The sequence below is a fragment of the Arvicola amphibius genome, chromosome 2 (genome assembly GCF_903992535.2).
Source record: "Arvicola amphibius chromosome 2, mArvAmp1.2, whole genome shotgun sequence".
NCBI classification, from domain to species: Eukaryota; Metazoa; Chordata; class Mammalia; order Rodentia; family Cricetidae; genus Arvicola; species Arvicola amphibius.
In genome coordinates, this window is record NC_052048.2 from 79472549 (window position 1) to 79608123 (window position 135575).

Here is a 135575-nt window from a genome sequence, read left to right on the forward strand (position 1 = left end):
CCTATGGGTCTTCTTTTACAAGTTCAATTCTCCTTGCTGGCCAGGCAGCTCGCAGGCAAAAGGCCTACCTTGCTGCAGGCAGGCTATTGAAACAAAGGACCTCCCACCGGCCTGGTTGCACTCAATACCTGGTCCCAGCACCCAAACAGGCTGAGCTGTGGGATTGTATGGCCCCGAAGATGGGAGGATGAAGTGGGGAGGTCTGGGTGCAAGCTGGGATGGGACAGGAATAGAGAGGCAGTATCCGGGGAGAATAACCCCTGCAGTAAGACCAGGAAGTGTAGGGGGTTGGGGAATGTCTGTGGTCCATCTCTGGGCGGCTGCCATGGTTCAGGCACTCACTCACCTCAATGAATGATGGATCTTCTGGTAGACAATCAGGTCTCATTGCTGGCCAGGCAGTTTGCTGACAAAGGGCCTACCTTGCTGCAGGCAGGCTATTGAAACAAAGGAACTCCCACCCGCCTGGGTGCACTCAATACCCGGTCCCAGTGCCCAAACAGGCTTAGCTGTGGGATTTTATGGCCCCGAAGATGGGAGGAATGGGGGGGGGTGGTTCTGGGTGCAAGCTTGGCAGGGACAGGAAGAGAGAGGCAGTCTGAACTAAGATGTTTTTAATGATGAAAAATAAGCTGCTCTATTTAATTGAGCTTCTATTTTTAAAAAGACTCTTTATATACTTAATCTCTAGTTTTGTCAACTGTTAAATTTTTAACTTTTTGAGAAAAAAATTGATTTAAAAGATTATTTTAGGTTACCAGAAATGACACATATTTTCTGTAAAGCAGCAATTTTTTTCTATATGCACATACAGCAGTTTTTATTGCTTTTATCATATAACATAAGACACTTTCATTCTTGGTGCCTTATTAATGAACTCTCACAATATTGTAATGATTTGCATTTGGGGTGTATAACTTTTGTCTGAAAACACGATGCTCCATGTTTGGTGCAGGTACAAGACAAAAGCCTTGGATCTATTGGTGAGGAGGCCACATGCATAGGGGTGGGTGGTTGTTTTGAGAGCTTCTTTATTTCAAATGTATTTTATGTCTATGCCTTGATTAACATCTGCTACTAAAATTCACCATCTTGAATGTTTGTGTTTATGCTGATAGTAACTAGGCCCCTAAATAAATGCATCTAAAGTACTTGGTAACAGCAGTCCACACTCAAAAATCAAAGGAAAAGGGGAAAAGGCGTAATAATTAAACGTTTTTCTGTACTAATTGTAGGAAAAACTTAAAATTTGAAATGAGTGTTACTGGTTTCTTGTAGGACTCACCCCTCCATGATCCACTGTAACTTGCCATAGCTTTCAGTGGATTTAAATCCACTTCCCTCAGTCTTGCATGCCTCAGGAATGCAGTTTGTTGAATTCTCCAGCAGATGGTGCCATAGTTCATTTTGTTGGTTCTAGACTCCTTCGAAGCTTTCTATGTAGAGTAACCATTCTTACAAGAACTGTACCATGTTTGAATTCACATGACATTTATTTATTTTAACTCCAGAAGACGCTATATGCTTAACAGATGAAGAAGAATTTGAATTGCTTGCTGGACCACTTGTTTTAAACGGCTATCTGTCTGATAGTGCCAATACCAGTTCAGTTAGTTCCCTGAGCTAGGAGCATCAGTAGCAAGGGCCACAGCTACCAAAAAAAGTATGTTAGAGGTGCTGATGCTGATTGATGAACTGAAAGGCTTGTTTTATTGTCTGTTTTAGTATGTTTCTTAGGTAAATAGTAAGAATAGGTTTTGCATCACCTCACACCAAGTCTCTTTAGCCATTTGCTGGCGGGAAGGGCAGGGAATGTAGACCAGAGGTTAAAAGGAAGGTTTTTTTCCGCTATTGTTTTCCTCCTTATTTTTTAAGACAGGGTCTCTCACTGAACCTGGAGCTCACTATTTGGCTAACCTGGCCACATTCATATGTGCATGAGTGCACAGACTCAAGTAGGTATAGAAACACTACACACACGTGTGCATACATGCGCGTGCATGCACACACACACACACACCCCAAAATAAAAATTTGTACAATTGATGGTTTAGCTCTTTATGTGTACTCAAAGAATATTTTATTTATACCTTATATGAAGCTGGAGAGCTAGTTCAGTGGTTAAGAGCACTTGCTGCTCTTGTAAAGGATCCAAGTTCTGTTCTAGCATTGATATGGCAGCTCACAAATGTCTGAAACTCCAGTGTCAGGGGATTTGATGCCCCCTTCTGACCTCCTTGGGCACTGCACACACCTGGTGCACATATATAAATGAAGGCAAAATACTCATACACAAAAAATGAAAACAAAAATGTTATAAAGAATTAACATATATCTGTTCATATCAGAAGTGACATAAACAGAATAAAAGAAACAGGCATGTGTTTCCTGGAAATTTTCTCTTATTAACTCAGAAATCTCTAAGTTCAGTATTTTAAGGAATTTTCTACTAGTTCTAGTGTCTTGTTGTCTTGCTATATTTCTGTACTAACTATAACAATAAAATAAAGTAGGGTTGGAGGGGACTGCTAGTCCATATATTTTTTATCTTTTTTTGTTGAGACCTGAACAAAATCCTACTTTTAGGTTGCCCTGGCTGTGGAAAAGAGTTTCTCTGGGGCAGTAAAGATCAGGGGAACAGGCAGCAGTCCTCATGAACCCTCTTAACCTTTAGGGAGAGTGACGGCTCCAGGTCTAGTCCTTCTGACAAGAACCATGGTCATGCAAGCCCTGTCTCTTCTCTCAGACATGTCTGTGTTTTGTGTCAGTGATACAGTTAGTTCCTGGCACAGGAGCCCGGTGGTGATGGGCGGAGGAGAGGGAATTTCCAGAGCTCGAAGGTATGTTGTTGAATGAACCTATAATAGATTTGATCATCATTGCTATTTATTCAGGTGATATTTGGCTCTTTGGGGGTTGAAAAATGATACCAGCTTAGCCACTGAGTCAACCGCACACCTTTGCTGCTGTCCTTCCAGAAACTGGAAGCTGAAGCTGTTCCAGCTGGTACACAGCAAAAGTTAAAGAATGAATGAGTGCTTCTGCTGAACTGACGTATAAAGTTAAAAATAGACCAAATTAACTTATAGCTTTAGTCATTAGAGAGAGGCAACTTCTGAAGGCACAGTTGCTTCAAGGAACCCCCCCCCCCCCAGCAGCCTTCTGAAGTACTGATCATGTTCTGTTTCTTGACCTGGAAGATGGCTGCATGGGGATTTCCAGACTGACATGACACATCCCAGTGAATCAGTGATACTCGTGGTGCATACAGTATTCATTACAAAGAAAATGCCTAGCTAGCAGTTCCCATTTTGTGTCATGTTTTGATATCAGAACATATGTGACGGACAATGGCACAGTTTTAGTTTTTGTTTGACTTGGGTTTTGGTGATGAGAACAATATGTGGGATCAAAACTGTCCCTGAAGAGATTTGTTTTTGGTTTGTTTATTTGCTTGTTTGGGGGTTTTGGTGGTGGTGGTGGTGGTGGTGGTTTCCTTGTTTTGTTTTGGGTTTTTTTTTGTTGTTGTTGTTGTTGGTTGTTGTTTTTGCTTTTCAAGACAGGCTTCTCTGTCACTTTGGAGCCTGTCCTGGTGCTCACTCTGGAGACCAGACTGGCTTCAAACTCTCAGAGACCCACCTGCCTCTGCCTCGTGAGTACTGATATTAAAGACCTGTGCCACCACACAGCCTGGTTTTGTTTTCTATGCAAAGTAACTTTTTTTTCTGGCTGTGGTTTGTGTTGTAGCCTGGCTGCTGGTCTTGAGTCAGTTAATGTGCTTAGATGCAGGAAAAAGAGTTCCTCTTTCCGCCAGCCCTCCTGTTACTCAGACACCTTGGAACATTCACATGGTATGCACATAAGGCCGGCAAGCCCAGGTCTTCTGAACACAGCAGCGGGATGGCCGACCTCATAAGCTCCAAGTGCTACGAAACTACCGGTGCAGCTGATTACACAGGGAAGCCAGCAGGGGGCGTTTCTGCCGTTTTGCTCAGGGATTTTTAAAGAACATTCTAAAATTAAATCTTTTTGTTCCAAAAGTATAGGTAAAAATTAAACTGTTTGTCCCAATTGCCTCTTCAAAACTTGGTTTCTGCTCCAACAGGTACCAATCTCACCACAGTCAAGGATCCAACTCAGCAGAAGTTTCTACCCGGTTTTCTCCAAGGAACTGATGAAGAAAATTAACTTGCAATCACCCACAAACTTCGCTGTTACTCAAGCCCTTATGGCATTATTGGTAGAAAAAGGGGCCAGGCTGCGACCTAACTATAAGTCAGAAGTAGAAAAGAAAGGCCAGTTTCCAAGGGTTTGAGCACAGTCTTCGGGTTGACTTAATTCATGTTTTAAAAGGTGTGGTTTTGCATTGTGTATGTGATAAATGACATTTCTTACATTTAGAACACATAAGAATTATGTAGACATTTTTGATATTTGGGATAGGTCTCACTGTGTGGTCCCAGAAAGGCATCACACCTTCAATCCTCCTACCTGTGCCTTTTCAAAACTGGGATTACACAGACATGCAAAAGAATATTAGAAAAAATTAACCAATTAGTGTGCTTATAGATAATGACTTGAATCAACGTAAATAGTATAGTTATTTAATAAAATTTAAATAGAGATGGTTTTTAAGAAAACATTTTGAAAGAACTACTTAAATTACTATTTAACCTTTGCTTCAGTCAAGAACATTTAGCCAAGATTGGGGGGCTTTGGGATCCATTAATCTAGTTCCTTGATTAGCTGTTAAGATTGATTTTTAGTTATTTATTTATGTATTTGGTGCTGAGTATTGGAACCCAGGGCCTTGTGCGTTCTGAGAATGCTGTCTCTCACTGAGCCATAACCCCAGTTATGTCCCTGATAAGATGCTCTCTAAGCAACAGACACTAGATTGTTATTCCTAAGGACCCATTTCTGCCACTGCATAGGCCAGAAAATTGCCTGCTGCATTGCCAGTCCATTAAGTCCTTAGGGCAAGGACTGCCTATTGTTGTATAATAAAATAGGGTAATGCTTTAACAATAGGTGCATGTGCACTGCTCTACGAGCACATTCATGTGCAGTGATGCACAAGTATATCCTTGTGTGCAACTGTCTAGCTCCATGAAAGATGATGCTGTACATCTATGAGTCCTTCTGTAGGACTCATTACATTTGTGTTTCTGTCATAGTACATCTGCGTACAACTATACCCTTACATCCATGTGTACTGCTTTGTGAGAACATGTGTAATACTGAATCTATGGATATTCCTTTATTTGAATTTCTACATGTGCTTCTTTCTACATGTACTAATACACCTGTGTGGACTGCTGTTCATGGACATCCATGTGTTCCAATTTTCCAAGAAATACTGAGACTCATCAATAATAGAATGTCACTGTGCACTGCTCTACTTCTGCACAAGTACGTCCCTGTCCATGTGCTTGCATCCTGCAGCTCAGAAAGAAGCCTAGCCCAAAACAGGCCTTGATATGCTAATAAGCCTCCCCAAGGTAGTGTTGTTATGCTAGTGATCCAGTCGTGGCTAACTGAGCATGGGAAGTGGGAGTAGAGAGGAAGGAAGAGAAGAATGGGAACATGGGGGGGGGGGGACCAGGATGGTCAAGTTGGGGGTGGGATGGAGGGAGAGCGTAATGAGAGAGATGTCTTGATAGAGGAGGCCAATGTGGGGTTACAGAGGAACCTGGTGCCAGGGAAACTCCCAGGAACCCATGAGGATAATGCCAGCTAAGACTCTTAGTAATAGTAGAGAAGGTGTCTGAACTGACCTTCCCCTGTAATCAGATTGACAACTACCCTAATTGTCTTCGTAGAGCCTTCATTCATGGAAGGAGATTCAGAAAACTGCAGTCAAGCACTGGGCCAAGTTCCAAGAGTCCAGTTGAAGAGAGGGTGGAGGGATTATGTGAGCAGGAGCAAGGGGGAAGGGGAAGATGGGGATCATAGGGATTATGAGGGGTGGGGGAGTGTCAAGATTATGATGGGGAAACCCACAGAGACAGCTGACCTGACCTTACATCAACTTTATACCAAACTCTAAACTAACCTTATCCATAATCCTAACCCTCGCTCTAATATGAAGACTAAACTTAAACCTAGCCATAATGCTAACCCAAGGACTAACATTAACTGTAACAGTAAACTAAGGCATTCTCTAAATCTAACTACAACCTTAGAAATAACACTAATACTGTGCCCAGCCCTACCCTAAAATTAACCATACCTCTAAATCCCACACAAAGTTTAGAAATATAACTGAAACTTCCATTCCCTAACACAAACCCTGACCTAACCATAACCCTATTCCTAATTCTAACCCTAACATTAATCTTAGAATAGATATAAATGTATCTCTAGAAATAACACTAACTCTGGCTGTTACCCTAACTAAACTTAACCTTTTCTTACAATAGCCTAACCTTAATACAACTCTTTCTAATCCCAATGCTAACCCTAACCCTAGTCTTAATATGAAATAATTCTAATCAAATCCTAAACCAAATCCTAACCTTAACCCTCCATCTTGTCCAAATACTAAAACTAGCCAAAATTCAATTTTTAACACTAAATGTACCCCTGGATGAAATGCAAAACTAAGTCCTATCAAACCTGAGTCATTCCTAGATCCGACCCTGGCAATAACCCCAACACTAAATGAAATAGGAACAAAGCTCAGTAGTAAAGTTAGACTATACCCTAATCCTAAAGCTTGCTCTAGCACTACTCTAACATACAACCAAACATAAATGCAGTCCTATATTTGACGCCAACCCTATCTCTAATCTTATCTCAAATGCTAACATTAACGACCACCATTACCTAAAATTAGTTCTAATGCTACCCATAAACCTTAAACCTAACACTAAAAAAAATTTACACCTAACAAAAACACTGTCTCTAACCTTAAGATTATCCTAAACATAGCCTTAATTCTAGGCCTATTTCTTTTTTTTATTAAAAATTTCTGCCTCCTCCCCACCTCCCATTTACCCCCTCCTTCCTCCACTCCTCCTCCTTCTCCTGTCCAGAGAGCAAGAAGGGTTCCCTGCCCTGTGGGAAGTCGAAGTTCCTCCCCCCTCGATCCAGGTCTAGGAAGGTGAGCATCCAAACAGGCCAGGACCCCCAAAGCCAGTATGTGTACTAGGGTCCAAATCCAGTGTCATTGTCCTTGGCTTCTCAGCAGCCCTCATTGTCTGCCATGTTCAGGGAGACCAGTTTTATCTGATGCTTTTTCAGTCCCAGTCCAGCTGGGCTTGGTAAGCTCTGAATGGATCAGCCCCACGATCTCAGTGGGTGGGAGCATTCCTCGCAGTCCAGAATTCCTTGATCATGTTTTCCTTCCTTCTGCTCCTCTTTGGACCTTGGGCTCTCAGTTCGGTGCAACAATGTGTGGCTCTGTCTTTATCTCCATCCATCGCCAGATGAAGATTCTATGGTGATAATCATCAGTATGGCTATAGGATCTGGCCTTTTCCGACTCCCTCTCCTCAGCAGCCCATGGAACTAGCTGGGGGCTTCTCACTGGATACCTGGGAACCCCTCTAGAGTCAAGTCTCTTAATAATCCTAAGAGGGCTCCCTTAATTAGGATATATGCTTCCCTGCTCCCATATCCACCCTTCCTATATCCCAAGCATCCCATTCCCCCAAGCTCTCCCTATCCTCCCCTTCACGCTTTGCTCTCCCCATCCCCCATTCCCCCATCCCACCCCACCCCCAAGATCCCAATTTTTGCACGGCAAACTTGTCTGCTTCCAATATCCAGGAAGATAACTATATGTCTTTCTTTGGTTTCACCTTCTTATTGTTTTCTCAAGGATCACAAATTATAGGCTCGATGTCCTTTATTTATGGCTAAAAACCGATTCTGAGTGAGTACATCCCATGTTCATCTTTTTGGGTCTGGGTTACCTCACTCAGAATAGTGTTTTCTATTTCCATCCATTTGCATGCAAAATTCAAGACGTCATTGTTTTTTATCGCTGAGTAGTACTCTAATATGTATATATTCCACAGTTTCTTCATCCATTCTTCCACTGAAGGGCATCTAGGTTGTTTCCAGATTCTGGCTATTACAAATAATGCTGCTATGAACATAGTTGAACAAATGTTTTTGTAGTATGATTGGGCATCTCTTGGGTATATTCCCAAGATTGGAATTGTTGGGTCCTGGGGTAGGTTGATCCAGAATTTCCTGAGAAACCGCCACACTGCTTTTCAAAGTGGTTGCACAAGTGTGCATTCCCACCAGCAATGGATGAGTGTACCGCTTACCTCACAACCTCTCCAGCAAAGGTAATCATTGGTGTTTTTGATTTTAGCCAATCTAATAGGTGTAAGATGGTATCTCAAAGTTGTTTTGATTTGCATTTCCCTGATAGCTAAGGAGGTTGAACATGACCCTAAGTGTCTTTTGGCCATCTGGATTTCTTCTGTTGAGAATTCTCTGTTCAGTTCAGAGCCCCATTTTTTAAATGGGTTAATTAGCAATTTGAAGTCTAGTCTCTTGAGTTCCTTATTTTATAGTTCTTATATTTTAGAGATCAGACCTTTGTCAGTTGCAAGGTTGGTGAAAATCTTTTCCCAGTCAGTGGGCTGCCTTTTTATCTTAGTGACAGTGTCCTTTGCTTTACAGAAGCTGCTCAGCTTCAGGAGGTCCCATTTATTCAATGTTGCCCTTAATGTCTGTGTTGCTGGGGTTATACGTAGGAAACGGTCTCCTGTGCCCATTTGTTGTAGAGTACTTCCCACTTTCTCCTTTACCAGGCTCAGTGTGTTCCGCTTAATATTGAGGTCTTTAATCCATTTGGACTTGAGTTTTGTGCATGATGATAGATATGGATCTACTTTCATTCTTCTACAGGTTGACATCCAGTTATGCCAGCACCATTTGTTGAAGATGCCCTCTTTCTTCCATTGTGTACTTTTAGCACCTTATTCGAAAATCAGGTGTTCATAGGTTTGTGGGTTAAGATCCGGGTCTTCTATTCGATTCCATTGGTCGACTTCTCTGTTTTTATGCAAATACCAAGCTGTTTTCATTACTGTAGCTCTGTAATAGAGTTTGAAGTCAGGGATGGTAATGCCTCCAGAAGTTCCTTTATTGTATAAGATTGTTTTGGCTATCCTGGGTTTCTTGTTTTTCCATATAAACTTGATTATTGTCCTCTGAAGATCTGTGAAGAATTTTGTTGGGACCTTGATGTGGAGTGCATTGAATCTATAGATTGCCTTTGGTAGAATTGCCATTTTTACTATGTTAATCCTCCCAATCCAAGAGCAAGGGAGACCCTTCCATTTTCAGGTATCCTCTACAATTTCTTTCTTCAGACAATTAAGTTCTTGTCAAATAGATCTTTCACTTCCTTGGTTAGAGTTTCCCCGAGATATTTTATGCTATTGTGGCTATAGGGAAAGGTGATACTTCCCTAATTTCCCTCTCTGCTTCCTTATGCTTTGTGTATAGGAGGGCAACTGATTTTTTGGAGTTGATCTTCTATCCTGCCACATTACTGAAGGAGTTTATCAGCTATAGGAGTTCTTTGGTGGAGTTTTTGGGGTCGCTTATGTACACTATCATATCATGTGCAAATAACAAAAGTTTAACTTCCTTTCCAATTAGTATCCCCTTGATTCCCTTATGTTGTCTTAATGCTATTGCTAGAACCTCAAGCACCATATTGAAGAGTATTAGGTATTAGGTATTAGGTCTTCTTGGAAGTTCTGGTAGAATTCTGCATTGAAACCATCTGGTCCTGGGCTTTTTTTGGTAGGGAGGTTTCTGATAACACTTTCTAATTCTTCGCGACTAACAGGACTATTTAGATTTTTCACCTGGTCTTGGTTTAACTTTGCTATGTGGTACTTATCTAAAAAACTGTCCATTTCTTTTACATTTTCCAATTTTGTGGCATACAGGCTTTTGTAGTAAGAGCTAATGATTCTCTGAATTTCCTCTGTGTCTATGGTTATGTACACCTTTTCATTTCTGATCCTATAAATTTGCTTGTTCTCTCTCTGCCGTTTGATTAGTTTGGCTAGGGGTTTGTCAATCTTGTTGATTTTCTCCAAGAATCAGCTTTTTGTTACATTGATTCTTTGGATTGTTTTCTGTGTTTATATTTTGTTGATTTCTGCCCTCAGTTTGATTATTTCCAGTCTTCTACTCCTCCTAGGTGTCTGCTTCTTTTTTTCTAGAGCTTTTAGGTGTGTTGTTAAGTCTTCAATGAGTATTTTCTCCATTTTCTTAAGTGGGCACTTAGTGCTATGAACTTTCCTCTTAGCACTGCTTTCATTGTGTCCCATAGGTTTGAGTATGTTGTGTCTTTGTTTTCATTAAATTCAAGAAAGACTTTAATTTCTTTCTTTATTTCCTCCTTGACCCAGGTGTGGTTCAGTAGTTGACTGTTCAGTTTCCATGAGTTGGTAGGCTTTCTGGGGGTAGCGTTGTTGTTGAATTCTAATTTTAATCCATGGTGATGCGATAAGACACAGGTGGTTACTAATTTTTTTTATAACTGTGGATGTTTGCTTTGTTACTGAGTATGTGGTCAATTTTCGAAAAGGTTCCATGAGCCGCAGAGAAGAAGGTATGTTCTTTTCTATTTGGGTGGAATGTTCTATAGATGTCTGTTAAGTCCATTTAGTTCATTACCTCCATTAAGTCTCTTAATGCTCTGTTAGGTTTCTGTCTGATTGACCTGTCCATTGGTGAGAGAGGAGTGTTGAAGTCTCCTACTATTAATGTGCGTGGTTTGAAGGCTGCCTTGAGTTCTAGTAATTTTTCCTTTACATAAGTGGGTGCTTTTATATTAGGAGCATAGATATTCAGGATTGAGACTTCATTCTGATGGATTTTTCCTGTTATGAGTATAAAATGTCCCTTTCCATCTCTTCTGATTGATTTTAGTTTGAAGTCAACTTTGTTGGAAATTAGTATGGCCACACCCACTTGTTTCTTAGGGCCATTTGCTTGATAAACCTTTTCCCAACCCTTTACTCTGAGTAGGTGTCTGTCTTTGTGGTTGAGGTGTGTTTCTTGTAAACAGCAGAATGTTGGATCCTGTTTTCGTATCCAATCTCTTAGCCTGTGCCTTTTTTATAGGTGAATTGAGTCCATTGATATTAAGTGATATTAATGACCAGTGGTTGTTAACTCCAGTCATTTTTTTTCTGGTAGTAGAGTTTGTGTGTTACCCTTCTTTGAGTTGTGCTGGTGAAAGGTCACTAGATGTCTGAGTTATTGTGGGCATTGTTGGACTCCTTGGTTTGTGATTTTCCTTCTATTACTTTCTGCAAGGCTGGATTTGTGGCTGCATATTGTTTAAATCTGTTTTTGTCCTGGAATATCTTGTTTTATCCATCGATGGTGAATGCAAGCTTTGCTGGGTATAGTAGTCTTGGCTTGCATCCATGTTCCCTTAGTGTCTGTAGCACATCTGTCCAAGCTCTTCTGGCTTTCATGGTTTCCATTGAGAAATCAGGTGTAATTCTAATAGATTTCCCTTTATATGTTACTTGACCTTTTTCCTTTGCAGCTCTTAATATCTGTTCTTTATTCTGTATGTTTTGTGTTTTGATTATTATATGGCATGGCGATGCTTTATTTTGATCCAGTCTATTTGGTGTTCTGTAGGATTCTTGTACCTTCATAGGAACATCCTCTTTAGGTTGGGGAAGTTTTCTTCTATAATTTTGTTGAATATGTTTTCTGGGCCTTTGAGTTGTAATTCTTCTCCTTCTTCTACCCTAATTATTCTTAGGTTTGGTCTTTTCATGGTGTCCCAGGTTTCCTGGATGTTTTGTGTTAAGAATTTGTTAGACTTGTTTTGTTCTTTAATCTGTGAATTTATTTCCTCTATAGTATCTTCAGAGTCTGAGATTCTTTCTTCCATCTCTTTTATTCAGTTGGAAATACTTGTCTCTGAAGTTTCTGTTCGTTTACTCAGAGTTTCCATTTCCAGTCGTCCCTCAGATTGTGTTTTCTTCATTACCTCCATCTCATTCATCAGGTCTTGTACTGTTTCCCTTACCTGTTTGATTTCTTTTTCTTCTTTTTCTTGTTTTTCTTGGGTATCTTTGAGAGATTTTTTTTTATTTCATCTACCTTTTGTTTGTCATCTCCATTTCTTTATGGCAGTTTTTTACCTCCTGTTTAAGGTCCTCTATTATTTTCATAAAGTACTGTTTAAGGTCGGTTTCTTCTATATCTTCTGGAGTAGGGTGTTCAATTCTTGTTGTTTCGGGATGTCTGTATTCTGGTGATGTCATGTTGCCTTTCATGTTGTTGGAAGAGTTCTTGCATTGGCGCCTGCCCATCTCTTCCTTCAAATGGAGCCGGGAGGTGCTTGGTGTCTTAGACCAATCTTTGCTGTGACTGAATCTGGTTGGATTTCCTCAGTGCCAGAGCAGGAGCTAGTTCTTGCGGCACAATCTGAAGGAGCCTGCACTCCCTTGCAGGAATCCTCAGACCTGCCTGGAGGCCAGAGTCTGACCACTTTGGGTGGATGGCCTTAGTACAGGAGCAGGACACCTGAATACACTAGGGAAGGCAGTCCAGATGGAACTCCACTGCACCCTCTAGGCCTATTTCTGACCCTATCTATAATCCTAATGTTAGCATTAGTCATGACCCTAACCCTAAACCTAACAGTAGACTTAACTTAAAATAGCATCCCAACTCTAGTTCTTGCCCTATGCTGAACCCTAGCTCAAAGAGTAGCCCTCAGTGGAATTGTAACCCTTCCTTAAACTGCCTAAAACTAACTTTAAGCCAAGTTCTAAGACTATTTATAGCCCTTTGTATAAGAATATATAAAGCTCTGCCTAACACTACCTACAAACCCAACCCTAATCACAAATCTAAACCTAAACCTAGGTCTCAAACTAACCTCAGGACTAACAGTAACCCTAATAATAAATGTAGCCAAGCTTTAGTCTTACGCCTATACCTAACTGTAACATAAACCTTAGAAATGGCAGCAATACTGTCCTTAGCCCTAACCTTAACCCTCCTCTAAGTCTTCCATTAATCTTAGACATATACCTAAACTGTTCCTTGCTCTACACAAATCCTGGCCTAAACATGATCATAACTCTAACACTCACATTAATCTCAGAAATCAACCTAAGACTGTCTCTAGACCCAAGGCTAACCTGAGTCATAACACTAACCTGAACTACTCTAGTCCTAATACAACAGGAGCTCTAATCAGACACTAACCGAACAATACATCTAACACAAACAATAAAAAATAAATTGGTCTAACTCTAACACTAACTATATGCCTCACCCTAATGATACACCAAGTAGCTCTATCCCTACTCTGTGTCCTGTGCCTGATACTGGAACCAACCCTAACCATAATCCTACTCTAAATTTAGCCCTCACAGCTTTATTTATGAATTTACATCTAACCCTTATCCTAGCCTAACACGCTATTCCTACATTTGGCTACACTTAAAATCCTAACCATACCACTATCCTAAACCCCAGCACTAATCAAAACCCTAAACCTGGCACTAATTATAACAATAACTTAAACATTGTCCTAACCCATTCCTAACCTTAACCTTAGCACTAAAAATAAAAACTTCTACATTTAATCCAGGCACTGCCTTCAATTCTAGTCATACGCCCAAACTAACCCTAAATCTAGCCCTAAACTCTAACCAAAATCACAACACTGTCTAGACTAACTCAAAACATAATACTAGCTCCAGCCTTAGACTAATTTGAATATTAACCCAAACCCTAGCACTCACCATTAACTTAGAAATAACAACAATACTGTCCCTAAACTTAACCTAAACCTTATCTATCTCTAAATCTCACATTAATCTTAGATATATGCCTAATACTGCAAATGGCCCTACAAGTACTAACCCAGACCTAAGTACAACCCTGAAACTGCCTTACCTCAAACATTAATCTAAAAAGTATAACTAATAATGTCTCTAGCCCCAACCCTAACTCTGATATAATCCTAAACAGATCCTAGTCATAAACAAAAACTAACCGTAAACCTATTTCTAACCCTAACAGTACTCCTTACTCTAGTGCTACATTAAGCTCTATCCCTACTGGATCCCTAAGCCTAACACCAGCTCCGACCCTAGACATAAATCAAACCCTAAATTTAACCTTAACGTAGCTCTATTTAAAAGTTTATGTCTAAATTCACCCTAGCTCTAACCATACCCTGAGCCTATATCTAAAAGTAATTACATTACTAGTCATAAAAAACCTAACCCTAGCACTGAACCATAATCATAACTTAAATCTAACCCTATCGGTCTTAGTTAAGGTTTCTATTGCTGTGAAGAGACATCATGACCATGGAAACTCTTCTAAAGAAAACATTTAATTGGGGAGGCTTGCTTAAAGAGAGTGAGAAGTTCATTCCATTATCATCATGATGGGGAACATGATGGTATGCAGGCAGATGTGGTGTTCAAACAAGGCTATAATCACTTGAACAAAGCCACATGTCCTAATAGTGCCATGCTTTAAAAGATTATGGAGACCAATTACATTCAACTACCACACTATTCTAACCAAAATCTTCACCATGACATTAAAAAAAAATCTACACCAATTTTAAACATTGGCTCTGACACTAGTTTTAAATATAAATCTAACCCTACTGGACCCCTAATACTAACCTTAACCCTCTATATACTTGCAAGTCTAGTAATAGACTTAAATTTAGTAGCACTAAACTCAGATCTAACACTAATTTCAAGCCTATACATAAATATTTTCCCAAATCATACCTTTTACACTAAACTTAACTCTAGTTTAAACACTAGCTCTATATGTATTCCTGACCCTAAACAAAACTGTAACCTTCCCTTAAGTCTGTACCTAAAACTAAGTCTTCAATAACTTCTACGCTAGCTCCAACTATTCCTCCTACACTAACTATATACCTGCCCTAAGCCTAACGTTAAATACATTCTAATACTCATCTTAACCCTAAAACTAACAAAAAATGTAGCCCTAATTCTATCCCTAGCCCGAACTCATATCCAACACTAGCCATAAAACTAAACTTAAAACTAGCTCTAACCCTAGACCTAATCTGAATACTAGCCTTAAACCTAACTCTAACCCTACACTTAAAAAACATTAGCCCTAAATAAATTCCAAGAATTAAGTGAAATTGTAACCCTACTTTGATCCTGGACCCTAAAATTAGGTCTATAATTATCATTGATCCAATTACCAATTCTACGTCTACCTTCAAAAAGGAACGTAGCATCAAACTTTGACTGGACCCTATTCATAATTCTAACCTTGGCTCTGCCATCAAATCTTACCCTAAACATAACTTTACACGTAAAATTAACCCCAGGATCAACACTAACACAACAAATATAGCCCTATCTTAACACTAAGCCTCCTCTAACTCTTAGAAATAACCTTAGAAATAACAGCACTACCGCTATTTCCAAGCCCTAAATCAAACCTTTAACCTGCCTCTAAGGTAATCAAACCACTAAATCAAGCATTAGCCATAACATTGAATAAATGTTATGCCCTAAACTTATGACTAACTTTATCCCTCAAACTTAATAAAGCTTTATACCTAACCCAAATACTGCCTCTAACCATAGTCTTAACTCTAAGACTAACCCTAAACCTAGTCCTAACACTACCCTTGACCTGACATCTAACCGAGCCAGATTTTAAACCTAACATTATTTTTAACACAAGCCCCAACATTATCTCCAACCCAAGTTGTAGCTCTATCCCTAACCACAAACCTAAAACTAGTTCTATCCTAGACATAAGTAGAATAGTAACCCAATCCTAGTACTTACCTGAGCCTTCAAAAAACTAAACTTTTGCCCTAAGCCTATTGCTAGCCCTAAATAGAATTGTAACACTACCTCAAGCAAAATACCTAAAAAGTAGGCTTAAAACTAACCTTTATTCTTGTCCTAACAATATTTGTAGCTTTTGAAGAAATTCATAGCAAGCCCTAAACTATCCCCAATGATAATCCTAACAATGGCTCTCCTAGGAGTCTGAACCATAAACCTAAACTTAGCTCTAACCTAATCACAGGACAAACACTAAACTTAATAATAATGTAACACTGATCTTAATTTTAACCCTATTTCCAACTCTATCATTAATTTTAGAAATATAACTGAAACAGTCCCTAGTCATATAATACTAACCCAGGCTTGACTATAACTCAAACAATATTTCAAACTCTAATAATCTTAGACATAAACTTGCTTCTGCTCTGACTCTACCCTTACCCTAGCAGTAGCCTAACTCTGTCTAACCCTAACACTAACGATATCCCTAAGCATAACCATACACTAATCTTAATCAGACCAAAACCAAAACATTAAACCTACTCTACATCTGCCTGAACCACAAAATTAAGACTAAAACTAACCACAAAGCAATTTTTAACATTAGCACTAGACTAAACTCTTTCCTGAGTCCTAAGCCTAAACTTAGCTCTGACTCTAACCATAATTCCAAACCAAAATTAAATATTCATATGGCTCTATTTGTAAGTTTACATCTAACCCCAATCCTAACCATACCATTGACCTTATTCTAAGCCTACAACTAATGTCCCACTTAAATTGACATCAAAACCAAATCTTAGCTTTCACCATGAATTTAACCCCAACTCAAACACTAACCCTAAATGAATTGGCAACCAGAAATCCTACCCATAACCACTTGCCCTCACAATAACACCTGAAATAACCATATATCTAATTAGTGGAAACATTAACCCTAACCATAATCCTGAACCTAACACTTATATACTTAATATTAACTGTAGAGGTTGTCCTCCCTTAGCACTTCAAGATTAAAACCAAAGCAAGCACTAACTCTAACCTGATACCAAAACTAAAACTAAACATAAACATAATCTGAGTGTCAACCACCACAATAGCCATACAATAACTCAGAATACTATCCCTAACCCTAACTTCCTAACCTTAAAAATAACCCTAACCTAACCTTGACCCTAACCATTACTGAACTCTAATGCTAACCCTAATTATGGCCTAACCCAAAACTAAGCAAACCCTAACAGTAACTGTGATAGTAAACATTAAAACAAACCCCTAACCCAAACCTCAAAACACAAATGTTAACCACAAACCTAACCTATTCTCTATTCCTAACCATAATCTACAATAAACCTAAAAACTGAAAGCCTAACCCTAACCTTCTTACCGTAATTCTAAAGTGAACTTCATCCCAACTGTAAGTCAACACTAACAATAAACTTTACCCTAACACTAAGCCTAATCCTAACTCCTAACTTCATTCCTAACCACCTAATACCAACCCTAAACATTACCTCTAACCCTAACTGTAACAGTAACATGAACTCTACCACCAAATTTAATCCTAACCCATATCTTAACCACCAAACAGAAACTATAACCTAACACTAAACCTAACTCAATCCTAAACCTCACAAATCATAACCAAACCCTAATTCTAACCTTAACACAAACGCAAACCTAAACCCTAACACTTTATCAGAACATATCCCTCATCCCTACAGGCACAAGGCCAATTAAGTTTGTGTTCATGTGTAAATGTAAACGCAATTCTCAAGGTGCCAGTATCTAACCTTCCTTAAAACGAGGCATCTGGAAGGTGGGCTAAGGTAGGGATGGTAATCCAGGATGTCATAGGTGATAATATTTACCTTTCCCAGTTCATAAACACTGAAATGGTCCATATATACACCCCAGAGAAAGCATACCAACATTCTGAGCACAATTCGCTGTGAGTTAACCCAACACACATTACTTAGTACCTCCTATATACTCACATGCCAGGGACACAGTACATTAATGTGACTTTTGTCCCTTTTAAGCACTCGACAATCCCCAGATAATGGAAAGCTTTTGTTAGGTATTTCTAAATTACAGTTAAAAGGCAAAAAATTAAGTTAGTACATAATTTTGTTTTTAATTAGAGGAAGACAGAACTAGATGGGTGGGTTTGTGCCTGTTAAGGAAAACCTGGCAGAACCAGATATTAAAGAAGGAAGTTAGGGGATCTGGAGGTCACCCTTGTTCACTCCATCATCCCTAAGAGGATACCAGACTTGGGCACCTACTCCTCCAGTTCTCCCAGAACATAACAAAATCCTATTCTTGGCTTAGTTAACTAAGTAGTCAACACATCACCTATGTTCTTCAGCACTGAGAGCCCCTCCCCATTACCTTTCTTCCATTTGGCCTGGGACTCAGAAGAATCAGGTGGCACATGCCTTTAATTCCAGCACTTGGGAGACAAAAGCAGGCAGATCTCTGAGTCTAAGGCCAGCCTGATCTACAGAAAGAGTTCTAAGGTAGCCAAGTCTATACAAAGAAACCCTGTCTCAAATATATAAAAAAACAAACAAACAAATATTTTTAAAAGAAGAAAATAAAAGAAGGTTTGCCAGTTATAGTAAATTATGGCCACTCAGCCAATCACTGAAAAAAGTGAGAAGACAGGCTAATTTTTTAATGGAATATAACATTGTCTTAAAGCTGCAAAGCTTTACCATCTACTGTCTTGTTTGTTTAGTTTGATTCTCAGAATAAATAACCTAAGAAACAGAGCCTCTGATGTATTCATTTTACAGATGGACAAAAGAAACCCAGGAAGAGTGGCTTTTACTAATTCTAGGATGCAAAAGAGATAAGGGAGTACAGAGAAGAGGTGCTTTTCTGAGTGGATCAGGGAAGGGTGTATCACGAAAGGCTTCCAGAAATTAAACAGTGATTGAGAGTAGAAAATCACAGTTATATACCAGCACCAGTTGAAGAAGAGGAAACTCCAGGTACATGGCTCTGCAAAGACTTGAGAACATGTGGGAGTCTAGGAAGTTGACAGAATCCATGACGATGGAACTATGGCAACCGCTGACGCTATGCACCAATTAATAAAGTATGAACTTTATCCTTAAAGCCAAGATGTTTCTCTCTTCCCCTGTCTACATACACACACACACACACACACACACACACACACACCACAGTATTCTCAACAGAGAGAAAATGTGCACAGATCTGTGCTTTAGATCTTTCTCTGCAGCAGGGTGGGTGGAGGTTGGACAGGCTAGGCTAGTTGTTCAAGAACCCTAAAGAGATGGTGGGGGTAGAAATCAGGGGTGTGTCCCCAAATCTCTTGGTGCTACTAGGTAAGAAGTTGTCCCTCGTGTCTCTACTTCCTCTGTCTATAAAGACAAAATAATAGGTTTGCATCTGTCTGCCTTGGGAATTGCTTGAAAATTAATGGTGCAGAGACCTGGCTAGCGTCCATGAGTCAAACAACACCCTTGTACAGTATACTACTGACACACATTAAATGCTGATATATAAAACGTGTTTTGAAGGTGGATCTGAGAATAATTATAGTTTGTTAATTATTGTTAATTTTACCACAGCTTGGAATGGTGGACTTTCTCTAGATTCTACAAGAGATTGCCGCCCCTCCGTCCCATTAAAGAGGCACAGTTTCTCACGGGCTCCATTCTCTCATTATACTTAGTGGTCCAGCCACCTCCATTGATTACCGAGAAAGAAAATCAAATTGTACAGAATCTCTGCTAGTGGCCTTACTGAATCTACAAAAAAATTGTTTCTTTTCACTTATGTTTAACAAGGATAGGCACACATGTGCGTTCACAAGAACTTTTAATACTTGGCACACCAACCAGGACAGCTAGATTCTGCAGGTGATGTGGTAATAGAATTGTTTCACTAGCCTGTCTTCATATTCTGTACCACTTTGTTTTCATAAATATTCATTTACAGGTAGCAATCCTGGGAAATCAGTGGCTGGGTGACTTCAGGTCTCCTTGCCTCATCTGCATCATCCCTCCTAGAATAGGATTTACTGACAGTACTGCTTGTATCCCGTGAGGTTGCACTAAAGTTGGTGACCAGAGAAAGAATGAAGGAACTGCCTAAATGTGTAATGAGGTGTCCTGGAGCAAGAAGAGAGGGAAGCAAAGCAAAGAGACTGAAGATAGGAGTTGAGAGAGAAAAAAAGGAGGTATGCGATTATGGGACCTGGAATGAGATGGGCGATGGGCGTGGAGTTCAGTAGCTCGGGCGTTTAGAGGAACTCAGGAGGCTGCACTAAGAGAGATGCGACCCCCTGGTTTGGAGACGTAAAGAGGGCAGCGTCTCCAGGGTGGGGCCAGGTAAGTACTGGTTTCCTCTGTGGACTTTTGGTCAGCAGATGGCAGGAGCAGCCTCCCCTGCCTGATCCTATCTTTGGAGGCTTCCTTCGTGGGACCTGGGAATGGGGAGCTCCACCCAGATTCCACTGGGTGAGTCACTGGCTAACCAGTCCTGCAGGTCCCTGAGGATAAAAGAGCGTGAGGGAGCGGCCCGGCAGCAATCGCCGGCAGCGTCCTACCCTGTCTGATCCTTCAGAATCCCGGCTCCTGGTCAGTAGTTGTAAGTAAGCTCTCCTCCACCCCACCATGGCTAGGGGCTCGGAGTTAGCGCCTCTGCTACTACTGCTGCTGCTGGCGGTGGTGACCCGCTTTTGCGTGGCACAGACCGACTGTAAGTGTCCCACCAACAAGATGACCGTCTGCCGCTCTGAGAGCCCAGGTGGCGTCTGCCAATGCCGGGCAATTGGCTCACAGGTGTTGGTCAACTGTTCCACGCTGACTTCCAAGTGCCTGCTGCTCAAGGCGCGCATGAGCGCCCAGAAGAGCGGCCGCACCCTGGTGAAGCCTAGCGAGCATGCGATCGTAGACAACGATGGCCTCTACGACCCAGAGTGCGACGACAAAGGTCACTTTAAGGCACGCCAGTGCAACCAGACCTCGGTGTGCTGGTGTGTAAACTCAGTGGGTGTGCGCCGCACGGACAAGGGCGACCTGAGCCTGCGCTGCGACGAACTGGTGCGCACCCACCACATCCTCATTGAATTAAGCCACCGACGGACCAACAGAGCCTTCAACCACTCTGACTTGGACTCTGAGCTGCGGCGGCTCTTCAAGGAGCGCTACCAGCTGCGCCCCAACTTTCTGTCAGCAGTGCACTACGAGGAACCCACCATCCAGATAGAGCTGCGGCAGAACGCATCGCAGAAGAGCCTGGGAGACGTGGACATCGCTGACGCCGCCTACTACTTCGAGAGGGACATCAAAGGCGAGTCGCTTTTCACTGGTCTCCGCGGCCTGGATGTGCAGGTGCGTGGGGAGCCCCTGCACGTGGAGCGGACTCTCATCTACTACTTGGACGAGAAGCCCCCCCAGTTCTCCATGAAGCGCCTCACCGCTGGTCTCATCGCTGTCATTGTTGTGGTTGTGTTGGCGCTAGTGGCTGGCGTGGTCGTCTTGGTGATCACCAATCGGAGAAAGTCAGGAAAGTACAGAAAGGTGGAGCTAAAGGAGCTGGGGGAGATGAGAAGCGAACCTAGCTTGTAGATGCTTAGCAGGTACTGGACTTCCGCATCACCCCAGACAGAATGGGCTGGCCTGTTGGTTGATTCTTGGCCAGAAGGTAATTTTCCTCCCAGTTCTGACCTCTTCCTTCTCTATTCACAAACAAATTCGCTAGATGCTGAGTTCAGGTCACCTCCTCGCCTTTGGTCTTGAAGGAAGCATTTCTGAAATTCCTTGTTCGGTCAATAGAAACCTGACCAGGAACTTAAGCGAAGGTGGGCTAGGTGGCTTAGTTAAGAAGCAAGTGCCAGGCAGCCCGGAGTTGTTTCCCAGAGACTTGAATCCACCTAAAGACTTAGATCAGTTGAAATGGGAAAGCAGTGCTTTTGTTGTCGTGGGTTTGTATCCGTCTGCTCCTTGCCTTCCCAGAAAGAAGAGAAGTTCACTAATTGAGCCTGTGCAGTGCTCTTCATCTGCCGTCGTTTGTACGGGAGGAAAAGGCGTTTCCAATATCTAAATACATTTTAGATGTCTCTGTTGGACTGTATCTATTCTTCTGCCTGCTCTTGACGGAGCTGATACTAGTAATCTTCTGTTTTGTAAAATGTTTGTACAGATGCATGCGTCTTTGATAATGCTGCTGTTTTTTAAGCAACAACTCAAGTTTAATAAAATATGGGAAAGGCATAAACCTGAAGATGGACTGTGTGAAAATTCCCTCCAGAATTATACTATTTTGTTGTTTTCCTTTGTTTAATGCTTGGGTTTTATATTTTAAATTCTAACACTCCCTTCTGAAATTCTAACATTGACTATTGAAACTGGTGTTTCCTGCGGGCTGGGGTGATATACTTGCCTACCATCTGACAGGCCCTGGATTCTGTCCTCAGCAGGCGGCGGGGGAAGGGGAGCGGGAAAGACTGAAACTTTGGAATTGCAGTTGCCTTGAAGGTGGTTGCCTAAACTAGCCGCCTTCAAACTGGCAGAGGTGTGAGAGATAGGAGCAGCCTCTAGCTGCTTATTAACAGGCAAACCTTCCTTATATAGTTCTTAAGCCACGTGGAGGAGCTAAGACCACTCCCAAGAATCCTAGGAAATAAATAACTAGGTGGGTGTCTTCAGGTCTCTGCGACTCATCTTCTGAAGAACAGGGCTAAGAGTCTGTTTCTTTCTTGTAAGAACATTTACCTGCTGGCGATGGTCAGCTGTATAAATGCTTGCTACTGAGTGTTGGGGGGGGGCAGAATCGGGGAGGGGGTAAGGGGGAAAGATTTGAAGGTAGAAGTTGGGAGAATGGGGTGGGGCAGCACCTCCAGGTGCTTTCCTAAAATTCCAACATTTACTATTGGTTCCCTGCTAGTTTCCGAAGGTGGGAGGTGTGGTTGCCTAGCAAAGGGAAGCCGCGCCCCGCGGGGGTAGAGCCAGGGCCGGCAGGCAAGTATCGGTTTCCTCTCCCGGCTTTCGTTTGCCCAGAGGCATGTGCAGTGTGATGCTATCGCGCGGGGCTGGCTGGGTACTCGGTGGAGAGGGAGGGTCACCCAAATTCCTTTAGGTGAGCCGCTGGAACCAGCCGATCCGGTCTGGCGGAGAATAAGGGCAAGAGAGAGAGGGAGCGGTCCAACCCGCAGAGTTCTGCAGTGTCCCAACACCCACTCCTAGCCCGTCAAACCCTACGTCTGGTCCACCCCTTCGCAGCCGGGCTTACTCCAGTACTGCGAGTACTAAAAGTGATGCTTCGCTTCGCATTGGCGCAGGACAACGACACTTGATCTGCCAACTAGATGGTGACCCAGGCGTTGCTGCCACTGTCGAGTTCGTCTTGGGTTTGGTGACCGACTGCTCCACGCTGACCTCCCCGTGCCACCCGCAGCTCAAGTGTGTAAGCTGGTGAGGCTCCTTCGTTTCACAAGCGTATTTTCTCGTAAGAGTCCTACTCTGAAATAGGAGTTACTAATCTCATTTAGCTTTGGGGCAAATACACTAATCTTGGTGTTCAGACTGTTAAGGAACTTCCCCAAACTCATATTTATGAGCACTTGCACCATTTTTCCATTACTGTACAAGTCAGTCACCGATTCCATCAGCTTACCGCTTCCTTTTCGCTCACTGCTACTCTCGAGAAGCCAAGAGTGTCGCTCTGGGACAGCAAGTCAATGCAATAGCTGGGAAGCTGATATTCCACAAATATTTAGATGCAAGACTTTCTCCCCACAGAAACCTATCTCCTCCCACCCCTCCTCTGCTGACCAAAACTGAGCCTCAGTCTGAAGTACCTTGCTGGTGGCTAAAGGGTAGCAGCTGGGGCTGTGGGTGTTTGGCGTTGGTGGTTTAGGTTGCTGCTGGGGAGGAATGACTGTCAAGCATAAAACTTCCTCTACTGTTCCAGTGAAACCACTTAAAGGAAGGGAGGGGGTTCAGGCAGGTTCCCAGCAGTGGCTTGGAGGTGGAAGTGCCTAGTTACTCCCTAGTGAGAGAGACTCTGCAGTCCTCATTCCCAAGTGGCTGCCTTCCTCTTACAGAGTCACCCTAGGGCCCTAGCTGAAAAACCTTGCGGGAAGACTAAGCATCCTTTGACCTAACCTTTCACTACAAGGGTGAAATGAACAAGGGGTTTCCCAAAACTAAATTCCTGTGGCCCAATTGGAGCTTACAGGTTTCATTAAATTAACTTACCTTCAAAAATCAAATAAGCAGATGCGAATGTGGATGTGGGCAATAGAAAAAGGAGCTCTCTGGGAAAGCCTTCCTCTATCAGAATGAGGTACTGGCTGAAACATCAGTTTCTTCTCTTAGCCCTGAGTAGATATTTTGCACTTTGCAGCGCTTGGAGTTGGCTACCTTCTCACAGGCGTGATCTTTGAGATACTGACTTACTGGAGCATCCAAATTCAAATCCTGTTTGAGTGAGAAAGTCACTAGCTCCTGCCTCTATGTGAAGATGACATGAGGTATTTGATGAATTCAGCTTATTTACACTGCTCGCTTTTCTAGATCAAATGACACAAGAAAGCTAATCTAAAGAGGTTGACATGTGTGCACATCTTCCATGAGCCAAAGTCTGTTTTGACTTCCTGGCCCATGCAACCGCCCAGAGCACCTGATGTGTAGGGTACCTTTCCTCTTCATTTCTTCCAAGCTGGTTATATTTCTGTTTTCTGCTCAACCTATCTGCTGAGGACAGAGCTCCTGAAACAATGACCTTCAGGACTTTGGCCTCTTCCTCCAGGATTCTCCCTCACTCCAAAATTTCCCTTTCACTGGCTGGTTTGAGTTCAGGCTGGTGCTGGGCCTGAGAGGAATGTGAAAAGCAGGTGGGGCTCTCATCAGGTCTCAACTCGTCCTCTGAGCCGCCAGCAGTCAAGGTTGATTTCCTTGTGAGTCACCAGGGTTTTCTCCACTAAGCCCATTCCCTTAAGAAGAACAATAGTGAGCATTATTTACCCCTCTTGCATATTTTTGTTTACTGTTTCCAGGTAGAATGTTAGAGACAGGAGAAGTGTCAATTTAGTTGAATATTTTATTATATAGATGAAGGGATAAAACACAGAGAAAAGACTTCCCTAAGCCAGGAAGCAGGTGGCAGTTATACTTGAGTTCCTAAACTCCTCACAGTCCCATCTAGTGTTCATTCTGTCTGTCTGCCTGCCTGCCTGCCTGGTTACTCTCTTGTGTACTTCTTGATTATTTACACACATTTTTTTTAAGACAGGGTCTCACTCTGTACTCTTGGCTGGCTTAGAACTAACTCTATAAATCAGGATGGCCTCAAACTCTTCCTCTGCTTCCTGAATGCTGAGATTAAAGATGTATGTCACCCTGCCTGGTGATTATTTATTTCTGCTTTTAAGATATGATTATTCTATAGCTTTTGGATATCATTTAAATGGGAGAGATAGTTAGGCTAAATGGTTGTAAGATGGTAAGCTTTGAAGTCACGCTGTTATTTTCCTTTTTGTAAAATGGGTATAGTTTTATTTCACAATGTGCTTGGTCTTAATAGTGAAGACCAGGCGTAGGGGTTGAAGAGATTATATCACTCCTGTTTGATCTACAGGAAGTTAGCCCAAGAGCCTAGAGGAAAAATTGCTGGTTGTGAATGAGTTCATAGATCATCCACCCACTTGCACATGGAAACATCTCCTTTTCTAGATTTCTGTGATAAGGAAACTAGGGGGCCATCTGTTCACAGAGACAGTCATGGCCCCTCTGGCTTGTACAAAACATCCATGTTCAGCTAGATGAGCAGAGACATATCTTCAACCATGATATGAGAAACAAATATCTTTCTTTCTCTCTTTCTCTCTTTCTCTCTTCCTTCCTTCCCTCTGTCCCTCTCTCCCTCCCTCCCTCCCTCCCTTCTTCCTTCCTTCTTTCCTTCCTTCCTTTCTTCCTTCTTTCTTTCCTTCCCTTTCAAGACAGACTTTCTTTGTGTAACAGTTCTGACTGTCCCGGAACTCTCTTTGTAGACCAGGTTGGTCTCAAACTCACAGAGACCTGCCTGCCTCTGCTTTCTGAATGCTGGGATTACAGGCATGGGCTACCACCACCCAGTTCAAATGTGTTTCTTTTTAAACTTCAGGTTTACCCACTCGTCGAAGTTCCATCTTGTAGAAATGAAAATTCATTTGAGAAAACCCAAATTGAGGATGCCACTGAAGGGGCCCCCTACACAGGGAGTAGAGGTCTAGTATCTGATTTCTGAGGACACAGGATGAAAGAGTTTGGCACTGGGTAGCTAGGTGATGAAGTTTTCAGAACACAGAGGAGCTCCCATGACAAGACAGGCCTCTCAAATCCACCAAGACAGATAGATTTTTGTCCTATGTCCCCACGAACTCCCTCTCCCCATAACAACCATTTCTTTTCAATACCCAATGTCAGTTTTAAAGGATGTATTGGCCCTGCCTTATCTCTTTTTTCCTCTTCCTATCTTTCCTTTTTCTTTTTCATCTCTCAGAAAACAAAAACAATCCTGGTTTGAGGGGTCTCCATGAACTCCTGAGAAATGGAACTGTTCTGCATTGTCTATAACATATTTTTACCTCTTTCTTTCAAATTATCTTCTGTCCAAACTCCCTTATCTCACCCCCCTTTTCTTGCTCTTAAAGCAACCCCTACTATTTACAATTTTCCCCCATGCTTTCTATCAAACTAATACTATTCACTAGTCTTTCTTACTGTGGGATTTCTTCCTTCACTTTGCTTTCCATGAATAACCATAATGTCTGGTGAAATAATACACACAGTACTGTCAGTGTCTCTTTAAACCTCAAAACAAAGCAATTGGTACCTTTAGGATGATGGTTTTGTAGCTGACTATAACTCTGTTTTCATGAAAGGTCTACCCCAGATAGTAATTAATGCAGCAAAATGCAAATAGGATTCTGCTCTCATGAATGGAATGGGATTAGAGCATAGTGCCCTGGATACTAGTTTTATAGAGGAAATGACTCTTCAACACTTCCTCTAACTAATTTCTCCAGAACATGGAAGACACTCATACTGAAAGAGGAAAAGTGACTTAAATAAAAACTTCCCAGACGCACAAGTACCAATGCAAACACAAAAGTAACATGAACAGAAAGACAGATTGTCTCCTCCAAAAAAATACTATTCCCACTGTTTTGACCCCAATGAGAATGATTTCAATGAAATATAACTTCAGTGACAAATAAAATATAATTTCAATGACAACTCAAAATAATCATTATAGACATATTTAAAGAAATCAGAAAGGATGTGAATAAACTCCTGAATGAATTCTAAGAAAACACAAAGAGCTGAATGAAATAAGGTTATAAAAATAGAATTTAGTCAAAAGACAGAAATGCTGGGGGCTAGAGAGATGGTCCGACAATGAAGAGGTGTACTGCTCTTGCAGGGACCCTAAGTTCTGCTCCCAACACCCATGTTAGGCACCTCCATGGGCACCTGCATGTCTGTGCACATACCTACACAGAGACACATAGATATACACATAATTCAAAATAAAATAATTTTTAAAACATAGAATAAGTATGAATAAAAACTGAAATGGTAAAATGAAATGTTCAATAAGTTAAATAACAGTCTCAGATGAGTACCTCACCCATAGACTTGCCATAGGGAGAACAGAATATAGGGACTGAAGACAAGGTAGAAGAATTGGAGTATTCTGTCAAGAACAAAGATACATAATTTAAAACATACAGATGGACTATAGAAGATCTATGGGACGCTAAGAAAATAGTTACAGGCTAAAAGCATAAAAAATGTTTTAAATATAACAGAAGAATCTGCAAATCTAGGGAAGGAAATGTTCACCAAGGTACAATAGGCATGTAGACTCAAACAGATGAGATCAGAGAAGAAACTCTATACACCATATTAGAATCAAAACAGAACAACTAATGTATCAAAAGGTGCTAGAGATAAAAGTGAAGTTACATGTACAGGCAGGCCCATTAGAGCAACAGTTGATTTCTCAGCAGGAACTTTTAAACAGAGAAGGATTTAGAACATTATATTTCAGCCTTGGGTACATCATTGGCTCCAAGACAGACTACTGAACCCAGAAAAATTCTTTATCATCATGGAAAGGAATATGAAGCTTTTTTTATAAGATGACTTAAGGAACTTATGGCCATTGACCTCTACAGAGAATACTGCAATGAATTCTTCAGACTGAAAAAAACAACAAACCCATCAAGAAGCTACACAGAAAATTAGTTACACAAATAAGGATTAGGAAAAAAACAAATATTACATCAATAAATTGAGAGTAATTAATATATAACTTTCAATGACAACTCTGAATATTAATAGCCTCAATTCTCCAACCAAAAGTCACTAAGTAGGAGATTGGATGAAAAAGAGAGTCCTTGTCTAGAGGACTCTGAAAACCGAAGCAACCTCTGGAAATCAATGCAGGGGTTCCTCATAAAGCTAGAAATAGATCTACCACATGATCCAGTTATACCACTCTTGAGAACATCCCCAATGAACTCTGTATCTTACTACAGAGATAATCTGGACCAGTGAGAGGTTTCTGGGAGGGAAGACCAGGAGATGAAAAGTAATAAGGAAGACAGGAAAGCTTTGGATCATAAGTTCTTGTACAAGTTTATAGCTCATGCAAAGAAATTTATTAAGAAGTACAGCATCAGCCAGGCAGTGGTGGCATAGGCCTTTAATACCAGCACTCAGGAGGCAGAGGCAAGTAGATCTCTGTGAGGTCAAGGCCAGCCTGGTAAGTACTATGTCCTAAATACAGATTGCAAGGGGGTGAGGATGGGGGGAGAAATATGTCAGAGTCAGCAGAAAGCTATTACTCAGTGGGACAAAGTCAGCAGGAAGCTAATCAAGCAATGTTGTATATAAGGAACACAAGATATATCAAGTATGACACAGAGTAAACATAGGTGGCCTTGCCAGTCTCTACCAGGGGAAAAGAGAAGTTCTGGGGAAAGAAACCCTTAGCTCTTTTGATGCCCTCAGCTTCAGACCTTGCCCAGTCTCCTCCTGACCAACATGCAGAAGCAGCTTTCTCTCTGTCATTTCATCAAGGCCTCTGAAAAAGCCTTCGATCAGCCTGAATCCCAGCACAGAGATCCTTGTCCTTACTTCACTGTCTCTCCATTCACAACTTCCAGAAACCAGAAAGAGCCTAGATGTTCATGAGCAAATGAATGGACAATAAAAATGTGACATATTTATTTACACAGTAGAGAACTATTTAGGTGTTAAGAAAGCACAATTAAGCCCAGTGGTGGTGGTGCATACCTTTAATCCCCCAATTAAAGGTTAAAGGAGGAGGCAGAGGCAGGCAGATCTCTAAGAGTTCAAGGCCAGCCTGGTCTACAAAGTGAGTTCTAGGACAACCACTACTGTTACACAGAAAATCCCTCTCTAAACAATAACAACAAAATAAAAAAAGTGGGCCAAGTGGGGGAGAAAATTATAAAATGTGCAAATTTTATGAATAAATGAAACTGGAAATAGTCATCCTGAGTGAGGTAACACAGACTCAAAGAAACAAAGATAGCATTTTCTCACATATGTGAACATTAACTTTGAAGCTTTGGATATAGGTGTTTGGTTTAAAATACCCATAAAAGTTAAGAAACTAATAAAGGAACCTGACAAGCAAGGAGAGATAGAACATAATGTTATAAATGGAAGAAATAGAAATAGGAAGGATTAAATGGGTGGAGGTGGAAAAGCAAGGTAGAGGAGGGAATGAGGGAGACTAACACTAAAAGCCTTTTTGAGGAAACCTACCAGAATAGATACATATGTAAAAATATATACATATATAAGAAGAGTTTAAATGGAACTACCCTATAATGGGAGACAAACAAAATTCCAACTTGATACCATACACTACCAAAAGTTCCCAGTACCAGCAATAGAAATCTTAGAATTTCTGGCCAATGGGATCCCATAACCCCCACAAACATTACAGACTAGTCCCATTGCTCTTGGTTACCCTCCAGCACATGACAGCAATTGAAGACACCATATACTTGAGTCACAAACATGAAGAAATCAAATAGCCACTGATCTGGAAGTTCCACCCCTACTGGATAACATTAATAGTACTAGAGGATGGTTTGCACAATATGGGAGGAGAAAAGTAATCACCAGTCTCTCCCAGCTATGAACCCTGCATATTGTAATAATGACCTGTCTGTCAAGACATGCCCATTAGTGCAATAGTAGCGTGAATGATATGGCAGTGATCATCCACTTTCTGACTGGATCTAAGGCTCACTCCACGAGGTGGGACAAATATTTTGCACTGTTAATGAGGCCAACATCCCAAGGCCCTAAGAGAGTTTCTACTACTATTATTCTGCTAAATGGACATAGCATTTAAACTTCTAATGACTTACTGATTTACTCAAAGATCAGTGTATCACTCAATCCTGTGTGGGATATTCAAACACACTGTGAACCCCGAGTTTGCATTTGCATTAGTTAAATAAAGTCACCCTTGGGTCAGGAGGCACAGTTAACTGTTAGTTGACTGAAAGCAATCAGAGAGAATCAGAGTGTCTATGAGATGATAGAGATACACAGGAAGTAGTAGGGAGGGACTTGGTGTAGAGAGGGTGTTATGGTAAAAATAAAATGCTGTTCCCTGAGTAGCCTGTGGGTTATGAGCTCCTAGGCAGGGAGCTGCATGGTCAGTGAGAGACCCAGACGGAGCAGCCAGTCGCACAAGGAGCAGCAGCCACAGTGAGTGAGAGACAGACCGATAGGCACGCCATGCAGAATGAGGTGGGATATTTATTTAATGGGTTATGGAAGGGAAGGGGAGAGGGTGGGAGAAGGGGGATAAGGAAAGAAATGGTGGGGGTGAGCCATGGCAACAGCAGATAACTCTTTGGGAGAGAGAGAAAGGAAGAAGAGACTGGCAGGCTTGCTTCAGCAGATGGGGGCTTGTCTCTTAAAGGGACAGGACAGACCATTACAGTAGGTTCTTTTGTTTTGGTGGAACAGAAGGATACCTCTCTCAGAGATGTTAGCAAAGAGAGAAGGTCAGCTAGTTGCTACTCAACTTCCCTGAGCTAGCAAGTGTTTCATACCAGGCTTTGGCTCCCTAATCTCACTGATAAATAAAACAATAGAGATTTAATTAAAGGCTATAGTTGGTGGCAGCAAGACAGCCAGTGCCTATGGGAACAGAATTTCTGCCAGGTCATGAGCAGCCAACCATGGCCAGAGAATCAGGCCGATAACTGTAGAGCTGCTTTTGTTGGCTAAAACAGCAGCAGATTAAAGTGTAGTCTCTGTGCTGATGAAAAAACAACCCTCGTTAGAGAAGCTTCTTTCAGCAGATAGTGATTTTCACAGAGGTCTACCACTGGAATAAGAGAATAACAAACTGTGGGATATTCACCCGTGAATGGGATATCTATGCCACAGCTTAAGGCTCAGGGCTAATCACAGGAGAGGGAATGGAAAGGCTGTAAGAGCCAAAGGTGGTGGATGACTTCAAGGAAATGGGGTTTTCTGGACACAAGGAGGCATACACACAGGAACTCACAGTGGTTATGGCAGCATACACAGGATATGAGAAAATTTAAGTCAGACAAAGTCCCAGCAAGAAATGTAATGAGGTGACCACGTAATACCACTCTTAGCTGAGGAGATGATTGACATTTGACAGCTGCTAGCAAAGTCAGAGTTTGTTTCCTTTAATGATGTAGGATCTGATGTATTGACCATACTCCAGGGTAGGGCCCACACCCAAGAGAAGGTAATCAATGTAAACTGGACTTAATGGGTTTAAAAAGAGAGAGTTGAAGAGTGAATGAGTTAGAAAGAGAGAGAAAACAAGAAGCTGGATGAGAAAGAACGTTAAGATGGATCTGGGAGAAATTGGGGTGAATATGATCAAAATAAACTGTATGAAATTTTCAAAAACTTTAATAAAATGTTATTTTAAAAATAAAACAAAACTAAACCACAAACCATCTCTTTGCTGACTTTAAGGAATACACCCCATCATCAATGTTAATTACTACCCTAAGGGTATAGAACAAAGAAAAGCACTGTATGTAATGTATATTTATTGTAATAATATATATAATATGTATTATATGTATATATATAATATGTAATGGAATCAGAGAACAATCAGGAATTGCTGTTGAAGTGGACTTCAAACAAAAAATACTCCAAAGGGAGACAGAAGGTCACTTTATGCTGATTAAAGGCAAAAATCCATCAAGAGGACATTACAATTATAAACATAAATTTATCAAATCCAGGTGCACTTGATCTCATTAAGACAAATACTACTCGCTGTAAGGTTACAGATTATGATGATTTGTATTACTTGTCAAGTCAACTGAATCTAAGATTATCTGGGAGATGTGTGCATGCCTGGGAGGCATTACTTTGATCGTTTTAATTGGAGTGGGAAGATTCACCTACTGTGGGTGGTATTCCCTTGTTGGGATCCTGGGTCATATAAGTGGGGGGGGGGGTGGAATTGAAGAACATGCATGCATTCATTGCTCTCTTCTGATTGTGGCTGTCGTGTGAGCAGCTGCTTCCACGTGCTGCTCTGAATTCCTTGTATGATGAACTGTATCTTGAATAGTGAACTAAAACAAACTTTATCTCTATTAAGTTGTTTCTGTTTAGAGTATTTTTTCACAGTAACAGGAAAATAACTAAAACACAGATTAAAACTGTGCTTACACTGGTAGTGGGTGACTTCAATACCTACTCCATCCACCCTTGCCCTTAGATAGGTCATCTGAACAAAACAAACAGAAACATCTGAATTAAATGACATCATAGAACAAATGGGCATAATAGATATCTATAGAGCATTCCATCAAAATGCTACAAAACACATATTCTTCTCAAAAGCCCATGGAATTTTCTCAAAATAGATCACATATTAGGACTCAAAGTAAGTCTCAAAAAATATAAGAAAATTGAAGTAACTTCTTGCATTGTATATGGCCACAGTGGAATAAACTTAGACATCAACAGCAAGAAAAGGTGTAGAAAACACACAAACTCATGGAGATTAAACAACACAGTATGTAATGATGAAATTGTAACAGAAGAAATCAAAAGGAAAATTTAAAATTCTTAGAAGTGAATGACAATGAAACTCGTGGAAAATAATGAAAGTAACCCTAAAAGGGAAGGTCATAGATATAAATTCTTACATCAAAAAATGGCACTTCAATAAGTAACTTAACCATGCACGACCTTACAGACTTGGAGAAACAAAACAAGCCAAACCTAAGTCTATGGAGATAATTATTAAGATCAGGACATGTCACACACCTTATTAAAGAATTACCCAACAGACAGGAGGCAGAGGCAGGTGGATCTCTGAGTTTAAGGACAAACTGGTCTACAGGGTGAGTTCCAGGACAGCCAGGGCTACCCAGAGAAATCCTGTCTTGGGAGAAATAAAAAGATCAGGACTCAAGTTAATGAAATCGAAAAGAAAAAAATCAATGAAATAGTTGGTTCTTTTAAAACATAAAAGAGATTGACAAACCCTTATCCAAACAACAATAACAAGAATTTTAGAAAAACCAAATTTTAAAATTCAGCATTAAAATTGAGACATTTAATGTATTTAGCTTATTAATGTGTGTGAGTGTCTGCCTTCATATATGTATACACATACTGTGAATGCCTGCTGTCCTTGGAGGCCAGAAGATGGTGTCAGATCCCCTGGAAATGAAGTGACAAATAACTGTGAGTGGCCACATAGGTACTGGGAACCCAACCCAGGTCCTATGAAAGAGCAATGAGTGCTCTCTTACCTACTAAGCCATCTCTCCAAATCTCCAAACACTCCTAGTTTTTACAACCTTCTAGAAACAGAGTAAAAGAGAACTGTGTCATTCTCCTTAGTGAATGAGACAGGTCTTGTTATGTAGCCCAGTTGACCCTGAACCTGGGGATCTTCTTTTAAAAACATATAAAATGTATTTTTATTTTACATGTATGGGTGCGTGGCCTGTATGCATGCTGTGCAGCATGTATGTGCTTGGTATCCATGGAAGCCAGAGAGAATATCAGGTTCCCTGGAGCTGGAGTTACAGTTGGTTGTGAGCTGCCACATGGATGCTAAGAATTTAACACAGGTTCTTTGCAAAAGAAGCCAGTGCTCTTAATCCCATCCCCAACCTGAGATCTCGCTTCAACTTCCCAAGTGCTGGAATTATGCCTGCCACCAGTGGCAATCCCTTCTTAGCTCTTTCTGATAAGGATTTCATTGGCTGTTCGGGGGACTATTGTGTTTTCCTAGGAGCTTTGGGGCTTTTTTTTTATTTAAATTCTGTAAAGAATGTCATTTCCACTTTGATGAGGATATGTTAAATCTGTACTGACTTTAGGTAACACAGCTATTTTAATAGTATTAATTCTGCCAATCAGTCAGTGTGGGAAGGCTTGCTGTCTACTGTGTCCTTTCCAATTTCTTTCTTCAGTATCTTCAAGTTTTCACTTAGAAGATTTCAACCCCCTTTTTTAGGGTCAATCCTAAGTTTTTCTTTCTAAATTAATTGAACAGGATTCCATCCACCAAATTCTTTTTGTGGATTTTTTTATTGTCATATAGAAAAGCTATGGATCTTTGTAGGAAAATTTTGTATTTTACCACTCTGCTGGAAATGATAATCATTTTGTGTTTTTATGGATTTTCTGTCTGTGTTTCTTGTGTTTATTCTTCATTTAAAATTTTCTGGTTTTTGTTTGTTTACCTGCCTTCAAGAGAGAGAGAGAGAGAGAAAGAGAGGGGGGAGAAGGAGGGAGGGAGGGAGGGAGCAAGGAAGGAAGGAAGGAAGGAAGGAAGAAAAGGTATGGAGTTGGATGCTTGGGGAGATGGGGTGAATTTTTGAGGAGTTGAGGGAGGAGAAACTGATCAGAATATATTGTATTAAAGTTTTTTCAATAAAAAGTGACAAAAATTTAAGACATTTAAAACAGCAATAAAGTTCTGAAAATCATCAGAACATGCCCTTACCAAGCTATTTTCTGCTGAATTGGAAAGAATAAGTAGATATTTGTTCACATCTCCCCAGGGAAAGACATGCAAACAAAATTGTAACACTCTCAGTCAGAAACATCCGTAGCTGTACCCAAGTACATTTTACCAGCTTTTTTACCATCCTTTAGTTCAGTCAACCTGATGAAAATTAGCTATCTCAATAGATTTTGTGTTTTTAGAGAGGTTTTAGTCTCACAGAAAAAATAAGTAGACTGCACACACAGGGATATATATTTGTTATATATCCCTGGTACCCACATATGTATAGCCTCCATTGTTATCAATACTCCATACCAAAATGGCATATTTGTTAAAATTGATGAACTACAGTGGTACATCATATCATCCAGAGTCTAGAGTTTGTATTAGAGTTCATTCCTGGTATTTCACAAATGTCTAATGATAATGTATCAATCACCCTAAAAATCCTTTGTGCTAGATTTATTCATTTTTCTTTTCTCACAACCCCTGGCTACCTCTGATCATTTTACTATGTCCATAGTTTTGCCTTTTTTAGAATGTCATATTGTTGGAACAACAGTGTCATTCAACTCCTTTTATGTGTTTTCATGGCTTAACAGTATGTTTATTTTTAGTGGTGAATATTATTCTGTGGCTTTAATGTATCACAATTTGTCCATCATTTCCTAAGAACATTTTGGTGGTTTAAATAAGAATGGCCCCCATAGACACATATACTTGAATGTTCTGTTCCCAGATAGATTGTTTAGGAAGAATTAGTTGTGGGGGCTTTGTTGACGGAGATGTGTCATTGGGAGAGGATTTTCAAGTTTCAAAAGCCCATACCAAAGCCAGTCTCCCTCCTTCTCTCTGCCTTCTCTCCAGCAACATATTTACCTGCCACCATGTTTAGGCTGTGATGATCACAGACTAGCTCTCTGAAACTGTAAGCAAGCCCTGAATTAAATGCTATCTTCTATAAGCTGCCTCAGTCATGATATCTCTTCACAAGACTGTCCTTGTGAAAACATTTATTAGAAGAGTTATTAGTACCTTATAGCAACAGCAGCACAACATCAGCTCTGAGGAGAGTTCAGGTCCATGTGACAGAAAGGGAGACCCTTCCCACGGGTGTCAGAGAAAGGGCTAGATTCTATGCCACCACATGGCTAGTGCGTTGATAAGTAGATGGTGCTATGGTTCTATGATCAGGCTCTCTGACTCTCAGCAACAGGGGAAAGGAGAGGAGGAAAGAGCATATGACCTTGAGGCTGCAGGGAAAATGGAACAAGAGGAACAAACTTAGTTAATGTGTACCCATCACATGTGATGTGAGTTCTTTACCCAAGGACTTGTACACAGAATCAGCTATGAGGGAGGAGGGGGGCATAGCTATAGATGGGCATGATCTAAGCAGTGCCTGATTTGGGTTCTAACACAATCAAAAATTTTCTAAGTCAATAAAAGGAATATTTTCTTTGTAAAAAAAAAGATTGAAGCTGTGCAATGGTAGCGCACACCTTTAATCCCAGCACTCAGGAGGCAGAGGCAGGTGGATCTCTGTGAGTTTGAGGCCAGCCTGGTCTACAGAGTGAGTTTCAAAACAGCCAAAGCTACACAATGAAACCCTGTCTCGAAAAATTAAGAAAAAAAATTGAATGAGAGAATTAGGAAGCATTTGCTTGTTTGAAGAAGAAATTCAAGCAGCATGTAAGCATAAGAAGGTGCTTGCCTTGCAAGGAACAAAGGAATGTGTATTTGAGTGGCAAGAAGGTACAACTTTCTGTATAGTGCTTCAAGTACTGTAAATTCTTAAGATATTCAAATTTTGCATTTGAAGACGGTTACATATCAATATGTGAGCAATGGTATTGTCAGATAGGGACAAGGGAAATTCTCTTTCTTATATTTATTTTTACTTATGCAATTAGGAAGTAATTATTTGCAACCACTTAAAGGAGTTCTCAGCTGGAACTTCTGTATGAATATCTAAACTGTGGTTACGTCCTCTGGCTCCCCCTGGAGGAAATTTAGCCATTTTGAGTTATCCTGGCTCTGACTTCAGAAACCAGATCTTAGTGGCTGCTAGTTAGACAAGAATGGAACTGTGGTGAAGATGTTAGTACACTAGCATTTCAAGAGTCAATTATAAAAACAACACTCGGTGTGTTAGTATGACCATGCTCTTCAAGCAAAAACAGTAAGTTTAAAGTGGAAGACCTGTCCATTGTGAAGAAGTTTTAGAATGACAAGAAACTAGAAGAATGGATAAAGGTAATGCGAGCTAATTTTTATTGGAATGTAACTTATGAATAAGGATGCAGCCAGTATTACCAACACTTAAATAGTCACACCCGTTGTATGTTCCATAAGGATGAGGAAACATTTCAATCAAGATACTTCCCATGAACTATGGTCCATCACATCTGTGATTCTCATCAAACCCATGGCCATTTCACCTGCTTCGCAGGCTGTATACCAAGAGCAACTAAGATCTCATTATTACATTGAAAGCACCTGTATGAACCTGTTATAAAATGAGTCACAGTTCATAGTTCTGCAGAGTTTCTATCACCTTTAACTCAGTATTCAGCTTCCTATATCTCATAAAAGATATGAATGAAAGTCTCTGTGTACCAACATGGCTTTCTGTAGGTGAAAATTTAGTTTTATTGCACTGGGCCCCCCGGAAACAGGGAGGTGTGTCAGAGTGCATTATTATTGTAGAAAGTCTCCAGAAACAAGGAACACTGAGGGAGAGAGCAGAAAGAAAGAAAGAAAGAAAGAAAGAAAGAAAGAAAGAAAGAAAGAAAGAAAGAAAGAAAGAGAGAGGGGGGGGAGGGAGGGAGGGAGGGAGGGAGGGAGGGAGGGAGGGAGGGAAGGAGGGAGGGAAGAAAGAAAGAAAGAAAAAAAGAGAGAGGGAGGGAGGGAGGGAGGGAGGGAGGGAGGGAGGGAGGGAGGGAGGAAGGAAGGAAGGAAAGAAAGAAAGCATTTCTCAGCCAACTTCAAGAAGAGGTACAATGCCTGTAGGGTTGTGCTCACTTGTAGCACAGTGGCCACGGCTTTATATTCACAGTGGATCTGTTGTTGGCTATGTGTTGTCCCAGAGAAGAGACATATGTCTTTATCCTTGGGAAACTTAGCAGGCAGGCAGTTGCTGGGATGAGAACCACTGTGAACAGGGATGTAGTATGCAGCAAGGTCACTCCTCTGAGTATGAACAAAGTCCTAATGACAGTGAAGATGTCAAAGGACAAATGCTTCAGTGGGGATTCTTCAAGCAGCTGTCCTTTCATGACTCTTCAGGAAAGTATACTCACAAAGGTTGTACATACATCATTTCAGCCATATTCCACACTGGAACACTTTTTCCAAGGACTTAGCCAAAGGAAGTTATTTTTGTTGGTCCTCTGAATCCAGATGGAGTAGGTTTGGAGCCTTGACACTCACACAGTCTTCAAGTGTAGCATGATGTATTAGTTTTCATTGCTGTGAGACATAGCTGGGAAAACATGAAAGGAAAAAAAGGCTTGTTTGGTCCATGATTTTAGTACATAGCTGGTCAACTCCATCAATGTTGGGGATCAAGGCTGATCGCATTTTGGGTTCTGGGAAACAGAAAGAAACTCAAAGTGGAAAAGTCTAGAGATGTGGAAGTTTTTCAAAGCTGTGTCCCCAGCAATTTATTTCTTTTGATCATTCCTGTCTTCCAGAGCACTTCCCCTCCAAATAGCCTGTAAAATTATGAATTCATCAGTGGATTAATCCATTGATTAAGCCAGAACCTTTATGATCCAAATGCTTCCCCAAAATTCTACCTCTGAACATTTTGCAGTGGGGACCAAGCTTTCAGCATACCTGTTTTGGGGGCAAACACTGTATATTCAAACCATACAAGTCAATACAAGGATGTTGGTTCCTGAATGCAATTTGATTGTGTGTCTAAGTCTGGGCTGATATAGCAAACTACTATAGAATGAGGTGCTTAAATGGGGAGTGTTTATTTCTCACAGCCCTGTAAGCTGGAAGCTGAAGATCAGGATGTCATTATGGTCAGATTTTAGTTGAGGGTTCCTTTCCTGCTTTATAGATATATACTGTATATTCACATTGTAGGAGCATTCTCTGGTCTTCGCCTATAAAAGGCATTGTCATTCAAGAGTTCTCTCCTTCCATTATATAGTTACCTCTTATATTAGTCATCTTTGAATCACTGGAATAAAAATATCCATAAATGGTGACTAATTTTTTGTTTCTTTGTTGCCCAGTCCTGAATAATCACACATATACTATATTAATTATAATACTCTTTGGCTAATGGCTCAGGAATATTTCTAGCTAGCTCTTAAATTAACCCATTTCTATTAATCTGTGTATTATTATAAGGGTATGGCCTACCGGCAAGGTGCTGGCGTCCTTCTCCTTCAGCAGCTACATGGCTTCTCCTTGACTCCACCTACTCTCTCTATATATCTCTATTCATATTTCCTGCTTGGTTGTACTCTGCTAAGCCATTGGCCAAAACACCTTTATTCAACAACCAATAAAAGCAACATATATACAGAAGGACATCTGTCATCAAATATCTGACACAGTTAAATTCCAAAAAGAAAAGTATATTTTGGCCCATGGATTGAAGGTTCTAGTCCCAGATGAAGTAGGACCTTTTCTTTCTGTCTCTGTTGAGGTTCCAGATAGTTACAACCAAAAAAGTATGGTTAAGCAAAATGTTCATATCATAAACTAGGATATGGGAAAAAAGAAAGAGAGTGTGGAAGGTCACTTAAAAGAAATCCCACACTAGCTCAGAATTGAGAAATAGATGATTATTTATTTAAGGGTAAACTCACAAATCAGAATCTTCTGCTTGAATGGAAAACAAAAACTGAATCCAGCAACCAGAACAGAGAGGCCAGAAAAGAGAGGATGGACACATGCTCTGCATCATCATATAAAGTATAAGAGGCCACACCCCAGTGGGCAGGTAACCACTAGCTGTAAGACTTCCTACAGCACCTTCCCCTTCTGTTTAAATAAGAGAGTTCTAAGCCTAATACAAAATTATATACAATAAGAACAAATATATTCAATAATTATCTTATCCTAACTAGTTTAAGTCTTTTTTTTTCTTTTTTTACAATTACTTCTTATACTAAGACTGCACTTTTTTAGATTTATTTATTTATTATGTATACAACATTCCCTCCATGTATGCTTGCATTCCAGAAGAGGACACCAGATATCATTATAGATGGTTGTGAGCCACCATGTGGTTGCTGGGAATTGAACTCAGGTCCTCTGGAAGAGCCGTCAGTGCTTTTAACCTCTAAGCCATCTCTCCAGCCCCAAGTCTTATGTAATAGATACTTGTCCAAATCATGAGAGGAAAGTAACTACAACTATATAGTCTCCAACCTCATCAAAGATCCAAGAAGGGAAATAATATTACTTGAGTAAGCAGGAAGTGCAATCAAGCAACTTCCAAAATGCACAACAAATGACAGAGACAACTGGCTACCTGGGCAATCACCCAAAGTCTTATTTGCCACGTTGAAGCATCCAACTTTGGCTAGAATAACTGACAGACCATTTTCAAAGGCAGGAAAATTTTCAAAATTATCTTACCCTGTCTTGTCAAGATATGACAGTCCTGCTTATCCATTTCCGGATACTATGTATCTTGTCAGTGATTGAGGCATGGGCATTTCTTTGCCCAAAGGCCAGTCTTTCCAAGAAGAAAACAAGCTCCAAGTGGAGTGTCTTCAGTGCTCAACATTCTCTAGGGAATATTGTTGTTGCCAGGATCAATCATGTCTCACTTCAACAGAACCCTAAATTATTTAAATGCCATATTCTACAGCTCTTTGAAGAAACTGAAGATTACCTATGTATGCAGATTAAAATCTCTATGTATCTAAAGAACCTGATTAGTCTAACTATAAGTATGACAAACATAGGTGACTATTGATCTATAATCCTTAATACCTATATAACTTAAAGACTAAGATTTCATATTAGAATATTATACAATAAACAACTGTGCAACAAATGAGGACAATGATCTCAAAATGTAAACAATGTATAAGTATCTTCATCAGAGGTAGAAATGTATATTGCAATAGGATAAATATATATCAATATATAAAAAATGTTTTAAGAAGAGGTAGAAACATACATGCATATAATATTCAATGCAATTTAACTTTGTATCAATATACAAGAATCTATACCAATGTAACTGCCTATAAATAATAACTCACAAGTATTCACTCTATTACTCACTATTGTTATTAGTGTGAGTAAGCTCACACTAATCTATTATCCCATTCAATCCCCCCTTTATTCAAAGAGATCATAGAGCCTATAAAATTCCCCCAACCCTCAACCCTATACCAGTTATAATCAACCCCTAGTTGATGTCCCTAACCCTGAGGACAAACTTTGATGGGAGAGAGGACATCATCTTATAGAATTACTTCCAGTTGTCATGGGGGCGATGTTCTTTCTATGGGATCCTGTAAAAGTAAAATGATGGTTAAGTTCCAAGATTAATGTCTTGTATAATTGCAAATAGTCTCTGAGTATTTGGTAGGGTTGGTGCCAATTGTTGCAGGAGGGCCACTTGTTCATCCCGGCTACCCAGCTAGCTTAGCCCCAAAATAACCACACACAAACTGTATTAACTAAACCACTGCTTGGCCCATTAGTTCTAGTTTTTTATTGGCTAATTCTTATGTCTTAATTTAACCAATTTCTATTAATCTGTGTATCACCACGTGGCAGTGGCTTACCAGGTAAAATTCCCAGCATCTGTCTCCGGCAGATTCATGGTGGCTCTCACTCTGCTTTCTTCCTCCCAGAATGCCATTTTGTTTTCCTTGCCTACCTAAGTTCTGCTCTATCAATAGACCCATAGCAGTTTCTTTATTAACCAATAAAAGCAACACAAAGACAGAAAGGCCTTCTACACACACACACAGAGAGAGAGAGAGAGAGAGAGAGAGAGAGAGAGAGAGAGAGAGAGAGAGCGCCTGGCTGGGGTCCCTTTAATTCCTTTGTGAATGTAACTTCATTACAAAGGACCTTACATAATATCCTATTGCCTGAAAGCCCAGAGAATCTCCAAATTCTGATAATAGGGACTGAGCCTTTGGGGATTTTAGTCCAGTCAAAAGCATCTGGACACCATCACATTCAGCATTAAAAATATGAATTTAGAAGGCACATAAACATGTTGAATAACTGTTCATTTGACAACACATTAATGTGTTGTAAAAGGTTCTTCTGTTTATGTGTTGCTTTCATTGGTTGAATAAAGAGACTGCCTTGGCCTTTTGATAGGGCAGCCGTTAAGTAGGTGGAGTTAGACAGAACAGAATGCTGAGAAGAAGGGAAGTGTGTCAGATGCCATGATTCTCCTCCCCAAGACAGACCCTGGTTAGACTCATGCCAGTAATCCACAGTCAAGTGGCAATACACATTAATAGAAATGGGTTAATCAAGATGTTAGAGTTAGCCAGTAAGAGACTAGAGCTAATGGCCAGGCAGTAATTTAATTAATACAATTTTCGGGTCGTTACTTTGGGGTTAAGCTAGCTGGGTGGAGGAATGCAGCCAGCTCCTCATTACTACAGATTGGCGCTCCAACATGATGGACTAAATCCACTCAAAAACCTGAGAGAGCTTAATTTTAAACACAGAAAAAACAGTTTAGCGCAGCTTTTTGCTGTTTGCTGGCAGAATATCACAGCTCCTTTAACAGAAATTTTCCTGATTCAGCTGTAGCAGGAAAAAAAGTCACATGGTTTTAAACCACAGCTTCCTGGGCCCTGCTGCTGGTGCAAACTCCAGCTATGAAGCATTTGTGGGCCTGGGTGTTTGTGTGTCTGCTTGGGATCAGGAGGAAAGTAGCTGAGACCATGCCCGTGGCTCAGCTCTTTCTGCCTGGGCAGACAGCAGAATCAGGCTTGGGCAGGCAGGAGAGCATGGCAGATTCCTGCTGCCATACACAGAGATGTTTCCAGGCTGCACAGTGCTATGCATGGCAGATTTGGCTGTAACTCAGATAAAGGGCATTTATGTATTGCACACTCATTCTCCAGGATGGACTGCTGAGCGCAGCTCTTGCCTGGCAGCCCCAGAGATAGCAAAAATGGTACATCCACAATTTTGAAATTGGAGAGAGGTGGATCCAATATCCAGAGCAGTTGTAACCTAGCTGCTTAGCATTTTAAAAGCCCTTCAAGACAGTAGAGAATTAAAGACAATGCAATAGGACAGATTCAGACATAAAAGACCTCTAAATGGGTCATAGTGTTAGATAGACATACATAGGCTTGGAAGAGAGAAAAAAATGAGTATCAAAAAGTCATAAAGTAAAGTTAATGCTTTAAAAAAGGATAAAGTCTTTAAAGAGACAGAGTACAGATAGTCATAGATTTTTAAAAAATAAAGAAAAATAAGCCACGTAAAAATGGAAAATTCACAGATAGTCTGGATTTTATGTATTATTGTGTTTTCTTTGAATTTTTTACTGTAAAGGAGCTAAATACAGAAAGACATTTCATTGTGTGGTCTGCTAAGATAAACCATGATGTATATTATAAAGGTACCTTGACTTCAGAATTTAAGTCTAAGGATATGATGCTTTGGAAAAGAGGTTCTTCTTTTCCAAAAGAAGGTTTGCTTATCCAGAATAGTAAACTTACTCAAACTCTAAAATTATCCAGATTTTTGTGGCTGTGAAGATATGCTTCTCAGAGCTTCTACTGTTGGAAAACTATTGTGGGACACTATTCCTGGGAGGATGCACACAAATGTATTCACCATGTGCAGGAAACAGATGACAGACCAAATCAATGATACCAATGAAGAACAACTTGAGAAACCAATGAGTTTTATTGGGATTACATAGAGGAATATAGGTTAGGGGTTTACTTACAGTAGCATCACCCAAAATCCCATTCTAGTAAGAGTGACAACTTATGAAAGCTGCACAACTTAAAGGCAGCTCAGCTACTCTGAGCAGCCCCTTAGCAGTCCTTGATGCTAATAGAACATCGAGGAAAGAAGTCTTTGTGCAACTGGTCAGTTTTAGGGATTTTCTGAGTCTTTTTAGATTTTATTTCTAAAGTTTGTTTTAGGTATATTTATTTATTTACTTTTGTGTACGAGTGCTTTGCCTGCATGTACTTAGTCACCACATTCATGCCTGCTTTCACAGAGATGAAAAAGTGTGTCAGGTGTCCTGGAACTAGAATTATAGATGATTGTGAGTCACTATGTGGTTAGTGTGAACGTAGGCCCTCTGTAAGAGCAACAAATGCTCTTAACCACTAAACCATCTATACAGACCCAAGAAGTTCCTGAATCTTGAGGGGCCTTCTTTGGAACTTCCTGGGTCTTGAAAAAAGCTTCAGAGGAAATTGCTACATGATAGGAGCATGACCAGCTCATACTGCCTGTTCCTGTCCTTGACTTTCTCCAATAGAGAAAAACAAGCTAATGCTTCCCCAGGCTACTCCTCAATGACAGAGAATGATGTAAAGGGCAGCGGATGCCCATCTCTGCAAGAAACAGAGTTCCTTTAATGAGCAATTTGGGGTTCAGGGATTCCCTGTCTTCAGCACCTCTCCAAAACTATCTCCAAAGAAAACAAAAAAACTGAAATCCTGTAACTTGTGGTATATAGAGCTTCACACTTATCAATTATGAATCAACTTCCCAGTAATCTTTTTACACACAGTTAATAAAAAAGGTGGTTTAGTTTGCATATATTGTTTATAACAAGTTGATAAACTTTTCCATTAAAGCTACCAGTAGCAATAAAAGTAATTATACTAAGCATCATTAATAACTATTTGTATTACATTGAAAACTTGTTCTTCTTTGAGTCATTAAAGCTGAGCATCAATTTTGCAATCATTTTAGAGTTATTTTTTAATTATATGTATTAGTCAGGATTCTCTAAGGAACAGAACTGATAGAATGAACTATGTGCATTTATATATTAGCAAGGAATTTCTCAGATCACCTTACAGGTTGTGGCTCAAATGGTCCAGCAATGGTTATCTCCTGATGGAAAGGCCAAGAATCCAGTAGCTGTTCAGTCCACAAGACTGGATGTGTGAGCAGTCCCAGTCTAGTGCTGGAGTCCCAGGGAGGTCCCAGAGAGGAGCCAGTTTTCAGTCCACATTGGAATCCTGAAGAATTAAGTTCTGACATCAGCAATGGAATGGGTCAGGATAGATAAGTTTGCCAGTGAGAATGAGGACAAACAGACAGAAATCACAAGCTTCCTTTGTGTGCACACGAATGCAGATGCACCTGGAGGGCAGAAGAGGGAGTGAATCCTCTGGAGTCAGGGTAACAGGAGGTTGTGAGTTTCCAGGTGTGGATGCTGTGACTGACCTTGGGTCCTCTGTAGGAGCACTATGAACTCTTTATCACTGATCCATCCCTCCAGCCCCTAGGTTTGGTTTCTTTGTCATAGCCCAGAATCCTTGGATGTCATGAGCATGCTCTTTTTTCCCCATTGGTGTTTGAGTGTAGTATTTTCTTAATCTTGTCCTGAATCCCTAATAATATCTCTTCTGTATGATCAAGTACATTGGTGATATTTCTACATCCAAGTTTGAAGTCAGTCAAAAATAAGCCTTTAAGAATAACAACTGATCAGACCTTAAATCTCAAAAAGAGAAAGAGAAGACAAGACAAGACAAGAAAGGATAAACATCAGAAGAAGAACTGTTTTTCTAGTTATGGTTCTAATTCTGTCATGATTTTTCCCCTGGTGAATATACATTTAAATATATTCAATAGTGAAAATATTAGATCCAATGTGAAGCTCCACAGTTTGAGAATAATTACTCTAGCTGTATAAAAGACTACTGAAATGTACAGGCTTTAGATCTGGTTAATTCTAGTATTTTTAAAAAATTGTATTTCCCTTAATTGTAGTGTGAAGCGGCGGGGCTGCGTCCTGCCACCCGGCCGCTGGCTGGCTTTACACCCGAAATAATTACACGGAAACTGTATTCTTTTGAAACACTACCTGGCCCATTATCTGTAGCCTCTTATTGGTTAATTCTCACATCTTCCTTTAACCCATATTTAGTAATCTGTGTAGCACCACGAGGTGTGGCTTACCAGGAGAGATCTTAACCTGTGTCCATCTTGGAGAGGAGAAGCATGGAGACTCACTATGGCGACTGCCTGAAGCGTCTCCCCAACTCTCCCAGAATTCTGTTCTGTCTATTCCGCCTACCTAATTTTCTGTTCTCTTAAAGGGCCAAAGCAGTATCTTTATTAATAATGAAAGTAACACATAGACACTCCTCCATCACTTAATGAATTTGTTTAGTTTTGTTTATGTACTTGATGAAAGAGAGAAAGAAGAGAATGAGAAGGAAAGGGAGAAGAAGGAAGAAAGGAAGGAGGGAGGGAGGGAGGGAGGGAGGGAGGGAGGGGGGAGGGAGGAAGGGGGGGGAGGGAGGAAGAAAAAGTGTTGGAGCAGCTTTCTTCTGGACCTTTGGAAACTGAAGACTGAGTGAACATGGAAACCCAAGCTTTTGATCACTGGTGAAGGCCAGAGAATCAACAGTTCAAAGGGGATCCTGGGCCTACACAGTTAGGCTCACAAGATACCTTGAAACAAAATACCAGGTCAGAAGAAAAAGTGCAGTAGAGAAGTGAAGGGAACCTTGGGGACTGGCAGGCATATATAGAGATAAGGGATGAGGTGTTAAACAATTGAACTTGTGAACTAATTTCTTGTTATTTTGATTCAGGGTCTACTTTGTAGATCAAACTGGCCTTGAATTTACAGAAATCCTTCTTCCTCAGCTTCCTGTGTATGGGAAATATGGCCCGCTTCTTTCCTATAATAGATGCTGTACTTAGCAAGTGTTTGATGTCTCCAAGAACTGCCTTCATTTCAGTAGCTTCTCTTCTTTGCATACAACTGGCCCCACTTAGCTTTGCAGTGCATAGACTGAACCTATTATCCCACTCTGGAGATGACCTAGATCATCCTGGATAATATGGCTGACGTTCTGAGGAGGTGTCTTCTAAGTACAATAGCTGCAAAGGGAAGAAGCCGCAGCACTGAAATCTCTATAGACTGACCTGTTGTTATGCTTTCAAATTTCACTAAGCATTAATCACTCAGAAGGATGGGACAGCAAGATGTCTGTTTGCTGGCACTTCAGAATTCATGGGCTCTACTGTAGTGAATCCACAGGCAGAGAAATGCTCTGGAGGTTGATCCACCTGCTGGCCTCAGGCTCAGGGATGTCACAGTCCAAAATTATTCCCAACTAATGCCATGTGCTCCCAAACACCTATGTGTGTCAGCGTCTGGGTTGAGCCTCCTCTCATCTGCAGTTCCTGGCTTGTCGTTTCTATTTTACTTTAATCTTTATATATTTTTCTTTAAAGCATGTTTGGTTTATAGAAAAACTGGGCAAACATTCCATAAATTTCTTGTGCACTACATTTTCCACACCTTTAACAGTGGGATACTTTTATTAGAACTGATAAGCCCATAGTGACATGTCGCTATCACACAGGGTCCTGGTTCATGATAAGGTGATGTGCATTCAATGGGTTTAACAAATATAGAAGGACAGGAACCCATCACTGCAGCATCACTCAATGTAGTTTCACTACCTTAAAGGTTCTCCATGCACAGTTTTTTCTCCCTTCTACTAATCTGTGATTATTATGTTGTTGTTTGTTTCATTGGTTGGTTGGTTGTTTTTCAGTTTTAACTTCTGTGATGTCGTACAGAGGGAATCAGACAGAATGTAGTCTTTCATACTGGCTTCTTTATCTAATAACTTTCATTAAGCTTTTCCCATGCCTTTCTATGACATCATAGCTCATTTTTTTCAACACTGAATAATATTCTATCGTCTGTCTGTGCTACAGTTTATCCATTCACCTACTAAAAGACATACTGGTTGCATGCAATTTTGAGTAAATATGAATCAATTTGTAAATTCCTATATGCCATATTCTGTGTGTTTCTAGATCTTTATCCTCTGTGTAAATACCAAGGAACACTGTTTCTTAATTTTATGTATGAATTTATAAGAGCCTGTTTAAATTTCAAAGTAGTTGTTCTATTTTATATATCACACTAGTGGTTTTAACTTACCTCTGTTTCTTAGAGTCTTGGGAAATCAAGCAAAGCTAGCCTTTGGTGTGCACCTCACAGGAAATGGGGTGAATCTGCATTCTGTTCCTTTCCCTCTAACAGAGCTGAGTGAGTCTAAGGAGTGTGAAGCTGAAGCCCTGAGCTGCTGATCGGGGAGCATTATCTTTCGGGTAAGCCAATTTATGGCTCTTTCTCCTCAGAAAATCTTCAAGTATCAGTTCAGTATTGTGATAACTAATGAGACAAAATACTCCTCATTTATTTGGCATATTTGAAGAATTAGTAAAAGTATCCTCAATTTATTTAAAACCTACAAATAAGCCATAAACTTAGAATTAATTCAAAGAAATTTTTGGATATATGCTGGATACGCATGCCTAACGCTATGTTACTATTTTTTATAAATTCATTGAAAATAGTTTGTTTCCTTCTTAAATAATAGCTATGTCACTTAGTCTGTATGTTCCTTAATTACTCAGAATTTCCATTGTTTAAAAGTAGGTCAGGCTTAGTGAACTGTGCACTGCTGATAAAGGAAAGGCATGATTCGAATGTTCACCCACTAGTGGATGGTAAGGTAGCAAAAATACTAATCAAAAGAGGGGTGCCCGCACCATGAAGCCGAGTTCAGAGTGAGCATGAATAACAAAGTGTAATAATGTATGATTAGGACTCTATTAACCCAAACAAACTAAGACAAACAACTTTTAGCAGCCTGGTAATAACAATGTGTTGGTTGTGCTCAGGGAAACTGGATATTTTCACCAATTCCAAGCAAAAGAATTTGCAGAACACCTCCATTTCTCCACATAGCTCTCCAAATTCCTACTGCTTGGCTTTTCTTCTGGCCCCACTTGAGTCTTGGTAGGCTTCCTCCATGGAAGGTGGCTTCGTCTTTAATCAGTTCTCTGCATAGTCATCCGATTATCTTCTAAAGCTCAATTGGATAATGTTATTTCTTTACTTAGCAATATTTGACATCACATTTTTGCCTTCAGAATGAAGCTTAACTATTTAGGCAGGAATGCCATACCAATTTCAGGCTGTTGCTGACCTAAAGTTGTTTGTTTTGTTTTGTTTTGGCATGGCAGGGGTGGACTGGGCAGGGAGGATCTTGCTGTATAACTCAAGCTCATGATCCTCCTGCCTCAGACTCCCAAGGACTAGGATGACAGGCATATACTGCCATGCTCACTCTCTCCTAATATTATTTCTGGATTGAAGTTCTCTATTCTCACTCTGGAGAAGCAAACTGAAGACCCTGAGGCGCTGTCACTTGCACTCTCTGTTCTCAGTGAGGGAAATGGTTTTCACACCTCATTCACAGCTCGTTAGGCCATAACAAATACTAACTCCTGATTAGCAGTCACTTCTTCAGCGTGGTCCTCAAAGTTATAATACCTTTATGTTTTTCAGGGGTTCTCAGCTTAGCCATTTATTATAGTCATAGTCATTCAGGGGTTTTGGGGTTTTTGTTGTTGTTGTTGTTGTTGTAAATTTCTCAGTGTCCAGATTTTCCCCACAGAAACTGCAGTCTCACTATCTGCAAAGAGTCTGAGCACAACTGTGTTTTAAATGTTCTCCCACAGTGTGGTTGCAGTATCTTTAAACATTTTATAACCCAACTGTCCTTGAACTAGAGATCCTCAGCTCCCCAAAGGTTGAAGATTTAAAGTAACTTTTTTAAATAAATATACATATCCCCGTGAGCTGTAAGTCACGGCAAGCATTTCACCTACTTAAGCCATCTCACCAGCTCTGGTGATTCTTATTCAAGATTACCTTTCCTTGTAGGGAAGGAATTTCTTATTTTCTTTAGGAGCATGGAAGGGTTTGTCCTTCTCTCACTCGGGTGATTATTTTTGGAGTCAAGCAGCCTGGCAACATTATCGCATTGCACCTGGTAAGAGCCCCATAGTACGTGAAAGCGTCAGTAGAGACTTGCTGACAGTTTCAGAGAGTTAGTTAATGATCATTATGGCAGGGAGCATAGCGGCAGACAGGCAGGCATGGTGCTGCTGCAGGGGTTGAGAACTCACATCTGAACAGCAAGTTGGAGTCACGGAGAACAAGATTGTGTCTGGTGTGGGCTTCAGAAACCCCAAAGACCCTCCCGCCCCAACCTCCCATAACACAGCTTCTCCAAGGCCACACCTTCCTGAACAGCGCACCATCTAGATAAGGAGCATCCACGCATGCGGGAGCCATTCCCATTCAAATCACCACGGGAACCATAAGGAAAACACTTGAAGTTTTGTGCATAAGTTACTCTTTAACTTGCTGGAGGCGCCAAAGCTGACTTTTCTTTCACCCACTTTCCGTTTTCTTTCCTTCACAAGCCTGTCTTCTCCTGTCTGCTCCCTGCATTTGTTGGCAAACAAAAAAGGACTTACAGGGCTATCATTCCTGTCCCCTTTACTCTTGTAAGGTTCGGCTCCTTTGTTGTGTCGTGCTGGGAAGTGCGTATCGTCCCTGCCTTCCATATACCCTCCTCTGCTCTGAAATCTCATTTCTCAGAATTTTGCAAACTAAAATGTGTTGTTCCCTCACCTACCATTGTCCCTCAGCAACCAAAGGAAAGAGGAGGAGCGTCAGCATAGAGAAACCTCAGCTTCTTGCTGGGGAAACACAGCCTCTGGGTTAAGACTCAGGAAGCTTCTGCACAACAAACAGTGTGCGGTTGGGATTGATAAAAATGAATCTGGAAATGAGGCCAACAGGAGAGAGTGGTGTGACTTCCTCCCTAGTTGCCTCCTTAGTTGCCATTATCTCTGAAGGAGCTCTGGGGAGTGGAGGGTTTCTCCAAATTGCTCTCATCCCTCTCACTTCAGTGTATGGTGTAGGCAGAAAAATAAGCTGCTATACGGAGTGACATTTTCTTTTCATTTCTAATGTTTGTTTTGGGGCTACATCTCACTATGAATTATAATCATGGCTTACAATTCTCTATATAGACTAGGCTGACCTTGAACTCAAAGAGATCTGCCTTCCTCTCCCTCCTAAGTGCTAGTATTAAATACACCCGTACACACACACACCCCAAAAAGGCACGTACAATCATGCCCATCTGTTTGACTTCTTGAATAAGACATTATTTTCAGTTAAGGTGAGGAGAAAAAGTATTGACACAGCAGTTTACTTTCAGTAATCTGGGTTTTCCCAAAAAGTGACACAGAGCTAGTCATTATGAAATGGACACCAAGTTCCTCTTCAGGAAACGGAAATGTAGGTCAAGGCTCTGCTGACATTTCCATTTGCCTCATAGGTAAAAATCCGAAGCACTCACTGACAGGCAGGCACAAGGGCAGTTGCTTGGCTCTGAAGAGAGAAAGCACTTTCGAATGAGCAGAGAGGCAAAGGGACCCTGATCCCTGAAATACCGAAAGACAGCTACACTTCCCTCCGGGAAGGCACAGGCCAAACTGCTCTCTCTCACACGTTCTGTGATTCTTCCATTCAATGCTCCTGATGAAAGGTGAGTCTCTCATACTGTCTGCCACCACACCAATTCTGACAGCTAGGTGGTGAGCAGTTAGCTTCTGATGAGGCAGTTCTACAACTTGTACTGCCTCTTCTAGAGACACATTGTCATAACTAAGAAAGAGCTCTCCAAATTCATAAGCCACAAAAAAATGCAATTGCCTGTTTTATGCTGTTTGGTGAGCCATGAATTGGGTTTTGAAGTTATTTTAATAGGAAAAGTCAGGTTTAACTGAATGACAAAAAGCACAATAACTATTCCTGAGAAACTAACTTATTCCACAACCAGACTGATGTGTGAAGGCCAAAGCCCCAGGTGTAAGCTGTGAACAGTGCCTTCCATCATAGATCTCTTCTGAGCCCTAGAGATGAAGAGCCCCCTGTAGCTTTGATTTGTCATAGTTATGTCTTGGCCTTGATTCACTTTTCCTCACTTTGTATCCTTTTTCCTGGGAATTCTGAAACTTTTAGTTTCTGCCAGCTTTTGTTCATCAAAGACTGGTCTTCCAGTCTTGATGGCTGTGAACCGTCGGACATCAGCAGAGAGGGGAGCTGCTTGATCCGGGAGCTGTGTGATGACCTCGTAGGGTAACCTGCAACGTTGCTCTAAGGTGGACGTTCCACCCAGATGCTCTGCTTATCTGCCTCTTGATAAACCTCCTCAGAACACTGGCATCCATCTGCCCTATTTCTGTCATTCTGAAGGAAAGGATCTTATTCAAGATAATAATCACGAGAAATGCAGTGCTCAGTGTCATGTTAAAATGTTACAATATAAAGATTTCCTTTTTTCCAGAGAGAAATGAAAGGTTTCTTCCTCATTTGGGACGTGAGTCACCTCACACTTCAGTGGCGTGTAGGAATCGCCCTCTATGTTATCTTCAGACGGTGTCATGGAGGTATAGTATTTTGTGTTTCTGTCTCTCTTCTCATTTAACAAATAGAACGTTGAACAGTTATCATTTTTCAAGCCATTATGTCATAATATCTAGAAAATACAAAAGCTATTCCACTGAGAAAAAATAGTATGGAATGAAACAAACTAAAAATAATTCAACTTCCCTCCAAAGGCAGGTTGTCTTCATTTCGTTTAGTTTGTTTTTTCCCCCAGACACCTAAATGGACACTGTCATACATGACTGTTTCCACGAAGGAGACCATCGTGAGATGTTCTGTTTGGGGATTATCATAACTGTTATGTAATTTATCCAAATTCTGCCTTTACTTTAATTCTGTGACCTAATTGTTGATGGTCACTGTATAGCAAGCTCTCATTTAGTCCTTGTGATACACCATTATTTTGCTGCTGTTTTTCTTTCTGTCTCATAATTCACACTAACATTCAATAGAACAAGTTCCTTTGAGACTGCAGAAGTTAAGGAAGGCTATGGTTGGCATCTGGGAGTTGCTGTTGGGAACAACTGTCTCCTGGGCAAGGGTACAGTTCCAGGAAGACAAACAATACCAGCACAGGGTTCTGAACAGTGAGTGACATTTTTCAGACTAGGTGATTCAGAATAGTAACAAACTTGTTAGTTTTCTTCCTTTTTTCATTTTGTTCTGGTTTTGGAGGGGTTGTTTGTTTTAGTTTTTTGTTTTGTTTTTGTTCTGTTTTTTGTTAATGTGAAATGCTTCACAAATTTGTAAGTCATCCTTGCTTGGGACCATGCTGACTTCCATTTCGTTTATCTGTAGTCGTGAACACAGTTATGTTCGAGCTACAAATATAGATGTAAAAATTTGTAGCAAGATAACTGGACATTTCAGAGTTAGATCAACAGATGCCTTAGAAGGCATAGAAGAAAAGATGCCAGACAGTAAGTAGAACTTCTGTTTCTACATCCAAATGATGGGTACACAGCAAGTGAAGTAAGACATGGTGTTGGACAGTGCCTAGCACTGTGGCTCATTCTTCTGTGACTACTAGTAGGATCCAGGTGACATCTGTCAAGGTTTTCACTGGGATGGCGTTACTCAATTTCAGTAGCTTTACTGGCCAAGTGCAGAGGCACACACCTTCATTCTGACACTTAGGAGGCCAAGACAAGGGGACTATTGGAAGTTTTCAGCTAGAGTGGGCTACATAGTGAGTTCAAGGATAGCCTGGCACACATAGCAAAGCTACTCTGTCAAAAAAAATCCTAAAGTAAACTTATAGTTTTATAAAGATATAAAATTATAATTATACATTTCTACAAAAAGTCAAACATTTCTAACTAATAACATTATTTAAGAAACTCAATTAGCTGGGCAGAGTAGCTCATGTCTATAGTACCATCATACAGGAGGGTGACAGGTTGAAAATGAATTCAAAGTCAGCATGGGCTGCATGCAAAGTAAGAACATTTTTAAAAGAAAAGAAACTAACAAGTTAACATGACCTTCTCTTTTATACTCTGTGATGCCTCCAATATGTTCTGAAAAGCCATTTCTAAAACTCAGGACATGTGACCAAATCTTTTGAGACTTTTCTATGTATTCTAAAAATGCTTTCACAATGAGTCATAGAGATATGCTTTTCCTAAACTTGAATTATCACACTTATTTAAAATAGCAAGATATGTTCTTTAAGAAAATAGAGTACATCACAAATCTGTCTGTCATCTTTACTTGGGTCCTATACTGCTCTACTCAATAGTATCCCATTTTGTCTCCTCCTCCTTCCTTTTCCTCTTCCTCTTCCCAGATTCTTCTTTCATTTATTTTTTTAAGACCAAGTTACATTTTGTACATCAGCCTTGAACTTGCTATGATACAGGCTGGCCTCATCCTCCTTCTTCAACCTGCCAAGGATTGCTAGGATTGTAAGCATATGCTGCCATGTCCTCACAGGTTTTTCTTTCTTTCTTTTTAAATATTTTTCACAATGATTTATCTGATTGGGGAACACAAGGGAAAGTCCAGAGGACAATGTGCTTCTCTCTTTCCACCATGTGGGGTCCAAGGATCAAACTCATGTCTTCAGACTCAGTGGCCATCTTACTTGCTCTCATTCTTTGCTGCGTAGCCTAGGCTATCTTAGAGATTAAAATATATGTAGCATAAGCTGGCCCAAAACTCGTGGTCCTCCTTCCTCAGTCTCATGAGTCCTAGGATTACAATATTGTCACAAACTCCCTTTTTATGTCTCTGGTTCTACTCCCTATTGACGATGCTTTAATTATTTTATTACTACTTCAACATTTAAAAATTGATAATTTATGTGTAACTGTTACTTAAACAAAAGGGAATTTTAAACTTCATATTCAACAAATCAGTTCTTTAAGCCTTGTGTTTCAAAGACAAGGGCCTTTTAAAAATCAAATACTGATCTTTATTCTTATCTTAATAAGATTTAAATATATTTTAATATAAGTATTTCCAGTAAAAGATACAACACATTTCATGAAACTTCTGGTGTGTTTTCTAGATAAGAGTTTTATTTCATTAACATTCCATTCCATTTGATTTTATACAAATGACTTTATGTTAGAGGAGACTGATGGGAATGTAACTCAAAGCAAGCACTGCACTAAACTTTAAGTTACTGATTTGGTGTTATGAAAGTAATATTTCCATTGTATCATATTTAATTCACAGACATACACAATTTAAAATAAAAGTATTAACACTGAGATTGATGTTACTAACAACTTTTAATATTTCTCCTTGATTTCGTTATTATTTGCTTTTTTTCAATGTTGAGCTTTTATAAATCATGTTGTTTTGCACCTTGCCCCTATATTAGTAAATTAGTGATGTGTTTTATGTGGTTATTAAGTGCTCTCTTTTTGGAAGGATTTGATCATTTTATTCACATTATGTTGATAAAAGTAGTTGTATCTCAAACAAACAAACAAAAACACCCTCCCAAACAGTAAAGGATAGGTTGAGTATCAAAAGAAGAGTTGGATTCTGCGGTGCCCAGTCTACTTTGAGTCTCATATTTGGAAAAAACGCTGTGGCTTCATAACATTCCCTATCTTATGGTAGAAGAGGAAATTGTATTTGCTTTCTGACAATGAGAAAGCTCAAAGGCTGGGTCAAGCGGCTGGCCATCAGGGAAACCATAGTGAAAACACACAGCTATTCTTCAGTAATCATTCAGTTATTGAAAGAATATATTTTACGTGAAGTAGCATATTCTTCTTCTAAATCCCTTACAATAATTTGCAAACAATTGATTACTTTATGTGTTTATTTCCAGGTATTACAACTATAAACTGCTCTGGTAACATGTGGGTAGAGCCTGGAGAAATTTTTCAGATGGGGATGAATGTTTCTATATATTGCCAAGAAGCCCTTAAGAACTGCCAACCAAGGAAGCTTAATTTTTATAAAAATGGCTTCAAAGAAATATTCCATATCACCCGGATTAATAGAACAACAGCTCAACTTTGGTATAATGGCTTTTGGGAACCTCATGCCTCTATGCATTGCACTGCTGAATGTCCTGGACATTTTCAAGAGACTCTTATTTGTGGAAAAGACATTTTCTCTGGATGTAAGTACTGTGGTGTATCCTAATGGTTAGCTGATAAATGCTAGGCTTCTGAACTAAAGGAAATCAACATAGTTTACCTTTCAGTTAGGTTTAAGACAGGGGCTCGGCCGGGCGGTGGTGGCGCACGCCTTTAATCCCAGCACTCGGGAGGCAGAGGCAGGCGGATCTCTGAGTTCGAGGCCAGCCTGGTCTACAAGAGCTAGCTCCAGGACAGGCTCTAGAAACTAGAAACTACAGGGAAACCTGTCTCGAAAAACCAAAAAAAAAAAAAAAAAAAAAAAAGACAGGGGCTCAACTCAGATGTCTACAGAGTCGGGTTGATGAACTCTGAGTTATAGAGGCTGGTGAGGCCCAAACAGAGAAGAAAGATCATGGCTCACTGGGACAGTCACTGCTGGGTTTTCAAAGCAAGACAGAAGTGGGAAGGCTTAATGGGAACACCATAAATTTTAAAATATGGTAAATATCCCCCAGAGGACAATTTGTCCATGCTAGCCTGAATGAATAGTCTTTGTGAAGCCAGCACCTCAGGTCTGAGAGGCTGCTCTTAGGTAAGGATGACCATGCACACCTGTAATACAGCACTCTGAAAGTGGAGGAAGCAGGATGGTGAATTCCTGATCTGTGGTGGACTGCAGAATTATGTACTGAGAGCTAAACAAGTACTTCAGGGTCAAGCCATCAGAGATGGACCTCATGGAGATGGACCTTATTTCGCGAGGTGATAAGGGATACTGTCACCAGAGAGGCACCTCTGATGGAAATACCTTATTTAGCAGGATGATAAGGTATACTGCCTTCTGAATGGGCTACCTGTCCTCATTGCAGATTTCTTGTGTGAAGAGCTCTTTCCTTCACATTACAGTTTGGGATTCTTCCCACAGCCCTACAGTGTGTTAATTGTTTACTAGGAATAATTTCCCCCTTTGCATTGGTATATTGAATGGTTCTTCTCAGCATGTGTAATTCTGGCAAGAAAGTAATCGCAGTCAATACCCTTACTCTCCCAACCAGATCCTTGTATAAACTTAGAAGTCTGCCTCCCTGTAATTATCTTCCTTCACAGACAGTTGGTCAAAGTTAGTGTCCAGGCAAAGGGAACTCAATTGAGACTTCCGCAGATGCTGAAAAACAAGAATTACAGCATGTCTGAAGTTGTTAAGCCATTGCTCTTGGAGAGATACAGAGCAAGTGTGTCCTAGGTTCACTCTGCCAGCAGATAGCAAAGTGTTGTCCCAAGCTAACCTCACATAAACCTTAAAGCAGACCTATTCTTCACTTGCCAGTCTGTTAACTAAATACCTATGTATCAAAGCTTACCTAACTGTATCCCCTGCCCTCTGGCTCACAGTCTCAGTTCTGTAACCCTGGACCCTTATGTTGCCATGGCAATGGCAATGACTCTGCCCTTATTGCTAAGCATAGGGATGTGCTTCTGACCAATGAGAGCTATTCTGGTAACTCTTTCTTTTGCTTCAAGTCTTCAAAGATTTTTGAAAAACCAGACTAAAGAAGTAGTAAGTGGAGGGAGAAGCTGGCAGAAGTCAGCAAAAATGTAAAAGGATAAGAATATAGAAAAAATAAAAATGTAGGAAGAAGAAGAAGAAAAGGAATAAAAAGAGGAGGAGGAGAGGGGAGGAGGAGGAGGGAGGAGGAGGAGGGAGGAGGAGGAGGAGGAAAAGGAGGAGGGAAGTAGGAAGAAAGGAAAGAAGAAAGAGAGAATTAGAATTGAGACAGAATTAGAGCTAGGAGGTTGTAGATAATTAGGACAAAAGAATTAGATTAGAGGCAGAAGAGAAAGGAGTGAACAAGAAATAGATAAATTGCACATGAATAGAAAGAAGGAGTTGCGAGAAGAGTTTCTTTATAGCCCTCAGAAACTAGTTCTTTCACTTACTGTAGCATCTCTTTTGGGCCCTGAGTGAAGACTTTTAAGGCTAGACCTTAAATTGCTAATCAACCAGAGTCTTGGCAACAACAAAAAGTTTAAATGATGCTCTTTTCACATTTTTATTTGGATTTTGTTGGTGACTTTGTTTTCCAAACTAATATAATTAATTTTGAAACTGCTTGATCTCAATGAGAGATTTTGAAACCGAGATTCAGGATGCATTTCCAAATTAACTTAGTCTCACTGTCGTCCCAGTGAACTGTGTGATCTTGTACAATTTCATTAGCTGACCTCAACCTTCATGGCTTTTTTTGAATATTCAAATATTTGAATATTTGAATATATGTTACAAACTTTAAAGTATGTCAGTATCTAATTCTTATAAATGCATGGTTTTGATAAAACATAAGAAAATTCTCCAGACAGGCATGGTGGCTTCTGCATTTAATCCCAGCACTTGGGAGACAGGCAAAGTTCAAGTATAGCCCATTCTATATCAGGAGTTCCAGGCCAGTCAGGGCTACATAGTAAGATCATATTTCAATAAACAAACAAGTAACCATACATAGGGAGATTCTCATATAATCTCTTGTTCCTAATCCCATAGGCCCTGTTCTGAATTACTGTTTCTGTCATTATTAAGAAAAAATTAGTCAAGTCAGTCTCAAAACATACTAAATCAGTTTGTGTTCACAATATTCTGAAGTTGTGAAAGTTCCTTTAATTATTTGTATAAATATCTATAGACCTTTTGTTTTCAATGTGTTTGTGTGTCTGTGATTGTGTGTTTGCAGGTGTGCATGTATGTGTGTACATGTGGGTGTAGAGGCTGGAGGTTAAACCTGTGTACTATTCAAAAGGAGTCTTTCACCTATTTTTGTGAGACAAGGCCTTACACTGTAACCTGAAGCACACTAATTAGTCTTGCTGGTCAGGGAGCCTTAGGAATCCTCCCGTCTCTACCCACTCGTGCAGGGATTACAGATTTATGGCATCATGCCAGGCATGTGATGTGGGCACTTGTTGAGGGAGAGAGGCCTGCTTTTCATCACGCCCGGCTAGCTTACACCCAAAATAATCACACAGATACCATATTAATTTAAACACTGCTTGGCCATTAGCTCTAGCCTCCTATTGGCTAACTCTCACATCTTGATTTAACCCATTCTAAAAATTCAGCGTGTCTGACCTGGCAGCTCCATGGCAGCTCTCTGTCTCTGCTTTCTTCCTCCCAAAATTCAGTTCTGTCTACTCTGCCTACCTAAGTGCTGCCATATCAAAAGGCTAAGGCAGTTTCTTTATTCAGCCAATGAAAACAGCACATATACAGAAGGACCTCCTACACCAGGCACTAGGGACTAAACTCATGTCTTCGTGTTTTCACAGCAAACAGTTTGCCACCTAACTGAGCTACTTCTATATCCTCTCACCAGGCTTCTAAAGCCAGAGTCATTCTTCAGTACATCTTTGCCATTTGGGGTGAAAGATCAGAAGGGCTCCCTTCCCGACACTTTTGAAAATACTATAGAAGTCCTTGCTTTCTTCCTTGGCTCCTGATCATAGATAAGAGGAGCCAGAGCAGACCCCACTATCATTTGTCCTCATGATTGGTTGCCTGAAAACTAAGAGACTTCCCTGTTCTGTAACAAGGTCACTGTCCTAGCTAACTCCAGGCAGCTGATCAAGCATGCATGTCTTTCAAATGAGATAGCTAGCTGCAGGATGAGGTGGAGGAGAGTTGAAGAACTACGTTTTAGACTTGAATAACAAACTTGCACCATGTACCTTGAATCAATGCATTGAACAGTAAAATATCCCTACACTGTGAAAAATCAAACCATAGACAAACAACTTGTCTGCTGTATGAAATCTTGTTAGCTTGTCCATATCTTCAGGAACAAAATCACCCTCTCAATATGCCAGTGCTTTGCTGTTTCTCTTCTGAGGATTGATATAAGAGTAGAGAAAATATGCAACTTATTTAGAGGGAAAATGAGAAATCTCCACAGTTTCAGAGAAAGGTGAATTGGTTTAAGAGAAAGGAAAAAAATCTAAAATAAGTATCACTTCTATTAAAAGAAATAATCCAGCAACTTTGGTTTTCAGTTCTGTGTTACTTACAGTTCCTGTTCAAGGGCATCTTATCCTATAAACAGAAAAAAAGTGGTGATGGAGATCAGAGCAGGTGATTTTATAAGATGGAGCAGGAAATCAAAACAGTTACCACCATGTTACTTTTAGTTAAAGCAGAATGGGTCTGCCTTACACCAGGTCCAGTTGAATGAACCTTTAATACAGGATGTTGTTGAGCCCCCTATTTTCAGGCAACCTTGATCTTAACCTTCAGTTTGGCGCTGAGCATAGGTCCCTTCATTTTGGTTTGAAATGCTAGTTCATGTTCCTAGTGAAGGACCTTCATCCAAAAATCAAGCATTAAAAATTAAAATTTTTACTTAATGCCCATTTTCTGTACTGGAGTGCAGGTGACTGATTATTTGCCATCACCAGCCCAGTGTTGGTTGAGGGGTTTCTGCAGAAAGCCCAGAACCAAGCTGTGTTTCAGTTCAGAGATTGTTCCCCTGCCAGAACAGCCTAAGAGAAATTTTTATCCTCTGCCATCACTCTTTCCATTTATTAATTTTCGAGGTGCAGTTCCTCACAGAAATCTTGGGTTATGCATGTGGAAAACCAACTGCCAGGCTAGAATTTACTCAACCCCTGGGTTCAAGCTGAATATGCTTCAGGGCTGAGTTCTCAGCAAACTTACTTCCTATTAACTAGGTCAAAAGGGGGATGGGGGCCTGAGGCTTTTGTGGTGCTCCAGAAAGCACGCTGCTTTCACTGGGCTACTTTGAAACAGGATATTTGTTCTGTAAGCTTTATGATGCCAAGTAGTCGTCACTGCTTTGAACCGAGCAGTCGCAGGTATTTTGACACATCGTGGACAGGAGAAGGAAAGTGAGTCAGTGCTTTCCCTAAAAAGATCCAGGCATTTCAAAGGCTCTCTGGTGAGTGATTTCTGAAACACCACTATCACAGTTTCCACTATAATCCACATTCTCAAATGCTTCTTAGATTCTTATCTCTGATTCAGTGAGAACCTATTATGGGAAATTTGTTCAAATGGAGGTTATTGAAAAGTGTCAAATTAAATAAACCATGCAAGTGATGTTTCCATTTAACCATTTACTTAAAATTTTCACACTTTTGCCTTACATGTTTTTAGTCTTCAGCCTGTACTTATAGTGATGTAAGACTTGTTAGCCATTCAAAACCCTGAATATTTTCATTGTAGCTCCTTGTGTGGATAGCCCTCCTGCAGCAACTTAGTGATCTCCGTGGGAAACATCACGCCTTTCTCCATCTTAATTCTTGTCATTGTCATCCTTTTAATTGAGCCATTCCATTCGTGGGATAAACTTCAGTGATGGGTTTATACATGTATCCAAAGATGTGCTAAGTACTAGATACACAAAGTAAAGAGAACCACAGACCCTGCCCCTTCAGAAGGTCTCCGTGGCAAATGATCTTTGGCTAGACTAAATTAATAAGTCTCCTGGTAAATGAGCAGGGAGCCTTCTATAAGGGTAGGGATAGGTGAGAGAGAACAAAATCTTAATCCTCCCTGTGTATTCAGGGTATTCTCAGGAAGTGGACAGCCAGCTTTATTCTTGGATATTTACAACCTAGCAGTGACTCTAACAATGGAATGTCCCTCCATGGCTTTACTCTCTAGCTCTTTATCCTGCTTCCACTAAGATACACTGCTCAATTAGCCATGTGCAAGAGCTGTCACTTTTGTCTTTTTCAAAGTTAATGCCAACTGTGCATTTCCTTCATGGAGAGTAGTGTGAAACAAAGTCCAGAAGGTTGGCATTTGTCTTCTGTAACTGTCAAATTACAGTGCTCTCGCCTAAAACCAAAGAAAAATGTAGCAAAACTGGAAACCCCTATCAAGGCCACAAGCTCATCATTCTCCCCGGGACATAATCCCACTGCTATAATCCACAAGCTCTCACAATACAGAATGATGTAAAGGACTGTTGCCACACTTTTCTACTTCAAGTTCAAATGAGACTTAAAGATTTCTTCCTCCTTGCGGAAGCCGGAGGTTCTCGTTGGAACCAAAACCACTACTCACCACGCTCTCACAAAGCACTTTCATGTCATGAGTGCTGCTCAAAATTAGCTTTGAAAAAAGATGGAGTTGTTTGTGTGTGTTTCAGTGTGGGAATGCATGCACATATGTGTGTGACGGTATGAAGACTAGAAGAGGGCACTGAATGTTTTCCCTTACCACCCTCCTCCTTTTGTCTTTGAGGCAGCATCTCTCTCTCTCTCTCTCTCTCTCTCTCTCTCTCTCTCTCTCTCTCTCTCTCTCTCTCTCTCTCTCTCTCTCTCTCTCTCTCTCTCTCAACCCAGGGCTCACATTTTCTTCACTATGCTGGAGGCCAGCAAGGCACATTTATTCTTCTGTTTCTGTTTCCCTTGGAGCTGGACTTGGAACTGGGGTTACAGATGTGCATACCATGTCTAGTTCATTACACAGGTGCCATGATCTAAACTCCAGGCTTCATAATTGTTCAGCAAACACTTTTAACTACGGAGGCATCTCTGTAGCCAAAAACACAGATTTTAATAGTAAAATTGATTACATTCAACATACTTTTGATGAGCAAAAATAGAAATGCCTATCAAGTGCACGAGCCCATCGTTCTACCCATGTCATAATCCCATCTTTACAAGTGTGAATGAGTCTTTGAAGTTTCTGCCTTTCCCTTTCTCTCTAAGGAGGCTGCTATGCTACACCACTTTGTAACATACTTCTAAAGACACTTTATCATATAGCCATTGTTCAGCAGTATATTTCTAATAACTCCTAAGTCCTTAAAGTATTGTCAACAGCATTGTTCTAATGTATGTTTTAGGAGCATATTATAGTTTGCTCAGCCTTGTGTCGGAGCATTGAAGGAAAGTCCATGTTTTCCATTATTATAAACACTATTTTAAAGGATACTTACATCCTTTTTTAGCAAGTTATTTTATACATGTGTGGATATTTCATGAAGAATGCACTCCTAGCTGTAAAACTGCTGGGTTGTATGGTATTGTTCTCACTTGTAATTTTTAATTATATTTGTATTTATTCTGTGTGCGTGTGAGCACATGTATATGTATGCACATGCCATCAAATGCATGTGGGGGGGGGGGTCAGAGGACAGCTCCAAGAAATCCATTATCTCCACCATATGGGTCTTGGAGATCAAATTTGGATTGTCAGTTTGGGCAGCAAGCACCTTTTCCTACTGAGGGATCTTGCCAGCCCTATTCTCACCTTTCACTATTATAATACACAAGAGGTAAACCTTAGAAGTTATCCAAATTTGTACTCATACCAGGAATGTGTTAAAATATTTCCATAAATCTATTTTAACATTTTATAATTTATGATACCATTTTTAACTCTTTGTCAACGTTTTTAAGCTCTAAATAACTTTTTTGAGATTTTTGGCTTTACTTTGGTTTTAAAGAAAATGGTCTCACTGTGTAGCTCCCTGTGTCTCACTATGGCTGACCTAGGACTCACTATGTAGATTAGGCTGTCCTTGAACTCACAGGGATACATCTGCCTCTAGAAATAACATGTAATATTCTTGGTAGACAATTTGCAGACATCAAAATGTCTGTGTCCTTTTATATTAATTAAATTTGCTCTTTGACAATTTTATACACATATACATTTCGTGATGGTTCTTAGCCTCACTGTCTTTTATCTACTCTCCATCCCCATCAATCCCTCCTCTTCCTCACAGGTCTTTTCCCCATATTCATGTCTTTTTTGTTTTGTGTTCTAGCGATTTTAAGCAGGGTCATCTGTGTGGCCATGGTTTGAAACTGTCTATTGTGGCTGGTAGGCTCACTGGCTGGTGCACAACTGATGGTAATGTTCATCCCCTAACCATCAGTAACCAAAAGTTCATCAGCAGAGGGAGAGCTCCATAAATCCATGTGGACTGGCCCAAGCTTTATTCCTCACAAATCCCTCTCCCAGTGTCCACTATGATTTCTTTCATCCGTCTTATAATTCTCAGCATAGTCATCTCAGGCAGGAGTTTACCTGAATGGAAAAACTAAAAGAAGTGCCCTGGAAATTAATAGTCCCATGCTTGTTTGAAACCATCAGTCCTGGTAGCTTATTGTTGAATGACATAATAGGACATCTGGATGCCATTCTGGGGTTACATAGGCCTCAAGAGGCCCTAAGGGTCCAAAGACTGTTATCAAAACTCTTTGTTCAGGCTAGATTCACTCTCAAATCCAGCACCACTGAAAGGCTGTAGACTGTGTCAGGAAGGTCACAAGCAGCTCAGCTCACATACTGCTTAGAGAGAGAAATGGAGGGAGAGAGCAACAGGGAGAGGGAGAATAGGGAAGGGAAGGGGAGATGAAGGGAGAGAGTGAGAGAGAGACCCTTACAGAATTCTTACTGATTCATTCTGATTCATGAGCTCATTCCCAAGGGAAATTCTCTGATTAGTCAGCTTAGGTCAAGTGCACCCTTGTGCGTATAGCCTAGCTACTGACATCCTTGGGCTGGACTGGTATAGAGAGGGGAGCTGAGGAGAGTGGAGGGGAGTGTTCCTTCTCATAGGAAAAAATGATAGCAGACAAAACTTTTTTAAAAAATGAGGCTATGGGGACTACAAGCTGAACAGGGGTGGGTGGGGTGGGGGTGTGTTCAAGGATGTGGGAGAGAGAGCACATCTTGAAATAGTTCTATGAATACCGAAGCTTAAAAAAAAACTTTTTGATGTGGTGATGGTAAAATCTGCATAGTATAACCCACTTATTTTTGCCAGCTTTAAGGGCTGGCTTCTCTGATAGTTACTGCATTTGCTTATATCCTTCCAGTACTCTCTTTCTAGGACTCTTCTTGCCAACTGTACCTATTGAATAACAGGCCTCATCCCAGACTTCCACACACTGCCTACCTGCACAATGAGCCGTCACTGTCATTCTACATTTTATTTGTGAATTTATCACAAATTCTAGACACCATTTATAAGAGAAATCATGAAGTCTTTTATGTCTGGCTTATTCTGTACAGAGTATCAGGTTTTATCCCTATTGTAACTTGGTTGGAAGTTTTCTTCCTCTTACTGCTGAAGTGCATGTGAACAACAAACTTTCAAAGGAGAAAGTAAAATACACTCCCCACAGGAGCAAATAGTCTTTTAGTGCAAAAGGGAAAACTGAAGGATCTCTCACAGAGCCTAAGAACAGAGGCTTGAAGGGAAAAGTAAGAAAAGGCCCAGCTCCTGCAGAGGTCAAGCTCTGTAACACTGATGTAATTCTGATGGTGCAGAAAGGAGTTTTCCAGATGGAAGGTCACTGTGACCTTAACAGCTGTGGCTTCAGCAGAACCTGTGCAAACTCAACCTGAATAAATTAGAGGGCTGGGGAGATGGCTTCGTTAGTAAAGTGCTTTTCATGAGGACCTGAGGTTAGATCTCCACCATCCACATGAAAGCCAGGCATAGTGATGCCTGCCTGTAATCCCAGTACTGCAGAAGCAAAGGCAGGAGAATCTCTAGGTTTTGCTGGCCTACCAGTTTAGTAAATCAGTGAGCTTCAGGTACAGTGAGAGACCTTGCCTCAAAACAAACAAACAAACAAACAAACAAAAAATAGTGGCAACAAGAACAGAAAAAAAACATGAAAGACTGTAGAGATGATTCAGTGGTTAAGAGCACACACTTTTCTTGTAGAAGTACCAAGTTCGGTTCCCACAACCCACATTGGGCAATTTACAACTGCCTATAACTCCATCTCTAGGGAATTCAGTGCCCTCTTCTGGCTACCAGAGGCACATGTACTCGCAGGCACATATTCCCAAATAGATATATGTTACTAAAAATAAAATAAATATTTAAAAATTAATATGAAAAGTAATGAAAGAAGACATCTAATGTGGTCTCTGGCTTCCACTTGCACCAGAATTCCCACACACATAAGTGTACACAGACCATACAGATACACACACACACACACACACACACACACACATCATGCCCACATGCATTCACACAAAAATTTATAGAAGAATAATTTTTAATGATTTTATTCAAAAGAAGAAAATTAGAATGGTATTTGAGGGGAGGGAGAATTAGAAGGAGGCTTGCTTTATTTGAATGGGAGGAACCTGGCCTTGTTAGTATCCCACAGGAGTAGAGACTACAGGATAGTGTGGGGAGAAGCAATACTTGGTGACAAACTGGGTTCCAGGGTGGTAGTAGTGGAATGAGGAGCCCATGGGTACTCAGTGCCAAGTGGCCTAGTTTCCCTATGAAACTGACAATTTGTCAATTGCCTCCTTTATAAAGAGCAGCTCTTAGTGATTCATTTTGTTGCAGATCCACCGGATGCCCCCAGTGAAGTGACATGTGCCATTTATGAATATTCAGGCAACATGACTTGTACCTGGGACTCTGGGAAGCCCACCTACATAGATACCAAGTATGTGGTGCACGTGAAGAGGTAGGTTCTACCGCACTATCAGACACACATTCTACTGCAGAGTGGATCCAGCAGAGACCAACACCAGCCTCAAACCTGAAATACCTACCTCGGTCAGGGAACTTATAACCACTTCTGGGACCCCGCTGTTTTCTGCTTCATGAACAGCAAACTCTAGGACCAATTCATTCTGTTCTCTTGATAGTAAACAGCTCAGTTTAAACAGTGACCTAAATCTCAGCCCTAGTCTCCTTTGAGGATTAGTATAATATACTAAGTCGCTCAAAATTTCCATTCTTTATCTTAAAAATGGGCCTTTAATGCCTGCTTGTTCTAATTGATTGATTTTTATTTATCTTGTGTACATGTGAGCATATAGACTACAGGCTTGGAAGTTCAAGTCCAAAGTGACAGTACATCTGGTGTCTGCCACCAGTTCATTCCTCATGAGTAGTGTCTTCTGTGTGTACTCAGACGAGAGGGGGAAAAACAACTCCATTTCTTCATAAGACATTAACATCATTCTTGAGGGTGAAGCCCTCATTACATCATCACCATCTAGCAGCTCAGTCCCTTAAGACTCTTGCAATAGAGTCTGAATCGTACATAGGAAACTGACTCATTGCCAGGTCTCAGCGTGTGAGTTTGCAGGGGCTATCGCAAATGGAGGTAGACTATTATGGTGCACTCAGCACTGACTGCCTAGGCTGATATGATTTGTCTCACACCAAGCCTGATTCTTATAGGAAAACAAAGGTTAGTAAACTCATAACAATCATTTACAGAGTACTGTATACAATTTTTTTATTTTCAGATAATTTTGGACAAATCTAGGAAATGATGCTAAACGTGTTCTGATATGAAAGATTAACTTAGATATATTAGTTATTGAACTTAGATATATCCTTATGTATAGGCAGTATTCCAAAATCTGGGGAAAAAAATCTAAAATCCAGTGCTTCTTGTCCTAAATACTTTGGATAAGGGAGGTAAACTATAATTAAACTCTAGCAAACCCAACCTGTATTTCAAATTGATGGAGTACAGATCAATGTAATTTTATTGTATTTTAAAGAAGACACAGTGACACTGGAAAGATGGTTTAGCAATTAAGAGCATTTACTGCTGTTCTGGAAGACCCAAGTTTGGTTCCCAGCACCCATGTCAGATGACTAATAACTGTAACTCCAGCTCTAGGTTATCTAGCCCTCTGGCCTCTATGAACACTTGCATTCACACACCTCCATGCACACACACACACACACACACACACACACACATGTGCACATCATTAAAAATTTAAAAAATAAAACTACCTTCTTTAGTGACTAAATAAAACACTGGAAAAATTATCATACAAAAATCGTTTTCTTCTAGCAAATTCAAAGCATACTTTCCAGTAAACACAGAGAAACAAAAGGATACAAGCATCTAATCATCTTCTAACTCACGGGAAACACAACCTTGAGCAGGAAGAAGTTAGAGAAGAAAAGCCTACCTCTGTAGTAAACTGCCCAAAGACCTTTTTCCTGCAAGAAAAAGCTGAGTTATACTGAATGCTGTGGGCAAGGTAGAAAGCAGGCAGCGGGAAGAAGAAACCTGTGTGGATCCTGGCCCCTTAGGGTATTTCCATTTAGCCAAACATCAAGAAATCAGTACAGGCAAAGTTTCACTTTTAACTCACGTGCTTCTGTGTTCCAGTAAGAGCACACACACTGTGAAGCCTGCCACCCTGGCTTGTTCCACAGAAAAGCGGCAGCCCTTCAATGGCAGGACAGGGAAATGGGAGGTCTTCCAGTGTTGCATGGTCCTTGTCAAGCAGAGCTGAGTCTGTTGCTGCAAGAGTTCTTTTCCTCCCTAGTGGTGCCCCCACTAGACAGAGCTGTGTATTGTTTTCCTGTGTGTCCGTGGATGCTGCCGGGAAAAGACTGGCCTCTGTTATTAAGTGTCTGCTTGCCTTGTCCCCCTGTCTTCAGCTGGCCCTTATAAATAGGTTTTCTAGGAAACTCAGCAGAGTCTGACAGTGCTTTCTGCTTGTTAAAAATTGTTGCATAGAAATGAATGAATGGGGCCTTCATGTGGCTCAACAGATAAAAGTGCTTGTCTCAAGCCTGACAACCTCACTTTGATTCCTGAGACCCACAAGGTAGGAGAGAACTGAATCCAAAAATTGAACTCTGGCCACCATATCATGATATGTGTGCCTGTGAGTATACACATAGAAAATAAATAAATAAATAACAGGTGAACAGATATTCAACAATTTCAATAAGTATTAGAAAGAGAAAAGAATAAGTGATATCCCCATTCTGTCCCAGCCAAGCCAATATTTAGCAAATATTTTTCCCATTTTATGACTTCCAAGAATGTGTTAAACCCTAGAAATTAAAGGTGGAAAATCATATTAACGAGCCCAACAAGATCATAAACATTTGGCGGCCAGCAGCTCTTCTTAGATGTCCAAATGGGGAATGGTTTTCTAAGTCAAACACCAGGAAGATCTTCTGCCAGCTTGTTTTTGTCAGGTTGTCAGGCTTGGAGGGAAGCATTTTAAACTGCTGAGGCCCATCTGGTAAACTAGAAGTCTCCTCTCACTGTTTGGGTCACATCCTTAGTACCCCATGCTTTTCTCCTTATAAGACTTGAGGTCTCAATATGTGCGGTAAGAGAACTAGCCACAAACCAGTTGAGAATGTGTGTGTGTGGTGTTCTCTAACTGGAAAAGAGTTCAAAGATGCCCCACTTACCCTTACCACTAAGCACAGTGCATCTTTCTTGTTTTCACTTTTGAATTCTTAGTTAACACTCGCTAGCCTATTTTCCAATAATTTCTCTGTTGATAAACTTATGGCCCCTCTTATTTTAGGAAGAATGTAAGGCACCTACATAAATATCTAAACACAATGACATAATTTAACTTTAGGTACAAATTTTATATATATCAAACAGATGTGGAATTGCTCACACACTGGCAATCCCCAGTACCTGGGAAGCCAAAACAAGGAGATTAAGAGTTGAAGGCCAGCCTAAGATATGAAACATCACTGTCTTAAATCTTTTAATTTCATTTTTAAATTTCATTTATATTCATAAAAGTAACATTACAAATACTTTTAACTTGTCATAATTTAGAGTCCTCTGTTAGGTGTGAAACCATCTCATGCTTCCTCTGCCCATGCATCTACCTTCACTTATTATCACAGTGATGCCATCATTTCTGTTTCACAGATGAGCAAACTGAATTATATCTGAGTTAAGTAAATTTATGTCTCACAACTTATGAAGGGAAGAAAAGTAATATGGGAAAACACTAGAGCTTAAAACCTGAGATGCTAGGGTCATGTTATTTGGTCCTATCCCTAAGGTCAAGTGTCAGCTTGAGAGAGCTGTTTATTACCTGCTAAGGAGGCCTTCCTATGGCAGAACAACCTTTCTGTGCTATTTTAATTCATAAAATCATTTTTGATTAAAGCATAAATCTCATATCTATGTCTCTGCAAGTGTGTCACTTGCATCAAGTTCTGACTCTCCTATTTGTGTCTTTGTGAGTAAGTCACATGAGTCCAGTTCTAATTTTCCCATCTGTGTCCCTGTGAGTAAGTCACATGAATCAAGTTCTGATTCTTGTTGCGGTATTAGGAAGCTACAGAAATTCAGAAGTTGCTAAATGGACATGTAGTAATAAATGGAGCTAGAATGGAACTCTAAGCATGAAATGGCAGTAACTTTAATGTTCCTTCTTCCTCACCAACCCTATGAAAGCAGTCTCCTGGAAGAAAAGCAGTGGATGGTGTTAACTAAAGAAATCAGGCCAATCCTTGCCTGGACTCAGCAACTCAAATGCCAAAATTGGGACAGTACAAAAAAGGCTCAGATGACTCCCCCAGGACCCCAGTCCCGTGAATGGCGATGTGCAGATTGGTACAGTGTTTCCATTTCTTAGAAATAAGAATTTGGGGGCTGAAATGAGGCTCAGTTAATGAAATGATTGTCTAGCATGCACAAAGCTCCAGGTTCAACCCCCAACTCTAAATAAACTGAGTCATCTTCAGCAGTACAGAATTTAAAGATCAGCTAGAGCTACATAAAACCCTATCTCAAAAAAGAAAAAAGTCAGGCATAGTGGTGCAGTCCTTTAATTCCAGTACCTATTAGGCAGAAGCAAGCAGATCTCTGTGAGTTTGAGGCCAGCCTGATCTACATAACGAATTCCAAGCCAGTCAGTGCTACATATGAGACCCTAAAGAGAGAGAGAGGAAGAGAGAGAAGACCAAAACACTGTATGAATATTTCATAGTAGAGATTTAAAAATAAAGGGCCACAAAATGGTTCAGCAGGTAAAGGTGCTCTCTACCAAACCTGATGACCTGTTTAACCCATGGGGTAAAAAAAGAACTGACTCTCACGGGTTGTTCTCTGACTTACACACACACACACACACACACACACACACACAAACACATGCATACATGCTCACAGGCTCAAACATGTCTTCATCTCTTGAGAGCTAGAAGGATCCTGTTCTGCTTCTTCTGTGTGCTGTCCAAAGCCAATATTGGCTAATAAAATTTGACAGTTTAGCACAAACCAAGTGGAGTTCATCAGGATTAACTGGATGACGAGAATTCATCAACCATGCAATGTAAAAACATTGATGTAATTGAAGTGGCATTTAATGGCTCTCCATACTGTCTAGCCCCAACCCCCTACCATTATCTTCTTTGTTGTCTCAGGCAACAAATGACTCCTTCTCCTCATTTAATCAGCTACCTGGTACAATCAGTTCTGCTTTCTTATGTTATTTTTGGAGACTGGGTCTCATTGTAGCCCAGGATAGCCTAAAGTATCCTCTGTATACCCAGGAATAATCTTGAACATGGGATTCTCAAGCCTCTGTCTCTGTTGCTGGGATGACAGGCACTCACCACCATACTCAGCTAGTTCTATTTTCAAACTATGTCACTGACCCTCACTTCAGACTAATAGTTCAATTCTGGATGATACTGCACTTGAGTTCCTTCTCCTGTACCACTTTTACTTCCCAGCAGTCTACCCTTTATGAAGATGCCTCTGAAACTGCACAGCAATCCTATGTGCTCTCTTCCCCTCACGCGGTAAATCCTAACCTATCAGCTCCTCATTAGAGGGTCTTTTGGGTGTGACCTGTTCCACTCCCAGCTACTTTCTGCCCATTCATGCCCTAGAGGACAGCACTGATTGAGCTCTCATATCATTTCACTTACTTGTTTTACAATATGCTGGGGGTTTTTCCTACCTGTGAAGTTGTCTTCCCTACCCTGCTTCAGTCTCTCACTTCTTCTTGACCCTCCTCTCACTCTCACCCTTTACCCAATATTGTGGCAGAAATAGAAATAAATGTCCAGATGAAAAGGCCAAGGCGGTAAATCTCCACATTGCTCCTTGACAGCGGGGCTCATTTATATCCAGCTGTGGGCAACACCAAGTTAGCCATTAACAGGTTCTGTAAGTACAGTGCCTAGTGTCCACAATCAGAGGAATTCATGAAAATATTTAATTTTTAAATGAGAAAAGAAATAGAACTGAAAATTTTTAATATATAATATTAATATTTAAGTATACACACATACATATAAACTAACATATATGAATATGTGAATATATGTATTTTATATATGTATTTTTTGCACAGTCTTATACAGGACTATATAACCACTTTTTTTTTTAGTGGAGGAGGTCTACACTGAAAAAAGTATTTGGAGCCCACCAAAGTTAAAGCATGACCTATGCCATATTCAGAATTTTTTAATTCAGAAGATTAAAATTGAGTTTGATCCATTTTTTAGTAACAGACTAAGTTCTGAAATCAGGTAAAAAATATAACACTCAACATTTCAGGAAGAGGTAAACTACATAAATATAACTTGTGGGTTTTCTTATAGTTTAGAGACAGAAGAAGAGCAACAGTATCTTGCCTCAAGCTATGCTACCATCTCCACTGACTCATTACAAGGTGGAAAGAAGTATTTGGTATGGGTCCAAGCTGTCAATGCCCTAGGAATGGAGGACTCACTGCGACTACAAGTCCATCTGGACGATATAGGTAAGGAGTAAGAGATACTACATAGCTTTTATTACAGACAACTAACTGGCATTGATGGCATCAAATGGTCTAAATCTGAACAAAGTACACCTAAAGTTCCCGCAGATCATAAGCAATCATTTTCTTCTGGTATTCTTTTCCCTGGGGCAATTCTGCAATTGGACACACTTCCAGTCTCATTTCTAAGTGGCGGTGATTTTGCAAATATATTTTGAGAACATGAGTTTCAAAAGCTAGGAAAACTAAGAGAGACTTGAAATTTACCTTACAAGAAGCCACCCATCAAGGGCAGATGGGAAGAAACAAGGATTGTACTCAGATGTGATGAACCTTATGTTGTAAAAGGCATAGCATACTAATGGATTGTGCTCTGTGTGCTGTGTGACAGGGAGGGTCCTTTTCAGGTACACACAGATTGCCGAAAATTGTGTTGACGTGTCTAACTTCACCACCAAAACTAGTGTTTGCATGTTTTACTTGAGATATTTTAGACCCTGCCTTTTAAAGGTTACAATATTTAATAAGCATTTCTATTAACTCCTGTATTATTTTCATTATTATTTGATCATAAAACTGCTTATTTCAGCTGGGCGGTGGTGGCGCACGCCTTTAATCCCAGCACTCGGGAGGCAGAGGCAGGCAGATCTCTGAGTTTGAGGCCAGCCTGGTCTACAAGAGCTAGTTCCAGGACAGGCTCTAGAAACTACAGGGAAACCCTGTCTCGAAAAACCAAAAAAAAAAAAAAAAAAAAAAAGACTGCTTATTTCCTTGTTGGAGATTTATACTGTTCTCAATTTTCCACCATCTAAAGTATAATATCATGAACTACGTTGTAGCAAAATCATCGTGAAGTTCTTGATTCTTAAAAATTAATTTTGGTTAATATACAAAAAATGAGTTTCATTCAATGTTTATATATATATATATATTTACAATATACAACTATATATATATATGTGTGTGTGTATATAATTGTTCTTTGTCCTTATTAGTTCTTTGTCAACTTGACACAAACTAGAGACACCTAGGAAAGGTGAACTTCAGTAGAGGAATCTTCTACATCACATTAACCTATAGCCAGTCTGTGGGACATTTTCTAGATTAAGATTAATATGGAAAGGCCCAGATCACTGTTAGTGGTACCACCCCTTGGCTAGTGGCCCTGGAATGTACAAGAAAGTCAGCTGAGTGAGTCATGGAGACCAAGCCATTAAGTAACATTACTGTGTGTTTGATAATTTTTCTAGTGATTAATAATAAGAAAAGTGTTGTGAAGAAATCTCTAGGGATTCAACATTAGTACCTTTTGGAAATCACTAAAGCTTTCTGTTATGGCTTTCTGTCATGACTTCTCAATTAGTGTCAATTATCTCAAATAATAAAATTACTTACTTTCTAACAGTCATCCTATCCTGTCCTCTCACTATTGGATTTTAAAAATTCATGCTGCTGACTATGATGACAAAAAATAACTTCATTTTATTCTATATTATTTGGAACTACAGATCTCTTCACAGTGTATATACATTTTGTAAATATATGTTTTGAAGTAAGGTATAATAAATATAGCCTTTTCTTAAGGTAGGTTCCTTTTTGGGCTGAAGTGATGGCTCAGTGATTGAGAGTACATAGGGTACTTACAGAGGACCCATTCAGTTCCCAGCACCCACACTGGGAAGCTCACATCACCTGTAACAATCCATTATGTTCTGTGTCATTTCAGTTGTCTCCTTTTTAGGAATAAAAGTATAAATAGTAACAGCCTTATTGTTGTGGTAATTATGATCTCAATATAATCACCTCCATTTATTGCTTACATACTATATTCCAGGAACTTAGAAGACATCGTATTTAATATTGACAGCCATACACGGTAGTACAGGTGAAGAAAATGATAATTTGCTCGAGTTAATACAGTTGGTAAATAGCAACAGAAAGTCACCCAGGTTTGCTAGCTTGCTGCAGTTAACCATAACTGGCCATGTATGCTAGGAAATTCTCAGTTGGCCTCCACCTCCAAATCTGGTTTCTTAAATTCTGCACTGGAGTTTGGAACTGATCCTCTTTCTCCTTCTCTTCCCATCCACTTTACTTTCTCGTCAGTGTCTCCATCCATTCCTCACTTTCTCATAGGCCAAGATAGACTCATAAACACAATTTGAAAAGTAGAGATCAACAGCGGAAGAGATTCAAATGAACAAAATTGCCAGATTATTACTGAATGAGTTTTCATTGTATGACACTTTAAGAACAAGGTATTGTAAGTTCAATACATGATCCATTTTATGAACCTGAGCAGAGACTATCCTAGGAGCAATCTCCACACAATAGCTCCAAATTTGAGCTTTAAGAACATTATTAAGGTTATGCTGAAATATGGGGCAGCAAAATAAATTTAGGCCTAGAAAGAGGATTGTCTCTGACAGTTGTGACTATTAATTCTCTCTAAATATGGGAAGTCATGCTGGAAAGACACAAACAACTATAATCTCATTGTCTATTGTAATACAATTGGAACATAAATACATAATACCCGTGATAAATTTAACTTTTTTAAATATTTATTTATTATGTATACAATAGTCTGTCTGTGTATATGCCTGCAGGCCAGAAGAGGGCACCAGACCCCATTACAGATGGTTGTGAACCACCATGTAGTTGCTGGGAATTGAACTCAGGACCTTCGGAAGAGCAGCTGGTGCTCTTAACCTCTGAGCCATATCTCCAGCCCCTAATGTTTTTTTTTAATGCAACATATGGTGGAAATGTTTGAAACAGTGACAAGAACCACAGATTCAGCAGTTATCTTATCATAGTCAAACAACGTGTTTATAATTTGTTTCTTTTCAAAAGTTTGAGCTTGCTCAAAACTAAAGGCTAGTTAGTTCTTCATTACATTGCTTTTTCATACTAAACCTCTTCTGCTGCTGTATTACTTTCTATTGCTGTGGTAAGACACCATGACCAAAGCAACTTCGAAAAGAAAGAGTATAATTGGCATTATGGTCCCAGACGGTTAGAGCCTATGATGTGGAGCAAAGGCTGAGAAATCACATCTTAACCCACAAGCAGGGGCAGAGAGTTAACTTGAAATGGCTAGAGTCCTTAGAAACTCAAAGCCCACCACCAATGACATACTTCTCCCAGCAAACCACATCTTCTATTCTCCCCCAGTCACCAACCAGGGAACAAAGGAGTAAATGCCCAAAGCTTATGGGGGCCAGTCTCATTCAAACAACCCATTCCATTCCCTGCCTCACACCCTGTTGTCTTATAGCCACGTCGTAATGAAAAATTCATTTAGTCCTACTTCAAAACTCCCTATAGTCTTCCAGTCTCACCCACTGTTTAAATGTCCAAAGTCTTTTCTGAGACTCAAGGCCATCATAACTGTGACCCTTTGTAAAATCAAAAAGCAAATTACATGCCTCCAACATATATTGGCACAGAATATGCATTACCATTCTAAAAAGAAAGAATGGGTCAAAGTGAAGAAATACTAGACCAAGTAAGACTGAAAATCAACAAGACAAATACCAAATCCTATAGCTCCGTATCTGATGTCAAAGATTGTAGATGACTCTGTCCTTGCAGTATTGCTGCCTGGGACATCCTTCTCTCTTTCAGTCTGTTTCCACTCCCTGTGTTCAGGGACTATCCCCTTGGCAAATATCCCACAGTTCTGTCATCTTGGGATCTTCAATGCCATCCCAGTTCACTTTCACAGATTCATACAAAGGCTTCTCTTGGCCTCTTGCTCATGTAGGGACTCATGTAGGGACTGCCCTGACACACATTGCCTAGACTCAATGACTCTCCTAGCCTTGGAAGGACATTCTGTAACTTCTTTTCTCGTGTCATGACTCTAAGGTCAGAAGCCCATGGATGACACTGCCAAGTCCAGCTGTCCCATTGGGAAGGAGCCTGGCTCCCTTGAATCATGTTTGCAGCATCTTTCATTTGCTGTTGCTTTCTAGGAATTTATAAATCCCTTAGGATTTTCCTTTTGAAGCCAGAAGTTTTGCTGGGTGAAGTCTTGCCCTGAGGGCACCCTTCCCTTTATTCCATTGCAGAACAAGCCTTACCTTGATTGTCCTATCTCTTGTAGCACAAACTTAGCTGTGGTGCTTTTTCTCTTCAAACCATAGATTTTATATTTCTTGCTCTTTTTTCATTGTAGATCTACATAAGAATGATTAGTAATCTCTATCTGAAAGAGTTGGTATTAGGTTATCTTGAAATCTTTTTGATAAACTAGTCACACTACTTTTCAATTTAGCCTCAAGTAAATTCTTAGGACAAGGGCAGAAGGCAGCCATTTTCTTTGCCAAAATATCACAGGAATAATCTCCAGTTCATTAAAGTTCTCACTTCCTTCTTAAGTCTCTTGAACTGTGGCTGTAATGGTCTGTCCTGTCCCTTTAAGAGACAAGCCACACCCTCTCCCTCCCCAGTCCACTGAGGCAAGTTGATCTTCAGCTTCCAGTCTTAGTCCCTTGTCCCTTCCTTGTTTCTCCCTTCTCCCCGCTTCTCTCCTCTCTCTCTCTCTCTCTCTCTGTCTCTCTCTCTGCCTGCTCTTTCCCCTTCTCTCCTTCCCTTCCATAACCCACTAAATAAATATCCAACTTTACTCTGCGTGCTGTGCTTATCCATCTTGCCATATGGCTTTCTGCCTGGGACCCAGGTGCCTTCGTGGCCTGCCATGGTCTTGGGACTTGCTGCCCACTGTCTGCCACCACTCGGGGACCTTTGGTGTAGTCTCATGCCCTGCTGCCCACTGCCTCCACTCAGGGATCTGCAGCATTTTACCTAAGCCATTACAGCAGCTTCAAAATCTGTATAGCTCTCATCACTACTCTGTTGCAAGCCCCTACTAGGACAACTCACTAATCCCTATTCAGAACATTTAAAGTACCAAAATGGTCCACATTCCTCCAAAAACCACTCCTTGTACCAACTTCTGTATTAGTTACTCTTCTCTTGCTGTGCTAATACACCATGACCAAGGCGACCTATAAAAGGAAGAAGAGTTTGGTTGAGCTTATGGTCTCAGAGGATGAGAGTGAAGGCCTGGTGGCAAGCACCAGGAGCAGCAGCTAAGAATTTACATTTTGATCCACAAAGAGAAAAGAGCAATAGATGACTTGAAATGACAAGAATCTTTTGAAACATCAAAGCTGCCCCCAGTAACATACTTCCTCCAATAAGCCCATACTCCCTAATCTTCCCTAAATCACCACCAACTGGGAGCCAAGACTTATGGAGCACATCATTTAAACCACCACAGGCACCACCTGCTTTTCTCAAAGAAAAAAAAAAGCTTATGTTTGCTTCCTCCTAAGAATAGCTGTTTCTGCAAAAAGCTCCTGATATCCTAAATAATTAGCAAGGGGACTTTTCAAAGTGAATTGATTTATTCAGACTTAGCAGTGCAATATGGCTATGTATACCATTGTAAGCTATATATGAATTCAAAGAGGGTGAGGCAAGAGATTTCAAAGGCAAAATGAGGATGACTATAAAAATTGTTTTGGATTAATTACCTTTGCCTGTAGGGATTAGTAACAAAGATAGTGTTAACCCAAACATGGCTAAACAGCTGATGGACAGACATTACACAAGCATTTTTTGTGAGAATATTAGGGTTCTGGTAGAGTATTTTGTGACCAGTCCTGTAATCATGCACATGGTCATGAGTTCCTTTCCCTTTCTATCCTCACCCCCAACTTTATTTACTTAATTTTTTGTTAAGAGGACTTAACACAGTTATTATGTTTCAATTCTGATCATTTTTACAGGGTTCAGAATACTTAATGGTGCTATTCTGAATGCCTGCACCAAACTCAAGTGGCAAACAGGAGGAGGACTATAATTTATAGCCTTACTAGTACTTAAAATATTTTAAGTGGTCCCAGAGCCCTGAAAGTCTACTTTCTTTACTCCAGAAAAAATTTAGAAATTGATTCCTATTGGAACAAAGCTTGTACTAGTAAAGGTAAAATGACTGTGTAAAGCAGGGGTTATAAATCGACCACAGTGAGCTCTGGAATGGAATTAGTTTCGTTTTGATGTTTATGCTGCTTAGTTCTGTATAAGACTGTACCGGAAAAGCATATTTTAGCTTTATAATATCTATAAATTGCCTATCTGCATATATAAGTTTAAATAGTTGTTAATAAAACAAGAGCTTCCCAAAGTACAATCTATGAAGTTATAAATGAATAAAAATGAATTAATTGATAGAGGATATTAAGTTGTAACAATATTTCCTAAAGCCTAGATGCAGGCTTTTGAGTTGATAATTTATCTAACAAAGACAAAAGCTTTCATCTTTACATTATACATATATAATAAATGAAAAGTATCAATAATGTATTCTGTTCAGATAAGGAAACTTATAGGGCCTAGAAAGATGACTCAGAGATTAAGAATATTGGCTGATCTTCCAGAGGTTCTAAGTTCAATTCCCAACAACCACATGGTGACTCACAACTGTCCATAATGAGATCTGGTGCCCTCTTCTAGCCTGAAGGCATACATGCAGGCAGAACACTGTATACATAAAAAATAAGTAAACAAACAAACAAATAAATATTTTTAAATTATAAGTGTATATGTAGTTTAGAAATATGAATATTCTAGTTACTACACAATTTCTTCTATAATAACTATAAGGTGATCCATCAGAATGTCAGTCCCCCTTTAAGGACACACAACAATTTCTTACTCTTAGAGGACTTGTTCATTGTAATTGGAGAACAAAACAAGCTATCAGTCAATGTAAATATTCATATATTTCCCTATTCCCCAGTAGAAGAAGAGTATTACTATGAAAGGTTATCAAGCAAGATTATCTGAAATAAACATTGATGGTGTGTTAGCTTACTGTTACTCTGACAATATACCTGAAATAATCAACTCATGAGAAGGAGGGATGTCATTTAGTTTGCCAACTTGGTAGTAACAGTCCACAATTGGTTTATCCCATTGCTTTGGGCCATGGCAGAGAAGTACAACATGGTACAGTGCCTGGTGGAAGAGGCCACTTACTTTATAGTTGCTAGGAAACAAAAAGTGAGAAAGGAAGGGCCAGAGTCCCAAATATACCCTTTGTAGTCACATATCTCATAGATCTAAGACCTCCTACTAGATTACGCAGCTTAAAGTTCCTGTCATCTCCCAGTGGTGTCAAGCTGGGTTCTAAGCCCTTAACACATGGGACACTGGACACATTTAAAATCAAGGTCCTAGAATAAAAGATACTCCTTTATCTCTTTTTTTATACTCCAGATAATGCAGCCAGCAGTTGGTGTTTCCTTAGGCTTTTAAGAAGTACTTCTTTCTTACATAATAAATAAGAAAATAAGACAAGTTCTATCAGTTGAGATTATGAATTTATGGGACTTTGTACTTTGAATTTTGACATGTCTCTATATTGATGAAAAGCTATCAATGTCTTCCTGGGGAAGTCTCTTAACCACTAGTATTTTGCTTCTTTTTCTAGTAATACCTTCTGCATCCATCATTTCCAGAGCTGAGACTACAAATGCTACTGTGCCCAAGACCATAATTTACTGGGATAGCAAAACCATGATTGGAAATGTATTCTGTGAAATGAGACACAAAGCAACAACAAACCAAACGTGGAACGTAAGCTAAGTTTTCATTTTTCCTTAGCATCTGAGGAAATGATTTGCAGAACAGCCCATTAACAGTGTTCAGACTGGACTTAGGAAAGATCCGTTTCTCACACTTTGGACTGACAGGATATTTGAACTACTCTAGTTTCAGTGATTACTGTGTGTTTCTGAAGAGGATTATTTCCTGAAATGATCTTCTGACTTCTCTAAATTGTTAAATAGACTGAATTTACAACTAAATGGGATCATTTTTAGTTCCTTAGCATTGTCTCTTAGGATGAAATTTGCATCCATATCCATGAATATGAAACTAAAGCGCTCTATGCTGAAATTGGACAGCATGATTCAAAAATCAGATACTAGAGTAAGATGTCTGTAACAAATTCCCAAGCATATATATTCTGGAAGAACTCCTTCAAACACTGCCTTTGAGATGCTGGCCTACTTTGGGTGTGGCCTTTGGTGCTATAAAAACAGATGCATAAACGTGTGCAGTCTCTCTTGGCTGCTGGATTCAGTGCCTGTTCCCTGCTTGTGCAGAGGACTGTTGATCTGTTAGTCTACCCCTAATAAAGAACCCTTTATTATACTCAATTCTGAGCTAGTGTGATACTAATATATATATATATATATATATATATATATATATATATATATATATATATATATGCAACTTGTTAGTAATAAAAATTAAAACAAAAAATTCTCAGAGATGCAAGCATTCTTTGGAGATATGTAACAAAACTTATGAGAAAGTCTGTAGCTAACCACAGCTGCAGTTGAGAGGAGATACTGGCAGTCTTTTAAAGGGGCCACTACAGGTTACAAAGGGAGAAAATGAAACCATTGAGCTATCTAAGGAAAAGGCAAAGAATACTTGTATTCTTTGCCATTTCTTAAGTGTGATTAATAATATCTGGACATGGTTAGTCAGTTAGGTGCTATTGGTATCTTAAAGGACTGAGATATATCAATGACAGGAACCTGCAATACCGTCCCCATTCATCATAAATCCTCTGAAGGTCTAGATCCTACAAGGACAGACACTTGCAATTTCATAAATAAAATCTGTGAAAGTTCCATTTGTGATCTGTCCAGAAGGACGCATGTCTGGCCAACTTGCTCTGTCAGTAAGACTAATGATAGAGAACAGGCTTCTAAGTTTCCCACCCTGATATGGAGAACATAGTGTAGTAAGAAGTCATGCTTTTGCCCATCAACAAATATGTGTGCCTATAAGACAGAGACATAATCATGAGATTACATGTACACATTACATGAAAGTGCATGATAATAGGGAGATATCATAGCTGTTATTGCACAAGTGAAATTGCAGATGAAAGTAGCAGTTTTCAGAGTCAGTGGCCCTGCTGACTTTGCCAGGCAAGGTTCCTCCATTTGAGAATAATTTCTCAGGTGGGTTGACATCTAGATTATCTGAATTATGACTTCATTATTATTATCATTATTATCATTATTTTAAGTAAAATTCAAAGATGAATAATCTTTTAAAATGTATCATTGTGATTAAAACATTAAAATGAACTGCAAATTCTAAGATGTTTGTCTAAGTCTCAATGTAGTTTTAAAAAATGTCAGTATATAAAATACATAGAGTTTTTCTCTTACATAGTTCTGACTAAAATAAAGATCTTGAAAGCTTGTTTGTTTTAAAAGACACAGTAGTGATAAAAAATTACTTAATTTTTAAAAATATTTGTATTTATATATGCATTCACACAAATATACAGCATAGCTTAGGTACAGAGTTGGTGAAAAGAAATTGTGTTTCCAGAGACTGAATGACTGATTGGAACTTCAACACTGTGGGAAGACTGGAATGTTCCACGTCCAGAGTTCTAGCCCTCGGGCACAGCCATTCCTCCTTGCCCACCTCTGTGACAGGAGTTTTAGTGCACACATCCTCAGGATGCTGAAGTTAGCATATTTTTATAGCACGTCAGAAAAGGCAGTACATCATTCAAAGCTTTAAAGTTGTTCCTCTTGTCAGGTGATCAGCTTTGTGTCTGCTTACCTCCTACACTTTCCCTCATTATGACCTCTGTGTGGGGGGAAGGGCGTTCACACACACTCAAGGTCATTGAATCTTACATTCCTCCCAAATCACTCTGGGGTACAACTAAGCTGAAGGTTAACTCAAGCAAACTGCTAAAAGTGGTGCTGGACTTTTTATAATGTGTTCCTGCAGTCATCTTTCAAATTATAAAGTGGAAACAAACCCTAATAATACAGAATGTTGTGTGATGACATTTTCCTAGGGAGATGTAATATATACATACATAAATGGGGAAGGTGGTAGATGGAGTATAGATAGATGATAGATAAATGAATCATAGATGTAGATAGATCAGACATAGGAGATAGATGACAGACAGACAGACAGACAGACAGACAGATTGAAGGGAGGAGCCTATTCACCACAGAAAAGAAACCCATGACAGAACAAACGAAAGATTACACCAATGTCCAACTTAGTGAAGCAATTAATTTTTATTGGGTTCCTAACAGGACTATAGGTGGCAGGTTTCCCACAGGAACAGGGATGACTCAAAAACCACTGCATCACTCAAAAGTCCCAAAAGTGGTTATGACTCACTGAATGCTTCCACCATGGAACTGTCTGCACAGATTTGAGATAACTCAGTCTCTTCTCTGTGTAGCACCCAGCTGCCAGCGACCCCTCCCCCAGCAGCTGTTGGTACATTTTTATGCTAGGGAGGAGCGTCTTCCAAGTTTCTATTATCTTGGTCAGTGGCATTAGTTTTTGTTTACCTCCTGAACTTCATGAGCCTCCCCTCCACCACAGAGGAATTTTTCTAAGGAAACTGCTCTACAACAAGTGTCATGGTGCCTCTACTCCTCCCTCCTATCTCCATCATATTCACTATCTTCTGTAATCCTCACAACAAACCTCCCAGCGTTCCTTGTGACAGGTAGCTTTAACTTCATTGTATAAATGAAGTAAAGCCTGAATGAGTCAAGTCAAGGATTTCCACATTTGCATAGTACCTAAGTGCCTCTTATTAACTCTGTATTGCTCTAGAGACCCAGTGAATAGTCAGAAAATGAAGGCAACAGGTTCCAATCCAAAGTCACATTCCATCCCCTCTTCCATGCTTCTAAAACACAGCCACTAACACAGAAAACGGTTGATCACCATTTCTTTCCATAATTTTCCAGTCAAGTCAAAGATAGCCAGGATGAAGCTTTGTTTAATGTTTTCATCTAGGTCATTCCAGTAAAAGAGACTGGAAAGTTGAAAGGGGCTGTACTTTCACCTCAGTTCTAGGATGACAGTCTTTATCAAATTAGCTGGAGGGCAGTGACAGAAAGCTATTTAAGGAAAATCTTGTGGTTCAGATCACAGGATCCAAGCTCTGTTCTGTGCAGCCGGCAGCACCCTTCTTCTACTGTTGCTAATTGTAAAGGTAGTGGATGCCTCAATCTGCTGAGTTTAGTGTTACATTCTGAGACATTTACCCAAGAGTATCTTAGGCCAGATTAAAATCTTAAGACAAATGGCTGTTAAAGGGGGTAAGAAAGCCTGAGAAAACACCAGGTATAAATGCCAGCATTGCATCTCTCCATAATCAGGATGCTGTGATCAGCCAAGATCAGAATCTGCAAGACCTTTAATATAGACTTTGCTTCCTCAAAGAAATTCAGTTCAAAATCCCTTCTTGAATTCAAGACTGGGTTGGGACATATAAAGAAGACTTAAGAAAGTTTCAAGCAATAACAGTAGGAAAATAAGCCAGACACAGTGTAGTCCAAATTACAAAATAAGACGAGATCTCCAATGATGATTGTGTCTAAGTTAGATATGTCAATAACATAGACACATTTGTATCATTTCACATCAAATTTTTGAGTAACAATAAACCACACAAGTTAAAAATTCATGTACATTCATTTCATTGACTTCAGTTTGCCAAGTATAAATGTAAACTACATTCCCTGACATGAAATGGCCCCACTCTTTGACTATCAGAATATTGATATAATGGTTCCTAAGATGTTGGAATCCCCCCCCCCAGGAATCGCTTACTAGAATCCTAGTCCCAGATAGAGGGGTTAATTCATCTCCCAAAAGAGAGTTCACACAGCTTTACCAACTTGTCAGACCAATTTGAAGGACAGCTGGAACCATGACAGTGGTGATGGGTGGACCACACCTTAACTAGAATTACTTAGCAATGCTACGTTTTACCTTTTATTTGAACCTAAACTTCATTTCAGACCTTATAAAATGTATTGGACCTCCTAGTTCTCCTCCCAATATGGCCACATTGATTAAATCACCTCGTCCTGCATTTCATCATGTCTTGGTCTTTTTAACTGACCCATTGTGGATGAGTGACTGTGCCTAACATATTAGGGCTGCCAGCTTTATTTAGGCTCTAAACCTAAAAACTTTGTTAACAGTTTTGTCAAGCCATGGACTCCAGGAACAAAGTACACATTTGGAGTGTGTGGTAGTTTGAATGAGAAATGTTCTCCTATTGCATCTGATCACATGGTGCCCTGTTGGTGGTAACATTTGGGTAGATTTAGGAAGTGTCGCCTTGCTAGAGGAAGTCTGTAACTGGGAGTGAGCCTTGAGGTTTCAGATCTAGAGACTGCTCCCAGTTCACTCTGTGTTTCCTGCTTGTGGTTCAAGACTGAGCCCTCAGCATCCTGCTGCAGCTGCCGTGCCTCCCCTCTGACATCACAGACTCTTATCCTTCTGGAACTGTAGGCCAGATAAACTCTTCAATAAGTTGCTTTGGTCATGGAGTTTTATCACAGCAAGTAAAAATATAACTAGTACAGAAGTTGGTACCAGGAATGAACTGTTGTTGTGAAGAACCTGATCATACAGGATTTTTGGAACCAATAGCAAGAAGGAATTGATCATTCCTTTGGTATCTTAACAATACATTCTATTTATTCTATTTTCCCTTCCTTGGGAGATCCTCTTTTCCTTCCCAGTTCCTTACTAAGTCCCTAACTTCTGTGGTTAATTATGCACATTGTAGCATACATATCAAAGACTTAAAAACTAACATCCATGCCCTGCGATGGTAGCACGTACTTTTAATCCCAGGACTCGGGAGGCAGTGGCAGGTAGATTTCTGTGAGTTCAAGGCCAGCCTGGCCTACAAGAGCTAGTCCCAGGACAGCCAGGGCTACATAGAGAAACCCTGTCTTGAAAGAAAAGAACTAACATTCAAATATAAGAGAAAACATACATTTTTTGGGTTTGGGTTACTTCACTCAAGATGACTCCTTTTAGCTCTATCCATTTGCCTACAAATTTTATGATTTTTCAAGCAGTTGGACAATATCCCATTTGTATAAATGTACCATGTTTTCATTTTTAATTCATAAATTAATAGACATTAGGCTTTTTCCAATTTTAGTTATTATAAATAGAGCAGCAATGAGTATGGATAAGCAAGTTTCTCTGTAGTAAGATGTAGAGTCCTCTGGATGTATGCCCAAGAGTGGTATAGCTGGATTTTATGGTAGATACATTTTCACCTTCCTGATGAATCAACACACTGATTTACATCATGGTTGTACAAGCTTGTGCTCCCAGCAGCAATGAGTAAGTGCTATGATTTTCTTATATGAGCTGTCATTTGTTTTCTTGATCTTGGAAATTTTGACTGTTGTGAGATGATATCTCAAAGTAGTTTTGATTTGCATTTTCCTGATGACTAAGGATGTTGAACATTTCTTTAAGTGTTTCTCAGTTACCTGCGTTTCATTTTTTGCAAACTCTCTAGGTAGTTATGAATCTCATTTTTAATTATATGCTTTCTTGATGCTTAAATTTTTTAGTTCCTTATATATTTTAGATATTCTTTCCAATGGGCAACTGACAAAAATCTTTTCCATGCTTTAGGCTACTCCTTTTCCTAAATGATAGTTTCCTTTGCCACACAGAATCTTCTTAGTTTTACAAGGTCTTATTTATTAATTGTTGATCTTAGTGTCCATACTATTGGTGTCCTCTTCAGAACATCTTTTCCTATACCAATTAGTTCAAGCCTATTCCCACTTTCTCTTCTATCAGATTCTTATGGTGATCATATGTTGAGGCCTTTGGCTCATTTAGGGTTGTCTTGTATAGGATGATAAATATAAAACTATTTGGATGCAGACCAGTTGACCAGCATCATTTGTTGAAGATGTTGTCTTTTCTCCAGTATGTATTTCTGACTTCTTTATCAAAAAATGAAGTGCCCATAGGTGTGTGGATTTACATCTGAATCTTCAATTCAATTCCATTTCTCAATGTCTCTCTCTCTCTCTCTCTCTCTCTCTCTCTCTCTCTCTCTCTCTCTGTCTGTGTGTGTGTGTGTGTGTGTGTATACCATGTTGTTTGAGGTTAGGGGTGGTGATACTTCCAGAAGTTCAGTGATTAATCAGGATTGTTTTAGTTATCCTGAGTTTATTGTGTTTTCATATGAAGCTAGAAGTTGTCCTTTTCTAAAATTTGTAAAAAATTGTGTTGGAATTTTGATGAGGATTGCATTGAAGCTGTAGATTGCTTTTGGTAGTTTTTCCATTTTCATAATATTAAACCTTATGATCCATGAGTATGGGAGATCTTTCCATCTTCTGATATCTTCTTCAATTTCTTCAATGTCTTAAAGTTTGGTTTTGTTTTTTTTTTTTTTGGTTTTTCGAGACAGGGTTTCTCTGCAGCTTTTTTAGAGCCTGTCCTGGAACTAGCTCTTGTAGACCAGGCTGGCCTCGAACTCACAGAGATCCGCCTGCCTCTGCCTCCCCAGTGCTGGGATTAAATGCGTGCGCCACCACTGCCCGGCTTGTCTTAAAGTTTTTACAGTCTTTCACTTCCTTCATTTAAGTTACCCCAAGATATATTTTTGAGTCTACTGTGGAAAATACTGTTTCCCTGACTTTTTCTCAGTATGTTTACCATTTTTATATAGGAAAGCTACTGATTTTTGTGAGTTAATTTTGTATTCAGATACATTGCTGAGTATGTTTATCAATTATAGAAATTTCCCACTGGAGTTTTTACAAACTTTTATGTAAAGTCATATCATCTGAGAATGAAAAGACTTCTATTTTGTCCTTTCTTATTTGTATCCTATAGGCAGAGTTTTTTTTCTGGACAGCCAGTCAATTCTGTCTCACCAGCTTCTCCCAAATAACCACACAGAGACTTATTATTAATTATAAATGCTCAGGAAATAGCTTAGGCTTGTTATTAACTAGCTCTTATATCTTAAATTAACCATATTTTTTACCTGTGTTCTGCCACATGGCTTGGTACCTTATCTCAATACAACATGTTCATCTCCTGCTTCTTCTGTCTCCTCTCAACCTTTCTGACTCTTCCCTTCTTGTTTCCAACATCCTCCTAGTCTTCCCACCCAATCTCTTCCTGTCCAGCTATAGATCAGTTAGTTCTTTATTAATACTGAGAACAGCACATCTTCACAGTAAACAAAAGGATTATTTCACAATAGCATCCTCTCATTCTCCTTCAGTTATCTTATTTCTCTACTTAAGACTTCAAGTACTGTACTGAATAGGTATGGAGAAAGTACATAGCTTTGTCTTGCTCTTGATTTTAGTAGAAATGCTTTGTGTTTCTCTCTGTATAGGTCGATGCTGGCTTTGGGCTTATTGTAAATTGTGTTTATTATGTTAAAGTATGTTCTATTAGTAATCTCTCCAGATCTTTTATCACTAAGTGTTGTTGGATTTTGTCAAAGACCTTTTCTGCATCGAATGAAATGATCATGTGACTTTTGTCCTTCAGTCTGTTTATATTGTGAAGTACTTTTATTGATTTATGTATGTTGAGCCATCCCTGCATCTCTAGGATGAAGTCAACTTTATAATGGTGGGTAATGTTTTTGATATATTCTTGTATTTGATTTACAAGTATTTTGTTGAGAATTTTTGGACCTGTTTTCATAAGGAACATTTTTCTATAATTTTCTATTTTGGGCTGGGTCTTTTGTTTGGGTTTCAAGGTATGCTAACTGAATACCTTCTAACTTTGGTCCTTATTGTTATTAGAGTTGTTGCAATCAGTACCCCAAATAGAATAGGTTTGGACACTCTTTTGTTGGTGGTGGTAATGGTGGTTTGGTTTTTGTTTGTCTGTTTGCTTTTTGATTTTTCAAGATGGGGTTTCTCTGCACAGCAGTCCTGGTTGTCCTGGAACTCACTTTGTATTGTAGACTAAGCAGGGCTCAACTCTCAGAGCTCTACCTTCCTTTGCCTCCTGATCAAACTCACATAGTTTTGCCTGCCTCACCTCCTGACTGCCACTGTAGTGGGAGGGTACTCCTTGGTTCCTGGCTGCCTGGCTAGCTTAGAGCCAAAACAATCACTGTAGTAATTAAATTGATGCTCGGCCCATTAGCTTTAGCTTATTATTGGCTAACTTTTACATTACATCTCCATTAATCTGTGTATTGCCACGAGGCTACCAGATAAAGTTCTAGCATCAGTCTCCGGCAGCTACATCGCATCTCTCTGACTCGACCCTTCTTCCTCCCAGCATTCAGTTCCCATTTTTCTTGCCTACCTAAGTTCTGCCCTATCAACAGGCCGAGGCAGTTTCTTTATTCATTAATCAATAAAAGTAACACATAGACAAAAGGACCTCCTATACCATGCCATTGCTGGGATTAAAGGCGTACATCACCATGCCCAGCTGGATACCCATTCCTTATGTCAAATTATGTCAAATTCAAGAGACTAAGTGATGGTAAAAAGCAGAAAGGGGAGTTTATTCAGTGGCCATATTGGAAGAGAAACAAAGAGGGCCAGTGACAAACACACCACCTCCACCATTGCACCATCTGTCTTTAGGTTTCTGATATGAGGTTTAGGTTAAAACAAAAAGCAAAAGATGTGTATAACTAAGAAGTCCTGGTCAAGATGCTATCCACTCTCATCATTTTCTTGCTTCTAGCCATATCCTTCAAGTTGTGACTGTGTAAAATAGCTTTCTGGGAGATAAACTCTCCCTCTGGTTAGCACCGGAGCCTCAACATTTTTGTTCTAGTGTGAGATTTTTAATGAATTTTTACATTTTGGGAACCATTGTTTCAATATTTTGATCACCAAAAGGAGAAGAACAAATGTCTCTTTAGAATATCTTTTTCCTGTTAGGACAGTTACACTACTTGTATTCTGTGTGTGATATGTGTTGCTGGCAGCAGCATATTTTATCTCAAGGCCACAATGTGAAACTGGAGAGTGGGAAGTATAACTGACCTGGCAAACAGACATGGACTGTTTCTCCCAGAAGTTGGAGAAGTTCCCTTAGTGCTTTATAGATTCTTGTTGTGGGTAAAGAGGCATCCTTGGCTTTCTTGTAGGAAAAAAAAAATGGGGATGCAAGACAGTATGAAACAGAGTTGAACTTTATGAAGAGATTTTAGTATAGATTTTAAGCCTGGGGGTTGTGAAAGAAAGAAGCACTTGGGAAGAAAGTAAGACACACATGAAAGCATGGGGTAGACAGGCAGGCTTCTTAGTGTCTTACTTCTTCTTTCCAATAGTCATTAAAATGCTGGTGAATTTTGAGGTTATTTTCTTCAAAGATTGCTAAGGAACATAATAAGACCACAGTAGCTCGTTAGATGTACCTAAAGGATTTGTAAAAGTCTAGACCATGAGATGTAAAAAAGGAGGAAAGAGATGGGAAAAGGAGAAGAGAATAAGTTAGGGGGAGGGAAGGGAAAGAAGTGGAGGGGGGAAGAAGAGGGAGGGGAAGGACAAGAGGCCCAAGATTAGTTTCAAAAGCATTTTGAATTCCATTTGTTGAAAAGGAGGTTGAGGAAAAAATAAACTTAGCATCATCAAAGGAAGTGATGCCAAAAAGATTTAAGATTTGTTTTATTGACTCCTTGACAGACAGGTTTTTTTATTGATTTTTTATTGAGCTCTACATTTTTTCTCTACTCCCCTCCCTGCTTCTCCCCTCCCCTTCAACTATCTCCCAAGGTCCCCATGCTCCCAGTTTACTCAGGAGATCTTGTCTTTTTCTACTTCCATGTAGATTAGATCCATGTGAACTTCATTTGGTCTGGTCAGGAGGGGACACTGCAAGTAGGAGCTGGTGCACTAGAAAAGCAGTAGAGGCTCCTGTGATGTGTAGCCCTGGAGACAAGGTGGGGCACCTGTAATAATCCACACCAGAAAGATACAGGCAACCACCATGATTAAGTCAATTAAAAGTATATGCGGCCTTTATTAGCCAGTGACCAAGAGCAGGCTAATGCCTCAAAGTCTCTTGGTACCAAAGCTCAGTAAAACAGCATTTTTAAAGGCAAAAGCCACAAAGACCATAATTTACATCAAAGTTAGATGAGGGCTAGAGTAACTTTGAAACATTCATTTCTGGTAGAATATAGTAATTATTTTAGATAGGACATGATGATTATTTTTTATTTATACCTTCCTCAGTTATTTTAGTGTATGTTAAGTTTGTTAACATTTGTATAAATATTAATTATTTTGGTTAGTACACATGGACCATGGTCAAGGTCATGGAAATATCAAATGTGTTGCCAAGGTAGCTGTAATTATTGTGGGGTAGAAAGCTGAGAACCATTTAAGTAAACACAACATGGAGTCTGGACAAGATGGTGTTGTCTTAATCATGACATACCTACATGGAGGGAGATGAGAAACAACTGTATGGTGGGTATCATAGGTATCAGTCAGGTCCAAGAGAAATCAGTAGGCTTTTAGAAAAACCCCAGAGAACCAGAAAGGAGCAACCATGAACCACCATGTGTCAAGGGAGACAAACAGAACCCAAGTACAACACAGGAGTAGCAAGACCTTTTGCCATCATAGCAAAGCAAAGATCTGTATAGGAATGACGCAGCTTCCTATCACCCACAGAGAAAAGTTCCTGTTTCCAACCTGCTAGAGAAAGAGGTTTCCTGGAGAGACTGTGGAGAATGTAGTAAAGAAAAACATGGAGGGAGAAAGCTATTTTAAGTTTAGAAAAGGTATTTGCTATAAGAATTGTCAAACCATTTGCCACTATGCAGTATAAAATCTAGGTCTGTACAAATGTTTATATCAAAGATACCATATTTAGGCAATTGACAGTCATTATTTAATTTTGTATGTGTGACAAGATGATGTTACAGAAGAAAGTTGGCCATTTGGGTCTGCTTTCTGCCCAGGATAAGGCATTTTGAGAAAAGGCACCTCTAAGAGTCCTTGGGCAAGAATGGGTTGTATCCATTATGAGACTTGATGAGTCAAGCAAGTGGAGGGATGTGAGGGAAGCCTCTGCTTCCTAATCTCCCAAATGTGTGGCCATTGTCACATCCAGGAAACCAAGCTGAGTTTGGGTATCCCCAAAACTGACTGGTTTAGAGCAATGAGCTCCAACCCAAGCTTGAGTGAGGCTCCGAGTTGGTCCAGAAATGGCAGTTGTCCCAAAAATGAGAGACTTAGCAGAGAAAAAAATAGGCCAGTGTACAGTGTGGAGAAACAGCAGTAAGCATAGAAGGGTAGGGGCCCCAAAGAGCATCTGTTTCAGCTGAGCCCCCTCATGAGTTTTGGCACTATTATCATAGGTCTCAGGTTAGGAGCTCGAGTGCACACTGAGGGCAGATGGATTGTCGGAGGGGAGATCAGACCCATGAGGCAGAATGTGTGCCCCTCTTATGTTTCAAAAGAATTGGCAAGGTTCATAGCAGCACTATGAGTTAATGTATGCGACTGTCTCTAATCCCAGGAAGCAGGAAAAGGGGAGGAGGTCTTACATTTTGAGAAAGGAATGAGTGACCTTGAGAATGTGAGGAGAATAAGGAAGCACCCATTAGCTAATATGATTCTCTCCCTCCTTTAGAGTAGACAAAATTTCTTCTTGGTCAAGTAAGTAGAATCTCCGGCTGCGTAAAGACCTAACATTCTGCTTATGCTGGGTCAATCACTTTGACTAAGCGACAATCCCTAGGAATAAGGGCTCACTTGTCATGCTTAAGAGATAGATATAATAATTAGCTCTTTAATGAAGTTTGATACTCTTCTTTCTGCCCCAAGTTCAATAGCAACATAGGGCCCTAAGTCTGCATGCTTTTCTGAATAATCCAGAAAGTATTCAGAATTATTCAGAAAAGTGAGACTTTTCTTTATTTTCTAAACATGTTTTCCAGACTTTTTGCTTGTAAGTGAGGGTACAGAGAAACCACCAAACTGGACCACACAATTTATAGAAGAAAGTTTTATTTGAAGAAATTCAAAGCTGCCATGCAAAAGGCGGAAAGTCTTGACAGTTTTAAAGAGATGGGCTGCTGCAGAAGGAAGTGGGAATAGCCTGGAAATTAGAGTATCAAGTGGGGAAGTCTGTGAGCCAGAAGAACCTGGGGACTAGAAAGGGGACTTTAATATGTGTTACTAGGGAACTAGATGCCCCATTACTGGAGATATTTTACTGTAGGGACAGATAAGGGAAGTAATGGCTCTTCCTGAAAGACAAAAACTTGCTTCATGAGTTTCTGAGTGCTGGTTTAAGCTTTTGTGTATCTGCTAGCAATCTTCTGTTTACCTAACAAGAGTCCAGCCTGAACTGAGCTCAGAATGCCATTTAGGACATTGTCAACGTCACTGCCGTGTTGAGGGTCCACTTTGAATCATGCATCCCCCAATATTTTGGACTACTTGTAGGCCATGGATGACATTCATGACCTCCATGACAGCTTAAATGTGTGGTTTTCTCCTTCTGTAGCTGAAGTTTTACAGCTTTCCTGCTCCAGGAGTTTTCTTGCTAAACTCTTATAATGTCCTCATGCTTCCATTTGAGTCTATTCTCAAACTGTTTTATTCAGAGCCCCAAAGGGTTAATTAATTAATTTCCCCCATATCAACACAGGGCAGGTAGACACTGATAGCTTGGATGCTTTTATAGGAGAGGTGGGAGCTATGTAAATAAGATCTATAAAAAGGACCAGAAGTCTTTCAAGCACACATTTCCCCTTCAGCTCTCTGGCCCACACCCATTCCCTGGGGTGCTTTCTTTCCCACTATAATGTTTCCATGTTTCTATAGCAATACAGAGAACTGGTGGTTCGCATCCTCCTGCTCCTCTGAGAGCCAGACCCTCTCCTCCAGATTCTCATTATCTTGTAGTCTTCATCTTGGCGCCTTAAGCTCCTATCAAGAATTGACTAAGAGGCTGGAGACATGGCCCTTGGTTATAGTGGCCTTCAATGCTCTTGTAAAGGACCAGGGATCAGTTCCCAGCACCCACATGGTAGGTCACACCTATCCATAACTTCAGTAAGTCATTTTCCACATAGTGCTGCCGTGAGCCCTGGTCCCTCTCTCCTGAATGAACCAGCTAATATGAGGTGTGTTTTTCACTTTGCTTGATAACAGATGATACCAGAAATAAAATCATGAGTGTATTCCTGAGCTATTTTCTCTCCTATTTCCTTTCCATTGCATTTTTAGAATCCACTTTTCTTGGATGTTTTATTCGCTCTCATTCATTTGTGCACACACCTTCATATATATTATATAATTTACATAAATCTCCAAATAAGAACCAATTTAACAACTTAGTACCTGAGTATTTGTTTCTAATTTTTCATGAATAAATGAGATATTTTCCTCATTCAGTGATGTCATCCATACAAATAATCAAGGCTTGCCCTGAATTCAACCAACAGCACCAAATAACTGAGTGACAGGTACTCAAAAAAAAAGTCCACTACAGAGGAAGAATATGAATGATTACAATGAAACTCTCCATGCCATGGTGGGGAGGGGCAACTATTCCAAAGTGCAAAAGCTATGATATTTTGGAATTTCCAGAGATTTCCAAGTTTGTCAAATATAAGCCAGCATGGATTTTTCCTTTTAATTTTAAAACCTGCATCTGGTTGTGTGTGTTTTATACAAAATATTCTATTCTTGTCTGTTTTCTCTGGCTCTGGGAAGTGCCCAGGTATCTAGTAGTGTTCCATAGATCTGCTAAATAGAATAACCCATCCTAAATGCCCATCATATCACCTCACTACCTCTGTGCATCTATTTTAGGTTAAGGAATTTGATACCAACTTCACAGATGTGCAGCAGTCAGAATTCTTCCTGGAGTCAGACAGCGAGTATGTATTTCAAGTGAGATGCCGAGGACGAGGTAGAAGAAGCTGGCAGCCCTGGAGTTCACCCTTTGTTCACAAAACTCCCCAAACAGGTGGGTTTGCTTAAATACTGTGTTCTCTGCGGCTCTCCTTTTCGTCTCCTTCTAAGCATTCCTGCAGCTTGTCTGCCACCACTGAGAAAGGCTTTTCTGTGGAGGGTGATAACATTCAAATCAGCATTTGCTTGGAGCTTTTTTCTCATTTTTTTTATTAAAAATTTCCATCTCCTCCCCTCCTACCCATTCCCTCCACTCCCCTCCACCCATAACCCCACTCCCTCCCTCTCCAGGCCAAAAAGCCATCAGGGTTCCCTACATTATGTTAAGTGTTGGGGCAGCTGGCCCAATCCCTGCGTTCAGGGGCGTGGCTGCCCCAGCGGGAGTAGCATTCCCCTTAAATAGGGTCGTGGCGCCGGAAGGAGCCCCGTTTTTGCTCTCCCCCGCGTACCTTCTGCTCCGCTGGACCCTTGGTTCTGTAAGTTCCCTTATCTCCCCTTGTATTAAAACTGATTAATTATAAAAGGACTATCGTGGTTATTCCCTAACTCCTACAACCGCCGGTACCGCCGGCAATGCCGGTACGTTTGGCCCCTACAGTTAAGTCCAAGGTCCTCCCAACTCCCCCCAGGTCCAGGAAGGTGAGCTTGGAACTTTTTAAGGGTAGCAATTTGTGAAGTGGTTTAAACCACCTGGAGATACTTAGGTTTCAACACATTTACTCTTATTTCTTCCCACAAAGGACATATTCCACACACAGTTGGTGTGACAGTTCTTACAAACACGCTAACTTATTATCAGTTCTTGTTTTGAGTTACATTTTTTAAAAAATGTGTCACAAAAATTAAAAAATCAACTGATGTGAATAAACACTGATTATACTAAAAGTAACCAGAAAGCCTTAAAAACACTTAACTATGGAATTAATAATTTTTCAGCAAGGCCTCACTGATAAAGATTTAGAAAGATCTTGTTCCTATTATTATTAATTTAATTACATATCTATCTAGTCACACCACACAATACCATCATCTTAACTGAATAGATTTCAATTGTGAGCAAGTAATAAAAACAAACAGTTACAACTGTCATAATATTCCAGAGTGGCTCCATGAACCAGAGATATGCCTTTATGTGTAGTTTCTATGCCAGATTTTGTTTTGCTTCCCATAAACAACACATTTGTCTTAATTATGCTCACATCATTAATAACATCAGCCTTCTTGTAACAGCTTGACAACCATGATCTGTGATTTCCAGTAGAAGGAGTTGAGCAAGCCAAGTAATTTTGGCGCCCCCTGATGTCCAAATCTTAGAGATACATTGTTAAGGGAATAATTTTCAATAAATTATCAGTTCTCTATTTTTGCAAGTTAAAATTTAATATTTTCTGTCTTAAATTGGTATTGGCAAAACTTCCTGAGACTCAATAAAAAATAGATTTGCTTTGTAATGAAATTCTTTTTAAATTTTTATTTTATTTTGATTTTATGTGTATGGGAGTTTTGTTTACTTGTTTGGGCCTGGAGCCCACAGAAGCCAAAAGAAGGCATTGGATCCCCTGGAACTGCAACTCTGAATGGTGGTCAGTCACAGTGTGGGTGCTGGCAACCAAACCCATATCTTCTGGATGAGCTCGAAATTGCTGAGCCATCTCTCTAGCCCCAAGTAACCTGGTTCTTTTAAAATGAAATCTAGAGTTGCTTAAATGCATGTAACTAAACATAAGCACTGCTTTCTATAAGCTTATTTTGTTTGTCAACATTTTTGGTCGTGTATTTAGCACCATTTTGTAAATATGTAAGCGGAGTCATGATTTGCTAGACAGCACATTGCTCATGGGTCACTGCACTCTCAGCACCACTGACCCACACTCTCAATCTTTCTTGTTGTCCAGTTCTGTCTGAACAAGTGGAATGGCAGATAATCCTTCTCCCCTCCAGGTCAGGGGCAGTCCAATAAATGGTACATCTATGTGCATTCCTGTATTTGTTTCTTTAGGCAGCATATCACTCTGTAATATAGGATTGTCTTGAATTTATGACAGTCCTCCTGCCTCAACCCCCCAAGTGCTGGAATTACAAGTGTGTGTCACCATATAAACACAGATGTTGTTTAAGGACAAAGGTCCTTCATCTAAGATAAAAGAGAATAAGAACCTAAAGAGCCTGGTCTTAAGATTTCTTATTTCATAAGGAGAAATTTCAGTTAAAAGGTAAAACAGAAATCAAACTTAAATATTTTTTCTTTTTTATTGATTTTATTGAACTATACATTTTTTTCTATGCTCCCCTCCTTTCCTCCCCTCCCCTTTAACCCTCTTCCATGGTCTCCATGCTCCCAATTTACTCAGGAGATTTTGTCTTTTTCTACATCACATGTAGATCCATGTATGTCTCTCTCAGGATCCTCTTTGTTGTCTAAGTTCTCTGGGATTGTGAATTGTAGGCTGGGTTTTTTGCTTTATGTTTAAAAACCACTTATGAGTGAGTACATATGATAATTGTCTTTCTGGGTTACCTCACTCGATATGATGTTTTCTAGCTCCATGCATTTGCCTGCAAATTTCAAGATGTCATTTTTTTCTGCTGTGTAATACTCTATCGTGTAAATGTACCACATTTTCCTTATCCATTCTTCAGTCAAGGGGCATTTAGATTGTTTCCAGGTTTTGGCTATGACAAACAATGCTGCTATGAACATAGTTGAGCACATGTCCTTCTGGTATGATTGAACATACTTTGGGTATATAACCAAAAGTGGTATTACTGGGTTGAGGAAAGTTGTTTCCTAATTTTCTGAAAAATCACCATACTGATATCCAAAGGGGTTGTACCAGCTTGCATTCCCACCAGCAATACAGGGGTGTTCCCTTTACCCCACAACTCCTCCAGCATAAGTTGTCATCAGTGTTTTTGATCTTGGCCATTCTTACAGGTGTAAAATGGAATCTCAGAGTTGTTTTGATTTGCATTTCTCTGATGACTAAGGATGTTGAGCATTTCCTTAAGTGTCTTTCAGCCATTTGAAAGTTTTCTGTTTAAGTCTGCACTCCATTATTTTTATTGAAATATTTGTTCTTTTGATGACCAATTTCTTGAGTTATTTGTATATTTTGGAGATCAGACCTCTGTCTGATGTGGGGTTGGTGAAGATCTTTGCCCATTCTGTAGGCTGCCATTTTATCTTGTTGACCATGTCCTTTGCTTTACAGAAGCTTTTCAGTTTTAGGAAGTCCCATTTATTAGTTGTTTCTTTCAGTGTCTGTTTAGGGAGTGGTCTCCTGTGCCAATGCATTCAAGTATACTTCCCACCTTCTTTTCTATGAGGTTCAGTGTGGCTGGCTTTATGTTGAGGTCTTTGATCCATTAAGATTTGAGTTTTGTGCATGATGATAGATATGGATCTATTTTTGTTCTTCTACATGTTGATATTCAGTTATGCCAGCATCGTTTGTTATATACACTTTCTTTTTTCCATTTGATTCTTTTGCTTCTTTGTCAAAAAATCAGGTGTTCATAGGTGTGTGTATTAATATTCAGGTCTTCAGTTAGGTTCCATTGGTCTTCCTGTCTGTTTTTATGCCAATACCAGACTGTTTTCAGCATTGTAGCTCTGTAGTAGAGTTTGAAGTCAGGGGTTGTGATGCCTCCAGAAATTTTTTTATTGTACAGGATTGTTTTGGCTATCCTGCAATTTTTGCTTTTCCATGTGAAGTTGAGTAGCATTCTTTTGAGGTCTATGAAGAATTTTGTTGGGATTTTGATGGGCATTGCATTGAATCTGTAGATTGTTTTTTGGTAAGATTGCCATTTTTACTGTGTTAATTCTACCTAACCAAGAGCAGGGAGATCTTTCCACTCTCTGGTGTCTTCTTCGATTTCTTTCTTCAAAGATTTAAAGTTCTTGTCATACAAGTCTTCCACTTGTTTGCTTAGAGTTACTCCAAGATATTTTATGCTATTTGTGGCTATTGTGAAGGTTGATGTTTCTCTGATTTCTTTCTCAGCCATTTATCATTTGTGTAAAGGAGGGCTACTGATTTTTTTTTTTTTTAGTTAATCTTGTATCCTGCTACATTACTGAAAGTGTTTATGAGTTGTAGAAGTTCCTTGGTAGAATTTTTGAGGTCGCTTATGTAAACCATCATATCATCAGCAAATGGTGAGATTTTTGACTTCTTTTCTGATTTGTATCCCCTTGATCTTTTTTGTTGTTGTTGTCTTATTAATTTAATTATTTCCTTTTCTGCGATTTTTTTTAACGTGTATGGGTGTTTTGCTTGCAAGTATGTCTGTACACCATATGCATGCAATATCCAAGGAGACCAGAAGAGGGCATCTGATCCTTTGAAACTAGAGTTACATATGCACCAACATGGAGAGTCGATGAATCTAACTTGGTACCTCTCAAAAAGCAGACAGTGCCCTTAACTGCTGATCCATTTCTCCTGTCCCCCTTTCCTCATTCAAACAAAGTTTCAGCTACTTTGTTTCATTATTATCAGTAAGCTCCTTTAAATAGATTTTTATTTAAGCTTTTATTTCTTTATGTCTAAAAAAGAATTATTAGATTAAGAGTTAGGCAAATTTGGTGCTGGGAAGATGGCTCCGTGGGTAAAGTGCTTGCTGTGGGAGAATGAGGATCTGAGTTCAGATTTCCAGCACCCATATAAAAGCCATGTGCAACAGTACATATCTGTAATCAAAATGCTTGGGTAGTCCAAAGCCTGCCAGATGCTAGAGGCTGACTAGCCAGTCAATCTAAGCCATCAATGAGTTCCAGGCTCAGTAAGAGACAGTGTCTCAAAATAAAATAATAAGGTGAAGAACAATAGAAGGAGACATTGGATATCAGTCTCAGACTTCCAAGTGCTCATATGTGGAAGAAAATATCCTCACATATGCCAGCATACACACACACAGTTAAGCACATACATGTATACAACACACATACAGTGGTAAGCATATACACATATGCAGCATCCATCAACCAAGCTAAGCACAAACATACACACACACACACACACACACACAAAACACACATACGCTGAGGCACACACATGGGGGGCAGGAATTAAGCACATTTTAAGATGCATGTTGCCAAATTGTTTTTTTATTCCCTTGGAATTTGATACATAAATACATTGTATTTGCATCATTTACACCCCTGTATCTCCTTTATACCCCTTCTCAAACTCATGATCCCTTCTCCTCCTCTTTCTCCTCCTCCTCCTCTTCCTCCTCCTCCTCTTTCTCCTCCTCCTCCTCTTTCTCCTCCTCCTCCTCTTTCTCCTTCTCCTCCTCCTCTTCCTCCTCCTCCTCCTTCTCCTCCTCCTCCTCCTCTTTATTGTCTTGTTTGTTTTTTAGACAGGGTTTCTCTGTGTAGTCATGACTGTCCTGGAACTCACTCTGTAGACCAGGCTGGTCTCAAACTTACAGAGATCCACCTGCCTCTGCCTCCCAAGTGCTGTAGTTAAAGACACGCAGACACGCACCACCACCTCTTGGACATGACCCCTTGTGTATGTATGTGTGTATATATATATCCTACTGAATCCATCAATTGTTGTACTTAGGTATGTGTGTTTAGGGTTGACCATTTGAGATGGATAATCTATGACAGAGCTTGTCTCCAAAGATAACTACTTCTCCTTCCCTCAGAAGCCATTGTAGCTCTTCATCTAGGGGTGGAGTCTTAAGTCTCCTCATCACTGGCATGTCAACTGATGTATTCATTATGCAGGTCTTGTTTAGGCAGCCATATTAATGTGAGATCATGGAGCAACTCCCTACAGTGTCTAGAAGTCACTATCTTACAGCAGACATCTTGGTCCTCTGGCTCTTACAATATTTCTACTCTCTTTCCCATCATGTCTCCTAAGCTTTAGGTATTGGGATTGTGTTGGAGATGTACTGATTAGGTCTTTGCATCCTATGGTCACTTAGTCTCTGCATTTTGACCCTGGATCCCTGTAGCAGTCTACAACTGTTGGGAAAAGAAGTTTCTTTGAGAGGGATATGAGCCACATTTGTCTTTGGGTATAAGGGTTAGTGTTTAGAAATAAAAGCTATATTGACTTAGGAAAATGGTAGTAGTAGTTTCTCAAGTATGTTTTATCAAATCCTTACTATTTACCTTTTTAAGAATCCATGAAAAACAGTTATCATTGTGTTAATTAATATTAATTTAGCCTATACCACATGGAAGGTCTTATAAGTGCTTAAGAACCTCAGTAAGCAAAGGAATAGAGCAAGATCTATATATTGAAGAAGTTTTATTCTAGAGAAGATAAGAAAGAATAATTACATAATAAGTATCATTACCTTATATGTACAAATACAAATAAAATCTGGGAGAAGCAATTTACACAGGTGAATATTGACACGACTTGTGATTGAGACATAAAACAAAATCCATTCCCATAATATTATTATGGTTAGCCAATTTGCTTGGTAATATAGGTATTTTTCCAACAGTTAAACTCCAAGTAATTAAAGGTTTATTTATAAGGAAGTGCATACATTACAAGCAATAATGTTCCTTCCATAGAGGATTTTCCCAATTTATTTTCTAAAAATTATTACATGTGTATCTCCATGTTTCCATATTTCCCAAAGTATATCGAACTAGTTTAGTGGACATTTCTCTGTATTGCTGCTTTCTAAAGAGTGCCTTTTCCTTGCCTTCAAAGCTTGATCTTGGGCACTGGGCATAGGTACACATTCTTATAATCCTGTGACATGGGAGGCTGAAGCAGGACGATTTGGGATTCAAGTTCATCCTAGGCTATAGTGAAATTCTGCTAATAAATAATGGATGGATTGATGGATGGATTGATGGATGGATGGATGGATGGGCATATGGAGGTGAATGGGTGAATGGATGGATGGATGGATGGTTGGATGGATGGATTGGGGATGAACTGATGGAGAATACAAGCAGCAAAAACTGGCCTCAAGATGAGATGTTAGTCAGTTGTAGACCGCTTGGCTTACCTGCTTCAAGTACTGCCAACTATGACAACAATAAAAGCTTTTTAAAAAACAGCCTCAAAAAGAAACTGAAAGAGCTCATTTATAGTTAGAGTTGGGTGACTTGAATTACTTAATCTCTTTTCCTTCCTTGAGTATTAAGTCTTTATTGGAAAGCAGAGCTCTATACCAAAAAGAAAAAAATCAGTTCCTCAGAATAGAAGGTCAGGCTTTAGCACACCCACAGGGGAAGTTTTGCTGGTTAGACACCCATGTTCCTCTATCCTAGCATGTTATCAAGAGGTCACTTAGTAAGACAGGGAGTCTTTAAAACATAAGATATTAGCTAACATTTCTTGGATGATTACATGTGTAGGGCACTATGGTAAGCGTTTTACCTCAAAATTGTCCTTTATTGACATAGTCCTGTAAAACCAGCATGATCGTTGTTCCCCCATTACCTTCACCAGATGAAGGTAATGAGATCCAAAAACTTGCAAAAAGTTACAAAACAGGCAAATAGCCAAGTTCTGGCAAGATCAGGCTATGGGGTTCCAGAACAGTTCTGCCATTTGCCTTCCCTAGAGAACCAGGAACAGCCTGTGTCCACCCCATCTCAGCATCTTGTCTAAACGCTCCACACATATGTCAATAGTCAAGCTGTGCTGACAGAGCCTTGTTTCTATTGGAGGACTCACTTTGAAAATGCACAAGTGGGGAAATAATCATAATACTCCATCAAGTACTTCACACCTTGTCATGAGTAACTGATGAGGAGGCAGGCTTAATCTGTGGTGATGATAATGAAACCACAGGACTCCCAAGATCTTGAGATGGTATAGGGAAGGGGTAGTCTGAGAAGAGGAAAAAAGAACACGTGAAAAAGTTAACTTTGTTGAAGGCAAGATAGCCATGGGCACTTCATAATAAGTTTTTCAAGCAGGTTCCAGTCAAGTAAACTAGAGTACACTGTTTCTCTGAGTGGGAGCCCTGGGCCAGTTGTTTGGAAATGCTTGTGTAGATTCCTGAGCCACTTCACTCCCAAGTTCTTCTGTAATGAAGTGTAAGAAGCATTGTTCTAAATGGCATACCAACCTTCAGATAAAATCTCTGGTTGGGAGTCTACTACCTGTAATTCCAGCATGAGGCACAAGACTCACCAGGAGTTCAAGGGCAGCCTGGACAGTATAGTGAGTTCTAAGCCAGCCTGGAAAATGTAATGAAACTCATCTTCCCACCCCAAGAACAGAGAGAATTACTGGTTACCATTTTTCCCAGGTTTAGTTTCCAGCTCTCAGTTTTCATTGTCCCCAGCCTATTTTTGGGTTCTTTAGATAACTAAGACAGAAACCAGAGGCAAACAATACCATCTAAATAACCCCAATAAAGGAGATAGCATAAAAAAAAAAAAAAAAAAAAACAGTGTTCCCGGATTGTGTTCCCAGGGACTCAAGGGTCACAGATACTTAAGTAAAAGTTGGGCTACCAAGGCCACATAGTCTGCTACTACACACAACCCGGCATTTCTACACATACATTTAGAGATCTTTGCTCTTTTTTTCTGGAGTTATTGCTTGGCTTAATGATCTACTTGTGTGAACCAGGTCTATCTGGGCTCTGCTTGCAAAAGAGGGTGGAGGCACTACCTCTGTACCCTAAGATGTATAAACTAAGTTGTGGTGTATTATAAAAGTGGGGGTCGTGGAAAAGCTTTGGGAAGGATTCAACATCTCTGCAACCTGGTTATTGGTGGAAACCTTCTTTATAAGCAGCATCCATTGGCAAGAGGCCTTGGTGATAGTTCAGGATCCTGTTGTTTAGTCTCCTTAAGAAAGAACACCTGGCCGGGCGGTGGTGGCACACGCCTTTAATCCCAGCACTCGGGAGGCAGAGGCAGGCGGATCTCTGTGAGTTCGAGGCCAGCCTGGTCTACAAGAGCTAGTTCCAGGACAGGCTCTAAAAAATCTGCAGAGAAACCCTGTCTCGAAAAACCAAAAAAAAAAAAGAAAAGAAAAGAAAAGAAAGAAAGAAAGAACACCTGGCAAGGGCAAGAAGCAGGGCAAGACCAGTTTCGAACCCGGTTCTAGTAATCACAGGCTTCAGAGAACACGGAAGAATCTTAGGAATTCCCCTGAGTGCTGTCTGCCCGCTTCCCTGAGAGTCCACCCATCCTGGCATCCTTAACAGCCCAGGCTCTTGGGAAGCACAGGCACAGGTCTGTCTTTAGGAATGGTGTCCACATGACCCTTTCTGCCACATTCAGTTTGCTCTGGCTGTGAGGCCTCAGTGAGATAGAACGACTGAGGGCTTCTAAGCCAACAACGTGGACAGCTGCTATAGAAATCTCTGGGACTTTAAGCACAGATAATACCAGAAATGACAAAGATAATTCGTCAATAATTTGTAGAAAACCAATACTGAAAATGTGTAAGTTCCCTGAACTCAGTACTACCGGTGTAAATCGATGACACTGTCTGTCCTACAGACCTCTCTGTGACAGGAAAGGTCTTGAATTTCGCAATCCTCTTATGAAGCTAGAGCGCCAAGGGAAAGGCAGTAATTTCATAATGACTAATTAGTGTGCTTGAACTGCAGCTTTCAGTAGAAGTTTCCCAGAGAAGACAGACACCTGCCTGGACGGTTTTCCGTAGGAAGGCAAGTGTGAGCAAGCTGGGAAACTCCTTCTCACTTTGTTCCTGTGGAGTTAGTCGCTGTAGCGCCACCAGCGCTGTTTAGGTGCTCATTATCAGTTTTTCAGGATTTTTAGTGCCTAAAAAAGAAAAAAGAAACAAACATCTTAATAGAACTCAACATATGTGCTGTTAAAGGTAATGCAAATTAGATAATACTGTGCAGAGTTTTCCAAATTTCCCCTCACTTATAATTAGAGACTTGTCATTCACACATATATAGATGAATTATAATTTGTAGATTATTAGTTAATAAACTGTGAAACAAACACAGTGATCCTTGAAATATAAGCCATTTTTGAACTTCTCGTCCAGGTTTTATCTTCTCCTGGTGCTGCCTCTAATAAACCACTGTGTTTCTGTAGGATAAGTAAAAACTCAAGATTACTGAAGGGCTAGAGAGATTGCTCTGTGGGTAGGAGTGTGTGCTGTTCTTCCCAAGGGGGACTATGTCCAAAACCAAGGCTGGAACTTTGAAGAATCTTTGACAACAGGCAAAATTCTTACCTCTAGAGTTTTGACGTGCTTTGGTCCCTGACCCTCATCTCTGTGTGGTCCACATGGCTTGGGGAATTTTCTTGAACAGCTTCTAGTTGTTTTCCTTCCCTTTCTCTTATTTGTTACTGCAACAAGATGCATTTGTTCATCTTCCCTTTTCTCTGTAAACATGTAAACAATGAAGGAACGCATGAACAAAGAGAGTCTTTTGGTAGTGTCTCTGCATACCTTGCCATCCTTAATTATCCTGGATGATATGATTCATGCTTCCTTAAAATAACTCTTGATCTAGCTTAGTTTTCCCAGTCTCATGGTGAGTTGGTTGTTGACTTACTATTGTTTCTTCCTTGGGCTAATGATGCCTGCCTGCTGTTGCATGGTCAGTGTCTTTGCTTTGTCAGTTAATATAGGCTAGACTAAATTTTTGAGCATGGTCTGATGGTATTGAATTCCACTTCCCATGTTTGGCCTGGGATGATAACATTTAAATGTTAGATGGTTGAATTATTAAAATAATATTAGAAAGACAGGACCCTAAAGGAGATGTTTATGTTTTAAAAAATGGTTGGTTTTTAAAAAAAAGATACCTCTTGCTTTAACTCTTCTTTTTTTTTGGAAAGAAATATCCAGAATGGCCTCCTGTCAGCTCTAATCTAGGTTCTTGTAATACAATTCTTTACTGACACAAAGACTGACAAAGGAAGAAACAAAGCTATCTCAAAGAAGCCCACTTATAGAAACAGAGCCTTGAAAAATAATTAGAGATATGGAGCTCAAGATATATAGGGAAAATCAATAGATAAGGAAAGGAAATTTTTTGTGCAATCACACTTGTCCCAAAGCTGACTATAATAGTAAGAATTTGGAGCCAATTTAAATGTCCAACATTTAAACAACAATAAATAATGTTTTTGAGGCTTTAATTTATGTAAACCAACTGTCTCATTGTGTCTCACAAGAATGCCCCCCCCCCCACTGACTCGTGTGTTTGAATACTTGGCCTCTAGTTAGTGAAACTGTTTGGAGAAGATTAGAAGGTATGCCTTAGTGGAGAAGGTGAGTCCAGATCTGACCCAATTAATATCTCTCTCTCTCTCTCTCTCTCTCTCTCTCTCTCTCTCTCTCTCTCTCTCTCTCTCTCTCTCTCTCTCTGCCTGCAACTTGCTTGTCAGATGTGAGCTCTGAAACTGCTACTTCTGCCATCTTTGTCCCTGCCATAACAACCACGAACTAACTCTCTGAAACTGTGAGCAAGTCCCTCAATTAAATGCCTTCTTTGATAAGCTGCCTTGATCGTGGTGTCTCTTCACTGCAATAGAACAGTAACTAAGACAGTCATTAAAATCCCTAAGTGAAGCATGGCTGTTTTCCAGTTTTGCTGTGAAGAACACAAGTCATAGAAAGGATTAATAATCCATTTGGGATTATGTAATTCCAAATGGTGGAGCTAGGACCTTGGCTATTTTATGTGAGTCAACAGTTTATGTTCAAAATAGCTTTTCAAGAGGAGTGTGGTTGAATGGATACTGCATTGTATGAGCTTGATGAATATTAAGCAATAGTAAGTGTGTTTTGAGTAATTTTTAATGAGGAAGTGCTCATTATATAACACTGGATGCAAGAGACACACTGTGGCATTGCTAGAGCATGTGATCTCCAATAGGGTATTGATGTGGAAACAAGTATTTCAAATGACCGTCTCTAGGTTGTGACAGAGTCTGAAATCCTGTGTGCCCTCTATAATCTTCTGTATTTCCCAAGCCTCCCATAATAAGAGTGCGTTGATGGAGTGATCAAGAAAGATTATCTGGGAAGCATAACCATAGACTAAAGCTTTGAAGAACCAGTGCTCAGTGTTTTAGTCCAATAATACACACTGCAGTGGGATCTAGAATGCAGTGAGGCCAGGCAGTACTGACACCCTGTGACTTATCCTTAGAGACGCAAGGTCATCTTTGGAAGGGGCAGACTTCTGGCAGGGTCACCACCATGAACTGCCCTGCTGCAAAAGTGAGTCTATTAGTTTATGAGCCTAGTGACCAGTACAAAATACATGTAACAACTAGGTGAGACATTGACACGTTAGTTACCATTCCTAAGTCCTAACTCAGTAAACAGTGTGCTTAGTTACTATGAAGTTACAGGCATGATTGTGAGACTCAGCAGAGAGCATATGAGGTCTACTGTGTCATCTGAAACACACTGTAAGGTACTGGATGGTTGCCTCACAATGATAACAAACTTAGATTGCCCAGACATGGTTTGCCTGGAGGTCACCATACAGTGAAAAGATATGGAGATCATTTGGTACCAGATCAAAGAAACAAATAGAATTCATTATTTCTAAAAACCAGTCCTTTGGAGTAGATTTGGTTAATTATTTGTTGGGCTTAAGGGTATATTTATGCTCTGTTTTTTGCCCAAGAATGAGGAACTATTCTTATTGTAAAGATTGTAAAGACTCTAGCTATCTCCAGAGACATTATTTTCTTTTTTTTTAAGATTTCTTTGTTTATTATGTATACAGTGTTCTGCCCGCATGTATGCCTACAGGCCAGAAGAGGACACTAGAATAGATTACAGATGACTGTGAGCCACCATGTGGTTGCTGGGACTTAACTCGGGACCTTGGGAAGAGCAGCCAGTGCTCTTAACTGCTGCACCATCTCGCCAGCTCCCACTCTGTCTTCTATTAGGTCACTCTTGCTTTCCATGGTAGTATGTGTAAGATACATCAAAAATCTTTTGAAGCTAGAAATTATTTGGGTTTCTGAATGTCCTCAAATATATCCTGTGAAGATATAATGGTCACACAATGTAACACTCTACTTCAGGACAGAATTGCCCCACTGTGAAAAGAACACCACATGTGATAAAGAAATAGCAGAGACAGCATGAGGGTTTCCCAGCATGGTAGGTAATGGCCTGGGGGTTGAAGCTGACACAAACAATATTTTACATCTGTGAAGGAGTCTGGGTGTGTCTTTTTATTTGCGGGTGCGTTCAAATGTTAAAATACTTAAATGTACTACAAAATACTAAAAGCTGGTGAATTAAGAGAGTATAATTGGGTTGTTTTTATCTCACACATCTGTTTCCTGTAGAAATATCTTCACCATAACTTCTGCTTTTATAACAAAAAATGAGTATGATTTATAAAGAAATTAGCCACTTGGTGGCAGTATAACATGGAGAATGTATGGCATCATTTCAGCCCTATGCTAAAAAAATTTTCATAGATTTTAATTTCTTCTCTGATAGTCCTGTTTATAAGCTATTTTATTCTGATACCTAATTCCCTGTGAAATTATCCTCTCATAATCAAGCACCTCTTTTAAATGACTAATTTAATTTAAATGAGTATACCTTGTTGATTTGAAATGATAATAACAGACTCTAAAGGAAAATTGCATTTACTCATTAAAGCTAGGAATGTGAACTATAATTATTTTGTATGATATGTTAATAACTCAGTGAAGTTTTCATTGTCAAATAATCAACTTAGTTTATACAACAAAATTATATTAACTTGTATTAAACTACAATAACACAATTCATTATTTTTAAATAAAAATGCTAAAATACCAGCCACATATGCTGTAAACCTCTGCCTTTACTAAAGGGAAAATTATGCTGCATTTTAATTTTGTGTTTCTGTTCTTAAAATTCCAAAAGCATGTAGCTGCAAGTCCCTCCCAAATTGGGAGAATTGTCACTGCTCTGCAAAGCTCCCATCAAGGTAGCTGGCCTGGCAGTTGGCCATGACTACTTAACCTTCATGACTCAAAATTTAGTAGAGTTATTTTCTGGGGAGCCGAAGGAACTTTGGGAAATATTGAGAAGCTCAGAATAATTTCTGATAGCCACAATCATAGGGAACATTTTGCTCTTGATGCAGAAAGTCAGAACACAGACAGACCTTACAGTTTCCAGTTACCTCCACCTTCTAAAATCCCCAGGCCTAGCTCACAGAAAACTGCGCTCAAGTTGACTGCATACAATTAGCCTTTTCAAAAAATTCTAAAGGTCTGTAAGAATCTTTTCTTTGAATATGTGTTGTCCATTTCTTAATGAGTGTCCCAGGACCACACTTCATCACATAAGTCTTTGGTGGCTTGGCAACAGGGACATCTCAAGTTGTGCAAGACACTTTTTCAAAAGGTGAATTTGAACAGCGACCCTGGAATGACTAGGTAGCTAGGATTTATGAGATGCTGAACATAGAACGTTCTTCAGAATCAGAGCCTTCTTTGCTGCTGTCTTCTGCTCTTGAGGGTTGTGTCTTTGAAGTCACCTCTGACAGCTCTCATTTATTAGGAAGCAAGAGATGGGCGAGCTTGCTATGGAATGCTTTTGAATTTAGACTTAAAGTAAATTAACTGCCAAGACTTCTTACATCACCCAGTTCTGAAGTTTTCATTAGTGGAGCCCTGAAAGTCTGATGGCTGGACAGGGCTGGCCAAGATCCTCTCGAGCAGGAAAGCAGCATAGAGGAGTCATTAGTGACATCTCAATGCTGTGGTACAACTTCAAAGTGTCTGCTCATGAAAACTTTTCTTGGTGCAGCCAAAGCAGGATAAGCAAACTAGAGCCTGTATCAAGGCAGAGGTGATGCTGCATGGACGGTCAAGGCAACTTGGGCTTCATAGTATCATTGCCTATTGAAAGAAACCAAGTAGGGACAAGTCATTGTGCATTTTTATGGTTGGGTGAATTTTTTCCCTTAGTAGTGTCTTGATGAATGTTGCCAGGAACCAAGTGAAATTTCTAGCCACGTTGGCATTTTAAAGCCTGGTGTAGTTTTAAACTGTCCAGGCAGAAGTTCCTCCTTCGAGACGTAGTCACTGAAAAGAAAATAAGAAAAGGTACATAGTTGCAATCTGTGCTTTATTCCACCCTCTGAACCTATGGAAATTACTAGTTTGATCATCTCCAGACAAGAGAATGTCTCGGGAATGTGAGTCACCTGAATACCCAGTTCTAAGTTGCTGATACTCTTCCTTTCTTGTTCTAAGTTCCCCAGGTCACATCAAGATCGTCCCAAGAATCTCAGAAGATTGAGATGCTCGCTGCTACAGTCATTAAACGACATTCTATTTTTGGTAAAAAAAAAAAAATGCACATACATTTATGTGTGTATATGTGTGTGACCATGTATTATGTAGCATGTATGTATGTATATATGTATGTATGTGCACTAAGGCCGCCTCAGCAGGAAAATTCCATACCAAAAATAATGCATCAGCATTTCTGGGAGATAATTGACTAGGTTCAAAATGTGCTTAAACTGATTGTAAGCAATAGTTCAGCCTGCTGGGGTAGTGAGTTAGTCACATTGTTGTTTCAGCAGACTCTTCTGAGTCTCAAGTCCCAAAAATGTCTATCACCTGTCCATCACGTGCTAGGATTGTATATACATCATCTGTCAATCTGAAGAGCAACCTGTTGAGATAAATGCCATAGGTCTATTTTATAGGTGGGAAAACTGAAGTTGAGGAAGGTTGAAAAATGCCAAAATATACAAAGCTATTAGAAATTCAAGCCTTACTCTTTTGCTTTCATTTATTTATTTGTTAGTTTTTGCTTTGTTTTGTTTTTCAAGACAGGGTATCACACTATAGCCCAGTTCCAGGATGTCCTAAAATTTACAAGTCTCCTGCCTCAGCTTCCCAAGTGCTGGGATTCCAGGCATGAGACATCACACTCAGCCCTATCCTTCTAAATATACAAGTCTGTGCTCTTTCTTTTAGATAAACCAGTTACCATTTTATTTGGTAATAGGGCTTGATGTGTTTTTATTGATGGCCATGCATAAATGTTTCAGCATATAAAAATATTAGATGAAAGTATACAATGAGCAAATATAACTCCAAATTGAAATTTGTCATTGAAAAACTTGAGGCCCTAACTATTTCACTAGTAGACTATTTGCTTCCTGGCACGGAAATCTAACAGAACTAGAATAAGAAATTTTGCAGGTGGTATTGACATTTTTTCACTGTTGTTAATTCATTCAACAAATATGTGTTAAATAACTATGTATCAGGTACTGTTCTGGGTGATGGGAAATTAACAATGAAAAAAATGGACAAAGCTGGACCTGGTGGTATCTGCCTTAATCCTAGCAGTGGGGATGTTCAAGCAAAAAGATCAACAGTTCAACACCTCATCTACGTAGCAAGTTTAGAAGCCAGTCTGGGCTAAATGAGATCTTGCCAAAGAGTGAAGGAGACAAGGGACAGAGGAAAGAAGGAAAGAAAAGAGGAAGGAAAGGATGGAAGGAAAATGTAAACAATGCCTTTTTCCTGAGGTTCTACTTTTCATAGATGGGGAGAAAAATAACAAAATAAAAGGGAAAATGTCTCATGTTGTGCAGAAACATGAAGCAGGCAAAAATATCCCAGTATAGATTCCTAATTGCACACATGCACTATGAATTTTCTATGGAAATTTTGGAGGCTTGGGACCCATGACAACTCCATTAGACACACAAGACATTTTATGTCTTATAGAAAATTAAATGTGAATCTCAACAAGTTTGTAATTATTCCCCAAATCCATAGAGCTGATGAATGGCAGAGTGCAACTAGACTCCTGGTCTCCTGGTGCCTCTGATATCCTCCATAAACCATTTCTCTGAGCACCATGTGACCTTGATAACTTTCTCTCTAATGCTCAACAGTGTGCAATAGTGTGTAACCCCATTAGTTGCTTAGAATATTCAAAAATAACTCTTAAGCCCTAGAAAAATACTAATTCCCTAGTGTGTGAGAATTTGAAACAGGCTAAAGTTCACAGGCTCCTACCTGGCAAATGGGTTTAAAGATGAGGAAGGCCAGCCTGGACACCCCCAGGTTAATGGAGCAGAGATGTGGCAAGTGTGGGGCTAGAAGCTGCCTAGAGCTAATTATTTAAGAAAAGTGGGAAAGGGGCAACGATGGAAGAAGAAGGATGGAAAGGAAGCTGCTAACTCAAAATGGCCCACAAGTCCCAGGATGGTAAAGTCACATCTAACATATGGTCTAGATCTGAAAATACTGAGGTTATCGTCTCAGGTACTGGGGAGAAATATGATGAGTCTCTGAGCAGCACGTGTTGGATAAACTATTATATATATAAAGAGAGAGAGAGGGAGAGAGAGAGAGAGAGAGAGAGAGAGAGAGAGAGAGAGAGAGAGAGAGAGAGAGATCGAGTCAACTTCAAAATGTAAGAAAGGTCTTTTTAAAATAGGTGTAAGATGTAGCAATTTTTATTTCTTTCTCACAGCATATATTGTGCTAAGCAGAATTACTGTGCTTTCTCATAGGTCAAATTTCATTTTAAAGAATGGTGAGAAGTCAGATAAATTTTGCCTTGCAGAAAAGGTTACAAAAAGATCTTAGTTGTGGCTTTGGACTGCCTTAGACATTGTCACATTAATTGGGAATTCTCAGCTGTGTCAGACAAACCAAATGAGGTTCATCAGAACACATATTCATATAAAATATGTTCGTGTGAGTTGACCACATTTGCTGGAGATGCACTTCTAGAAACCCACTGACCTCAGATGGATGTGGTCCAATTTCCTCAGACAGAAGATGGTTTCCTGGGGTACACAGTCAGGCAATCTAGAAGGACAGTCACTTTGTAGTCTTAGGTGAGTGTTAACTCTTGACTGTCACTCTAAGCAGGGTACAGAAAGCAACGACATGGTCATCACGTGGAAACAAATGCCTAGTTAAAATTACTTTTCTTTCCTTTGTTAGATAATAGTCAAGACATTGGATTTTTGTCGGGAATGGTCTTCTTGGGCATCTTGTTGCCGATTTTCTCTCTGATTGGGATATTTAACAGATCACTTCGAATAGGGTAGGTTTTTGCAGTTTCTAGTTTATGATTTAGGCCATATAAGTGTACTATCAAAATGTAGTCAATTATTTACTAAAAAATACACATTAACATCTTTGTTTTGAGAAAAGAGAGATTTTAATCATTATTGTGTGTGTATGATATATGGCTAAGAGAACGCACATGCCACATGTGTACATGCTCGTGGAGATCTGAGAATAACTTTGTTGAGTTGGTTCCCTCCTTCCACCCTCAAGTGAGTTTAGGAACTGATCAGGTCATGCAGGTAACCACAGCGGGTGTAAGGCTGTGACTGTGACATCCAGGTTTTGTCCTGAAAACAGCACTTCACAGCACTCCTTCCCGTTCTCTGGCTCGTACATTCTGTCTGCCCCTTCTTCTGTCATGCTGTCTTGACTGTCATGCTGTCTTGAGCCTTGCAAGGTGAGCACATTATAGGTGGTCCACACAAACTAATCATTAAGCAATTACATGTTTCTCAGCACTTTGACCAGTTATGAGTCTCTGCACTGACTTCTGCTTACTGCAAAAAGAAGCCTCTCCAACCCAGGTTGAGAATACTACTAATCTATGGGTATAAACAAATACATAGAAGGCAATTTGACTACATGACCATTTAGCAAGAGAACAATAGTAGATTGCTTCTTTATTTAGGCCTATCCCCTCTCCAGACATGAGCTTTTAACCGAGTTTATAGTATCACAATTTAATTACCTCCTGTGGAAAGGGATTCAAATCCAATCAGAAAGTTGTTGGTTACTCCTGCAACATTCATGGCACTATAGCACCAGTGAACACATCTAGCCTGGCATTTTAGTATTGTAGAACATGGAATTACCACTGGGTAAAACCACTAATGACTTTTCTCCCTCAGTGGCCTACATAGCCCCTTCCAACACTATGAACACTGACCAATAGGAAGAAGTTCCAGGTCAGTTCCAGCATGATTTTCCTATATTCTGCAACCAAAATGTATGGTGTCTTCAGAAATAATGTCTTACCATCTAGTTATTGTGGGCAATTAAAAGCAGTGGTAATGGTTTGTATTATCTTGAGGAAGGGCCCATCTTCTTTCAAACAACTTATCCCAGTATAGTATTAAAAAGTTTTATGCCTACTTGTTCAAAATGAGATATGACTAAGGAAAGGTCTCTAGCATTAAAGACCCCTTGATATTTCTAAACATCACCAAATGCATTTGGCATTTCTTATATGTCAATAGACTAAAGCTGTTTAATGTTGCAGCTTTCCAATGTGTGTAATAATGCACAGATTTGGAGACACATGAACATTCTTTGGTTTCTGACTTAAACTATATACATATAGCCAATCAGAAACTGGAAGCCAGTGTCCTCTTTGTCATCACTTGCTTCAGGAAATAATCTTTCATCTAAATATATAATCAAAATGAAGAAGCAAGAGTTTAAGCAAGCTAGTCTATAAGTTACTATATTATACTTATTATCTGCACAACCTTTCCCCACAAAACTTAATATTTCAAATTTTAAATTATATGTTAATAAGTATATCCCTAGTGCATTTCCAAAGTGGACAAACTAAAATGTAATTTTGCTTGGGGATGTTTTAAAATGTAGCTAAATACAAAGACTCTTGAAATATCTTAGTGTTCTAATAATGCCTGCAAAAATTTTGATATTAGTATTATCATCTAAATATATCCTAGATATTTTTGCAGTTTTAACTAATAACCATTTTATTACTATAATTAGTAAAACCCAAAGGTTTTTAGTTAGCAATAATCCATAAGAAAATAAAACTATCCCTGGATAATTTAATTGCTTAAATTCTAATTTTAAGAAAACAAAAGGCTGAAAAAATGGCTCTTTCATTAAAGTGCTTGCCTTGCAAGCTGCAGGACTTGAGTTTGAGCCATAGAATCCAAGTTAACAAAGGCCACAGGTATCCTGTTGCTTACTCACAATCCTAGTGCTGGAAAAGCAGAAACAGGCATATCTGTGAAGCTCACTGGCCAGCCTACTTGGCCTACTTACCAAACTCCAGGACAGAAATAAACCTTGCCTTCCAAATAAGGCAGATAGCACCTAAGGAACGACACCCAAGGCTGTCCCCAGGCCTTTACATGTACACATATTCACAAATTCACATGTATGTATGAAAATACACACACATACAAAGTAGGAAGAAGAAATAATTCCAATATAAGTATTTAACATATATGTAGATACTGTTGGCTACCAAAACTATACATCATTGATAAAAGTCTGTTATTAAAATCAGAACTAAAGCAGAAACAAAACCACCTTTTAAACGCACACAGATTATATTTATTAGTGACTAAGATCAAGTTAAATAATGCATCAGTGTCACAATAAGGAAAGAAGTAAAAACACTTCCCTTGGAGTCATTTAACCAAGAACGAAGTGCAGATTTGAACCCTCTGCTCATGTTCTCTGTACCTTCAGTCCTCACCTCTCTGTTGTATGAGTCTAAACCTGTACCTGCCTGAAGACAGTCTTGCAAATATGTCTGTCTGTGTGTCTATCCCTGTGTGCGTCTGTCTCTGTGAGTTCTGGGTGTGTCTGTCTCTCACAGCAGGCTTCACTCTGTGTTTATTGCACAACACAGAAATCATCACATAGGGAAGGAATGGGATACTTGGCAGAAATCTTTAACAGAGTTTTACAAGGGATTAAGTCTCTGGCTCCAACTGATTCCAACTGACCCAGATAACATCAATGATAAACATTATTTTTTTATCAACCAACATCCATACATGACTTCTTTCAACTTTTATGGTAGACTTTAGAAAGTGGCTTTAAACTTCCATATTTGTTGCTTTCAGCAAATTATACACATGGTTTACCTGAATCAGAGGCATGGAAGTGTAGAGTATTTAAGATTACAGCTATGCATTAATTTAGGTTGTAAATGCTGATTACATGGAAAATCCAATTCAAGTGGATGGACATTATTTTAAAGGCAGGTTAAACAAACTGAATACACAAAAGGCCAGCAGTCTCAAGTCTTAAGTGATCTTAAGGTGTATTATTAACTCTGACTGTGAGGAACAGCTAAAATTTCAGTCTTTTAGAATGCAAAATTTTCAGAATATTGTATTGTCACATAAATATAACAAAGCTAAGAGTAGGCAAATTTACAATATGTATGAAAAATCACTGTATACTGTACCAGTGTACTCTGTGAAACGCCACAGTAACATCAACCCACTATCATGGCCTAATTTTAAATATAGAAAGTACATGCATTAATTTTAAAAGCTGAATCTTAAAAGATTGCATAGATATATGCAAAGAAATAATTTTTCCCTTGTGTTAGTCAAGGTCAAAGGATCTTGCAAAGTTCACTTGGTCATTTTTGTTGTTACTTAATAAATGTGTTTAGGGAACCTGTTAAATAACAGGTCTTACTTGTTTTTCAGTCTCTTGATGTGTAAAAATATACCTCAGATCAGTGTGGTCTTGTCTCTATCCCTGGTACAACCTGTTTGCCCAAATAGGTTCACACTATCAATGTAAAAAGTGCTTTTATACATGAAGACAGCACCAGGAGGAACATTTGATATGAACTCAAACTGGTTTCTACCTGAACCCTTAAGTAAGAGATGGAAGACTTTGCTTGGTGGGGGTAAGATGAATTCCATTCTAGCTCCATGCATCACCTATGATTGCCTGCTCTGATTCTAAAAAGATGTGCTGACAGAGTGTGATGGTGTATACCCTTAATGCCATCACTTGGGAAGCAGAAGCAGGGGGATCTCTGAATTCAAGACCAGCCTGGTATGCAGAGTAAGTTCCAGTATAACTAGGACTACACAGAGAAACCTTGTCTCAAAAAACAAAAGAAGGAAGGAAGGAAGGAAGGAAGGGAGGGAGGGAGGGAGGGAGGGAGGGAGGAAGGAAAAAGGTGCTGTTCTAAAGTATCATTTTGTCTTTTAGAATTAAAAGAAAAGTCTTACTGGTGATCCCAAAGTGGCTTCATGAAGATATTCCTAATATGGAAAATAGTAATGTTGCAAAATTGATACAGGTAATCAAGCAGCACTAAATAGAACCTGATTGGTTCCAAGTGTGGTAGGTATGTCAGTAATACTAGTGTTGGGAAGGCTGGGGCAGGAGGATCACAAATTCAAGGCCAACTACATAATGAAACATTTTCAAAATAAATAAGCAAGGCTGGAGAGGTTGCTCAGTTTTTAAGAGTATTTATTGTTCTTGCAAAGGGCCCAGGTTCAATTTTCAGCACCCATGTGGTGGCTCACAGCTATCTGTAACTCCAGTTTCAGAGGATCCAATGCCCTTTTCTGACCTCTTCGGGCACCATATATCACACATACATATAAACTTAAAAATAAATAGTAAACAACAAAATCCCTGCAATTGAAATATCAGTTGAAGTGTGGTCTGGTCATTAAAGTAGAAGCATAGCTAGTGTGTGTGTGGAGACAAAGTTACAGCATTTCAAGCCCTCCTTAGATGAAAGAACAGTTAGGGGAGTGAAGGGCAGGAAGAAAGGAAACTGTGCTATTCAGGAAGAAAGATTGGTGTTTTCAGAGCAGAGAAAGAAGGAAAGAACCATCCTGTGAAGCATGCTTTGAAGGCCCCGAGAGGATTGTTTACAAGATGTCCAAGTCTTGGGGAGGGTACCATTCCATTGTTTCAACTTTATGGACCTTGTAAAGATTATTGTTGGGTGACTGTGGAAGATGGTGTCACCAGGGGTGGACTAGGATTTATGTCAACCAGGAAAAAAAAGGAGTATGCACCATGGTGACCCTGGGAATGAGGGAATTGGGGAGGGGGGGGCTTTGCCAGCTACAAAGAAAAGGGTCAGAAGTATGTTTCCAGAACTCTGCTTATCCATCACCATTTTCAATACCCAGTTAGTAGGTCAGAAGCATGTGGTACTACCACAGCAATGACCATAGAAAATGAACCCAAATGTGATGGAGGCAGAAAGGAGATATGGGAAGATGAGGACTTTCTTGAAAGAATGTTCTAGGCAGAAGAGTCATGTGAGCTCAAGTACAGAGGGGTCAGCAACATCTTGGACAGTTCAGGCCTATTTGTAAAACAGACACACACACACACATGTTTCTGCTTAACATTGGGTGAACACACTGTCTTAATTTGCTTTGTATTGCTGGAATAAACCACTATGACCAAAAGCAATTTGGGAAGCAAAGGGTTTATTTCATCTTACAGCTTTAAGTCTATCATCCAAGGAAGGCGGGACAGGAACTTGGGGCAAGTACTGATGCAGAGGCCACAGAGAAGTGGTGCTTACTGGTTTGCTTTCCATGGCTTTTTCAGTCTATTTTTCTATAGCACCCAGGACCACTAGTTCAGGGTGTCACTGCTCACAATGATCCAGTCCCTCCTACATCAATCATCAGTCGGGAAAATGTACTACAGACTTGCCCATAGGCCAATCTGGAGGACACATTTTCTTATCCTCTTCCAAAATGAGTCTAGCTTGTGTCAAGTTAATATAAAACTAGTCAGCACAACCACTAATCAACTTAACCCAGACATACATCATATGAACAAAGAGTTCCCAGGATAAAATAAAAATAAATAAATAGAATTTTTAATACTTTTTTTTGTTTGGTTTTGGTTTTGATTTTTCAAGACATGGTTTCTCTGTGTAACAGTCCTTGCTGTCCTGGAATTCCCTCTGTCAACCAGGCTAGCCTCAAACTCACAGAGATCAACCTGCCTCTGCCTCCCAAGTGCTGGGATTAAAGGCATGTGCCACTACTGTCTGGAAAAAAAAAAAAAAGAAAAGAAAAAAAAAGAAAAAAGAAAGGAAAAAAAAACCTTTGAAGAAGGTTATAGCCAAGAAATAGCCTTAAGACATAGATTATTTTTAATTCTATCTTTGGAAGACCTGAATAAAGACACCAAAGAAACAGAAGGCAGAAATCATCCAGGACATAAACACTAAGATAAAAGGGAAGAGAAAGGAAAAGAAAGAAGGAAAGGAAAGGAAAGGAAAGGAAAGGAAAGGAAAGGAAAGGAAAGGAAAGGAAAGGAAAGGAAAGGAAAGGAAGAAGGAAACTTTCAGCCCAAACTCAATCATTCAGTTGATTCCTTTGAATAGTTTTTGTTTTGGGGGTTGTTTTGTTTGTAAAATGATGTAATGTCTTTTTTTCTAGGAAGAAACTGTACTTGAGCATAATACTGCCAGTGAGCAGGACCTGTATGTAGATCCTGTGCTTACAGAGGTCAGTGAAACCACTCCCCTGGAACACAAGCCCACAGGTTACAAAGAAGAAAAGCTCGTGGGCCTCCTGGAGACCAGAGACTTTCCGCTAACAATGTTGTCTACCAGCTCTTCAGTTGTGTATATTCCCGATATCAACACTGGCTACAAACCCCAGATTTCAAATGTTTCCCCTGAGGAAAACCATTTTATTACCAGAGATGAGGAGTCTACAACTCTTGAGGCCACAGGCGACTGCTTTGCCAGACTGAAAATATACCCCAACTTTGCATTTTCTTCTTCAAGTATGACTTTACTAAGCAAAACACTAATTCTTGATGAATTGAACCTCGTTTTAAATCAAGGTGAGTTCAATCCTCTTGAAAAGCAAAACTCAAAACAAGAGGAAACCACCATGATTTTGGAAAGTGGCTCACCCAGTGAAACTACCCCAGAGCAGACCCTGCTTTCTGATGAATTTGTCTCCTGCTTGGCAATCAGGAGTGAGGACTTGCCATCTGTCAATTCTTACTTTCCACAGAACATTTTGGAAAACCAATTCAGTGAGATTTCACTCTTCAAAAGTAGACTATCCCGTCAAAGTCAGTGAAGCTGCCTTTCCACTGAAGGCCTAATTTTCCCTCAAAAGAAGTATACTTAGACTCACAAGATGCCGGGAATGAACCCTCCTTGTTGGCAAAACGAAACAAAAACAGTGAGAGTAGATTTGTTTGCTTGCTTTCATTTTCATTTTTTAATATTCCCACTTGAGAGAGGATCTCACATAGCCAAGCTTGACTCCAACGCGCTACAAGGCCAAGGATGACTGAACTCCAACGTTTCCTGCCTCTTCTCAAGTGCTAGGATTAAAGGTGTGTGCCTCCAAAACTATTTCTTTCACAGTTTCTTCATTAAGTTGTACAGAACAGCTCTGTTTGTATAAAGAATAAATAGTGAAGAATACGTGCTAGTGAAATGTAGGTCTTTAAAATCAAAACGTGAATATTTCCTTGCAAAGGCAGAATCAAGTATAATTTTTATTTTACCACTTAAAGTTAGATATAGAACCAAACAACACAACAAGGAAAAGCAGAAATAGAGACTAGCTGCTAATTAACATACTTGCTTATTGTTCTTCCACTATTTTCTTTGTTTTGGATTAAAAAATTGTAAGTCAAGGGTGGTTGGAACCATGGGGCTGATTCCTCCATTCAGGTTAAAAGTGGTGGGCATCATGCTGTGGCAAACACCAGTATTTACATTCTAACAGAAATCATGCCAGGGAGTAGGCACAGGATTAGCAAGACAGGTGGTTTGACTGTTATTCTCAACTAGGTGTTGAGGATCTCAGAATACCACCATGAAAACAGATACATATCCTACTCTGGAATGGTGGACACCCACTGTGTCTACCCTTGTCCTGTAGCCAGTGTCTGCTGCAGACATTGCAAGTTGTTCCCTACATGCCTCAGTTTACCTTCTTCTCATTCTCTGAAGCCATTGTGCCCAAAGTAGAACAACTAGTCCCAATGTAAAAAGCGTAGAACCTGATGGAAAGTCTGTTGTCTATCCTAAAATATGTGTGTATTTGTTGTATTTTACATAATTTTACATAATCTAAAAAGGATGTTTAGTGTCACTCACAAAATTGTAATTGTTAAATATCCTGACTTGTAAATTATAATAACTTTGCTTTATTCTTCTCTAAGAGGAGTTTGCCAGTAAGGGTAAGGGGCAGGTTAGATTTGATGCAAAATGCTAGGACAGATCACCTTTGTGTGTTGACTTATCTGGTCTATTGAGAAGGATATTTACATAGGCCATTTCATTGTAACCATAAATCTAATGCATTTAGAAAGCTTTTGTCCAGCTTTAGGGATGAAAGCAAAGAGTTCTTTGCTTATCTGTGGATGCTTCCGGAACAGTGTGTGCCTCTCACCCCAGGCGGTGTGAAGGGAGCAGCAGTTTTTGGTATCTCCTCCCACCACATGCCTTTTTTCATGTTCAGCACAGGAAAAACTTTTTTTTTTCAAATTAGCTTACAAAGTAGCAGGTTTCTTTGTGGCTTTAACATATATACTCCGTTTTGGCTGACACTCTCCTTGCTTGATCTCCTTGCCCCTACCTTCCCGCCCATGTCGACTTAAGCCCTCCCCACCCCAGCACCACCGCTTGCACTTGCATAGCAAATGTGTTCTAATACCCTCCCCACCTCTCTCCCCTCGAAGTCATTTTCCCCCTCCGTAAGGCCCTTTCTAGGTTCCTGGCCTTTACCATACTCACAGCTACAAACGCACATAAAAAAAAAAACATTAAAACTAAGGATCTACATAAGAGAAAGAACATGCAGTGTTGCTGTCTGGGCACGGATTCCTTTATTTTATAGACTGTCTGGGGGATGAAGAGATGTTTAACAGTGGGTACTGCTCTTACAAAGGAACTGAGTTCCATTCTCAGTATCCACGTTGGTTGACTCACAGCTACTCAAACTCCAGAGGATCTGACAGCCTTTCTAGTCTCAGAGGGTACATACATTTATGCACAAATACTTCCATACAAACACAGAACTTAAATATATTTATAGAAAACGATATATACTATTTTCTTGGCCATCCATTTTCCTGCAAATTTCCTAACTTCATTTTACTTTGCTGCTGAATAATATTCCATTGTGCATATGTACCACATTTTCACTATCCACTTATCAGTTAATGGACATCTGAACTGGTGCCGTTCCTTGGTTATTGAGAGTAGAGCAACAATGAAGGATTAACAGATCTCTGGAGTGGATGCTAAGTCCTTTCGGTATAAGCCCAGTGCAGTGGTATAATAGTGCAGATCTATTACTAGGTTCTCTCTCTCTCTCTCTCTCTCTCTCTCTCTCTCTCTCTCTCTCTCTCTCTCTCTCTCTCTCTCTCTCTCTCTCCCTCCCTCCCTCCCTCTTTGCCCTCTCCCTTCCCTTCCCCCAATAAAAGTTTACAATAGCCACAAACAGCATAAAATATCTCAGAGTAACTCTAACCAAACAAGTGGGAGACCTGTATGACAAGAACTTTAAATCTTTGAAGAAAGAAATTAAAGAAGACACCAGAAAGTAGAAAGATCTCCCATGCTCTTGGGTAGGTAGAATTAACATAGCAAAAATGGCAGTCTTACCAAAAACAATCTACAGATTCAATGCAATGCCCATCAAAATTCCAACAAAATTCCTCACAGACCTCGAAAGAATGATACTCAACTTCATATGAAAAAGCAAAAAACCCAGGATAGCCGAAACAATCTTGTACAATAAAAGAACTTCTGGAGGCATCACAATCCCTGACTTCAAACTCTTCAAACTACTGAGCTACAATACTGAAAACAGCGTGGTACTAGCATAAAAACAGACAGAAGGACCAATGGAACGAAACAGAAGACCCGAATATTAATCCACACACCTTCACACACCTGATTTTTTACAAAGAAGCAAAACTGTCAAATGGAAAAAGGAAAGCATATTTAACAAATGGTGCTGGCATAACTGGATATTAACATGTAGAAGAATGAAAATAGACCCATATCTATCACCATGCACAAAACTCAAGTCCAAATGGATCAAAGACCTCAACATAAAGCCAGCCACACTGAACCTTATAGAAAAGAAAGTGGGAAGTACACTTGAACGCATTGGCACAGGAGATCACTTCCTAAATATAACCCCAGCAGCACAGACACTGAGAGAAACAATTAATAAATGAGACCTCCTGAATCTGAAAAGCTTCTGTAAAGCAAAGGACACGGTGAGTAAGACAAAACGACAGCCTACAGAATGGGAAAAATCTTCACCAACCCCACATCAGATAGAGGACTGATCTTCAAAATATACAAAGAACTCATGAAATTGGTCATCAAATGAACAAATAATCTAATAAAAAATGGAGTACAGACCTAAATAGAGAGAGGAATCTAAAATGGCTGAAATGTTCAACATGTTTAATCATCAGAGGAATGCAAATCAAAACAACTCTGAGATTCTATTTTACCCTTGTAAGAATATACAAGATCAAAAACACAGATGACAACTTATGCTGGAGAGGTTGTGGGGAAAAGGGAACACTTCTGCATTGCTGGTAAGAATGCAAGGTGGTACAACCCTTTGGAAGTCAGTGTGGCAATTTCTCAGAAAATTAGGAAACAACCTTCCTCAAGACTCAGTAATACCACTTTTGGGCATATATCCAAAGGATGCTCAGTCATGCCACAAGGACATGTGCTCAACTATCTTCACAGCAGCATTGTTTGTCAAAGCCAGAACCTGAAAACAACCTAAATGCCCCTCAATCAAAGAATGGATAAGGAAAATGTAGTACATTTACACAGTAGAGAACTACACAGCAGAAAAAAACTAACATCTTCAATTTTGCAGGAAAATTGATAGAGCTAAAAAATATCATTTTGAATGAGGTAACCCAGACACAGAAAGACAATTATCACATGTAATCACTTATAAGTGGTTTTTAAACATAAAGCAAAGAAAACAAATCACAATCCCAGAGAATTTAGACAACAATGAGGACACTAAGAGAGACATACATAGATCAAATCTACATGGAAAGTAGAAAAAGGCAAGATCTCCTGAGTAAATTGGAAGCATAGGGACTTTGGGAGAGGGTTGAAGGGGAGGGGAGAGAAAGGGAGGGGAACAGAGAAAAATGTAGAGCTCAATAAAAATCAATTTAAAACAAAGAGAACTGTTCTTGTAGGTGATTGGAGTTTGTTTCCAGTACCCATACTAAGGGGCCCACAGTTGCCCCTTAAGAGCTCCAAAGTCCTCTTTTGGCTTTAACAAACACCTGCATGCACATATATGTGCCAGGTATGCTAGCTAGTTTTATGTCAACTTAACACCGGTGAGAGGGAAATGGCTCTCTAGATACCACTACGAAAGAGTCAGGGAAAATGCTACAACATAGTGGAGTACCTTACTCCGTACACTACTATAGCTGGTAAGAAGAATAATTTCTGTTCTAGAACCTTCTTGCTCTTTACTCTTCTTTCTCACATAAGAGCAAAAAATGGAGGCACACCCTGCCCCTCACCTGGGTGCCACAGGAGAGCAGGTCCCCATTGCTTTGGTGAGGGAGAGCTGGAAGGCTGACTAACTCAGCTATCACCCAGGCCCAGATTCAGGGGTTTGAGTTGGCCCACCCCAACATCTTCTCCATCTATAAGCTTTGGAGCACATGAAGGGACCCATTCTATGGAACCATAGCTGCAGGATCCCCATAATTCAATACAGCAGCAGGGTATCCAGATGAGTCTCAGTGAGGATCCAGTACTGATGGTGTAGCAGAAGTCAGAGACCCTGAACTCAATGCAATGAACAATTGCAAGTATAGCTATCTGAGCAAAGAGTGAACTGTGTGACACATGCTTCCATTGCCACTTTGACAAATGAATATGTGATAGAGTGGTAGGAAAGGTGGAGGTGCAGAACAGTGCATGCACAGCAAAACTGGAGACATGATCGCTGTGACGGGAGTGAGAAAAGGCTGCAGTTGATAGAAGAGCAGGTTGTGTCCAGAGGGGTAGGTGAGATGGTTTTGGTTTGTGTGTGTGTTTGTTTTTTGTTTTCTTTTAATTTTTGTTTTTTAGGGTTTTTTTTTTGGGGGGGAGGAGGTTACAAGAGTGGAGGGTGGATATGGAAAGACTGGAAAATGAGTAAGATTGGGGTGCATGATGTGAAATTCCCAAAGAATCAGTAAGAAGCTTTGTTTTAAAAAATGGAGACAAGATGAAATTCTGTGGGGCCATTTCCTGGAGTAGGGTGTGTGTGTATGTGCGCGCACACGTGTGCATGTGTGTAGATGGAGCGGCGGGGCTGTGTCCCATCACCCGGCAAGCTTTACACCCAAAATAATTACATGGAAACTGTATCCATTTAAATATTGCCTGGCCCGTTTGTTTCAGCCTCTTCTTATCTAATTCTCACATCTTGCTTTATTTAGTAATCTGTGTAGCACCACGAGGTGGTCGCTTACCAGGAGGGATCTTAACCTGCATCCATCTCAGAGAGGAGAAGCATGGTGACTCATTATGGCGACTGCCTGAAGCGTCTCTTCATTGCCTTTTACGCAGCATTCTGTTCTGTTTATTCTGCCTACTTAATTTTCTGTCCTATTAAAGGGCCGAGGCAGTTTTCTTTATTAACCAATGAAATTAACATATAGACAGATGACTTTCCTCTATCATTTTCCCTTTTTCTGTTTAAACAAAATTAGAAAGACTTTAACTTTAACATAGTAAAATTACATACAATAAAACAGTTATCAAGGAAGAATTACAATTATAATATTTAGATCTATTTTATCTTTTATCATAACAAAAGAAAAACTATAATTATAATTAACCATTCTTTAATTCCATCAAAGACTCCAGAAGGATATAATATTACCTAAGTAAACAAGAAATATGTAATTTTAAAACTCTAGAAATGACAGAGACAACTCGCTGTCTGGACAGTCATCCAAAGTTCCTCTGGATTGTTGGGGCATCCATCTTTGACCTTCAGGCCCATAGTATCCAGCAGACATTTCCATGAAGCAGGAAATTCCAAAGGCAGTTCAGTCAGTATTTGCTGTGTCCTGTAGAATGTCTCGCAGACTCTTTCATGAATCAGGAACCCCGAAAGACCATCTCACCTTTAGGCAAGTTCAGCAGTCCTCTTTCTGTGGGTTCTTGTGTCCAGTTTATGCAAAAGTCCAGGCAAGAGCAGTTTCTTGCCCAAATGGCTAACAAACTCCATAAGGAGCCTCTTTGATACCCATCTTCCTCTCTAAGTAGATTGGTGCTGCCAGGAGCAGACGTGTCTCATTATCATGAAAAGCCCTAAGTTATTAAAACATCTTAAATGTCATGTTTTATAGTCTTTGAAGGATATGAAGAATGCCTATCTAACTGAAATATATCTTTATATATCTAGAAAATCTAATTAACATGACAACAAGCTTGACTATTATTGATGATTATCCATTAACAACCTATATTTTTAAATTATATATTGTATTTTTAAATGAACTATATAATCACAATACCTTAATCAATATCAGAAATACATATATATAACAAAATTGACCTTAAAATCCATACCAATGTAAATTATTCATATTTATAAATGTAAAAGAACATTTATAAACAATATTTGGGAATATGGGCACAGTTATTTCTCTCCAAATTGCTTCCTGGTGAATGGGGGCGCTGTTATTTAGATCTTTCATGGTATATAACCTGTGTGCTAGGTACATCTCAGTTGGAAGTTGAGCAAAGTAATTTTTTGAGGGTGTTCACAGCAACCTTTCAGGAGGGCGTGGTCTATCATACCATATTGGGATAGAAGCAATCCACAGAGTCTCATCCTCTGTGAAAACAAAAGAAGAAACTCTTTTCCAAAGCATAATATCCTTAGATCCAAATTCTGAAGTCAAGATACCTTTAGAACATATATGTAGGTTTGGCTTGGCAGCCCATTTAATGAAATGGTTTTTTGTACTTAGCTCCTTCACAGTCAAAAAATTTAAAGAAAACACAATAATACAAAGAATCCAGACTCTCTGTGAATTTTCCATTTTTACGTCGCTTATATTTTTTTACTTCTTTTAATCTATAACTATCTGTACTCTGTCTCTTTAAAGACTTTACCCTTTTTTAAGGCATTAACTTTATTCTCTATATTTTTTTCTTTTCTCTCTCAAGCCTACGTACATTCATCCAACATTGTGGCCCATTTAAAGGTCTTTATGCCTGAATCTGTACTATTGTGAATCTGTAATTCTTTACTATCCAGGAACACTTCTTAAAAGGTTAAGTACTTCTTAAAAACTTAAGTTGCGCCATGTAGAGGTAATACGGTACCACCTGTTTCCAGCCCAGTCTAAACCTTAACTGCGCTATTATCATGGTAATTACGATAATTCCTGCCTGAGACCAGCACAGTTCAGCTTGGTGGAGCCTCTCTGCTCATGCCTCTGAGCATTGCATATTGTACCGCTAGCATGGCGGAACTGCTTGTGCCTCTGAGCCTTAGCACACAATGACCCCTTTTAGGCACACAGTGAGTCTAGTTGCCATCAAACAAATCGTAGCACTTTACTCCAAATGCTCCATTCAAAGACTCTGTCTCCCGCAGGAGCCAGACAGAGATTGCAATGGTGGCACAGCCCAGAAACTGGTATTTCAAAGCCGCCACTTTATAGTAGACCTGATCACACGGCCTACCCAGACAGGAAGAGCTGAGTCACAGGCATGGTCTCAGCTACTTTGTTCTCGACCCCAAGTAGGCCCAGGAATGCTCCAAAGCTGGAGTTTGCACCAGCGGCAAGGCTCAGGAAGCGGCGTTTTAAAATGACTCAGCTTTTTTTCTACTGCTATTGCTGAAACAGGAAATCTCTCTACAGCACATCCTAGCAAACAGCAAAAAGCTGTTTAAGCTCTCTCTCTTTTGGTCTCTCTCTCTCTCTCTCTCCCTCCCTCCCTCCCTCCCTCCCTCTCTCTCTCTCTCTCTCTCTCTCTCTCTCTCTCTCTCTCTCTCTCTCTCTCAGCTCTCTCAGGTTTTTAAGTGGATTTAGTCCATCACGTTGGTGCGCCAATCTGTAGACAGAGCAGCGGGGCTGTGTCCCGCCACCTGGCTAGCTTTACACCCAAAATAATTACACAGAAACTGTATTCATTTAAACACTGCCTGGCCCGTTTGTTTCAGCCTCTTCTTATCTAATTCTCACATCTTGTTTTATTTAGTAATCTGTGTAGCACCACGAGGTTGTCGCTTACCAGGAGAGATCCTAACCTGCGTCTATCTCAGAGAGGAGAAGCATGGAAGCATGGTGACTCACTATGGCGACTGCCTGGAGCGCCTCTTCACTGCCTTCTACCCAGCATTCTGTTCTGTTTACTCTGCCTACCTAATTTTCTGTCCTATTAAAGGGCTGAGGCAGTTTTCTTTATTAACCAATGAAATTAACACATAGACAGATGGCTTTCCTCCATCGTGTGTGTTTGGGGGGGGGGGCTGGCTGCCCATCTCTCTGTCTGTCTGTCAATCTGCCTGTATGTCTGTCCATCTGTCTCTCTCTCTCTCTCTCTCTCTCTCTCTCTCTCTCTCTCTCTCTCTCTCTCTCTCTCTCTCTCTGTACTTAGAGTAGAATCTTTGAACCAGAGTTATAAATAATACGGAAGATAAAATAAGACTGTGGCTCTCAGGCTACACGGGCTGCACAGGTTGCTGGGTTACACCTCCCCACACATTCCCAGCTTCTTTCCTTGTATTTTTAATCATCCTTTTTGGACAGAGGGGCTACACATGACTGCATAGAGAAGAGGATTTCAAATATGTGCTCAACACTTTCTCAAACACAATTAGTTTCAGAATTCCAATGTGTAAAGGCAGCAAGGAAGGCAAACTTCCTGCTGAGAAACCCCTGGAGACCTGTTTGAGGCCTCCCTTTATCTCTTACCTGCAGCTGCCTCTGAAGCAGCATGAAGAACCCAGACTGGGCACCTCTCCTTTCTGTGCATTGAGTCTGGCCTGGAGAAGCCTGAACCCCAGGACTAAACAGAATTCTTCATCTGACATAAAGTGGGCCAGCCCAGACCTCCATGCTAAGCATCCCTAGCTTTCTCTGTGCCATGCCTGGGCATAGGAGCTCCTCCCTCACACAGCTGACAGAGGCAAACTGCAGGAAACATGACCTCGCTGCTCTCTGGTTGCTGTGTGGTTTGTCGGGGCTTTGTTCAAATTTGGGCTCTGAGAGCAGTGGAAATAAAATATTGTATTGTGAACATAATTAGATTTTATAAACCTGGAGATATGGAATCCTACTGTGTCTTCTCTCTGTGTGAGGTAATTATACCAATTACAGAGGATTGCACCTTAAAGGGAATTGTTACCCACTTGGCAGACACTATTGATTTAACATACAAGAAGTGATTAAAAATAAACCATGGCTCTCTCTGAGGTAAAAGCATGAAACCAATGTAAAGTAATTAAATTCAGATTCATAAATAGATTGTGTACGATTCTATTTAAGACGAATCACAGAGAGCTCGACAGAGTGTCACTGTCTTTTTCCCACTGCCAAGATTAACCATCAAATTCCAACTGATGTTTCATGTTAGGGCTCTTTTAGCCATTTTACTAATTTCATATTCAACCTAACTCAGGATAATGACTCTATACCTTGTATGTGTAAAATTCCCATAACTGCTCTGAAGATGCATTCTGTTTGCCCTTATGTTCAGAAATGCAAGCTATTATCTCTTCTCATAATTCACATTTAGCAAATATTAAGAATGTGATTTTAAATGTTCCACTTTTACTTGAAACAGTGAGAACATTCTGGTTAGTTGTATAACAGGAAAAAATGATAAACAAAACAACATAAAGCTAGGTAGCAGTTTGTATAACCATGTTTTTATTTTATTTATAAATTTAAATTTTTTATTATATGAAAAATGTAGAACGTTCCTTAGATCATTGTCTCAAGCAAAACAACATACTTCCTCTAACCATAAAGACAAACCTAAAATTAGCTGCTCTCTCAGAGCACAGGAAGGAAATCATAAACAGTCCAACACCAGGACCTGCATGTGAGGTGAGAAAGCCAGTGAGCCCTCTCTTTCACTTCTTTTTGCTTCCTGCCTGAAAATTTATTTATTCCAATGTTTGTCAGTTTTTCTATTTGGTATATGTTAACAGTATTTATAGGTGATGGGTTCCGATGGGGCCTTTCATACATGTATATGATGTAGTCTGATGGTGTGCACCCGCGTTATCATCTCTCGTCCACCTCCCACTCTCGCTGATGTAGTCTGATGGTGTGCACCCGCGTTATCATCTCTCGTCCACCTCCCACTCTCGCTGTTTCTCTTTCTCTTCTCAGCTGGTTCCCTTTTACCACCACATCTTTTTCTTTTCTCTTTTTCTTTTCTTAATGACGTGATGAGTTCCATTAGAGTACTTCAAAGAAGCATGAGTGATGGGCTGTTTTACAGAAGCACTGACAACTTTCCAGTGGTTACCCCACTGAAGAAAATGCCCGCCTCCCCCAATAATTATGAATTATATAAATCTTCAAGGAGGGTGAGGCCTCCTGAGCCCCTCCAACCCAATAACAAGATAGTCTCAATGACAGGATAGTCTGCCTGAGAATTTAATATAAAAGAGAAAGAAGAGCAACAGTACACTAGAGGGTAAACATTTTATTTTGGAACTGCATAGTATTTCATGAAAATACATTTTAAGCAATGTGAGTAGAATCAAATATATGTGTATTTATGTATGTATAACTGTTTAATATATATATATGTATGCACACACATACATATATATGTATATATACAAATATGTATGTATGTATGATTGTTTGAGCTGAGATCTCACTATTATGCCCCAGCTAGCTCCAAGCTCCTAGGCTCAGCAATCCACCTGCCACAGCCTCTGGAGTAGCTGTAAGGGCAAGTGCTGCCACCATACTCAGTTAGCACACATTCCCAACATGAACTAAAGACAGTGGGCATTAGAAGCCCACAGAGCTGAGTAAAGAGGTCTGCCTTCCCTCCTCTTAGCAATGTGATTTCTAGCACTTGCTTGTCTCCTGGGAATTTGATTTCTTCTTCCATAAGATATGGCCATATTGTCACCAATAAGGGACAATGACAGTGACTCTACACTGTTACCATCAGCAGCCCAAGGAGTACTCCTAATCATTTAATACTCCTCACTTAGGATAACCTGGATTTGTGGACTTCACACAGAGAAGAACTTTAGACATAATTATCCTGAAACACATTTAGAGGTTTTATTAAAGACGTATTTTGGCAGGTTGTGTTGTTTTGTTTTGAATTTTATTTATTATTAATGGGGCAGGGATGCTACATGCCATGGTATGTATGTGGAGGTTAGAGGACAACTCTTTGTGGAGTCATTTCTTTTCTTCCCCCTTACGTGAGTTCTTGGAATCAAACTCAGGTCATCAGGCTTGTGTGACATGTGTGCGACCTGCTTAGCCACCTCATTGACACAAAAGATCTTTTAATATAGGTTTAAGCATGAGGGCTGGGGGTTTCTCCACTCATGGAGAAAACAGGATACATCCTTACAATTATGTACTTCCCAAGAGAGAGGGGAAAATAAGACCTATAGAGAAAGTGAGACATACCCAGGTGTAGGCTCCTCGAGTTAGAGCCACAACCGATGTCTTCCCTTTGACATACTAACCATTTTGGTGATTCTCAAGTTACATCACAAGCACTTGTAAAAACATTTTATCTAAATACAAGAAAAGTTCAGCTTTCATTTTACCTTAGGATTCAATGTAGATTTAGTCTATCTCTGCCACTGAAATGGAGTTTATTTCTATTTCATTAAATATAACAGGATTTTAAGAAACTATGAGCTGACAAATATTTGCTTTCTTTCGTGATCTTTGCATGCTGCCTTTGGTCGATCAGCTTGGAAGCTCTGCTCAATTCACTAGGAGAGCACAGGGAATCTTGTGAGGGAAAAAAAGAATTCAGTGAAGCCCTCAGCATGGTAACAAGCCATTAAGGCAGGTGCCAAAGAAGAGCCAGAAGCGTTCTGCAACACAGGCAGCTGTCTGCTGTTCCAGTGTGCAGTGACTTCTAAAAGCACCTTTAAAAATTCTTAAGTTGAATCTTTTCTATTTTGTCTCTTTGTTTTACTAGAGTAGGAATCCTCATTAGCAAAGAAAGTTCAAGGAAAACATATAGAATTCTAAATACAACTGGCGTCACATATAAGTGGACTAATTGTTTTCCTCCCCAAAACTTTCATTAAAAACAAACATAGTTTTTAAATTTCAAACTTACTACAGTGTGTCATGTTGGGCAATTATTCCTGTCCTTTTCCCTGTGTGCCCTTTTTTTCTGCAACAGGCATGCAAACTCTGGTGTGACCTGCTACAGATGTCCCTAAGTTACTTATTCCTTTCTTGAAACAGTTTATTCCCTTCATGGACATCACATATGATGACTTCATTCTTGGACCACCCATTCTCAGCACAGAGATCATTGTGCCAAGATTCAGGCACTGGCTTCCAGTTCACAGATGGAAGATGGGATCCCTGTCCTCGAACTTCCTATCCAGAGTAGAATCTGAACCGCGGTAGATGGTTACAATTAGCAGGTAGGGAGTCTGATACAGGGACAGTAGAAGCCCTGTCACAGATTTTCCTCATCTCCTCATCTCCTCATCACCGAGACACTGCAGACCCCAAAGTACTGATCTCAGTCTCTCCCTTGTGACTTTGTCCATTCTTGTGGCTTACACATATCTAGATGTTACAAAGTCAAGGGAATCCAAATTCTCTCCTGAGGTCCACATTCATATATTCAACCATCTACTTGTCATCTCCATTTGGGTGTTGGGGACAGATAAGGCCTCATGGCTCTCCTATAAGGCAGCAATAAAGGGTTCTTTCTACAAGCTTCAGCATCTGGTCACGAAAGTGACAGAGATTAAGAAGAGAAAAAACATACATAATTAAACATCCACACATGGAAGACCCACAATGTATGAGACTTGAAGAAAGGATAGATGACCAGCTTATACATAAGTCCCACATATGGGGACAAGCAAGAATTTAAAGGGGATTGTGGGGGGATAGCAGCAGAGTTATGAGATGGAGCGGAAAAGAAGTATGCAACAAATAAGAGTTGTCTTTGCATGAAGATAGAGTCTTCAGAAAATGGAAGTTGTCTGGCTGCTAGCTGCCCTAAGGGGAAAAAAAATAACAAAGTTAACCTGAGCATGGTGCTGACTGTTGAAGGCATCCTACCCACTGTGTAAGCTGTTATCAGCATATTCAAATTCAAAAGCCCTGAGCTCCTCACCTGCAGCTCCATTCACACTCAGAAGTAGCACAGTCACTTATCTAGATATAAAAAAAAAAAAAACTTGGACTCTTCGTTGACTTTTGATTTGCCTCTCAATTCTCACATTTCTACCAAAAACTATATGTCCTATATGTCCTACCTTCAAAATACACCACTTCATCCCAACTGCAAAAGTCAATCTTCAGTACATTGACCAGCAGATCCACTAACAGATGATCTAGCTCAAAGCCTGCAAGTGCGAAGGCCTTTTTGTGAAGTTCTATCTAAAACAATACCTCCCCACAACTCAAACACCATTGTTCCTATTCCACCAATTTTTTTCCTTTATTTTCAGCATTCAATCTAACATTGAATATACTGCATACCTCATTAAATAATCTTGTTCATTGTCACATACTACAATATAAAACCCAAGAAGGCAGGAATTTTGTCGGCTTATTCTGTAGAAATACAAAATTACAAAGAATTACAGGTCTAATTGGCTTTTGATTGTGATGAATCAGGGCAGTCTTGATACTGCAAAATAGCATGGGTGATTTCCCCCTACCCAGAGCAGTGCAGGACGATGGGTTTGGCAAGGTAGTAAAAAGGACATAGACAGCAGGAAAGCTGATTGATTAACATCAATTTCTAATCACATTTTTATAGTTAATAAAGAAAACTCAAACTTTAAGACTTCCTTAAAGTCTCATTTGCTTCTGTGCCATTTAGTACACAAATCAACCAAAACAATAGCCCCCATTATTTGCATCTGGCAGTTCCTTGAAAACCTTTTTTTAATGATTTATTTATTATTTTTATTATAATTATATTATGTGTGTGGGTGTCTTGCCTATACGTGTGTATGTACACCGTATGCATTCTGGTGCCTAAGAAAGTCAGAAGCTGCCATAAGATCGATCCCCTGGGAGTGGAGTTACAGATGGTTGTGAACTGTCTTTTGGAGCAGAGAATCATACCCATGTCCTCTGTAAGAGCAAGTGCTCTTAACTACTGCATCAACTCTCCAGCCCCTCCCTGAAAATATTTAACACTAAGAAGAGTGTCCCATAGGTGGGCACTTCAAATTTGCTGATGGAATGAACAATGGCACAGCTTATTAATTCCTTCATCTTCCTTTAAAGGAAAATGGTGTTACCTGAAGCCAATGACAAGCTTTCAGACCTGTGTAGACTGAGGTTGTTGTTTTGTTTTGTTTTCATAATACCCCTATCACGCATCTCCATCCCAGATCATTCCCTAATTGCCCATCATGCAATTGGTTTGAAAGTAGCAATACTTTGCACTTTATACATTTTTCTTCTCATCTACTGAGTCTTATTTTCCTGAGTCATTCCAGTGTGTCAGTCATTTTCAATGGACTTCTTTGCTTTTGCACAAAACCCCTTTTGTCAGGTGGATTCATTTGATAGAAATAAGGCCCCACTGAGCAAACAATGTCCCTCATTTGGGAAGAAATCATTCTACCTTCCACACCTATTAGACAGCTATCTGCCTGATGATAAAGCACAGGCAAGCAGTGCACTAAATAATAGAATATGAGTAAGCAAACATTCATGATCACCTTACAGAACATTAACTAAATATCTTTTAACAGCTTAATTATAAAATACAAAGCACTTGTATAGCTAATAGGAAGTTTAACACAGAAAAATATGTCACTTTCATATATAAATTTAGAAATTCAACATTAGTGATTAAAACCTTGCCTTTCTGCATACCAAGTATTGCTCTACCGCTGAGCTACAGTCTCAACTGCAAATCATTTACTTCTAACAGTCAAAAGTTTGTTCATTTTCTATTACTGTTTGTGGTGGTTGTTGAAGGAAGTGCGTCACTTAGGCTTTGAAGTCTCAGATGCTCAAGCAGACCTAGTTTGTCTCCTTCTTCCTGCTGCCTACTGATCCAGATATAGAACACAGCTACCAGCCGGGCGGTGGTGGCGCACGCCTTTAATCCCAGCACTCGGGAGGCAGAGGCAGGCGGATCTCTGAGTTCGAGGCCAGCCTGGTCTACAAGAGCTAGTTCCAGGACAGGCTCTAGAAACTATAGGGAAAGCCTGTCTCGAAAAAAAAAAGAACACAGCTACCTCTCCATCACCATGTCTCCCTCTGCACCACCATACTTCCTGTGAAGACAACGATGGACTAAACTTCTGAGCTATAAGCCAGTGCCCCTTAAATATTTTCCTTTATAGGAGTTACCGTGGAGATGATGTCTCTTCACAGCAATAAAACCCTAAGGGTCTTGTTAAGACTTCATTTACTAAGACACTGTGTTAGATAACACCTGATTTGTTTAGATTCAATCCAATCTTTTTCTGAAGGAAACTGAGTTTAGCTTGATGATTTATACAGGCTTTTCTGGGCCAGACCTTCTTCCTCATTCCAGTCCAGGGCTCTATTACAACTCACCAGATTAGGATACTCACAAATATGTCAGTGGTTCTCACCCTGTTTCAATTACCCAGATTTCATTTCAGAAAAAATTAGCAGGGAAACCCTAGTGATACCAAACTACTGAAATCGAAGCTCCTGTGAACTCTGTGGGAACTTTCTAAAGGTTTGTCAGAGGTATTTTATACTCTTCTAGGAACTAAGTTTCCTCTTTAGGAGAGCGGGCTGTTTGCCTTTATGGACTATTATTCTCACTGCTAGTGCCATCCTAAGCAGACTTACAGATGACAAGCAATTGGGAGCTTCATCACGCCCCCACCAGTCCATCTTTGTAGGGACTTAGCTCCCTGTACCTTCTTGCCTTCCATGAAGCACAAGAAGGACGCCGCTGCCATCAGACTTATCTCTAAGTGCCCAGGACACTCTCTACATTTGGTCATCTGCAGAGACTGCCTGTGATTGTGTGTTTATGATACCCTTACCATGTTTCCAGAATTTACCACAGTGTTGGGTTCTATTTAACTATAGCAGGGGCTACTAAGTTCCTGTCAACATGCTATCTAATGGAGTAGCACACTCAGTAAAAAAAAAAAAAAAAGAGATACAATGTCCAGTCCCTCTTGCAGCTAGGTTTGGCCATAACAAGGTATGCATAGAAACTATTGAGAGAGGTTCTAGGGAATGTTTTTAAAGCAGTGAAGAGGTATGGAATAGACAAAGAAGTCATTTTTTTCTCATTTTTGCCAACTAGAAAATTATACAGCTTCAACTCT

General features: G+C 39.9%; 2 protein-coding genes across 2 annotated transcripts; both read left to right on the forward strand.

Annotated features, from left to right (window-relative positions):
- The first annotated feature begins 20491 nt into the window (after positions 1-20491).
- Positions 20492-21448, forward strand: Tacstd2 (tumor associated calcium signal transducer 2). Its single transcript, XM_038317813.1, has one exon. It carries the CDS (start codon positions 20492-20494, stop codon positions 21446-21448), a length of 957 nt encoding a protein of 318 aa, XP_038173741.1.
- Positions 21449-50737: 29289 nt separating this feature from the next.
- On the forward strand, positions 50738-119129 carry Il23r (interleukin 23 receptor). The gene is made up of 11 exons (XM_042054537.1): positions 50738-50881; positions 52319-52421; positions 55709-56005; positions 66311-66434; positions 72335-72495; positions 80000-80145; positions 94206-94362; positions 109483-109569; positions 112213-112315; positions 116254-116344; positions 118473-119129. Exons 1-11 carry the CDS (start codon positions 50738-50740, stop codon positions 119127-119129), a joined length of 2070 nt encoding a protein of 689 aa, XP_041910471.1.
- The last annotated feature ends 16446 nt before the right edge of the window (positions 119130-135575 follow it).

What these genes read in the sequence shown, in the direction of transcription:
- Il23r (XM_042054537.1), top strand. Translation starts at nt 50,738, where the DNA reads ATGAATCTGGAAATGAGGCCAACAGGAGAGAGTGGTGTGACTTCCTCC. An exon ending in AACAGATCACTTCGAATAGG is followed by an intron (nt 112,316 to 116,253) that starts GTAGGTTTTTGC and finishes TTTGTCTTTTAG; the next exon opens with AATTAAAAGAAAAGTCTTAC. An exon ending in ATGTTGCAAAATTGATACAG is followed by an intron (nt 116,345 to 118,472) that starts GTAATCAAGCAG and finishes CTTTTTTTCTAG; the next exon opens with GAAGAAACTGTACTTGAGCA.
- Tacstd2 (XM_038317813.1), top strand. Translation starts at nt 20,492, where the DNA reads ATGGCTAGGGGCTCGGAGTTAGCGCCTCTGCTACTACTGCTGCTGCTG.